The sequence below is a fragment of the Ylistrum balloti genome, unplaced genomic scaffold (genome assembly GCF_031769215.1).
Source record: "Ylistrum balloti isolate Yb309-2 unplaced genomic scaffold, AGI_CSIRO_Ybal_v1 Utg370856, whole genome shotgun sequence".
In the NCBI taxonomy this organism is placed as follows: domain Eukaryota; kingdom Metazoa; phylum Mollusca; class Bivalvia; order Pectinida; family Pectinidae; genus Ylistrum; species Ylistrum balloti.
This window is the reverse complement of record NW_026782491.1, coordinates 148,178-292,356: the sequence shown is the minus strand read 5'-3', so window position 1 is coordinate 292,356 and position 144,179 is coordinate 148,178. Positions and strand designations below refer to the sequence as shown.

Below are 144,179 nucleotides of genomic sequence, written 5' to 3'. Positions count from 1 at the left end.
CAGATTTTTCAAATCTCTAAGCACAGTGTGCATGTTAATAGTAATTTCTAGGACAAAGGGAAATTTAGATGAGTATCTTAAAATAACTCCTTTTCTTCTTCCATATTCTTGATTTAATAGTGAATAATTTAGCAGTCTTTTGATGATTGTGCATTCTTTAGTGGAAAAATTATACATACCGGTAGGATAACGTGTATATATATACATATATATACCCTCTTCGCAGTTAAAATGATTTCATAAGTGCACTCCTTAAAAGTTCCTTTTCGATAAATAGATTTCTTTACCAATATGTGATAAAAAGGCTCTATAGGAGGGCGGGGAGAGGGGGGGGGGGAACCTGTATAGCCTGTATTAAAAAAGGGGTTGGGGAAGGGATTAAGAACTTAATTGAATATTGTTTAAATTATATTGAAATAGGAAGATATAGTTGTGCTCAATTTACATAAAAATTATCTCTTTGTCAGCTGCACATATTTTTCTGATAAAAACTACAAAATGTACATATGTATGTATTTCTAGGTAACTCTGTAAATAATGTATATCTATATGGTGATTCATCATGTTTTGTGTTGTATATATACATAATGTATATCTCAGCAGCCAAGTCATGTTAATAGCATTTTCTAAAGGGTTAAGAAGGCATGGATAATGGATGTGTACTGCTGTATACTTATACAAACAAATAATAAATGAATGTAAAGGTGACATCGACATTAAAGCCTATGTATAGTGCCTGACTTTCAGACCAATAGTGGTAACAAGCACATGATCCATGATGATTAAGGAAAATGTTTAGTCAAATGGTCAGCCCAGTGCCAGTAAAATCTAAAACTTAAATTGGTATATTTTGATATGAATATTTGCTGTATAACTATTCAAGCATATTTTGTTACTTAAAGTTACACAATATAATTCAACACAGTTTCAACATTACTATCTCAACATGTAATTCGTGTAGAGTAAATGGAGCAGGTTGTTGTGACTTGTATTAAGTGCTGTTAAATATGTACGATTTGTCACTCAGTTGAAAGAGTATGTTCTTTTTCTCCTAGTTTGTAATATCATGTTACTACACTAGAGACCACAGTTTGAATTCTGCCTTAGCACTCAGCAAGAAAAAGATATCTCCTGTCTTTCACATGAGTTCCAAAGCCAAATGACAAATTAAACAAATTTTGAAATTAGACACTTGAAATGAAATTTGAGAAAATGAAGAAAATAAAACAAGAATGAAGTAAGTATATACTAGCTAAGTATATTGTGACATATAAATAATTTAGAACAATTTTCAGAATAAGGGCAGGACTGTATTGTACATTTGTGTAATAGTTGAAATGAAAATTTTGTAATTTAACTTTTCATTATTTGATAACATTTAACAATTTTTTCATGACAATTATGATACAGTTCTTGAAAGATAGCTACAGTTGAATGTAAATTTAAATTTGTATATGGCATGCTTGCAATCGACTATAAAATTTTGTGATAACTTAAATTCATTTACTGTCAGAATTAATAGACAATCCATAGAAATTATATCTTATTTTATTGTACTTTCATTGTTCTTGCAAGATTCATGGTACACATGAATGTAAAATGTACTTACTGATATTTACTCTGTCAACACTGTATTTAATTAATGTATTCAGTGTTAACTCCTTGAATTTGAAGTTATATCTCTACAATGATCCACACTCATCATGATATGTCTGTCGATAAATTGTATACATTCCTTTTGGTATTTGTAGGGAAAATCCAGATTTCTATTGCCCAATCATGGGACATATAGTGTTACACTTGTTGTTATATATTTTGTTATGTGAACAATGATAATCTGGTAATGTTCAAATTTAGAAAGTAGTATCTTATTGGTAGCTGATGGAGGCATTCACATGGCTCTCTGACACATCTAGACTGGTATCACTAACACTAAACTATTGATTATAATTTAAAAACATGATTAATCCATCAGAAAAAGGAGGTAGATGTCTCAGAAGGGTAATTTTTTCAGTTCAATGAGACAATTCAGATATAAAATGATCTGTAGCAGAAGACCCAATTCACATTCTACATACTCATTTTTTCTGCTGGTATTTTTCATTGATTCCAGCTTAGATTCTTCAAACTCAAGTTTATTTTCTTTCATTAAGAAAAAGAAACTAAGCCATGCATTGATGATACAGAGTAATATTTTCCAGTTTACAAAAATTCAATTTGTAAAATTGCAGGAACATTTTGGAGATGCCAAACTTACATGTTAGTATCAATCTCTCCATGATTTTTTTAAAAATCAATCAGTGTTCCTGAAAGTAGGGAATTTGGTTAAAATCCAAATAATTTCACAAAAAAAAACTGCTTTGTGATGTTACAATTAATGTGTTTTTGTAAAAAAAAAAAGGGGGGTCTTTTGGGTAGTTGATATGCCTAGATTGTTTTCATTCTAGACAGGAAATAATTTTTTTTGATAAGTGAATAAAATGAAAAATTAAACATAATTGACATGTAAACAAAATTGCAATTTTCACTCAGAATCAATAAAATAGCGTTAGAACATTTAATAAATATTAATACAGAAGCCCTTTGAAAAAAGATGTATGGACAGGTTGTTTTGGAAGAGTAAACATCCTCTGATAAAAGTCCAAGTCAATTAGAAAGATGTCACATGTTCAAAATATGACACAGTATAACTACAATAAAACAAACAGAAGTACAAATTAACATAAACATAATTTCTATATTGCATGTAATCAGGTGATATTATGAAAGCAAGCTGTAAATTTTTCCACATTCGTCTTCAACCTGGCTCTATTGAAACATTTTCTTTCTTTAAGTTCCAGCAACTGTCAACCTATGTATCATGGAAACTGATTTCGGACGAAGCTCCAGAATATAAAATCCATTGCTTCATATAAAGACAAAAAACATAGCAATGTTACATTTATGTACTGTTTATGAATGGAAAAAAAATACTTGACGGAAATTGAAATAAATCCATTTTCTCATCCAAATGTCTAAAATACAGTTTTCTGCACTAAACCACTGGTACTATTCAGTATTCAGCTATCACAAAAAGGAACTGTAGGTTTTTTAGGTTGTGAGTGTGTGAGTCAGTCTGTCAATTAGTGCTCCAGTATGTCGAAGGCATAACTTGTACATTCTACATGTACACATTTAAAATTTGTTACCTGAATACTGCATCTAAAGGTTGTTTTCCAATGGTTCAAGTTTTTTCTTTTATCACTAAAAGCATGAGATGTATCATTATTTTTGGAAGGAATTCAGGCGATCAATTATTATTTTTTTGCTCTCCAAAAGTTTTCGAGGGAGCATATAGTTGTAGACTTGTCTCTACCGATTTCATTATCAAGTTACAATGTATCTATTTTCACAAATTTATTACTTCCGCCTAAATAACAATATAATGAACCCATAGAAAATAACCTTTATATACTGTGTAATGTCGCATGTGTTGGAACTCTGATTAAAATATATTTTTGTTAACTTTTTTAGTTGACCATTGAAGGAGCCAGATGTCCAATCTACCTGCTGATGCACTGAATAGTATGGCTACATCCAGTATCAACGCCGAAAAGACAGCTGATGATGCCAAAGATGAGACTGAACCTGTCTCGGATGCTTCAGCCTCTGAAAACATTGAAACTGACCAAGGTTGCAGTGCTATTACAGAAAGTAAAGAAACAAAGTCCGAAGATAAGGAAAAAGAGACAGAAAACAACCATGAAAACCAGGAGGGAAAAACTGAATCAGATCAGAAAAAAGATGAAAACCTGAAACAAAGCAGTGAACTTACATTGACACCTGAGAAGACCACAGAAGATGAAAATGTAAATGAAGAACTCAAAGAACCTGGTCCCTGTTCATCTGATGTGACAAAAACTGAAAAGGACTCAAATGATCAAAACTCTAAGCAAAGCATGTCAGCAGTTATTAACAAAGGAACAAGTAATGAACAGATAGATACATCAAAACCACAAAAAGACGATGTTGCATCACCAACACAACATGATGTGACATCTGTACAAAAAGAGAACACATTAGAGGCATTATCATTGGAAACAGAGGAAGGAACATTGCAAACAAAATTGGAAGTGACACCACAAAGTGAACAGGAAGTGACATCACAAATGGAAACATCTAAAATTTCATCGCAGAAAGAGGGTACAGAAGGAGAAATCACTGAAAATTTGACAGATGTGGAAGAGAAAACATCATCACCGCAGCAACTAGAAAACATTGTAACTCAGGAAGGAACTTGTAAAGACAAGAAAAGAAGCAGTCCAATAGAGGAAGTCAATCAAGTAATAGAATCTGAATCTGAAACATTGTGTACAGAAGACAAAAACAAACCAACTAAAGAGGAAGTGAAAAATGACAAAACATCAGTTATGGAGACTGATGAAGAAACCGAAAAAACTTTGAAAAAACAATCAGTAAACGATGAAGATGATAATGCTTGTGAAACACAAGCTTCTGAGGAAGATAATATTCTAAAAGATGATGTAAAAACTCCAAAGCAAAGTAGAATGCAAAGAGCTACTTCACCTAAAACACTGTCTGATACTACAGGTCAAGAACAAACAATGCCAGATGTACAAATAGAACCATTGTCTTTAGTCACAAAGCCGACAAATGACATAAGTAACCTTTCAACACCAGATGAAAAAACAGTGCCAGCACCGAGTCCTGAGGACGAATGTGAAAGTGGCGACAGACTGTTGATTGAGGAAAGCAAAGATGATCCTGAGCTGAATATATCTGATACTTCTATATTGGAAGATTCAGTCAGCACTGATTGTTCTAATTTGTCCACTCCAGATCGATACAGTCGAGGCACTGGACTCTATAGGTCGTACAAGTGTAAGGGATGTAAGTACAACACTCCCATCAAAACTAACCTACGTAGACATGCTTCTATTAACATTGAATACAAACCTTACCTGTGTAATTTATGTGGTGGCAAATTCACAGATAAATCTACGCTCAATTTTCATAACAAGAAAAGACATAGTGGATTTGAAAACTTTGAGTTTACTCCAGAAGATGAAAAGGACAAGGCTTTAGATAAGTATCTGGATATGTGTATTGGTCTTGAAGGCAAGGTAAAGTCTTCAGAAGCAGCATTACGGAACCCTTCTAAGTACAAAGACTGTACTCTTGTCACATTTGACATGTTCAAACATTTCAAAAGTACATCTTCAAAGAAATTCATAGAGAAGAAGGAACTGGATTCTTCCATAAAAGGTACAAATGAGTCTTCTGAGTCAGAGAGGCAGACAGGGAAACGGAAAAAAGTTATAAGAATTCCCGAAACAAAAGAACAGGTGTATGTAACTTATCCTGATGGCTCCACTGTTCGAGCTGCAGATGATACTTTTGGGAATAGTCCTGCTGAGCCAAGAAGACGAGGACCAGGCAGAAAGAAAAAGAGTGAGCTGGAATCCTTTCCTGTTGGTTCTAATACTGAAATTGCACCACAGATAAGTACCAGTAGTATTAATGTAAATCCACCATTGATAAGTCAAAGAAGCCCTACTCCTTTGGTAGCTCTCCCTCATCCAGGGCCTGTAATGTCTGCTCAAACAGCCACTCAGACGAGTAGTATAAACCTTATTCAGACTTTTGGGGGAATAGCTATCCCAGTACCAATGCAAATGCCAATGCAGATTCCCATACAAGTACCTGCTCAAATACGAACACAGATACCAACGCAGATGTCTGTACATCAGCACACCATGGAGCAACCAAAAATTGAATCTTCAATCACACATAGCAAACCTCCTGTCACAGAAGCAAACCCAACAAGACAACTTGTTGAAAATGAAGACAAGAAAAAGAAAGGAAGAACAAAAACCATCAGAGAAATTTTGAATTTAGACAATGGTGTGCGCCGGCAAAAACTTTCACATGGTCAAATTGCAGAGGCAAAAGCAAACAAAGCAGGCAGCATGAATTTTTCGTTTGGTTTTAAAGCTGGTAGGGGACGAGGTAGGAGGCGAGGAACTTCAAAGAGCTTTGATGTGGAAACTGACCAGTCTTCAACAGATAATTCTGTTCCTGAAAGTGAATTAAGTGGATCTGAAGGTGACCCATCCTGGCCAGTTCCAGTACAGAAAAGAAGAGGCCGTGCAATTGCAAGGGGTCGTGGAATTGCTCCCTTAAAGCGGAAATACATGAGAATGAAGCTTGTAGGAACATCATCTGAGCAATATGTCACAAAATCAAGGAGAGGATCTGAAATTTCTGATGATACACCAAAAGAAGATAAATTGTTGGGAATCAAAAAGAAAAAAATTGAATCAGATTTGAAAGAAGAAGAAAATGTAAGTTCTGAAAGGGATGGTTCCTCAGAGAGGAAAAAGGTGGGAAGAAAGAGAAAGATTGATTGTGTTACAGACCCAGCAACAGGGGGCTTGGAGAAACAGAGAAAAGTGGCCAGTGAAACTGGTATTCTGACAGAGGAGACTATCAACAATAGTCTGCTAGCTCTGAAGAGGCGACAGGACAACATTACAGCCTCAGGCACTCGTGTGAAAAGGAAATATGTGAAACGAACAAAAAGTCTTACAATGCCACCAAAGAAAAACAAAAGCCGTTCCATGTCCAATAATTCCTCTTTGCTACTTTCTACCAGTAGTACAAGTAGTACAATGGATGAGCAAAGGGATCTTAATGAAACTGGACTATCTTCCACTCAGAGTCCTGAGAAACGCAAACGTGGAAGACCAGCTTCCGTAAAAAAGAACAGTATAGATTTAGTAAAAGGACCTTACAAGAAAAATCTCAATTTATTATCAAAAGGGACTGTTTCTGAACAAAGAACGGCTATACATTCTGGTTGTGATAAAAGTCCAGTGGAAGAAGGTTCTCTAGATGGGAAGAAGAAGAGAATGAATGCCAGTCCAGGGAGAGCAAACTGCCTATGTGCCACAGAGGATGATAATGGAGAAAATGTTGAAAATTCTAGTAACTCGGTGAAGAAACCTACCCTTTTAAAGTCTGCCAGAATGACAAACTATGTTAAGAAGTATAGTCAGAAATATTCAAAGTTAGCCAAGGCTAAATCTCAGGGCAAGGTAATGGGGAATGCCAAAGATCCACAACTGATTAAGTGTCCACTGTGTGAATACAAGTCCAAGTCCATCAATGGGGTAAGACTTCATGCCTTCTGGGTACACAAAATGTGTAAGTACACATGCACTGAGTGTCCATACTTCACCCTGAACAGATTTGAAGGTCTTGCACATTACAAAGAGGATCACCCAGGAAAAACAGTGAGTTTAGTGCGCAGTTTCTGTCTGTTAAAAGACCTAGAAGAAGACACTACACCAGGAATAGAGGGAAAAGTTATGACCTTGTCACTCCAAGGACAAACATCACCCTCTAAGCAGCGTGCTCCGGGTAAGGCTGACATCTATGATTACAGTGTGTCTTCAGAATCTTCACCTTCCAAGTCACCTGGAGCACCAGACATTACAAGTACAGTGACGACACCTGTCGCTGAAGACAGGGCTAAAGTGTTGAAAGGCCGTTGCCCTAAGTGTTCATATGTTTCAACAGTGCGTGGTGTAGGTCAGCATCTGATGTTAGCACATGACACTGTGAACTGGGTTTGTAAAGAATGCAAGTACAAATCACACTCAAAAACTCTCACTGTCCAGCATTTCCGACGTAATCACAAAGGAATGCAACCAAAAGTTTACAGAACAGCAGTCTTGGTGAAACCAGACCCAGACCTCAACTTAGAACTCTCCTCACCTAAGGGTTCTTCTACGCCAAAGTCTTCTAAAGGTAGCACTGAAACAGATTCTGTTCTTTCTGATCTGTCTCCAACTATGCCAAAATTGAAGAAGTTTCCTAAGACATGGAAAATGAAACTGGGATCTATCAAAGATCGAGAAAATCTCCAACAGCTTATTGCCAAACGTAAGGGGAAGACAGGAAAAGTCAAGGTGTCCGAGACAGTACTTCCAGGTAAGTGACTAGGTGTGGTAATTTTCCTCACTAGCTGACTGTGAGTGTAGGCTATGTTATGACATTGTACAGGAGAATATTTACTTGCATTTCAATTTTTCTATTTGGATGAAAACAGTTTAATGCAAGAGTGAAAAAAACCTGGATGAATGTCAAATTTAGCTGCTGTTTACATATACCATCTATCTCCATAATGGTTGAAAAATGTTGAGTAAATTTGTAAATATTGATGAATGTGATCAATCTAAAAGTACAATCACAATATATCATTGTGTAAGAATTCAGTTTCATATGATTTTATTTGGAGTATGGCCTTTTTGGAGCCTGATTGTGAGGATAAACATGTTATTTTCTGTCACCCTTTTCATTTTTCCATAGAAATGTTTGGAAATTTTGTGAAACCGTCAAAAAAGTTTACTTGCATTTCATTCCATAACCTTTTATTTTGATATCGGTTGTGAGTATGGGTGTTTAAAAGATAGAAATTATTCAGTGCAACAGTTTTAAAATTATGTGTATTTTTAGTTTATTCATTTACTTAATTTTTCATTTAAATTGAAAGCATGTTTTCAGCATAGAAAATAATTTTTGGAGGGATGTATTAATTTTCAATGTAATTTTTGCTACCAAATGAATATTTTGTTATGCACTTTTAACATTTTAAAGAAAGCCCCCTCTTGTGCGATGGTCAACCCTCCTTTTTTACTTTAAAGAGGCAAAGTATTTCCAATTCTCGCATGAAAAATTAATTATTTTCAAAAAATTGTAACAGACAGTTCAAATGTTTATGTACAGATTTGCATAAACAAACAAGGTAATGAAATATAAACTGTAACATATAAAGTTTTCTTATTCTAACTTGTCTGATCCAGCTGTGATATATAAAATACAGAAAGTTTTTTGGGGATTTGAATTTTTTGTGACCTATATCTTAAACTCAGGATTCATTGGTGACATATTTTAGAGCAAGTTCTTTTTCTGTTTCACTGAAATGTGGTTTTTCACATGTGTCTTCATCTTGAGTATGCTGTGCACATTAGTTAGAACTGAGTATTCACATTAATTAGACTTTGTATCTCAGTTGTCATATTTTGATATTTTGACAATATTTCATAAGACGTGTTTCCTACTCTGCCTCTCAAGGAAGCATATGTATATATCACATATAAATTCTGCTTTAACTAAAAAAAGTTTTAAGAGTGGGGGAAGGTTTTGAATGGAATATTGATTTGTTTCATCACCTGAAGTTTAAATCTAAGTAAAAATAAGCCTAAAGATAACAATAATCAATTTTATTTATGAAATGAGTATTTTTCTCTCTCTCAGGTGAAGAATCATCCACATCATATACATTACATCCAAGAAAAATGGAGGCACTGAAAGTAGGCTTCAGCTGTGTATACTGCTTCTATGCTGCACCGCTACGTCACCAGCTACACCTCCATTGTTATGATAAACACACCAATCACCCAGCGTGTCTTATGAAATTTACCAAGGACACAGTATTTGATTTTTTAGGGGATTCAGCTCATGTGAAAATTACTGACAAAGGAAAACATTTAAAATCTGACCCGGATGTTTGTAAGAAGGAAACAGTTTCAGACAAAGAATGTGTCCAGAGAATAATCAAGTGGAATAATGACCAAGCAACAGAGTCTAAGGGTGGAGTCGGTGTGAAAGGGGAGGTAACTGAAAGGGGAGATAACTCTTTTGACACTAAGAATAAAAACCAAGAACTGCCAATCAAAGAGAAGGGTATGAAGGAGTGTGGGGTAGTTAAGGATATAAAGTCATTAAAACCTCATAAAGTTACTCTGTCTCACTCATCAACTTCCTCAGAGGGTCTGGAAGAAGATGCTACAAAGACTACTGTATGTCCTCCTGCTGTTAGGCAGATGGCACCAAACAAATTAGGGATAGGTAAACCATTTTCCAATCCACTGACTCCTCTTGTGACTAGTCTTGGGGCAGGACAGGTCAGGCTGCATGACACATTCCATTCCAGTCTTGACGACCTTGACACTATTCTGTCCAACTTTGGTGTCCGAACCTTGAACATGGATATGCTTACAAGGAAACAGTTCACTGAGTTCATTCACAGATTTGGCAATAGTCTTCAGCAAATGTAAATACATTGACAGACATATGTAATATGTTACATGTATTTGAAATCCTTCAACTGTTGCCAAACTCTTGAATTTGAAATATATGTTCATCTTTAATAGTTATTGAAATACATTGGCATAGTGATTGATATACAAATTTTGCAAAACAAATTACAATTAGAATCTCATCTAAGGGAACAAGTTTGATTATTGATTATTTGAATTTCAGTTACAGACCATGTTATGGTTGTAGACTAACGTTGATAATAAGGATGTCTCAAAATGTAAGTTCTTACATATTTTTTTTTCTTTTTCTGAGAACTGGTTATATGTACATACCATAATTATGTCATACAAAAATCGAAAAAGAAAAAAATCATTGTCTTCTTTCGTGATCACATCATTGTGTACTATCATGTTGGACACAATGATTATTATTATTTGTTGTATGTTATATAGTTGACATGTTTCAAATGGTTTAACCATAGTATTGTATACCTCAAAGTTATTCATCAGATCCCATATCTCACTGTTTAATATCACATTCTGGTTAATATCATGTTTTCCTGTAACACCATTTATTTGTATGGACATACATTTATTATACACCATATAAAGTGCCATGAGCTCCCAATAATATCACCTGTAAATATTACATATACAGCCAAAACCATTAAGAATTGGGAATCTTCCTTGTAATTCTTGTGCAAATTCATTTTTATGCCTTGGTTCAATGATAAAGTAGTAAACCAGTTAGCTTTTCTATAGGTGCTGCTTCCCATTTCTATAGGTGCTGCTTCCCTAAACTTCCTTTCTTATGTTTTCTCACATACAAGAAGGATTAAGTCAAAGTTATTCACCCAAAAAAATCTTGAGCTATCTATTAAATATTGTAATCACTTTATATTACCATTTCCTTCTCAGGCAAGTACAAATAACACCAGGAAAAAGTACCTACATGTACTTTGTCTGTCACTGAAAGATACCATAAAAAGTAAAAAATCATTTAAACAAACCATCAAATAGTCAAAAAGTATGATAAGTAAATGAAAGCAAAAGTTTGTGTAGAGGAAAAAACAATTTTAATTATTTTTCTGAAGGTCATTATAACATAAAATATGAGATAATAATTCACTACCTCAGGCCATGGTTTAGCTCGTTTCTGAGGATCACTGAATGCCAGCTTACTTCTTGAAATGGCATTTTGTCATCTAACCATGACCTCTAAAGATGTAGTTAGGATCAGGCTTGATAAGTTGCTTTTGAAAATTATTTGGTATGTTTGCTCTGAGAAACTAGGTTCTCTACAAGACATGTTTTTTTTTTCTTTATTCATTTCTGTTTTTGTCAGTATTCAGTTGGTGTCATGTAAATTTTCAAAACGGCCCATTGAAAATTTCTTTTTAGGATCAGCTAAAAATGGTGCCTCTTCATACTTAACAATAAGGAAAAGAATAGTAATTGTTTAACCTGTGTGAACCATATACTTTAAAGGTTGTTAGGTATTATCAAGGATTTCTATTTTTAGCTGTGGGTATGAGATTCAAACATGCAAAAAGTTGTATTAAGTTTAATTAACAAGCTGGAAGAAAATGCTGTCTCCATGACTTTCTGTGAAAAATTCATGCTTTTTGCTTCAAACATTTTGTAAAATTTTGGAACTTTGAACAATTGAAAAAATTAACTTGACAGTATATGAACTGTATATAGCAGTGTTGTGATGTGATATAGTCAATGTGTCTCCCTGTAAGTTCTCGTGTGTTATATAACTGCATGTACAAGTAGTTCAATCATAATTTAGTTATTTTGTGTATATTTTTTTTCATGTCAGTATTTATTGAAAACCATTTCTGATTCAAATTGTGTGATTTTTTCATTTTGTGTATTTTTTGGTTTTTTTTCTTGATGGGGTTATCTTTAAACTTACTTTAATTTCAAGTGCTTGATTTTGCTTAAACCATACAAATGTATATATCCTTCTCTGCTATTGCTTGATTTGGATAAATCAGTTATTTATTACACTACCACTGTTTTATTCAGTGGCTACACCAATGCTATATTTCGTTTGCTACAGATAATATCTGATCTTTTGCAAAATGTTAGTAAATAAGTTCACTCACATACAGATCATATTATGTCAATACAGAAAAAGCAGATATTGTTACTTCAGGAGTGACGTAAAAACTATTTTTTCTGCTCTGTTTGCAACAGAAAAATGATTTTATGTGATAAAACAAATCATAAGTACAGTTTCCATTGCTTTCAAGATTTATGTAAAAACTTGTCAAATATCAAATAATTTTAAGTCTACCTCTGGTAAATCTTTAAAAGAACGGTTCGTAGACTTGGTTTACAAAGCTCAGAGATCTGTTGTTAAAAGGTCAAACTACTGTACATCACTTAGATTTTCCTAATACTTTATTTCACAATTCTGCCTCTTCAGACATTTTCATGAATATATGATTTCGCGAATGAAGATCTAGAAATCACTTTAAATTCGTGAATGATGGGTTATTAGATACATGGACTTCGATATCAGTAACCAAATCTGCATGGATGTCTTTTAAGAATTATTTCTGTACAAATAACCGTGAAGGATTTGAATTCATAAATGACTATTCTTGCGTATTTATGCGAAAATAAATCGCACATGAAATTTAAGTGATATGCATTATCAGATTTGAAAAAAGGAGCTTTTTTTATTTATTTGCAAAAAGAAAAAGAAAAAAAGGATAGAAAGAAGAAAGAAAGAATTGCAGGATGATGGTATGGCGATTTGCCTGACAGCCACTAGGACAAAGGATGTGGATATGGCACACATATTGAATGGAAATTCATGGAGATCCAATATATTTATATGTGTAATTAAGAGGCTAAACTATAGAATTGGAAGTTAAGTGGTATACACTCACTTATGTTCTGTATAAAAAACTTTTTATTTTTAACATGTGAAACATGATCAAATGAAGAAGTTAATGGAGATGTATATCACTGTAGATCAAACATTACACAGATATGATATTCCACAGTAATCTCGTGCCATAAACAAAACCCTTACTCACATAGATAAGTGAAATAATGTTTCAAATGGATTTTTTCTTTTAACCTCTCTGTTTAATCCATTATTTTTCTTTGCATATTTTTTGTTTTTGTTTTTTTTTTTTTGTGTGTATGTGATATAATTTGTACATTTATATTGAGACATTTAATGATATTACTGTAACTAATGAATGTTGATTTCAAAATTCAAATATTTCATTTATAGTAATACTTAAAGTCTTTATAAGTTGAAAAGCCTCAGATGTTTGATAGACTTCATGTTCAAGCTTTCTAATATATTTTCCGTCCTAATGATCTTGAAGAGGAAGGGAGATAACTCTTTGGTGCTATACAACCTAGCAATTTCTTGTTGTTAAGCACATACCATTCACCATTACTTCCAATCTCTGAAAAGGAATAGATTTTCTTACTCTCAATGCCTATGGCTCAGAATAAATGGCCAAATTCTGTAACTTTGGATAGGATAAATAAGAATTTTAGGAAATATACATAAACAAGTACACTTAATGAGAAATTATTTTTTAATTTCTTTTCACTTCAAAAGGCTTTTTCTTCCTGATTACAATGACCAATTCAAATTGTTCATGGGATAATGATATGTTATCTGAACTAAGACTTAGATTTGACTGCTGAAAATTTAAAGAATTTGAGACAAATTAACAGCATGGGACATAATATTTTTGTGCGCAGTTTGACTTCATTAATCCATTTTATTTCTTTTTGTGTACGTTTTTGTTCCTTATTGTTAATGTTATTATCATTTTGCTTCTTAGAAGTAGTGCTGTATTTAATACAAAGTGTAAGTATACAGTGACATATGTGTAAATAGATACGTATATGTCATCTTTGCTTTTGTAGCAAAGGTGGTCAGTCAAATCAACATAAGAAACAGATGTTGCCATATATAATTACCCTCATACAGCTTTGTACTCATTATGAATATAATGAGAACACACAATTAATGTAAAGGTTGTTATTTTAATGGCGTTCTGTTATTTCATGCAGTTTTTTAAGGATGGCATTCAACATAAAAAAATAATATATTTCCTTTGGTGTTTTACACCATTTGCAATTTCGTTGGCATTTTCTTTCTTGGATAAATTATGCCAGTGAAATCCAGTACTAATAAAATCCATGTCAATTTTTATCAGTTTATCATTTCAGGGATATTTAAATTCATGGATTTAAGAGTAATGGCAAATTGAACAAAAACAAAATCTACATGAAATTTGATTACTTTACCTTCGAGAAATTTTGTGACTGTATCGTCTATGACTCAAATGAGTGGTTAAATTGCAAAAATTTTAAACAGCCAATAAAAAAAGCAGATACATCATAAGACTGATGTTGTTAAATACGGTATAAAACCAATATATGTAAATTGTATTTCGGTTTGTTTCCATGGTCTTCTCTTGCTGCTGTTTGGTCCATAAATTGAACAGTTGATCATTTAACAAGCAGCTTTATTACAGGGCAGTCCACGGGACCACTGCCAATGAATCGAAAAGAAAGAAAACAAAATATACATCATCATAAAAACTTGCCATTGATGAGGAAAATATGAGAGTCGGGGATACATATGTTAGGGTGAGAAGGATCCCTCACTGATCAGTGAAGTATTAGAGAGTTAATGTGTGTGTTAGTGACATCATCAGTATGTATGTGGGAGACATATATCCTTAATTATTGGTGTCCATATTAAAATGTATTCACTAAAATTATTGTTTTTGTTATGTGTTTAGCCCACTATGATAAAACAATGGGTTGATCTAGGCTCCTGTTCCTTAAACTACACAATGTCCTGAACAGAGTACAGAATGGAAACTATGTCCTGTACAGAAAGGGAACTGCGTCCCGTACAGAATGGAAACTAGGTCCTGTACAGAATGGTCCTGTACAGAATGGAAACTACCTCCTGTACAGAATGGAAACTACACCCTGTACAGAATGGGAACTATGTCCTGTACAGAATTATCCTGTACAGAATGGGAACTACGTCCTGTACAGAATTGGGAACTATGTCCTGTACAGAATGGGAACTACGTCCTGTACAGAATGGGAACTACACCCTGTACAGAATGGTCCTGTACAGAATGGAAACTACATCCTGTACAGAATGGGAACTACGTCCTGTACAAAATGATCCTGTAGAGAATGGGAACTATGTCCTGTACAGAATGGGAACTACGTCCTGTACAGAATGGGAACTATGTCCTGTACAGAATTATCCTGTACAGAATGGGAACTACGCCCTGTACAGAATGGAAACTATGTCCTGTACAGAATGGGAACTACGTCTCGTACAGAATTATCCTGTACAGAATGGGAACTACGTCCTGTACAGAATGATCCTGTACAGAATGGGAACTATGTCCTGTACAGATTGGGAACTATGTCCTGTACAGAATTATCCTGTACAGAATGGGAACTACACCTTGTACAGAATGGGAGCAATGTCCTGTACAGAATGGGAACTACGTCCTGTACAGAATGGGAACTAAGTCCTGTATGTCCTGTACAGAATGGGAACTATGTCCTGTACAGATTGGGAACTATGTCCTGTACAGAATTATCCTGTACAGAATGGGAACTACGTCCTGTACAGAATTGGGAACTATGTCCTGTACAGAATGGGATCTACGTCCTGTACAGAATGGGAACTACGTCCTGTACAGAATGATCCTGTACAGAATGGGAACTATGTCCTGTACAGATTGGGAACTATGTCCTGTACAGAATTATCCTGTACAGAATGGGAACTACGTCCTGTACAGAATTGGGAACTATGTCCTGTACAGAATGGGAACTACACCCTGTACAGAATGGTCCTGTACAGAATGGAAACTACATCCTGTACAGAATGGGAACTACGTCCCGTACAGAATGGAAACTAGGTCCTGTACAGAATGGAAACTACGTCCTGTAGAGAATGGAAACTACGTCCTGTACACAATGGGAACTACAACCTGTACAGCATGGGAACTATGTCCTGTACAGAATGGAAACTAGGTCCAGTACAGAATGGAAACTACGTCCTGTACAGAATGGGAACTATGTCCTGTACAGAATGGGAACTATGTCCGCTAAAGAATGGGAACTATGTCCTGTACAGAATGGAAACTATGTCCTGTACAGAATGGGAACTACGTCCTGTACAGAATGGAAACTACTTCCTGTACAGAATGGGAACTACGCCCTGTACAGAATGGAAACTATGTCCTGTACAGAATGGGAACTACGTCCCGTACAGAATTATCCTGTACAGAATGGGAACTACGTCCTGTACAGAATGATCCTGTACAGAATGGGAACTATGTCCTGTACAAATTGGGAACTATGTCCTGTACAGAATTATCCTGTACAGAATGGGAACTACGTCCTGTACAGAATTGGGAACTATGTCCTGTACAGAATGGGAACTACGTCCTGTACAGAATGGGAACTACACCCTGTACAGAATGGTCCTGTACAGAATGGAAACTACATCCTGTACAGAATGGGAACTACGTCCCGTACAGAATGGAAACTAGGTCCTGTACAGAATGGAAACTATGTCCTGTAGAGAATTAATGGGAACTACACCCTGTACAGCATGGGAACTATGTCCTGTACAGAATGGAAACTAGGTCCAGTACAGAATGGAAACTACGTCCTGTACAGAATGGGAACTATGTCCTGTACAAAATGGGAACTACGTCCTGTACAGAATGGGAACTATGTCCTGTACAGAATGGGAACTATGTCCGCTAAAGAATGGGAACTATGTCCTGTACAGAATGGAAACTATGTCCTGTACAGAATGGAAACTACGTCCTGTACAGAATGGAAACTACACTCTGTACGGCATGGGAACTATGTCCTGTACAGAATGGAAACTAAGTTCCGTACAGAATGGAAACTACGTCCAGTACAGAATGGAAACTACGTCCTGTACAGAATGGGAACTACGTCCTGTACAGCATGGGAACTATGTCCTGTACAGAATGGGAACAATGTCCTGTACAGAATGGGAACTATGTCCTGTACAGAATGGGAACTATGTCCTGTACAGAATGGAAACTACGTCCTGTACAGAATGGGAACTACGTCCTGTACAGAATGGGAACAATGTCCTGTACAGAATGGGAACTAAGTCCCGTACAGAATGGAAACTATGTCCTGTACAGAATGGAAACTAAGTCCCGTACAGAATGGGAGCTATATACTGTACGGAATGGGAACTATGTACTGTACTATATGGTAGCTATGTACTGTTCGGAATGGGAACCATATCCTGTACGGAAGGGGAGTTATGTACTCTATGGAATGGGAGCTATGTCCTGTTCGGAATGGGAGCTATGTACTGTATGGAATGGGAGCTATGTACTCTATGGAATGGGAGCTATGTCCTGTTCGGAATGGGAACCATATCCTGTACGGAAAGGGAGTTATGTACTCTATGGAATGGGAGCTATGTCCTGTCCGGAATGGGAGTTATGTACTATACGGAAACGGAGTTCTGTACTGTGCGGAATTGGAACTATATGCTGTACGGAATGGGAGCTATGTTCTGTACGGAATGGGAGCTATGTTCTGTACGGAATGGAGCTATGTTCTGTACGGAATGGGAGTTATGTACTGTAAGGAATGGGAGCTATGTACTATACGGAATGGGAGCTATGTACTGTACGGAATGGGAGCTATGTTCTGAACGGAACGGGAGCTATGTTCTGTACGGAATGGGAGCTATGTACTATACGGAATGGGAACTATGCACCGTAAGGAATGGGAACTATGTTCTGTGCGGAATGGGAACTATGTACTGTACGGAATAGGAGCTATGTTCTGTACGGAATGGGAATTATGTACTGTACGGAATGGGAGCTATGTTCTGTACGGAATGGGAACTATGTACTGTACGGAATGGGAGCTATGTTCTGTACGGAATGGGAACTATGTACTGTACGGAATGGGAGCTATGTTCTGTACGGAATGGGAACTATGTACTGTACGGAATGGGAACTATGTACTGTACGGAGTGGGAACTATGCACCGTAAGGAATGGGAACTATGTTCTGTGCGGAATGGGAACTATGTACTGTACGGAATAGGAGCTATGTTCTGTACGGAATGGGAGCTATGTACTATACGGAATGGGAACTATGCACCGTAAGGAATGGGAACTATGTTCTGTGCGGAATGGGAACTATGTACTGTACGGAATAGGAGCTATGTTCTGTACGGAATGGGAATTATGTACTGTACGGAATGGGAGCTATGTTCTGTACGGAATGGGAACTATGTACTGTACGGAATGGGAGCTATGTTCTGTACGGAATGGGAACTATGTACTGTACGGAATGGGAGCTATGTTCTGTACGGAATGGGAACTATGTACTGTACGGAATGGGAGCTATGTTCTGTACGGAATGGGAACTATGTACTGTACGGAATGGGAGCTATGTTCTGTACGGAATGGGAACTATGTCCTGTTCGAAATGGGAACTATGTCCTGTTCGAAATTGGAGCTATGTCCTGTTCGAAATTGGAGCTATGTCCTGTACGGAATGGGAGCTATGTAGAAAATGGGTTTTGACTTTTGAGGCCTTCTTTCGAACTCTAAAGAACTTCAGAAAAGATAATCTTGAAATTCCAAGAACATGTTGTGCATGCCACATTTTGATATTCAACTGCATTTTCGCATTACGGATTTTAACTTGTGACGTTTTCATCTCGTTTCTCAGAAACAGCAATGATGAAAAGACCAATTTATCTTGTTCCAGATCTCATGATTGTAACACCAAGGTCCGTCAATGACCTTGTGAAAAATAGTTTGTCTCAAAATCACAAGATAAATGCTCTAAAATCCAAAAGTCACTTCAAAGAGTATTAAACAATGGAAAAGAACTAAGAATCGAGATGAGTGGCTACACTAACAATTTTCAAATGGTACAGGTTTTCCTAAAGTTAAGCAATTCTTGTTCTGTTGATTGCTAGTATACTCGATCGACAATATCCAATTCTTTTTTTTTTTTTTTTTTTTTTGAGCTTAACGTCCTTGTTCCGGTTATAACCGAGCCTAGGATACTAAGGGGGAGGGGGCTGGTAGGGCCGAGGCATTAAGGTGTGCAATTTCGCTTTTTAGTAATCATCAAACAGGTCTAATGTGGGGAGGACAGATCTGACTATTTCTATACCCTAACGTCTATGAAAAAAAACAAAACAAAACAAAAAACAGGGAAATTTTGGACAGTCACAGAAACGCCTATTCCTACTCTAGTCTAACTCTATATTTCCCTATTATAAACCTATACTCAGTGGCGGCTAGCAATTAGCCTTCTCTTTTTCGAAAACCAGCAGAGGTTCTGTATACTGATTTTTAACCCCCAAGAAGTTTGTGTAGTTAATGGCTGATGTCAAAGAGTTAAAGGGGTTTTAACCATCATACTTGACACGTGAAAGGTACCAAAATCTTAAAGATCGCCCCGATACTACCAAATGACGTGTAAATACAGAGGCCAAGAACAGTGTATCATTCTAGAAAACCGGTTACGATTTTTATAATATGAATGTAAAACATAAAATTGTTTGACATGAAATAATTTTAAAGTTTAACGGTCGTGATATGGCATTTATGATACTATAAATTACATACCTGTGTTTTTATAACGAACATAAAGACTATATACTGTACTTATATTTATATTGCCTACACATGCTGCTGTCTTATGCCAACTACACCTTGAATTATACAGAAGTATGGTTCTTTTGACGATGAGCCGACGCCATTTCTATGCCAATGACGTTGTAATGGCCATGCACCGAGTCATCTGCAACATCTGAGATGTGATTTGCTCTGGGTGTATTTTAAATCACTCTTTCATCTTGATGATTTCTATAATGCCATTTCCGTATAGATATATAGAAAATTATTTATAATTTTAAAAGCTACGGTATTTAAGTTCATTTCGCGACAGAATTCTACTTATTGCTTTATCTATGAGTTTTGCACTGGAATCAAACTAGTGCTATATAGGTAGGCGGCAGTAAACTTGTGATATAGATAGCTAAAACTTTGTGTAAGACGTTATTTAGGCTACCGAGGGGTATGGACGTCGTTGTGTGTGCATCATTACAGTGTTCGGCTATGACATGAACTTTGCTGAGGCTCCGAACAGTGTGCACGCCAAGCGTAACATATAATAAATACGGTTTGTGAAGGACTAGTAGATGTCATTTAGTCAGTGACTTCGTTGTGAACGTGGATCTGGCGACAGGCTTGAATAAGCTTGTGTATAATAGGTCGATTTGACACTAACTTAAAGTCCTGAAGTTGATTTGACAAATGTTTATATACAAAGCGTGATATTGCTGGAAGGGAGATCACGGCTACTTGTAGTGGTAAGTATGATATTGCACACAGCGTGCATGAAACCATTCACAGGTAAGTAATCCTCCTACTAATGTACTGTAGGATGAACAAACAGCTGTAAGATGACATCCGTGAGCAATAATGAGTTATTTTTGGAGCAAATGCAACTTATCATAGAACAAATATATTTAGAACATGAAGCGTTTTTACTCTCAGTGGTGAAGTGTTTCCTCCTTCTAATATTTTTTATCAAACCTTAAGTGATTCCTTAGATAAAACCATTCGTAGAATTCCATAGTTGGAATGACGAGTGAAAATTCCTTAAGTGTGAATTCCATCATTACTGGTCGGAAACCTTTGGTAAACAGTCAACAACAGTGGATGGGATTGTTCACGCCTCGCGCGCAAAATCCTTGTCACCATAGGCGCTGGATACTTTTTGTTTTTCTTGTACATTGACTGCATGCTTTATAGCAGACAACTTGCAGTGAAATAAATTATGTCAGGAGCCTGTGTTTGTGCCCATACAATTAAAAGTGAGTATATTTACTGTAAAACATGGTAAGCCCAGTATCTATGTAAACATGTAGATCATATGTTTTAGATACAATTCTGTTATTCTATGGTAGAGATATTTATGAGTGTTAAGTATTTGTCAACCGTGTTGATTTCGGTGCGCGAATCAGGTTTACACTTGAATACATTCACATAATAGACAATGCAATCAGTTACATTGTGTTAGGTTCTCCATTCTTTTCATTGGTGTACTTTGAAAGATGAAACTGACAAAATTTTACAAAGTGGTTTTTGTGAAAATTTTCTATACAATCAGATGTGAAGATCTTTTAAAACTTGAAATATGGGGTCTACCTGTCTCTTGCCTTGCATAGAATTCTAATATTTTCTCAGTTTGTACTTTAGTGAAGGGTCCGGGGTAATAAAGTGAACAACTTGGGCGCCCGGCAGTGTCCAATGTCTACACGTATCCTGTTCCAGTGTAAATAATCTATACCATAATCGTTAACACTATATTTACGATGACATTGTTATTGATTTACTCTTGTCACCACAGCTGTTGCACGAGTTCATTTGGGTTACCTCCCTTGTAACAGAGATAACGGAGCAAGCCACTTGACGAAACTGGTATGTCACCATAACTTTCTATCACTTTATATCTGTATTTTTTGTCTTTTCTTCCTTATTTTTGTTGAAATGAAGGTTGCACATAGTATGTTCAAGCTTTAGGGAAAACCGTGGATAAAGAATATTAACGAGATGCTTCACAACTTCAATAAATCATTTCAAGTGACTTCCTGACGATATACATGCTCAAACTGTTCTGTTGTGTATATATACATATCATATTACTTAACTGTAGGACTTCAGCATTGTCTTCTGATGTCACGGTTTAGTTTGTAAAGTTTGTACAAAAACTACATTTGTAGTTGGCCTTATAACCAGGAAACCGAAAAATGTGCGGCATGGAGTTGTGTCCCCTTTTGGTCCAGCCGTAGGCAATGAATGACTTATGTCCCTTTACACAATGTTTTATCCGACCTTGATTTTAACCTGGGAGAAATAAATAAAGATATTCCAATGGAAAGTTTTATTTGATTTAGAGGGAAACGCTTAATATTTTTCTTTTTGGTTGATCTCTCGAGTTAATAATTCCTACATTTTTTGGCGGGGATGTTGATACATCTGGTATCGTTTAATCTGCTAATTGTACAGGTCTCTCTATCATATTTGCGAAAAATATCTTTGCAAACACCAGTTGCTATTAATGAAGCAGACGTAATTTGGGCTATCCCTATCATCGTGACATTTCAGTAGGTTCAGAGGTTTTGTTATTACCGTGATAACTATAGCAAACTCTCTCCATTCGTTCTGCATGAAAATTTGTCATTTGTGTGTTTGTTTTTTATTCTCCTTGCGATCAGTATCTTCCATGATTATTAAATCATGACGATGCCGTTAGATCACTTTATTTCAGTCCCAAATTGGTCTTCTATCGGCCAATGTATTAAATATAGCGTTGATTTTTCTACCAAGATCACTATAAAAACCATCATTATCAATATCACTTTAAACCCCCTCACTTTCAAAACCCCTCACTATAAGGATCACTTTCAAAATCCCCTCACTATTAGGATCACTTTCAAAAATCCCTCACTATTAGGATCACTATCAAAATCCCCTCACTATTAGGATCACTGTCAAAATCCCCTCACTATTAGGATCACTAACAAAATCCCCTCACTGTTACGATCACTTTCAAAATCCTTCCACTATTAGGATCACTATCAAAATCCCCTCACTATTAGGATCACTATCAAAATCCCCTCATTATTACGATCACTATCAAAATTTCCTCACTATTAGGATCACTTTCAAAATCCTTTCACTATTACGATCACTTTCAAAATCCTTTCACTATTAGGATCACTATCAAAATCCACTCACTATTACAAGGGGTCCAACCTAAACCGTAGGTCACGGCCTAACTATCCCCGGTCACAACCAAAATGGCGGCGACCATCCGCTTCTCGACACAGCGGTGAGTAAAATAAGTGTTTTGTCTGCTTACAGAGAACGTTCCTTATCACGTCAATATTGCGTTTCGGATCTAGAGGAATTTATCTTTATATTCGTGCAACGAATTCACAATATAACCCAGTCCTGTAAAAATAAACGTGAAAAAACCTCAGTGTTTTGACAGTCAAAACTGGTATCGAGGTCGGTTTTCCTACTTATTTGACTAATATATTACATATCAAACATTTGTATGGTGTAACGATAACAGAATATGCAATATAAATCCTGAATTGTATAACATAATTGCAAATTATGGCTTATGAATAACACACTGTTTCAATTTCGGACTTATTAGGCACACCTTCGTTGGTCCAATAGAGGTTAGGGTGTCATTTTCGTCGTTCCCATTTTTACAGGCAAATTATATCTTCCCAATTGTCACTCTTGTGAGTGCTGGAACTATGTTTTCTAAAGGACAAGTTTAGTCTTTTTCGAAAACGACGTGACCGAATGGGCGAGCCATTTAAAACAGTCGGACTTCGAGATGATTGTAGTCCTTTTGGTGATATTAGGCTGCAGGGAGATGAACTGATTGGTGGGATTAAACCGGGAGAACGGATTATTGGTCTAAATTTCTTCGATGTTGATCTACTTGGTGTAAACACGATTTTCCTTTTCCTTGCCCTATAAAGGGACAGTGACAGTTTACGTTTTTTTTCTTTTCATTTCTGAAATTAACCAAAGATAACATGCGTGAGAAGATCATTTATGGACATTGTGGTAGACTATACATTGTCCTAAACTTGGCGTGACCGACGAAGGTTTTCCTAAACTAACAAAAATCGAACCAGTGGGTGTTTCATATACCAGTACCCGTATTTCTTTTACACAATTCAGGATTTATATTGCATATTCTGTTATCGTTACACCATACAAATGTTTGATATGTAATATATTAGTCAAATAAGTAGGAAAACCGACCTCGATACCAGTTTTGACTGTCAAAACACTGAGGTTTTTTCACGTTTATTTTTACAGGACTGGGTTATATTGTGAATTCGTTGCACGAATATAAAGATAAATTCCTCTAGATCCGAAACGCAATATTGACGTGATAAGGAACGTTCTCTGTAAGCAGACAAAACACTTATTTTACTCACCGCTGTGTCGAGAAGCGGATGGTCGCCGCCATTTTGGTTGTGACCGGGGATAGTTAGGCCGTGACCTACGGTTTAGGTTGGACCCCTTGTATTAGGATCACTATCAAAATCCCCTCACTATTAGGATCACTATCAAAACCCCCTCACTATTACGATCACTATCAAAATCTCCTCACTATTAGGATCACTATCAAAATCCCCTCACTATTACGATCACTATCAAAATCCCCTCACTATTACGATCACTATCAAAATCCCCTCACTATTAGGATTACTATCAAAATCCCCTCACTATTACGATCACTATCAAAATCTCCTCACTATTAGGATCACTATCAAAATCCCCTCACTATTGGGATCACTAACAAAATCCCTTCACTATTACGATCACTATCAAAACCCCCTCACTATTGTGATCACTATCAAAACCCCCTCACTATTAGGATCACTATTAAAACCCCCTCAATATTAGGATCACTACCAAACCCCCTTACTATCAAGTTCACCTGATGATGGACACCATTTCACTATCAGAATCATTCCACAATGAGATCATCTGGATATTAAGACCGCCTCATTATCAATTAGCTAAAACAATTTCAGCGCTGAATCTTAATTAGACAGATTATAGTGAGTCACAAGTCATATGATATGCCATCCAGTGCATCAGCCAGGTGTCGGAGAAGTAAATAGCACAATTATGCTATGAAATTGGCTACTACATTTACTATATAAAATTGTAGTTGAAAGGAAATTTTGTCTGTGTTGTTTTGAACATCACTGTACCAACTTAAGTTCAGTATTATTATCAGTGGATCACTGTACTCTGAACCAGACTTCAAATGTAATTATCGTATTACCTTATAAGGAAGTCACTATGGACAACCCTAGCTTGGTAAGCGTGGAATGGCTCAAGGAGAAACTGGACAGTGACGATCTGGATAAAGTGGTCATCCTCGATGTATCCTGGTCAAGCACTAAAGACATGAAGGAGCAGTATAACATGTGAGTGTTTATTTGTTTCATTAAAGTTCTGTTTTATCTTATGATCGTTGAATACTCCTTCGTCACTCACCAGACCACGTACACGATCGGCTCAACCTTTAAACCCACTGCATAAACTATTTAGTCAATAGTTAGGTATAACGCATATGTTAACGTGGGACGAGCGACGGTTGGTGATCCAGGAAAAGAAAGCTGGAAGAACCGATCACAGTATAACAATGATGTTTATTTACAATGAAACAAATAAACTATATATTTAAAGATGTCACACTCGCTAACTCACACACTCATAAACCAAATAATGATAAGTGTCCCTGTAGCTTCTAGCTCACGAAACAGAACAGTGTTCCTGTCAAACCCAATAGAGTTCCATACTCTGAATCACCGTGACTCAATCCAGAGTCACCGTCCTCAAGCAGTTCCACGCTTGTACCACCATAATAGGCAACGCACTTATGTCAATGACATGACAGCTGATTAAGTGCTGAATTCAAGTCGCCGACCCTGGCAGTGTAACTTCTAAGTATGCTCCCTCGCTGACCTTGACCCTGAATGAAAGTCGTTACTTCTGGTCGGTCCTGACGCTTGGGTCGCAATGTAATGGTCCTGACTCAATCAATGTTCCAACCCGTCATGTGAAGCTATAATGATTAACACAAATAGTTATAATTTCCACTCACACTTCCATACTATACTAACAAAACACATGGTACAAAAATTCTTATTATTTACCATAATTATTCAACTTTAGAATGAACCATAATTAGAAAATACTGAAATACGTTCATATTAGCGTCGAAATAATGTGCGGCTCTAAATTACAAACAAAATAATACAAAATTACGAAATACACCAACTGACACCTCAAGGCTTCCATACTTTTTCCACTCGTTCGCGTACGCGCTACGCTCGGCACTAATAAATTGATCAGGGCTTCCATAGATTTTAAAATCGACCCGAAACATGACATAGACTATGCAGTTTCATGTACAACACTCCAATAGGTTTATATCATGTGCATATTTAGGAAAACAAACATAATATATTCAATTATAGTACGAAAACAACAAAAATGAAAGTTATCAACATACAAACAATAAACAATGGTCACGGCTGACTGGAGCGCACAGATACTTAGATTGTTTGCCGATATATGGACTGGTACAAAACAACAATACCAACTAATATAGAAAAGAAAAAGAGATAAAGATTACTTACCAAAGTGAGTCCCCTGTGCCTGTCTCACATGACGCTAAATGCCGATAAATCCATATCGGGTGCACGGTAACAATAACACAATACCTGTCATGAGAATCTCACCCCGTGCACACCTACCCGTGACGCAATTCCGCCTAGCGGTACCCTACCATTAAGGTGACTTACCCCAAGTGTATACAAAATATACATGCTTACGTGACAGCATATAATCAGTTGTTTACTATAAAACAGTTAATTGTCATGTAACATTTTTTTACTGTACCTTCATGTACAGCTGTACTCATTCAGTCCATAAAAATCGATTGTCAATCATTCAGTCATTCAGTCAGTCAAGTCAGTCAGTAAGTCAGTCAGTCAGTCAGTCAGTCAATCAGTCAGTCAGTCAGTCAGTTAGTCAAGTCAGTCAGTCAGTCAGTCAAGTCAGTCAGTCAAGTCAGTCAGTCAGTCAGTCAGTCAGTCAGTCAGTCAAGTCAGTCAGTTAGTCAAGTCAGTCAGTAAGTCAGTCAGTCAGTCAGTTAGTCAAGTCAGTCAGTCAGTCAAGTCAGTCAGTAAGTCAGTCAGTCAGTCAATAAATCAGTCAGTCAGTCAGTCAGTTAGTCAAGTCAGTCAGTCAGTCAGTCAGTCAATCAATCAATCAATCAATCAAGCAATCGTTGGTTCATTCGTTTTCTACAACAGAGAGCACGTGCCTAATGCGTCGTACCTCAGCGTAATGGAAGGCATTCACAATGACATGTTTCCCCGTAACGTCCCTGACATCGAAGCATTTCAGGACAGTGTCAGGAAAGCAGGAGTCAACGCCGACAGTCACGTGATCGTGTATAGTGACTCGGACGCATGTGGGTTCTTCCTGTCAGGGCGCGCATGGTGGACTTTCAAGGTAAAATTGACTTTCTTTGACGGTGAAATATTATTGATACCCTCTGGATATGGAGTTTCTATTGGTACCGCGGTGGACAATCCAAGTATTATAATATATAACGATAGAGTAAAACTTCTAAACTCAACGATTGACATTTTTTTATCATAAGCTTCTTTAAAAGGTCAACTGGGCTTTGATATTTATATGCTAATAAATTCTTAGATAAGTGAGATTTAAATGTAATTAGTATGAGCAAAATGGAAAGATGGCTACACTTTCAAAGATGTTAAGCAACTTCGATTGACCAATGAAAAGTTTAAATTTTGGATTAGGTAAAAATGATTTAACGTATATTTTCCAGAGTTCGATTACTTCACAAATTAGCCACGAATCGTTATATCAATATACTCCTGTTGTTTCAGTTGTTTGGACATAAAACAGTGTCCATTCTTGACGGCGGTTGGCAGCGATGGAAGTCTAAAGAACCCGAAGGTTATCCCGTGACCAGTGAAGTACCAAGTCCAAAGGTATATAAAAAGTTCATATTAAATAGATGATGTCACCAAGTGTATACATCTAGATCAAAGATGTGGGTTCTAGTTACGCCTTCTTAGTTTGTATAATGTCAGCTGATGACAGACACGCTTATAACACCGGCTTTGTAGATATATCCGCTGATGAATATAACAAATGTTATGCCAGCATTAATTATCTTTTTCTGTTCCATGTATGAAGATCGACATGAAATTGATTAGGCTTCCTAATTCGCTTAGTAATTAGTACCAGTCCCCTCTTGGAGATTAATCTTTAACCATTCATGCCAAATGTAACTTGCTATAAATAAGACAATGCCCAGGATACAGACATGCATTTGACGTTCCTTCAAACTCTAGTTATTATCAAGTTCATTGAATATAAATACCTTGGTAATGAAAACGAGATACTTTTAATATTTTGAGGTGTTGAGTTTTCGAAATTTTCGTTTACTTCAAACAACAAGAAACAAGGACCGTTCGCATTCATTGCAGTTATCCGATGTAACTAATAAAGATAGACGTTATCGCGTGTACCAGACAGATAAAATGTGTGGTCGGGTGACTGTAACAACATAGGTTGAATATAGAAAACAATGTCCGGGTTGTGATGAAAGTTTATCATCCTTTTATTGAGACTACAAATTCCAGCATACACAGTTCTTGTAAGTTCAAAACCAGAGTCCCGAGCGCCCTTTCACAAGCCAGAGTCCCGAGCGCCCTTTCACAAGCCAGAGTTCCGAGCGCCCTTTCACAAGCCAGATGTCAACATTGTCGATGTCGTGACCGCAAACTGTCCGTGCTTAGACAGCCGCTTCTATTTATCTGCTGTGACCACTGGCAGTCAGCCAGCACTTCCTGGTCAGCATCTCTCAAACAGCAAAACAAATTCATTACGGGTGTCATTAGCTTTGAAAGTAAACAATTTTAGTTAGATCATTGCATGTTCTGGCCATTGGTCAAGAGGCTAGTATCAGTCACTTTGTTTGCAGTGTCCAAAGTCAACAGAGTCAATAAATCTTGTACAGTGCGTGAGATGGTAATAAGATTAAAAGGCTTTCTGACTGTAGTATAATATTATGTACACTAAAGTGGTAAGTAGTGTGACAAAATGACGATAAGTTTGGGATACACATCCCTGGCCACACGATTTGTAAACATTGGTCGATTAACTTAACGATACAAAGTTACACAATTCGACTATCGGCATAACACTTACCTAAACATATATATCTATATAATTTAAATATACGCTCTTTTATAATTCAAAACAATTTGTTGAACACTGTTTTGTTACATGGCGCGGTGGTCAAGCATTCGCCTTTCTCCTATGCGTCCGGGGTTCGATTCCCAGAACGGAAGTGAAAAGGTATAAAGGTACCTATCTGTCCACGTAGGGTGTCCCTGGGAACTCCGGTTTCCTTCCACAGTAAGACCCTTCGCGCGCTTCCGTACGGGGCAACAAGAGTAATTAATATAAGTTCGAATGCATTATTTCGCAATTCTTATAAAATAAATAAAGTTTAAAGATTAACAGATAGAATCTAAAACGCCAATTTCCACATAATTAACTTGCAAATATGTAATGAAACGGGTGCAAGGCATTCTAAGAAAGCTCTTGAATCACAACAGAAAGTAGCAATTTTGTTCTGATAAATTTGAAAATAGATTGGTAATGTTAAGATGGCAACATTCTCAATTCTTTAAGAGTTCGTGTCCAAGTTATCATTCCACATAAAGCAATCTCCCGGTAACTCAACCCACGAAGGTTATAGTCAGGATGCTATTGGGAAAACATTAATAGGATCTTTTCTACAGCTAAATTCACAGATGAGACTATGAGCTTGAACGATTGTTTCAAATCACTTATGTATCTGGTGAATTGTGTGCGGAAGATAAATGTTTAAGGTACTTGAGATTGGATATCAATTCGGCGTCAAGCATTTATAAACAATAGTGGTACACTAAAAGAGAAAGTAGGAATATTGGTACAATTATTAAATATATATGGCTGTGTTAATAACAATTATTTCGCTGTCTAGTATCACAATAACACAATGATAAATAACAAATTAGTGTTGTGGCATCTGTCAGATGATAATGAGTGGAAGGCGGGCCACACAATAATCCAACACTATATACTGTCATCGTGTCAGACACATCAAAATATGCTGACCCACATGTGTGGCACATGTATATAATGATATCATGTGCTTTTACCTGACTGTCTTTTATACAATCTTTGAGATAGCAGGTAGTAGACACTGCTGATGGACATTTAGTCCCTGAGGTTTGCCGTAACCTTCACGTTGCTCTCTTACTCCCTCTGATAATGGTACGGTTCAGAATACACATATTTACTTGACGGACAATAAGAATCAGTTATTTGCCAAGTGCATCTCCCCATTGAGATTTTGACTTTTCGATCTGTCACTTTGGATTTTCAATCAGTCACCTCCTGGTTTTACAATTTAGGCCCTTATCATCACTGTAGAGTCCTAGAAGGACGAAACATCTAAATGACACAGTTTAATTCATTGATAAGATCTGCTTTTTATCCTTATGTGTTCAGTGGTGTTTTTCATGTATGTTTTTTTTTTTTTTTTTTTATAATCTCAGAAGGCTGAAGAAGAGAACAGAACAACTGCCTATATAGGAATAAGGAACATCCGTGCTCAAACTAATGGTTTCTCTATTCAATACATTTCTAACACAACCTTATTTTAAAATGTTCGTACAAAAACAGGTTACAGGTTTTAATCTAAAGTCCATCCACAATAATGTACGTTCCCTGTACCTCTCTTGAGCATATTGAAATATACAAAACATTTGTAAAGCAACACGCGAAAATATAACAATTAAAGTTCAATGTTCAATTTAAAGTAGAGGTGAGCGATGTTTCTCCTGTCTCCCGATGACTTCGCGGAACTAAACCGGGCATTTATCAATGAAATTCAAAATTTAAACAGCACTATTAGTCTAGATTGGCACTCTCCAAAAAAAATAGCGGTAAACGTGTTTTGATATTTTCAGGAAGGGAACTTTACCTGTTCGAAAGATGACAGTATAAGACTGACGTATGAAGTCATGGTAGATAATTTCACGAGACCGGATAGGCAGGTGTGTGACAGCCGGGCGACATTGAAATACACCAGTCCAGGTATGTGTTCCTGATCACGTCAGCAGAAGAAACCGTGGGGCTATATGTCTGATTACTGGTCATGTGTAGGTCTATATTTCCCTAACCTACACTCGCACTTTTCCTGTGTCCTGGGGCTTACTTCCTTTTAAACCTCGGTGCATACAGTCTGAGATCGACAGAATCCTCTGGTGACCTGAATCCATTTTTTTTTTTTTTTTTTTGCATATGAAATCCAGAAAATAACTCTTATTTAAATGTTTTTCTTTAAGTCTTCAGTGGAGAATGTTTGCCGGATATGGAGAGATCTAGAGATAAATTAATGTGTCTGCCTTTTTTATCTAGCTCTGTAACATATTTTCATTTGTGTTTACTCGTGTTTTTGTGTGAAAATGAGGGACGCCTTCAGTACACATTATTTATTGGGTTAAGATTGAATTGTACAGATGATAGTTTTTTTTTATTTCGATGGCACAGTCATCTTTTCAGCATATCTTCCTTACATCTCGTTAAAGAACATGCATTTCTCCCTCAGTATGACTTGTATAAATCATACGCTATATTTTCCAGATCTCTATCTAGGCCTGTTTTAATATGAATATTCATTATCAGTTAATTTATCTAAAAATGATTCTCTAGTCTATGAACGTTCTTGTATACCATGTGTTAAACAACCTTACTTACACAGTAAAGGGAGACGTGTAACAACATTCATTATCTATTCGAACAAACATCGCTTTTGTCAATATCCTTGGACAATTAATTGTGTTTTGCATTAAATTCTTTCCCGTGTATGTGAAGGGGCAATCTTTATTTCATTTTCAAACTTTTCTCCCATAAAATACCAGGCATTCAAAAATATATTTTGTAATTGTTTTCAGATGGCAAAGGACATATAAAAGGTGCTAAAAATCTACCGATGTCTCAATTAGTCAACAGTTCCACAGGAACTTTAAAAGATCTGGACGATCTTAAAAAAGGTAGATACGTTTTTTTTAATTTCAGTTTGAATGTTATGAATTGATAGATTGAAATTTATAACAATTTGAAATGTGGAATGAATTTCATCGCATCGGCGTGTAAGAACAAATTCATATTTCTTATAATTAAAGTTCCCATAACATATGACAATGTATTAATTGTAGAATTTACCACTGCTGGAATCGATCTATCTAAACCCATGGTCTGTTACTGCAACAGTGGCATGTCATCGTGTACTTTGGCCTTCACAGCAGCTTTGTGTGGCAACGACAATGTTTCTGTATACCATGTAAGTATCTACATATGTGATAATTACTCGGGTATTTCGGCCTGCAAATGTAGCAATAGCAATGACCTCCGTAAATCTCAAACGATGTAATAATTTGTTGCTATTCACTTACACGAGATTTACACGTATAATTTCGTCCTTATGGCGAAGCAATGACTTATCTCTATATATGGCCTAAGTCTTCGCCACGGCGAGGGTATCTCGTGACCTTTGGTCTTTGTCATGTTTCATCGTAACCATCAGAGGTTCTTTTTTGTCCTGTAAATGTTAACAATAGGTTGATATATACTTAACCGTGTTTCATATGATGTTCTTCGTGTCTTAATTACCATTGAACTACGAAAATTGCATATCATCATGTGGTTAGGTCATTCGCGATGTTTCAGTTTAACTATCAGTTACTTCGTCATCTCCGCTTAAGTATCACCCAAGACTAAATATTATTGATATTTTGGCCTTCTGGATAGCAAATTATCTTGATTCATCGTCACGTAAGTGTTTGCCAAGGTGACATGTTTTCATGTGAATGGACCCCATGGTGATTCTTTTAATGCTAATGGTTATGCCTTTGCTGCTACAAGTACGATTTTGGCACTTGTAATGACCTACGTAAATGGATCTGTTAGTCAATACACTCAGTCATCACTACCGCGTATCGTCCATCTGGCTTGCAACTTGCTGTCAGCTTTCACCAAGCCATCGACGTTCATGACGGCTAGAATATGCGAATCGACCGGATTACTGCACACACATTTGACTATATGGATGGGAAAATTTTCGCATTATACTGCCTGTGTAGCCGAAGAATTAGTAACCAGGGGAGATTTCTCTCATTCACGTCACAATGAAATGCAACCAATATGACACAGACATGTGCAATGAATAGATTGTACAGATGTGGTCAATGATTACGGGGCAAAAATTTTGGGCGTTGCCACGACAAGTATTATACAGTTATACTAAACATCTATAATTTGTCGGAACCGTACTGTTTTCCCTTTTCATTGCTATCTGCTAACATACATGCAGCAGACGACACAGGGAAAATGTGAGCCGAATCATTGACTTGTACCAGGGATACCACATGTTTTATCTGTCAGGTGATCCAAGCACATTAGTTTCCTTGGCAACGAAGAGTAAGGGGTGAATATATCAGTCGTTACAAAATTTGTATACACTTGGTCTGGTCCATGGATACGGAAAGTAACAAGCAGGATAACATCATACGTTCCTTGGTTAACGCAGAATAAGGTTGTGAACTTATCAGTCGCCAAAAAATCCGTGTACACTTCACCGAGCTACCTTCAGACAGCGTTACTTATCTATACACCATGCATCGTTCGTAAAAAATGTATAATAAAACATTAAGAACTAGATTCAAACGTGGTCATATCAACTATATTGATCTTTTTTCTATCGTATTTAGTGTCATCAATATTGAAGTGATATGTATGGTTTATTCCACTCGTCTCCTAGAACTTAGGTACCTTATATTTTAATTTATCATATCTGTTGTAATTCATTGAATCTTCAGTACAACTATTATATGCATACAAATTATACAAATTGTCAAGAAAAAACATGTTTCATCTTGAATGTTGAGATATTTCGTAAAGAGAAAGCATTTTTATTATGATCACCCGATTTCTTCAATGAAGCAGAAGTAGGAACCATAAGTACATGTGCTGCTAAGCATGCTCTCAAGAACTACCTCACATACCTTAAATTAAGTAACTAAATTTGAGAAAAACCTTAAATTTAAATTTCAAATTTGAGAACAAGTCGTTACACGATTCTTATGTGTGACGAATTATATTAGGGTTGGCAACATTGGACAGGGGGAACTTTAATAAAAGTTTAGAGTAACCAGAGCGGCGGTATCGATAGACAGCATCATATCTCACTAATGTACTATTATAAAACGATCTGACGAGTCATTCTCTGGACTCCATAACGCCAACATCTGGACAGTTTGGTAAAGATCTTCATTTTCCAGCATTGGAACAAATAGCTTATTTCATTCTCTGGACTACGTAACGCCCAAATCCCGACAGTTAACTGACTCAGGTAAACAAGTATTGTAAAGATAATCATTTTCCTGCATTGGAACAGATAGTTTGTGATATTTATAAATTGATGATTCATTCTTCTGTGCAGCACAAGTTTTAATTAAAATGCTATGTTTATTTATAGGGAGGATTCACAGAGTGGAGCAAAAAATCACCTGACGATCTGATCGAGAAGTAGACTCAACAAGCCTTCAAAATTGTCACCAAGCAATGAACATGCAATGTTTAAAGCAACTAGTCTATATAGTTAAATATGTGAACTCTAGCGGGTTCAAACCGCAATATCATACTAACCAGTGTACAAAGAAAACTAAATATTAAATAGATTGTGAGAAATTTAAAGAAAATTTTAAAAAAAATTATAATAATTAGGCAATCTATTATTGCTTTATGTATAATGATGACGTCATAATATACTCTATGATTTACGTCGGCTTTTCAATATCTTCTGATGACGTGACGATTTAACATTAATATTTAAAGAAACACGTTTTTCAAGCAGTACGAATGTTGATTTGGTTAAGCATAGATGATTTCCTGTGTAAAACATTGCATATGGTTGTAAGTGTTGCCAGCTGTATGTTCAACCATTCATTTTTGTGTGAATGTATTCTGTAACGTGAACTCCTTTTGTTAACGTGTTAAGATTTACACTTATGAAGTTATTGTTCGATAAACTTTTGTGTTAATTATGTGTAAACCTGTTTTCTTTTTGACGTCAGAATTACGAAAGTAAGGACAGCAACTAACCACATAGGCCTTCCATTAAATTTACTTTCTAATTGACGTTGGTTAAAGACTGCTTTAAGAACAGTACTTGTATATGCAATTACTATGCCTGAATTAAACTTGACTGTCAAGCAGCTAAGGAAGTACACGTTATCTGGGCTACTCCACAGTTTTACTGGATATGTGTCCATTCCTTAACGGCTAAACATTATTCTGAACAAAATATACTGAAATCTATGATAGAAATTGTATCAATATTGTTACTAATGTACACTTAATAAGAATAATATATAGTTTTATCAAACAATTAAGAGACAAAATGTTGACAATGATATCGTATATACACTGTATAACTGGGAAAATGGTGTGGTGTTGTTATCGTTGAGTTATTGATTACAGATTATATTGCTGATATCTCAAGTGTGTTTTATTTTTAATGTTTAGTATTTATAAAATCAACGATTCACTGAAAACCATTTAATAAACAAGTTAGAATTGTGATAAATACACGAAAACACATATCGTTCCATACATTGGTGTTATAAAATGAGTGCGTGCTGGTGTTGATAACCTATTCTTAGATTATTGGCTGATTATTGCTAAGTTAATGAATTATTGTTTGCAATGAGTGATTGTCGTTTATTGTTTTGGTTTATAGGTTGATTGGTTGTCGATAATTGACTGATTGTCGCTTGGTTGCTGGATTATTGGTTGCAGTGAGTGGTTGTCGTTAATTGGCTAAATTGTTGTTTTTGTTCGTTGGTTGTTTATTGGTTGCTTGGTAACTTGATTATTTGCTGACTGATGATTTATAGGTTGGTTGTTGCTTGGTAGATGAATATTGGTTGATTGTTGCTTGGTTACTGAATAACTGGTTGGTTGTTGCTTGGTAACTGGGTTATTGGTAGATTGTTCCTTGGTAGATTGAGTTTTGGTTGTTGTTGCTTGGTAACTGGATTATTTGCTGATCGTGGCTTGGTTACTGGATTATTGGTTGATTGTTGCTTGGATACTGGATTATAGGTTGATTGTTGCTTGGTTACTGGATTATTGATTGATTGTTGCTTGGCTACTGGATTATTGGTTGATTGTTCCTTGGCTACTGGGTTATTGGTTGATTGTTGCTTGGTTACTCGATTATTGGTTGATTGTTGCTTGGTTACTCGATTATTGGTTGATTGTTGCTTGGTTACTCGATTATTGGTTGATTGTTGCTTGGTTACTCGATTATTGGTTGGTTGTTGCTCGGAAAATGTATCATTGGATGCTTGTTATTTGGTAGATGGATTAACCACTGATAGTAACTTCGTTGCTGGATTATTGGTCATTGATTGAAATCAGATACTCTTTGGAAGTACATATATATATAAATTGATTGCAGTGATGTTAGGGGCCTTGGGTGTGGAATTACATTAGGACAACCATAAAATTTCAGAGAATATTATGTTGAATATTATTTTACCATTCAGGAAGGATTTTTACAAACCTTACTCACCCGACTCCTGAATATTTTTTGGCTAATATCACCTGCATGTGTTTCAACAAACTGTCTTAGGCGACTATTGTCTAATACTTTGACCAAACCGAACCACCAAACAAAGCTGTTTATGCCGACACCGTACCTAACCAAACCATTGCGATGGATTTTACATAACGTCAAAGTAGACAGGTTCTACTGTCTGTGCCTATATGGTTCAACATTTAGGTCCTTAGCATCACTAACGAGTCCTACAACACAGCTTAAATCTACTGTATCTGATACAACTACAAAATTAGCTTTTTTGTAATCTATTTTGCCTCCGCGTTGAAATCTTGGTCAGGCCTCTGTCTGAGATAGCACTACCATCGATATAACACGTGTCATCCTTCTGACGTTTCTGCTGTACGGCAGATGTGAATCCTTGCCAAGATTATTAACCACTTCTGCCCTAGGGAGAATGCCGCGAATCAACTCGGCGTTCGCTGCTGACTGTCGAGGCGTGAGATAGCTGCGAGTAGCTGGGGCTGTGGTAGTATGATGCAGATCGGATCAGTATAAAACAAGCCAGGCCATCACTGTTAGCGTACTTATCCCTTCCTGTCTTGGTTTGGGGATTACAAGTTTTGATCACAAACGGTGCCCGTTCATCACGGAATTATACAAACCGTGATGTTTCACTGTTTATGCGATTATGCAACGTTTCAATGGATTTATTTGACGTGTACTATCTATACTAAATTGCAGTATTCACACATTTAAAATATGGCCCTTGATTTTGTTTTATACAAGTCATTAATGTATTTATATACTTTAATGTCGATATAGATTTTCCCCTTTTTGATGAACAGTGGTGATTATGCATGTAACGACTTGGGCTCCTACTTGTATGAGCATTGATATCCATGCTATTTGGTTAGTACGCGTATTACGTATTAAACATTTAATCCTATATACATGAAGGTATCTGTATTCCATTACATAGATATTCCTGAAACAACGAAACAGCTTCTAAATGGCGGCTTCAGAACACCTGATAAATGGTCTCAATCGGAAGGCGAGAAATGAAACGTCAAAATAACAATAATTTTAGGTAGTGCATGCTACTGAAAGAATTTCAGCGTAATGTTTGTATTGTTATATTTTGAAAGCATAACTATTAAATTATTGATAGACGTAATATTTTGCATGGTCATATATTACATATTTATGTACTGTATGTCTCCCATGTATCTAGTACAGTACGTCTTCCGTGTACATCCTTCCCAGGTTCCTCTTTTTCTATCATATTTACTTTCGCACTAACACTGTTTTTGCATTGCCTTGTTGTATTGACTACAAATAAGCCTTTATAATTCTCTTGACATTTGATACATATACCTCCGATCCATCTAATGTAATAATAATTTAAATAACTACCAAGTGATTTTACCACATGATGGTTACACATAAATCTCATCTTGCTATGATAAATATATTTTTGCACCATGGAGAAGGAGACGTCCCTCGAAAGACAAGTAGACGGGAAATCCAGATATTGCTGGTGACGTGAGATACAACTGTTCTTATTGTTGATCTCTGCGTTTACCTTACACAGGAAATTGGAGAAAACTACCGAGCCAAACCACCAAGACAAGAAAGAGACCTGCTATACAAGTAAGGAGTCTCTTGTAACAGGCGATGAGATACAGTCGGCGTGACTACAGTCGAAAGTGTCGTGCCTGGTGCCTCCATCTCTTAACACTGGGTCTCTCAGATATTATAGTTATGCACCAACGGGAAGTTCAGAAGCGGTCTTGTCTAATTTATGTAAACTAAAATGGGAAGCCTTAAGAAACTGTCCTTTGTACAAGAAAGGAACGGAATGCCTAATACCGATCTTAATGAAAATGGTCAACGTTAACAGGTAGCTTAGAGAAGGTCGTCGCTTAAAACAAGACGCTTGCGACATTATCACACATTCACATGTATGATTAAAAACCTGTGTGGAACGTATTATATGAAATAGGAATGAAAAATGCCCTTTTCTAAAAGTATTTAGATACACAGAAATACCCATGTATAGTAGCTTGATGGCCATGAGATACCGTCTCGTTCGTCAACTTTTCTGTCCTGGCAAAACCATCATATCATCACAAGTATAAACAAGGACATATTCATCAAGATCCCCTGCCCATTCATTTGTAAAATATATACATTTAAAGTGAGCAACATGAAAAATTAAGATATTGAAGCCATTTCATAGTTTACGTTCGGTTTAAAGTTCCGTTGATAGTGATAAATAGAATAGGAATTTAGTAGCATAATACTGTGAATGTTTTATCCGACGGTAATGATAGAATATTTGTCACTTAATTTGAGTGCTGCTGGATTAATCAATATTTCACCTATCGCTCAAGTATGACAAAAAGTGAGATAGTTTATTCAAATTTATAAACTACAATACAGCATCTGATAGTCAGATATATAAAATTGCAAGAAAGCTATTACCAGTAATACAAACTATAACCGGTGAGTGTGCAACATGAGTGAGGAGATTATGATATAAATTTTCCATGCAAGTCTCATCAAAATTCATTTCTTCCTTCAAAAGTTAACATGCGTAAATCATTCACTATGGGTGTTGAAATACTTTGGCCAATCAGGTCAAAGCAGCCTCATAAAATATGCACAAAAAATTGCCAATAATCAACCTTGAACAAGGGGTTAAGGTAACAAGTCTACCAAGCAAGTCTCATAATATTTAATTTGTTCCTTCAAAATATAACGTGCGGAAAGCATTCAGTAAGAGTGCCTAAATATATCAGCCAATTAAGTCACTGCAGTCTCATAAAATATGCATAGAATTTGCCGATAATCGAATCTGAACAAGGAATTAAGGTATTAAGTCTACATACCAAGTTTCTAAAAAATCTTATCATTCCTTCATCATAAATTGTGCAGTTTTCCCATCGATTGATTAAAGAAATCAGTAAATTAGTTCACAACAGCCTCAATTAATATCTGCGGAATTCGTCGTTTATCGAACTTTGGCAAGGGATTAAGGTAACATGTGTACCAGGAAAGTTTCATCGAAATCTGACCAATCCTTTCAAAACGTATCGTGCAGAAAGCAGCATTCGAGAACGATTAAAGAAATCAGCCAATCAGGTCACATCAGCCTCATTAAATATACGCTGAATTTGCCGTTAACCGAACAAATGGCAATTTATTCAACAAGTGTACAAAACAAGTTTCAATCCTTCAAAAGATATGCGGAAAGCAGCATCCGGACGTACGAGAGGACGGACGGAACACATTTGAATATCCACCGCCAACTTTGTTGGGTGGGAGATAAAAAAACGCTGAAGTATTGCTTTAATAAACTATAATTAATCGATGATAAAGGTAACATGTGCCTTCTACAGAAACAACCTAATCACAGCTCTTGGAATTTTTCAGTCTTTTCACGTCATGTATCCGATTACATCTATGTCATAACGATGAGTGGTGCAAGTTCCGACGATATGTTAAGTATCCCAATTAGGATACTTCAGCACGGTCAAATATCAAAATAATTAAGAGGCCTTATTTCCTTATCGTTACTGAACGGGGGTTCATGACCATGTAAGCCAAATAGGTCATTTGTTATATACCTACCAAGACGTCATTAAGACACTGACTGTATTGTAAAGTTGGTAATATTCATATGATTTAATATCTCTATATTAACGGTCAATACATACAGCGCAAAAGCAAATACCCACTGAACAAATCTGCCTAGAATGTTAATGTTGGTATACTAGTATACATGGACTCCAAATCATATGCAGAGTTTAATACCTGTGAACTAGTCAAAACCGGGACAACCATGAGATATTATCCCCGCCAAATTAAATAACCTTACAGTATTACATTCATATGATTTGAATAAGAAATACACGAAATTAATTCGGTTCGACGCGTAATTTAACTTTTTTACTTTCTGATGCCTGGCATCTGCGTTATTGCTGTGTCTGTATTGCTGGTGTCTTCTTGTCATGACCTAGAGTTAATAATCCAAATAATCCAATAATGATAATGATTCTGACGTAGTATTCTTCCTCTTGTAATTTAAATACATAACATCAATACATGCAAACTTATTTGTAAAGAAAAACGCCAAAATACACATGTATTTAACATTAACATTTTAATAACATTTTTTCAAAAGAAAATACTGCAATTTTGATTCAATAACAAAATAATTGTGTCAATGATTTTAAACGGTTTCAAAAGGTCATGCTCACACATGCACTCAAATTAAAGACAATATAATAACAAATTGCATGCATACTTTTACCATATACGCGTGGGAATCGGTCAGAAGAAAATAATCAATGTGATCTAAAAAAAATGTTAAATTGAAAAAGCATGCCTCTACCTCATGTCTTCTACGAACGTGTAATCAACACATTTGCATTCACATATGGAAGTACATTAAAAGGTAAATTCCCTTTGAAAGTTTTGTGTTACCTGTGCACCTTTTTCAAAGTATTCATCAATTCAAAATTTCATTTAATCTGTTTAATTATCTTATTTCCCCCTTCCCAACGCTTCATCCGTGAATTCGAATTTGTCGCCAGAATTCGCTATTTAACCATCATTAGAATTATTAGTGGATTATTACACACAAATTATGACTTGAGTACATGGAATAGTCCTTTCATCAGAAGGGGCGAAATGATGCGCCTTGTACGTAGTGACAGGGCGATAAAAGCTTGAATTTGAAGTTATTTTTAATCTAGTTTTAGAGTGGTACAATTTTGCAAGAAAGGAAAAAAAATATCATATATAAGAAATACTTTCAGCAATTTTCTTAGTAATGACAAAGAAGGCAAATACACATAAAGTCTGAGACATTCAATTATAACGTACTTAATACGATCAAAAGAGAATCTTCTGAAAAAAAAACTTATTTCATTGGATGAAACTAGCACCATTAATTTAATTGATATAACGATCGGTTTTGGTATAATGCAAAATGAAAATGACTCAAAATGCCCGAACAGTTCTTGCTGTCAGAACGAATGAAAAAGTAATGGAGGAAATAAAGAAACATTTTGACGATTTGTTATCGAGATTCTAAAAATGAAACATTTGGTAAACAAAATCTATGGCAAAAACATAAAATGCTTTGAACATTTCTAAGGTTACTATCACAGAGGAACATCGTAGTTTTGCCAAAAACGTAAATGATATAAAGCACCATTTCGGGTTTCGAATGCAAATATAGAAAATAAATGCACATTGATTTGGACTGTACATATTACTCACGACTTTTTTAAATCATTTCTCTTAACACATTGGTCAAAAGAGTGCGACATATATGTGACACTACTATTTGGACATAAGGAATCAAATGCTAATGTGATGTACTGTGACAGATACACACGCTTCCATCTATCTTATTTTTATCACACTAAGCAAGAATGAAGTATACCGATTTCCCATAAGGAACATTCATGAGCGTGCTAATGAAAGCCTGTGCTAATACCCGCCATAGACCATTGGTATACTACGTATGGAATAATATTACAATTGTTACAAATGTACACCGTTGTGATGGTGTAGGCATTGATCGTGATAAACATAAAAATAATTTCATTTAAAGACACATCAATCCACATGAAGAAATATACATCTCCAATACATTTGCTACGAATATTTTACTCGCACATCTAACATAACTAACATGAACAAGCACTGTAGATATCAAGATTCATATATGGTTTCAAATGCGAAGATCCAAGGACATATGATATATGTATATAGGTTATCAACAACCACCAGCAGTAGAATTATGACGGTTTTACATGCAGTTTCATACATATTTATAAACAATCACTTTTAAATCATCAAATGTATAATTCATAGCATCCAACCATCTTTAGAATTTACATGTGGAGTAAAACACGATGATCAGTTTTTGTCTGTAGGAACACAATGCGGCACGACTATAACTTCTTTGATTAAAATGATAACAGGTTTAAGCAGACGGTTTCCTTCCGAAACTAACGTTATAAACATCGCTCCATGTCAATGTTCATTTGGAGACAGCTGCGAGTGGTCAAAGAGAATTTTTCGAAACTCTAGCATAGGAACTAGTCCCGAGGAAAACACCAATCATATTGCAATTTTATAGGGATCTGAGTGAAGTCAGTCTCTCATTACCTTTAAGTGGGTAAGACAACGTGGTAATCATTTCTTCTTCTGAATGGCGCTTAAAAGTTTGCTACGTTTGAACATGTACACATTATAACTACAGTGTGGAGCATGGATCTACTGAAAGTTCTTTGGACTCATGACCTTGTAAATCATGAACAAGTCATTCGCTCACTTCCTCATATTTGGAGACTGAACAGTCTTTCCAAAATAATGCCCTTATATTTACACTATTGAACACATAATATAATATTGAACATTGAGTGTTCATTGATTCCCTTTGTTTCAAACTTCATCAATCACATGGAATCCTTGTGATTCCCAAACTGGTTCACAGTTGGAACTCCGTGAAGTATCAAGGTCATTTGGCTCCCCCGCTTCATTAACTAATGTATCCACTCCATCAGCTTTGTCGATCTGTTGTTCATTCAAGTCGTCTTCCTCCATTATTGACTCATATTGTACAGTAGCTTCCTCCTCTGCGTCGATCGACGACTCGTGAATGGTGTTTTCATTCACCGATAATTCTGGCAAGGATTTACCACCTACAGACTCTTGACTCACACTTTCAAATTCCATTTCCACTAAACTCTCGTCGGCAGTATCAATGTCTTCCGAGTCATCATCCTGTGATAATGGGGCATCACTTACATCGCTAAAATCATTTGTAGAATTCTTTTGAGTAAATTCCGTTTTTTCCTGGTAAATATTTTCATTGCTTTCAGGTATAATCCGGTAGTTTATTTCCTGATCAGCTTCGTCAATACCACTTGAACTGTCTTTGTTACTGCCTGCAGAGGTCACCATAGTACTTATATCCATTTCCTCACCAGTTGTTTCTGCCAGATTTTTAACATTTTCATCCAGTTTTTCGGACTTTACGACAAAGTCCTCATACTGTTCTCCACTATCCCCACAGTTGTAATCTCCAGTTTCTGTCTTCACTTCATACTCGTTTTCCAAAGTAATACCGAGATTACTTGCAACAGCAGAAAACCGATCGTCTGAAAGGTTATCAAAGTCAACAACAGATATATTAGCGTCAAGCAAGAGTTTTTCATAGTCTGATGCCTGTAGTGACAATATGTCAACAAGCTTTATCGTCGGATCAAGACGTACGAGTGTGACAGAGTCTAATTGCAGGGTGTCGTCAATTAAACAGCTACTACCAGATTCTCTTGATACTTCAAGGGGTTTATCAGGATGAGCATACGCTACGTGAGTTTTCACCTTCCCTTGTGTATATTGTGAGAAGTCACAATAAGGGCAGCTAAAAGGTCTTGTGGCAAGATGTTTTTCCATATGTGAATTAAAGTCCTTGTCTCCAGATGCAAGGTATGAACAATACCCGCACTTTAAACGAGACTCCAGTTGCGTTCCGGCTGTCAACCATTTGAAGCCTCCGTGGACAGCCAGATGTTGACGGTAGTGGTACAGGCTCTGACTGGAGTAGCTGCATAGGTGACAAGAATACTGGATAATCCCCGTCTCCTCCTTAATGCTACCTGTAAAACAAGCAAAAAGATTTTAAAAAGTATACAGAATTATCGTCGTCGCCAAAATAGTGTCGCCTTTTTTGTGTCTTAGTGACAAATGTCATTTTCTTTCAGGTTTTGATTTAAATATTTCATATATATTACAGTCAAAACATTAATGTTTTCTCAACTTTACAACTTTTCTCAAGATTTTGTACAAAGGATCCACAAGTGAAAAGCACCTTTCAATACAAATTTTGAATTCTGATAAGGCAGAGCCAATAATGAATCAAACTGTGTCTTACTTCTGTTTCGTACTTTTAGGGCTCGGTAGTTATATTAAGGGCCTAAATCTTAAAACTTACGACTAAGGAAAATACAAATTGATCGCAAAAACTGCCAAAATCCAGATTGAGAAGTGCACTACTCCTACAATTCTTAAATAAATTTTCGAAATTATTTCATATGAAAATGTAGTATATGTTTATATTAAAAACCCTACCTATATTCGAATAAATATTACATTAATGGCAGAAATAAAGACATCTATGTAAGCCAACAACTAAGTAAACTGTTTTTTTAACATTTTGAAATTATCAGTATATGTGAACTATTAAGCGCCAGTTTGAAATACAAGATGACAAGACAGTCATGTGCAATCCTGTCAACCGCTGATGAAAGAAAAATAAAAACGCTGAATAAAATTGATATTATTGTTTTTTTCTACACGAATGAAACTCAAAGACGTGTCAGTGAAAAAAGGACGGTGTCATTAGTGACAACATACACAACTGATAAAAAACTGCTTTCGTGTAACCAGGTTGAAACGGCTAGAGTGGCACGGAATTACTCGATTTGAAATGATGTACCGATACCGGATGTTGAAACACAAAGGATAAAGGCGCAAAACCACTTTTTTGGAATGCACACAATATTCAGTCGTGCCGGATACCATACTTTTTTTCGAAAGACCGTATAAAATGTTGTTTCATACAGATTTTCCTAAAACAATCGGAAATACGTTAGTATCGACTGACCAATTAATGTGTATTTACTGTACATGCTGAATATTTCGTCGTCGAACCTCTTTTCCGACCTACGCAACCAATCCTACGTTCAACCATTTCCAATCCAAAGTTACATAATCTGGATTGTATAAACCATCAACGTTTTTTTTTAAGATAAAGTTACAGCCTGAATAACCTAAGAAAAAACCTACCACATACCTGTAGTGCTTTCTGCATATGACTCGTCCTCAATATCGCCGTCACTCGAATTATCAATCTTCATACGTTTTTCTGGTGGTTCTGACGAATCTGCTGAAGTCACTGTGGATGCGACTATCGCATTACTGGACTCTCCGTTGTTTTGTCTCTCGTCAATCACGTACACAGGTTTGCCTGGATGATGTTTTCTGATGTGTGTCGTCACTCTACTCCTGTAATAACATACATAAGTAGGAGCAATTACCCATGTCTGATACAACAGTTAGTATATGTAATCTTCTCAGTGAAAGTAATCATCAGCGGAATTGAAACTACTGATGACATAGACAGTATTAGTGAAATTGTATACCCCTCATGGACTTAAATAAGTTCACTTGTTCAAAACGTTTAAGCTATAAAACCTCTGAATATACATATGAATACTGTTTTCTCTAACCTTTATCGCAATTACATCACATCTAATATGGAAATGTATATTGTCTTCAATGATAATTTACCTTGGATAGCCATGGGTGGAGCAGTAAGGGCATCTATAGATAGATTCCATGTGATGATATACATGTGAAATCATCGTATTCTGCATGAAAGTATTGTAAGGACAAAGCAGACAAGAGAATCCGGGCTTCCCAGCTTTGGTGTTGAAGAAAGGTTTGTACATCTTGCTCGGTATGTAATCCTGTGTAAGGTCATTTCTCATGTTCGCTAAAGTTGGGAAATTCTTTTTTATTACTGACGTCGGGCTTGGCTTTATAGGTGATAAACTTTCTTTTGCCAATCTGGCCGCATGAGACTTTTGGTACGAGAGTTTTACAGGTGAATTTGAATCCAGTAACATCTCAATCTCCTGTTCCTGGGCAGCATTTCTCTTAAATAAAATCTTCATTGGTTTTCCGATATGCTGTTTCTCAATATGACGCCTAACTCCGTCGTTTTTCTTAGTTTGGTATCCACAGTAGCCACATTTGTAGGGCTTGTACTCAAAATGACAGTACAGATGTTGTCGAACAGACGACCGCTTGCCTATATAGTCACATTTAGCACATGTGTATCTTTCTGATGGTCTCTTCTCTTCATCTGGTATGCCTTTCTTCGTTCTTAAGTAAAACTTCAATGGCATGTCTGGATGGCTATCCCATGTATGTTGCTGTATTTTCGATACAAATAAGGTTCTGAAGATGGTGCAGTGTTTGCAAACCATGAGCATTCCTGTATGCTCTGATTCCATATGACTTTGAAATATTCTTGCATTGGAAGCTTTCAAATTACAAACTGAACAAAACACCACTTGAGACTTTTCGCCACTCTGTCTAGGAAGCTCTTCATTCTCTTTAGACTCTTTAGAAACAGTAGGAGCAATGCTGGCAACACTAGTCGTGTTATTACTACCTTCATCAAGCATTGAAATACTCTCCTCTGGCTTTTTGACAAAGCCTCCCACTTTGATTGGAATATGGTACTTTCGGATCTTGGCTGTGTTTGGGCAAATTGTAATTTGAACATTTTTATTAAGATGTTTTTCAGTAAGGTGAAATTCAACTGCTTTTCTGTCAGTATTTTTCAATTTACATCCAGAACATCCATAAAGAGTTTTCGTACAAGTTCCCTTTTTCAGGTGTCTATACGCATTAGAAACAGAATTACTTTTGTTTCCACATTCCAGACATTTCCAGAAGTATCTAATTTCCACGCGTGCCTTCATATTCGAAGAATTTTCAGAATTTTCATCCTCTTCAGAAACATTCTCTTCTCCATCAACAGAAGGGCTGGGTGTTTTTACCAGTTGTGTTGCCTGTGCAGCGAAAGTTTTCCGGTTATATTTCAGGTCATTTGAAATCGGCGAGTACCATTGGGAGGGATCTAGTCTTTTAACAATGACTAGCTTCCCACCATGTCTTCTACGCATATGTCTTTTCGTGTTGCATTCGTTGTTTGAACGATAATCGCAATAAGAACAACCAAATGGGCGAGCATTACTGTGTTTCTTAACATGCCGCATTAGAGCACGCTTAATTGGATTACTGAATCCACATTCCTTGCACATGTAACGGTTTCCTATTCGCTTTATCAAAATCGACAGGTTGGTGCTACTTGATGTTGGTAACGTCAGCTGTGAATACCGACTTTGGTCGGTAGATGTTGGACTGATTGGGCGTGGAGCAGCTTGCTGGTTATCTGTGCCTTCTGATTTTACACTATCCTCACATGCACTTTCAACACTTTCTTTAGAGTCCTGTTTCTTAAATGTAGGAATAGTATACTTCCTCATTTTGGCTTCCCTTTTCAAAGTAACAATCCTTGAAGATCCACAACCTGGATGTTTTGTTTCAATGTGAATCTTTACATTGCCTGGCTCCAGATCTTTAAATTTACATGTGGAGCAACCTAACATCGGTTGAGAACATGTCTTTGAAAAATGTTTTTGTATAGACCATATGCTTTTGAATTTTGTATCGCAGACAAGACATTTAAAGACGTGTCTATACTCGGGAGTACTGGTAGCGTCCGTTTCCGCTTCTCTCTCAGCTGATGGTTGACTTTCTTGACTTTCAGGTGTTACAGAAGACTGTTTTGGCTGAGGCAGCAACTTTGGTACTTTCGGTACTGACTGGCTCCCTGAACTTTTATCCGGTTTGAGGGTTAAGTTATTATCAAAATCCTCAGGAGGGTCTTCCGCGGTTGGCTGACCTTGTTTCCCAGGATGATGCGTTCGGATATGTTTTAAACAATCGTGCCTCCAGTGTGAGCGGTAAGGACAAAAAGGACATCCAAACCTTCGGAACCCTGAATGAATTGTTAAGTGATTAAACACCGTAGCCCGTGATGTACTAGTATAACTACATATTTTGCACTTATAAATATCCCCCATTCTCTGTATGTTTGGATTGTCTTCTACTGGTGGTTTGTACACGGGTGACTTCTGCAATGGTTTATTAATATTACCAGTCTTTGGTTTGCTTGTTGTTGACTTTTTGGCTGTCGAAGCTGATTTCTTTCTTACAATATCATATGATGGCGATGTTTTGATAGTTAAAGGAGGTACCTTTGCCTTAAATGGTGAACGGAACTGGTTTTCAGAGGACTGCAAGTCATCTCCACTATCGACGTCTTTTCCGTCAGTTTGGGAGTTCACACTATCGCTATCTTGCATTTTTATGAAGTACTCTTCCTCCTTAATGCTGTGAATTGCCTTGTTAATTTTACTTTCTAGATCCGTAACATCCATCTGCACATGTTGTATAGGTTTCCTATGAATCTTTTGTATGTGCACAACCATCGATGGGGATTCCAGGGTACCATGACTACAGTATGCGCATTTGTAAAACGAAACATCCATGTGTTGAAGTATATGCTTGTGCAGGACATATCGACCAGAAAATGTGTCTTGACAAAGTTTACAAGTGAATTCAGAATTGGACTCCTCTTGAATGAAGCACGGTCTCAACTTCAAATGAAGTAGATCACCCCCAAGGAAATATAATGGTGTTTTCGCTACAGGTCTCTGCACATCATCTTGAATAAGGCTGCCATCCTCTGCTAATATAGGCTTTTTGTCCTCCATTTGAAGACTAGATGTGTGTCCATTATCTGTGTCTGGTGATGGTGAGCTTGAATATGCTTCATGAAAATATGATGTGGTGGTTTTCTTGCCAATAGCAACCTTCAGCAATTCTCTTTGGTCCCTGGGTGGCGACTTTCGGAATGCCTCATATGTGGGACACAAATTAGGATGGGTCCTCAAGTGTTTAAGTAATTCTATTCTCCTTGTAGTATTAAAAGAGCACTCTGTACATTCTACTGGCGATCTGAAGACGTTTCCACTTGGAACAACAAAAGTTTTTAGGGTTCCCTGGCTAGAATGTTGAGAGTTCTTGTGACGAAGTAACTCGGCAGAATCACCACAACTGTATGAACAAATATCACAATGATGGGAATAAATGGACATGTCAGAAACGTCGATATCTTCAGGATCGTCTATTTCGTCCGGAGAGTCTGGCCATTCCTTTCCATGTGGTGGAAAGTATTCGCCTACAGCGGATATGACGTCTAATCTACGTTTCACGCGGATAATTTTGCCGGGATGCTTATCTTCACAATGCCTGCTTACAAAAGCTTTGTATGACGATGAATATGCACAATAATGGCATTTGAATACCATGACCTCTAAATCCTCATCAAGTACGTGCGATGACATATGCGCTTTAAGTGCAGGTAGACGTGAACAATATTTCCCACAAAGCTTACAGCAAAATCTCTTTCTCGAACCGGGATTTACTGAAGCCAAGTCTTCCTCATTAACTGGGTCACTATATGTATTTCTAGCAGCTGGTGATTTCTTTGTTGGCGGTTTCGGCACGGAATTTGAAGTAGATTGTAAATGATATGATGGCCCCTCACTGATTGCTCCTGATATCACATTGTCTTCATCGTCATTGTGTCCAAGCTCGTGTTGTCTGAATACTTCTTGATCCCGAGTTCCAAATAAACATTTATCGCAGAAGAAAGCTGAGACTGACACTTTCAAAACTTTAGTAATGAAGTTAACTCCCTTGGATATCTCACAGTTGTGTGATTTGTTCATGTGTGTACTCAGAAATTCTGTGACATTTGTTTTGAAACAGCATAAGGTGCAGAAGTAAACCTTCACCTTATGCTGTCCCTCGTGTAAGTTCATGTGACATGAGAGCTTGCTAAGTTTGTCCATGGCAGCAGGACAGCAGGGACAAGAGAAACGCCGTTTACGTTCATCTTTGCCCCTTTTATGTAGATACAAATGCTTTCGTAATAGTCCTCTTCCAGACGCGAGATAGGAGCACTCCGAACAACGAATTATCTCAGCACTTAATGATTTCAACTTTGATTTGTTCAGTGCCATTACTTTCACAGCATCCCGCATGTCACCTTCAGCAGCAATTTTCGTGAGAGAACCTTTGGCTTTGGACAATTCCGTCTGTTGAGCAATGTGATCGGGTTGTTCATCATCTGCCTCTGTTTCATCACACGAGTTATTTTGTTCTGGAGAATCAACATATGCATCTTCATCATCATTTGCAGTGTCCATGTACACAGATGGCCATGGTTGAACCTCTGCTGGTTTATCCGGAATCCCTGGAACAGGCACTGCAAATTCGTTATTGTCTCTCTCTTGACAAACAAGTTGACTTGCAACAGTAATTTGTCGAGGTTTCCCTGGGTGTGCTTCAATGATATGTGCAATTATAGTCTTCCTGTTACTGTCTTTTGCTGTACAATGAGGACAAGTGACGAATTTCAGTATGTTTGCTTGTATGTGAGCGATGAGGTCTTCAGCAGAAGGAAACAGCATTTTACATGATCGGCATTTATACTGCTTTGTATTTGGGTGAAACTTTTTCCAGTGATCCCGAAACAAATCCACTACATTGGTCCCATACAGGCAAGCTGGATAACTGCAAGTGTACAGAATAAATGAAGATGCTTTGGAGTGAGTAAGCATATGCCGCAAATGACAATCTTCCGTTAGACTTCGATGTCCGCAATGTGCACATTTATATTCTTCAGCATCAGAGTGCCAACACATTAAATGTTCCCTGTATTCACCAGATGTAATACAAGCAAAGCGGCAATTACTAAAGCCACATACATAGAAACTTCCATTACAAGAAAATTTCGGCGCACCTCCTTGGGCTTTTTCCTTGATAACGTCTTCAGCCACAGTAGTTTCTTTACTCACTTTTGATGACAATGTAACGTCTTCAGCACTTTGTTCTTCTGTTGGTCTACCCGATCTTGGCGTAACCGATGGTGGTTTTCTGCGATTTTCATTCGAATTTTCATGAGAAATATCTTCACTTCTCTGGTTAGAAGCTAGGTCGTCTTTTTTGTTAGCACCGCTATTATATGTTTCATTAATAACAGTATTCATAGATCCTTGTATTTTTTCAAAAATGTTTCCAGAGTCTTTCTTTTTCGAGGTCGGCGGTGAATTTCCCTCTTCTATGACTTCCTCTGATGAAACAGATGGTTCTGAGTCCTTCTCTAGACCATCGTCTGATTGTGTTTTCAATGAATCGCTAAGACTGTATGTTGATGCTATTTTTATTTGCATACCACTGTCTTCCTCATTAGTAGTAGTGTTTTCATGCGTAACAGTCTCTTTTGTATGCCCGTCTGTGCTATTTGTTATTTGTTGACCCTCACCAGAGTCTTCCTCATCAGAAACGACTTCAATCACATTTACTTTTTCCTTCTCACTATCATCACTGGCAGCCAATCCCTTTAGGATTTGAAGGACCAGTGCACACTTTCCGAAATCATCAACAGTGTTGTCAGAGGAACATTCTTTACAGATTGGCTGCAGAGTGTGAAAATGTTTCCAGATATGTCGACTAAAACCATCTTCTTTTTCCACACTGATTTTACAAAAGTTGCACACAAAAGATGATCCAATCTTGCGAAAAGAAATCCGACAGCTTGTTTGTGAACTCCCTTGCGTCAAGTCAATTACAGTATTACCTATTTTTTCATCAATATTCGTCTGTTGTTTAGGGGTTTCGCTATGTGATCCGTTGGCTTTTCCCGAATCATTGTACTGGATGGATATACATTGGTTCGTCGAAGAAGAATTCAATGTGGAGGAGTGCAACTGGGGGGAAACTGTTCCAGAAACGATGGGTTGTTGTGGAGAAGGCAAAATCCGTTTTGGTTGCACTGTTGTCTGTGCTTGAATTAGATTGGAGTGGAGATTTTGATTTTCAATCACAATACTTTGAGGACGAACCACCTGAGAGGTTGATGCACTTTTTGCAGGTGGCATTACCAAAAACTGTTTTGTGGTAGCTACCGGGCGAACCACGTTAGTGTTGTTCATGACAATCATTTGCTGTTGGGGTCTACTGAAGGATGGGTCGTAGGTACCTAATATAGAAACCATTCCGGACGGTTTCGTTGGTTGGACAACGGGAGCAGGAGGCTTCGTACTCACAGTCACTGGGACAAGGATGAATGAAGAAACATTAATGCCTCCTGCAGAACTTGTAGTAGATGATATTGGTAGGGAAGAATTGGTGGTACATGTCTTGGACGTCTTTGGACCACATGGAAGTGTAACTACTTTAGAAGCAGAAACCATTTCGGAATTTATTTTCTCTGTTAATGGCTTGGTGGGCATTGCCTTAGAACCACATGGAATTTTAACTACTTTAACAGCAGGCACCTTCTCTGAAACAATTTTCTCTGTCTTCTGTAATGGTTCCAGTACGAGGGGGTCTCGCTTTAAAGAGCTGGTTTTCATGAAGTCTTTTTTCTGGATTATGGATGGTCGATCAATTTTCTTTGGAACAGCAGTATTGTGAATATGTACTGGATGGCTGTGTGTTTGATCTTTTGCTGAAGTGGACACAGACATGTTCCAGATCTTCTTGTCCAACATTCTACCAAGAAATGAGAACTTAGATTCTTTGTGCAGCATTGCAATTATATGACTAATCTTTTTGGATCCTCTTAACCCACATTTTACATCTTCATCACAATGTTTGGTGCTAACATGATTTTCAATTGAAGCTTTACTCTCAAATGTTGCAACACATTTTAAACAGATATAAGGCTGAGCAAGTAAATGGAATGCTACATGTTCCTCAAAGTTCCGTACACTCTTTGTTGTATAAAGACATGCTTCACATCCATAGCGGTCTGCCTTGTATTTGAAATTAATTTCTCCTTTCACCACTTTACGTTTGTTGCATATGACCGTGTGAGAATTAAACATAGATTCCTGGTCGGTTGTAAAGGAGCAGTTGGCACATCGCATCATTCCCATCTTTGACCACATATCATTCGCATCTGCTGTAGGCAATCTTACAGTATCTTTTACCACACTTTCAGCTTTGCCGCTTGTCGATTTTTCCAAATTATCAACGTTATTTGTTGGTATTTTTGAGTCAACATCTTTATCGATATTTCCACCAGAAACTACAATATCATCCTTTTCCTTTGCTATTGTTTCTACTATGCCAATTGTTTCTTTTTTATTTTCCTGTTCTTTTCCTTTTTCCAAACTAGAGACATTTTGAACTGAAGCGGTTTGAGTAGTGCTTGTTTCCTTTGCCTTGTCCAATCCATTTTGCACTGGAAGATTCACAGTTTTGATTATTGTACCTTCTGGATCTGCTAACTGTTCAGATGTTTCTGGATTGCTAGAACTTGACATCTGCTTCTCCAATTCACGCAAGCTATTTTCAATTCTATCGAAATAATCCAAGCCAATGTCTTTACTAGCTACTTCAAGGATTGGTTCAGATTTTGATGTCCGACTTTCCCCCATCCCAGGAACATTTTCATCTGTATCCATTTTTTCCATCAATGCTCTGCCTTCAGTATTATCATTATTTGTATTGCCACTTTCAGCTGACTGTTTTTCATCTTCATCTTGCCTACCTTCCTCCTCTGCCTTCTCTGCATTGCCATCATCACCTGCCAACAGATGTTCTTCTTCAAGGTCAATGATAAGGTCAGATTCTCCTTCATCAGCCTCTGATATGCTTCTAGGTTCAGATATCATTATGCTTTCATTTGGTTTAGTTATAACAGAAACATCTGGATTTCCTATCTGACTGATTTCCTGCTGTGTTGCTGCAGGAACCAATGGAACCTCAAACACCCCAATTTCTGTTTGCTGTGAAGAGGAGTCATTGCCTCCTACAGTACTTTTCAAAGCTCCATCTGTTACAACTGGTGCAGGTGATCCATCAATTTCGTCCTGCTTTAAATCCACATTTGTAACTTGACTCGCAGACTGACTAGCTATCGCAGGAAAGCCAGATGTATCCATTTCACAACCTCTGCAAATAAAACAAAATTTACTTGATGTGATTTTTTGTTCAAAAATAGACACTGTAATCAGCTTCATTCTAAAATCTTAAGAAATCTCTTACAAAAAATCCAAAATGTTTATATTTGTTGTAATCCTGTTTTAGTAATCCCTTGTATATTTATTAATGACTGGAATAATTCCATCGTCTGTATTGTGCTTTTTGACATATTGTTTACACATTTTCAACACAATATTTCAGAAGAATTACCATGCTTACAAGCTCATGCAAAAGGCACTTGGCCAGGGTTTCACATGTTTAATGAACACTTTAGTCAATCTTTCTCCTGTCTCAGTGTTTCCAAGAAAACTATTTTCAAATGTGATGGTACTCTTTTACACAGCATGATTGACAAGAATACTAATGGTAAAATCAAGATGAAATGCAATCATTCAACTGGTTTGTGTTCAGGTTGGTTCAGGTCTTTTTAGAGTGTTAATGATATAGGGTCATTTCCTAATGTTTGAAAAATTGTGAAAATTATGTGAAAATAGTGGAAAACAGACAAAATCATCATTTAAATTAAAACCAATAAAACAAGAAAAAACAAGATTTTTTTTTTAGATATACCATCAACAAAACAAAGACCAGGTGTACTAGAAGGGAATGCAAATATTTACGTTGCATCAATGATAACTCCATGTAAATCAAGGTTCCTTCACATGATGTCTCATTTTCAAAATGTGAACAAAGTTATTTAAAAAAAGTCCCATATAAGCTTACGTTTCATTGTCCCGACTTTCATTAAAAAAAATATCTAAGCTGAGGGTGCCAAATATTGATTGCTTTTTCTTTGTCCTTTGAAAGTAGGATCTTTTACCTTTTTTTCTCTTATTTCATTGTCTTTCTCTTTATAGAAATAAACAAGATTATCTGTTAAACTGACAAAGCAAACATGGTTGCTGGTCTGTCATTTTTTCTTCTTCTGGTCAGCTCCAAAATAAAAAAGCAAACTTAGGGAATAGCAACCTACATGTGAAATTTGAAAAAGGTCCACCCAATACTTCAAGAAATTGCTATAACATACTTTCATCATCAAAGTCCAACACAGGCATCGGTCAGCTATTTTGTGGGGTTTTTCTCAGTCCCAAAATCAAAAGGACACTTTTGAAACCAAGAAGAACCTTCACATGAAATTTGAGAAAGGTCCAATTTTGCACCTTCTCCAGATAATGATGACAAGTCAGATTCCAAGATGGCCATCTGTAACCCATTGTTTCCATGATCAGACCAAAAAGGCAAACCTAGGGATCAAGGAGAATCTATATCTGAAAGTTGAGAAAGATCCATCAAGCACTTCTAAAAAAAATAGCGATGTTAAGTACTGTTCACAGTTTGCAAAACAACCTATAACCTTACAGTTTATATGAATCTTGTTGGCTTAGATGGAAGTATTAGGGGAGTCTTACTGTGAGAGGAAACTGGAGTAATGGGGGAAAATGCACATCGCCATTTAGATGACCAAAAAAATTTCCATAATCTGATCAGGGAAATGAACCCTGATCCCCTTGACGAAAGACAAATGTATTACCACTGTATCACCTAACCACCAACCTTACTACTTAATCAACTAGATAGGATGAAAAGTTAATGAGATTCATGAAGGTCAAGGAGTTCTCAGCTTGTCCATTTAAAAAAATCCACTAAAATTTGATGTTTCTCATCCCCAAAATGTTTTGCGTCAAAACATTGATAACTTAATATGTTCCAATTTGAGTTATACAGCCTATGACAAAACTATATAAAAGATTGGGTTGATAGAGTATCTACTCTTGGGAACTGATCTAAAATTAACTTCTTAATACATATGTACATAACAAAGTCCATACATAAACATGTTTCTGATCCCCAAAATGTTTTGTGTCAAAACATTGATAACTTAATATGTTCCAATTTGAGTTATACAGCCTATGACAAAACTATATAAAAGATTGGGTTGATAGAGTATCTACTCTTGGGAACTGATCTAAAATTAACTTCTTAATACATATGTACATAACAAAGTCCATACATAAACATGAAGTTTACAAGCAAACAAAAAAGAAAAAAAATAAGATAAAGCAAGCAAGACATCATCCCAAGCATCCCACTTTTTAAAAGAAAGACACCCCATCATACAACCATGTTAATATTACAATAACAGGCATTAAGTCCATTTCACCATGGTTACTGATATGTTCATGTAGATCATCTTTTACTGTTGATGTTTGTAAGTATGGTTTGGAATCATTCACAAATAAATGATAACCAAACTAATAATGTTATACAACTTATCATGGGATATATATAAATATGAAGGTAAAATTGGAATTTTTGTTTGCTGACTGATGCTATTTTTAGACAAAAAAGGAGAAAAAGGAAAAATATTGAAAATGAAAACTCCAGTAACAAAATGCACCAAGAGAGCACTAGCTTGTACAATGTTTCAGCTAGTTCTCAAACAATTGTGTTGCAATGCTCAGGAAACCATAAAATTGGTAATGGTGCCAATTAGTTTTTTTTATCTATTTCCATTGAAACTGGCAAAGAATGAAGTGAAAAAAGCTTCATGTCATTATCTTGAATGGGTTTGAAATTTTACTCTGGAAACAGCAAAATTTGTAGTATAACCTGTGTCCATGGTAACCATGGTAAGGAGAGCTCTCCAAAGATGAAGGCACTACCAGAATGTTAGCTTGACAGTCATACAAAGTTTCAGGTAGTTAACTCAAATTGTTTTGGAGTCGTGCTTCATACAAGGGTTTTTAATTATTAATTTGGCTTATCTATTTCAATGGTAACAGATACATATTGAAGTGGTGAACTTCTCCATAGCAAAAGGCACTGCTAGACTACTAAGCTTGACAACTTTACAAAAGTACTGAGCAGCTATTATAAACAATTACAGAGCTCTAGTCTTGAAAAAATTGTAATTTGGCCTATCTGTTTCCATGATAACAGATACAATTATTTCAATAGAGAAAAAAGGCACTACTGCAGCATTAGGATGATAATGGTACAAAGTATTGAGTAGTAATCTCAACAGTTTCAGAGTTTTCGTATAGAAAATCTGAAATTTGTAAATTTTAAATTGAGAACTATGTCATAACAAAAGGCACTACTAAAGCACTTGCTTGATAACTGAACAAAGTACTGAGTAGTTAGTTATCTTATAAGTTTCAGAGTTCTGATATAGAAAATTTGGTAAATTTTCAGCCATGGAAAAGGATTTTAATGGTGAATTTTTTGTCATACTACTAGAGTACTTGCTTGATAACTAACTGTACAGAAGTTTTCTGGGAAGTTATCTTGAACAATTTTAGAGTTCTGGTCCATAGATTGTCTATGTACAGACGAATGAATTAACAGACATCCCAATTCTATATTCCCCACAAATGTTTATGGGAGAGATAACATGAGGCCTGTGCATCCATCACCTTAAATTAAATGCTATTCACAAATACTTTTTTTACATCTTTGACATTCATCCCAAGAACCTGCCAGCCAAATATTATGATTCAGGGCTTTCTATTTATTATTAGAAGATGTTTGAATGGTATAACAAATTTTATCCCTTTGAACATGAATAAGGGTCAAGGTCACTTCTTTCTGCAAACATTGTAAGACTTTGTCTTAGGAACCTTTCAGCCATGTATCATGATTCTAGGCCATTTTGTTTCATCAGAAAGTTTTAATAAATTTCGCCCCTTGTTACCTTTGTTAAGGGTCAATGTCCTTTCTTTTCACGAACTTTGTTGGCTTTTTGCACAGGAACCTATACCTGCCAAATATCAAGATTTCAAGCCTTTCGGTTAACCAGAAGAAGGTAATTGAAATTTTTAACAATTTGATCCATGTGACCTTGACTATGGACCGAAGTCAATAATTTTTACAAGCCTTGTCACACTTCATCCCAGGAATCTTTTTTTTAATACAAATATATTAATCTCAATATTTTCTGTTCAGTCAATTTGGAAATTTCAGGTCCTTAACTGATTAAAGAAACGAAACCGACATTATCTGTTTGGTGCACTGATATATCTTTCCTGTTATGTATTAATGCTGCATTTTCTGAAAGAACAATACTACACAAAAAAATATGAAGTGGAATAATAACAACAAAACTGGTGTAAAAGTAACACCAAAGTCTCACTTTCATAACCCTCTGTTGTTGTATAAAAGACAAAAAAATAAACAGCAGAATTTACCCGTTTTATATGTAAAAGCAGTTAATCTTGATATTTTTTAAGAACTTAAAAATTTGCAAAATCATACAGATTTGCATGTTTTTCACTTGAAAAAAACAACAAAATTTGTATTAATAATATGTAGTGTCTGTGAAAATGAACCTTATGTGTTTCCTTATAAATATTAATGTGTGGAGAACAAAAGGTAACACCTTAGACATGTTCGCTTTCCCTCTTATTTGTCACGGAGACAAAGACTTTTCACTTGGGACCCTTGATCCTTAACCTTGACTACTAATCATCACAATCTAATCAGATGTAGACTGATGTTCAGACTATATAAACCAGTGCTCCAGATAGCCTGCGTGAATGCGTTTTCACGCACAATATTTCTAATTTCACGCTAGGAAAAAAATAAGATTTGCGTCATTAACCCGTTCCGGAGACTATATAAACTATAATCTAAGTCAAACAGACACTTATCAAGTAAACATGCAAGCGCTTTCTTGATCGTGATTATAAACCAGTCGCATAGCAAATATGGCGCTGTCAAAAATGTTTACAAATTCAGTGTTACCCTAATATGGAAAAACCCATACACTTGAAGAAGGCAGGGGTGAAAAAACCCCTCAATTTATAAAGGTAGGAGTGAAAACCCCACATGTCAAAAAGTTATCTGGAGCACTGATAAACTATATTTGACAGGAAATCATACACTGTTTTGTATACAAGATTCTTGCTATAGATGAACAGCCGACTCCCAGACAATGTAAAAAGAAATCACCTCTGTCACGAACTAGTAGCAATCTGATATCTGTCCATTGGAAAAAAAACCTTGTATTCTATTCCAATGTATTGTTATCACATCAATATGTATAAAGATGATGTTTTATGTTATGTTCAATGTTATTTTGACTACATGAGATCCAAAAATTGAATATGAAATTTTTGATAGTGATTAAAAATAAAGAACTATCATGTGGTTATAGTATTTTTTAAATGAGTAGTTCATGATAAGGTCAACATGAGGTTGATGTGATGAAATCAGGTTAGTTGTCTACACTAATAAACTACATTTAAGATTTGTCATATAAACTTCTCATCCTGCATTGAAATATATAAATCGTTAAAAAGCAAAATGGAAACCTGTGTTAAATCTAATGACATAAATTTTACTTACAATCCAAGCTCTTTTCAGCCTAAATCTTCACATTCGTCACAGCGTCAACTGACTTCAGAATGATGTAGACAGGCTGCATCTGCAAAATACAAACTTCACGTTACACTAAATGAAGAGTACATTATAAAAAATCAGTCTCTGGACCATGACAAACTAAGACAAACAAAACTGGGTAAACTGGAATGTGAACATCAGCCAAATGGAAAAACTTTAACCAATTTATAGGTAATAGTGTGGTGGAAATGGGCCATTAAGTAATTTTATACAATACCTTCCCTCTTAATAATGGATCACACCCAACATATACATTGCCTTCAGAGATTTTATATTAGTGTTGTTATGGAAACTGTCAGTTGGTCACCCACTTAATTCAAACAAATATTCCTGGTCATTTTCCCCAAAGTTACATATCAATACTAAAGAAGATCCCAACTCTTTATTTCAATTTTCATTTCATTTTTTTGCATTTCTGAATGAGTAATTAAAACAAACCACATTCACATGTTACTAATGTGTGACGCAGACACAATCTGTCACCAATATGTGATACAGACACACCCTGTCACCCATGTGTGATACAGACACAATCTGTAACCCATGTGGGATGTAGACACACCCTGTCACACATGTGTGATACAGACACACCCTGTCACACATGTGTGATACAGACACACCCTGTCACCCATGTGTGATGTAGACACAACCTGTCATCTATCTCTGACATTGTTGGAACTTTTGAAACATTTTCGCCATTGCAAATATAGAATTTGCTGACAAAATCAAATTTCAAACTGCATGCATTCATTTCATCTGTATGTATATGAAAAAAGCATTCATCTCTAAATAAGCATTGGCTTATATACAGGTGTGTTCATCTGAAACATTGGGATTTTTTCGTCTTATTTAATTTTAATTTTTTTTTCACCATTTTTCAGGTTTTCTGGAGAGCATCATCCCACCTGCCAAAATTTAGGCAGTTGTGCTAATCCAATTTCCTATTTTCATTCATTAGAGATGATTACTTTACTCCTAATAACAAATATATAAAGGACAATAACTACGATCCCACAGCCTCTTGTGACCATCTGAGTTTGTCCATCATGCCTGCTGGTGTTAGGAAGCGGTTGAGATTTCAAAATTATTGATTAGCTATATTTGTTTTGGCCAACAGATCAATTCTGATCAATAATAATTTTTTTTACTACTATTTAATCATCCTACATGCTAAAAGTTTTTTTAGGAAGGCTTGTCAAGATTTTGTGAGGCAAATGTAAACTGAACCTGTGTCACATCAAAGATGTTTTTGATGTAGTTTTCAACTATTTTGAGACAAAATGCAAAACATATTGTCATTTTTCTTCGTTTAAGTACATGTAAAGTGAAATTTGTTGTCTAACCCTAAGTGGATAATAAGTATGAAATATTTTGTCTTATCCTAAATGTTACACCTGCCACAATTTAAAGAAGTGAAGGTAATCAATCACTTACTACTACAGGACTGCTAGGACACTGGTGTTTTAAATCCCTTGTTTCTCAAAAACCATGCTATTACCTATACTGGCTACAACTGATTTTTCCACATGAGAAATTTAAGGTCACATTTGAATTTTAACTAAAAACCACAAATAATTCTTGTTTGATATACAAATGTCATGACTGTTTCACCTGAAAATAGGGGTTATGATGGCTCAGTCTGTAGAGCATCACACCTATGCAGTCCCAGGTAAGAAGCTGAGGTCCCTATGTAAAGCCAAATAATTCTTGTTTGATATACAAATGTCATGACTGTTTACCTGAAAATAGGGGTTATGATGGCTCAGTCTGTAGAGCATCACACCTATGCAGTCCCAGGTAAGAAGCTGAGGTCCCTATGTAAAGCCAAATAATTCTTGGAAAAAGTAGAAAGTTAAAGATAAATTAATTAAGATTTTTTCAATGATAATGTCCCATGCAAAATCTGAAAGAAACCAAAACTAAAATATATATAAATTTTTCAAATAGAACCAAAATTCAGCTCATAACAGTTCCTAAAATCCTGTATAGTGCCATTGTTGGCTTAGGTTTCTATCTACCTGATGCTATAGTCTTTGGACAGTTGAGAGTATAGTTTTCCTCGAGACAAGGAAGTGAAAAATAATCTTGCCCTTTTACAGACACCAGAGACTGGTCGTGATGACCTTTTACTTTGTCATATGTCCAGAGAGTCGATTGTCTCAAAGGATACCCAGGCTTTATTGCTTTCAATAGGGCAGACTGACTTTAAAAGACAGACTGGTGTCTGCTGCTGAGAGAGGCACTCAACATCGGATCAGGATCAATCTCGTAATAGTAAAATCCTTCTAGCACTTAGACCAGAAATCAATATCTGCTGTTTCCTTCTTCTTCCTACATTTTAAATGACTACAGCACACAGCCAACAGATCTACTTAGTTTCCATTTTCTGTCTACCATATAACTTCTATTCAGTAAATATCAAAAACAGTACATCATTTGCATTTAAGAAATTCAAGAGTCAAAAAGACTTGGGTAAACCATATCTTTTATAATTGATTCTTGATAGTGATATTGACAAGAACAACAGTGGGTATTACAATGGAACTATGATGTAGGGACTTAAATAACATTTAAAGAGTAGCACTCTGTCATACTCCAAAATGCATTGCTGTTAAATTACCCTTGGAACTAGTCACTTCCTCGAGAGGAAGAAAGTCACCATGGTATCATATCAGCTTCCATCTGATAACATACTGAAAGAAATCATTTCTCTTCAGCTGATTTGGAATGGAAAAAATAATTGATTATATTATTTTTTGAGATTATTTTTCCACTCATCATCCACACACCACTTAGTAAACTATTCTTATGAAATGCAGGATCTCGGTTTTCTTCCTCGGATGTCAGCAAATAGCCATTAAAGCAGGGGCAAAGCTGTGGTGCACACCTTCCTAACTTCTAACTTGGGCAACAGATCAAACATTAATGAGTTGATGCATATGCTATCTGTTATAATTTTGATAAGACATATACGATTCTAGTGAAAATGCAGCTAGCATTTCCTTAAAACATGCTATTTAAGGTACTTCCTGTACAGCTAACTGTCTGTGTGTATCTTTAACCAAATCAGAAAACACTACAGACCATCTGTACAATACTTTGTCTTTCATGCATGTTCTAATCTCACACTGATTGGAAAAGTACCAAGTGAAACTTTAAAACAAGCTCAGAGGCCAAAAACTCCAATTCTCCATCAAAGTCAGGAGATCAGCCTACACTGAAACAATAGCATCTGTTGGTAGATCTACAGCACATTGAGCACAACAATAAGTATGAAATTCATGAGCTTATTTTCAGACAAGAGCTTATAACTGGATGAATATGGTGTGTCTTATTTAATCCTTGTGACTTCATTAATGGTCGATATGCAAAATTTATTTTAATGTTTTTGTTTCATTTATACAACATTTCAAATTGAACAAGAAAATGTAAGTAGAATCATCTTTGTGCTTGTTTGTACCTCTAGAAAACAAATAAGCTAACAAAAATCCTAGAGACCCATGATTTCTACTAACTTATATTGTTCAGAAGGGCTTATTCAATCTTTTTATATTTAATTCAGTACAATATGTCAGTTAATGTCAGAATATTCTAGCTCCACACTCTTGCTACTGTGACCCTGACATTGCCAGGAATAGTATTAGAACCAGTAGATTGCAAACCTTTAGCTCATTGTGACCTTAACCTATGAGAATCATTTTATCTCCGACTTCTAGCTACTAACACCTTGACTTCGCCAGGATAGATCTCTTAACTTGCAGCTAACACAGGTTATTATGCAACCTTGACATTTGAACATAGACATGAGAAAGCTTTATGGGTATGTTAAGCTATACATCAGGCAGATTCATGCCATCATATAGAAATCTCTTGTAACCTTTGCCCTGTGTTTAAATGCCTGACCAATCGCAATATTTTTTGCTAATCTATTCAAGTAATGTACAATAAGTACATTCATTCCTTTTTACCATATTTTTCAAATAAGTGAAAGAACCGATGTTATAATTATTTGTTCTTAAGAATGAGAGTGAAGATTGTTAACTTCAACAAATCAGTTTTTAAGACCGATATGGTTTAAATAATATATGAATAGAAAAGAATGCCATTTGAGTGATTCAATAGGTTTGATAATATATGGAGATGGAATTAGCAGTTCCAGTTTCATAATTGATAATACACATAAATTCCTGATCAATTATCAGTTATAATCAGTTCATGTATTAACTGCAAATGGTTTAAATCTAAATAGTGTTTGTTTTGCATTGACTTGCCGACCCAAAAATTTACCCGTGACTGAATGATTTTATGAAATAATTGAATCCAATGATTTTTTTTGTGAAAGTCATTTCCAGAATATCCGGTCTTCACTCTGAGATCATCTTGCATATTAGTGTTTTATATTCTAACATAATATAAACACTTGCTGCTCTATTTCCCTACCACTAAAACAGATGAAAGGCTTGGTTCCTGGTTTTTGGGTTGGGCAAAAAAGTAATGCAAGTCTCACAACATTTCCCCTTCCCAACAAAATTTGATATTTTTCCTACCTTCTGACCCAAGTTCTACGGTCAATACCAAACTAAGAATGTACTTATTAAATCAATAATTAAGAGAAGATCTGAATCTGTTACTATACTAGTATTCATTGAATACAAAAAGTCTTCAAATGTTGCTAGTTGTAAATTACCTTCAAATGAACAACTTTCCATAAGCAATTACACTTGGCCTCTGTATTTCTTAATTCCTAAACACAAGAGGTTCCCTTTTTACAGTTTTGGCATTGACTAATTAGTTTTATTTTCTTTATCAATTAATTTCTGACTTTTTGCCAAGTTTCCATCCCCTTAAGGTGTTTTCTGTTTCAATCTATCTTTACACAGACTTGAAGTTCAGTACATTCCATAATTTATCTCATGGCAGTTAAAATATTATCACATCACAAAGCTGTTATCAATTTAACTACACCCATTAGATAAACTGCATTGGATGTGTACATCTATGATATCTAGCTGAGTTGTGATTGGCTGAAAGTTTCCGTCACTCTTTGTTTCAACTGTGACGTCATACTTTCACAACATCTGTTGCCTTGTGACATGATCAAAGAGAATCATTGCGAGAATATTGGCAATCTAGATTAAAGCAAAAATAGCAATTCATTGTAGTTGTAACCACTTCATATATGGTGCTGGTCTATATCTATTCTATACTGTAAGAAATATGACAGCAAAATTCTGAAAAGAACCAACCAATGATAATATCAATATCCATATGGCATAACAATTATTTAAAAAAAAAAAAAAAAAAAAAAAACGGTAAAGAGTAAAAAATTTCCAAAATATTAAATAAAACATAATATGCATGTGGAAAAATGAAAGTCCATGGTTCCACAGCTATCACCAGTGTCAATAACTAAGTCAGCAATAGGTCATCTCTTAAGAACCAGCTATGTCACTTTTTAAGTTTCAGCCTTGTCACTGACTTCTAAACATAGTGCAATGGATAAGAAATGAGCATTAAAGCATATCATCCAAGGAATGAACCTATGGATATGTCACCCTAACACTAAGAGTAAATCCACAGGCATGTCAACCCCAGAGAGAACCTATAGGAATGTTTTCCCTAAACAGAGCTATCAGAATATCTTATCTAGACAGAACCTACAGGAAAATCTTCCCTAGAAAGAACTATAGGAATAACTTCCCTAGAGAACCCACAAGTATGTCTTCCACTGAGTGAACATACTTGCAAGTCATCCTCACAGTGAAAACAAAGGCATGTCCCCCAGAGTGAACACACTGGTATATCATCCCCAGAGAGAATGCACAGGTATGCCATCCCATTAGTGAACACACCGGTATGTCATCCCATTAGTGAACACACCGGTATGCCATCTCCTGAGTGAACACAAACAAATCATCCCCAAAGTGAACACACAGGTATGTCATCCCCAAAGTAAACACACAGGTATGTCATCCTCAAGAGTGAACACACTGGTATATCATCCCCAGAGAGAATGCACAGGTATGCCATCCCATTAGTGAACACACAGGTATGCCATCCCATTAGTGAACACACAGGTATGTCATCCCATTAGTGAACACACAGGTATGTCATCCCCAAAGTGAACACACAGGTATGTCATCCCCAAAGTGAACACACAGGTATGTCATCCCATTAGTGAACACACCGGTATGCCATCTCCTGAGTGAACATAAACAAATCATCCCCAAAGTGAACACACAGGTACGTCATCTCCTGAGTGAACACAAAGGTATGTCATCCCCATAGTAAACATGCAGGTATGTCATGCTCATAGAGAACATGCAGGCATGTCATCCCATTAGTGAACACACCGGTATGCCATCTCCTGAGTGAACACAAACAAATCATCTCCAAAGTGAACACACATGCAAGTCATCTCAAGATTGAACACACAGGCATGTCATCTCAAGATTGAACACACAGGCATATCATCCCCAAAGTGAACACACAGATATGTCATGCCCATAGTGAACACACAGGTAAGTCATCCCTAAGGTAACATGATTCAAACCTACTATATTTATACTGCATACTTATACACATTACAATCCAAAGCAGTATCCTTAACTAATCTGATTGAGTCTGGTCAACCTGATATTGGCTGTATCACAATCTGCTAAAGTCCTGACAAATATTTTGAATCAATTGATGCACTTTACATTTGATCAGTTTCAAATTCAATTTTTTACATCTTGTAGACTGAACTTGACCCATTAAGTGCCCGGTGTGCTCTTAAAATAAATGTGGACTTTATAGATTCATGACAGACAGAATACACTTTTTTATTATAGGCGACAGAAAAAATGTTGATGTAAAATTGTATTTATTTACATGTGATCAATAGCTAGGAGACCAAATTTGCAAAATTTCAATTTTTTTCCTGAATGTGTATAATGGTGAGTGCAAAACCTGACCAGAATGCTGTGTTAAGAGCCTATAAATGAGGGAGGGGCATTCATAGGAACATGGGTGTGTGTCTGATGCATTGAGTATAGTAATAAAAAAAATTACCTGATATTACTTGACAAGCAATTAGCACATGGCATAGGTGAAATCTATATAAGTACTCTTGTTTTACTAAGCACCTCGGTGCAAATGAATGAAAATTCATAATTAATTTACCTTCTATATAATCTCAATTAGTATGTTGAACACCCATCCTGTTCCCCAACCTCCATAACAATATCAATTATATACATATATACACTGTAAATTTAAACAGAAAAAAGGAAAAAGTTCTACAGTATGATAGACTGTTAAAAAATGACTTTTTCCCTAGGGCAAGTTTTACGCAGTGATAAGTTCCATTAAATAATAATCAGTTTTCATTTAGCTTGTCATTTTAAATTTCATATTTGTAATATCCGCTAATTCCAGAAATGATTAATTAAATTTTCCCATCAGCCCATTACTATTCTAATCACAACATAAATTTATTCCATATCTATGTCAACAATGATTCCCACACTTACTTATTTTAATCCTAAATAATAAAATGATTATTTGCTTACAAGTCACTATATCCATATATATATATTAATTATACAAATTAAAAAGGTCAACAGCCTCTTTCTGGAGTTATGCTTGCAATCATATTTCGATTGGATAATAAGCTGGCCAATCAAAACCCAGACTCACTTGTCCTGGTAAGCTGAAAGAGTATGTCTTGATATGTTCATGGTTGTATTTTAAAATTGCCTTTGAATATAAACAAGCCTCAACTGACTGTATATTCAACTAACTTCTTCACAATCAGCCATGCAATAAACATGTCAGTCTTCAAAGGGAAAATACAGTACCGCACGTCAGTATGCGATATTATACATGTCAGTGCCCAGCTAGCTCTTCAACCAGAGTGCACACCATGTAGTGCTGCTATAAAGAGTATTGATGTGCTGTCTGATTATCCCATGCGGCAAGCCAACGGAGCCCCGACACTACAAGCAGACGATGACTATACTGAGTCAGCGTGTATACATGTAGCTACCACAACAGCATAATGGCGATAGCGGCCCCGCCAGTCGGTTATCCATGAACAGTTTTACCAGTTTCACGAGGGATAAACACATTATCAGTCGCAAAAATACGTGTAAAATGTAAACCACGATACTGGTATATAACTTCCTTACCTTAGACTGCAAAGATAACGTCTTGGAAACGGCAAACTGGGATGACATTCACGAGATCAATCACAAGTACACATCGACCATGTGCTCACAGCGAACAAAGAAGCAACTCCAGGGCTTTCGCGGTTTATATATCCACGCAATAACCACGTGACTGAATGTTTCCCAACTGCGCGTTCTTTCTGCGCAATTTCCATTTCAGACAACCGTTTATATAACGTGCACTTTATATTTTGTTGAAAATTAGAACGGATTTATCAACTAGTTTTACAATGAAGACCTGTCTACTTGGAATAACAACTCGGTGTGCGACATGTACACAAGTGATAGAGATGACTGAAATGACGCAGCATTTCTCGTTAGTGTCCCGCTTAGGTCATCTCTTCAGCTTGTGTACTAAACTTCACAGAACCTTGCAAATGCATTACGCGATATAAAGTTCAGGCAGATAACCGCACCAACAGTTTTCCGGTGACTGAAATTTGTCGTCTGTATATTCGTTTAGGAAACATCACGCAACTGGTAAGTGATTATATTCCAAATTTTAGTCAAAGGCTCTTGATCGATGTGAAATCCGAATAAAGTAAAAGAAAAAAAATCTGTGCTATTTTGATTTTTCCTTTTTTTTGTCCAGACTTTCGTTGTTTACCTTTGGACATACACTTTGGTGAGAGTTGAGGTATTAATATTTTTTTTATTTGAAGTAGACGAAATCCTAATCTGTAATTCCTAACCGGATAAAGATCAAGGAAACGCCTTGCAAAATAGTCTTTTGGAAGGGAGGTAATCCGTTATGTCACAAAATAATGAATAAGTAATAAGGGATTCACAATTATCCGATATATCATTATACAACGAAATCGACACGATTTTTCAGAAAAACAGGGAATTCAAAGATCATTTGACAAGAAAAAACATCCGGATCATAAACACACAAACAATATATATATATGTAGTGCATTGCTTTGGAACCACTGTATTTTTGAATTTTTACGTTACTAATTATGTGGTTTTATATACAGCAATTTGTTAAAGTAAATGTTGATATTGATTTAAAACAAACCAGTACATTGCATCACATGAACGGACGAGCATCACATGACGGCGCGCGATGATGTGCTTTGTTTATATATACACACACACGCAAATACACTTGTAGGTAATAATATTAATGGTTGTTCTCGACGGGAGAGGGGCTACGTCATCACTTGGCATGTACAAGGGAGGTGGAGACGGTGAATGACACATTATGTCTACCTATTGCTAACGTGACGGAACGAAGCTTTTATTTTATAAATCATTACGGTATGTAGACATCAGCATCGACAGGTGTGTAGATTGGCAAAGTATGAAGACTACCAGGGGTTCAACATTACTGGACGTATCACTGAATGGAACATGTGGACGGCTATATATTTAACATAGAACCATCTCGATTTCATTTGGATAGTTTCCTTGTGTGATATGAAAATGGATGTGTGCACAGCTCGTAAGTTATGTCCGGCAGCTTTGTTGTTATCAATTAAGAAAGGACAGTACTCCTTTTGATTGATAAAGATTGATGTGACGGGTGTGGTTGATGGATGCTAGAAGACGCATGCCCTTCCGGAACAAAATGGTTGTATTCTTTTGTATTTGCATAAGGGTAAATATATCATTTGTTTAGGATTTTCCATGATTTCATCAAAGCTTGAATCAGAATTTGAATTAAGATTTTGTTAATATGACGACATTTTTGTTGTTTGTTACATACGTTGTATTGGCTGAAGCTTGCACTGTTTGACAATATCTATTGTGTAATATCTACCGGCCCTTGTGAAGTAATTAGACTTTCGATATTTCTGAATTCTCTCTATTGCTGAGTTTTGTGATGGTTTTAATGTGTAATGGATGTTTATTGGAACCACGTGTACATATCCTGATAGGACTGACGTTGTAACCGAGGGCACGAACTTTCCAATGAATATATAATGAAGGATGTCACAGATGGTTGAAGGGAATGTCCATCCCTCTGAAATAAAAGGGTTTCAGATAAGATGCTTTTGTTGTGTGTTATTATACAATCGTACTTTTGTCTTGATTTCTCAACGGCTAGTTTTGTATCTCTTCACATCGGTGCTGGAATTCTTGTTGTAGCCGACTGAGTTCTGTGTGTACAATTAAAAACAGTTTTTTTCTTTGATTTTTTTTGTGCGCCACAGTGCAATGTTATATATGGTGTATCTGATCTGACCATTCTCGTTTCACATGGTTCAGTGTTCATATCAACGTTAGCCTAATTGATCAGCTATCGATTTTTTCATGATCAATGGCAGCTGTATGTATCACCCATAGGAGGCATCAAACAACACATCACCTTTTGAAATGAAAAAGATTTGAGAGGTCATCTCAAGAGACTCTGGTTTTGATTTGATTTTTCCTCAGCAGCCCCACATAGATTGTACGGGGAAGATAAAACATCACATTATATATTACATACATAGCATATCCCAGGAATGAAGGGTAGTATGGTTTCGTGCTAGAGCAAAAATGCCTGACCAAAGACATGAGTTGACACTTAAAGGCCATTTTTTATCTTGTTTCTTTGACAGACCTTATAGATGTTAATCTGCGGAAATGGTAAATGGCAGGAGGAAAAGTCTCTATTGTTTTTATGGATTATTCCTTCGGCGAAGAAAGACAAGATAATGGACATAATGCTGGTTCAAACAAATCAGGGAACATCGAGTGTATGTCATTACTTGGATTTCAAATAAAATTACTCGGATAGTGTTATCCATGCAGATATATTCCACACAAAGGGGTATGGTTGCGAGATTAATTTCAAATCAGCATGAGGGAATATCCTAATTATCTTATTCGCTAATACATACAGGCATTCAGAAGAATGGACAACATACGCAACCTTCTTATCCCATGCTGAGTCATAAGATGTAGCCATGACGATGAAGAAACCTTCCTATACAGGAACTGTCTTCTAAAAACGGAATCCTTCTGGATGACTAGATTGACGGAGGTTACAGCCTAGTAATGAACCAAAAGCAACTTCGTTTGGGGCGGAGCGGATGGTTTTTTTTTTTTTTTTTTTGTTTTTTTTTTGTCAGTCCGGATTTGAATTTGAAAACGTGACATTACCTGAATTGGTCCTCGGTTATTGCCAATGAGGTAAAAGACGTTTATCTTAGTCCTTACTGAACGCTTGGTCCTATTGATTGTTTTGGTACTTTTTCAAAGGTATCCGTGAATTTCGCCCTAGTTAATCAATTCTTGGTTTGATCGATATGTCCTTATGATCTTTTGCTTTTATTAACAGCAATTTAAGATCAGCATGCATGTCTCGTCTATCATCAAACTGTAGCTGTGTTATTATCTTGTAATTTTACTTATTTAGTAGATTAATTTTATTCAAATCATTGTAAGCTGCTTCCTGGTCTACATGCAATGTTAATAAGGAAGCAATAATAGACACGCCCATCCCGATGGACAAAAAGTGATGTATTTCAAATGGAATGTTTTCCTCTTTGTTGACTAAACATTTCGGAGGTTACTGTAAAATCATCTGTATTCTACGGGCTCTATTTCCGTGGTTCCTTTTCTTCGTGGGTATTGGATTTCTTGGATAGATATAGCAGCTCTATAATTGTAGCTTCACTAATTATGACACTGTACATGTACATATAAATTTGTGGATTAAGAGTACCTACGAAGTCAACGTAAATAAATGCCTCACGAAAATTTATAATTTTACGGTAAAACCCGACAAACACGCTCTCACAGAACCGTTACATATATCCGGAATATACCCATATTCACTTGCAATATAAAATTCCATGTGCAATTTAGTCGATTTTTGTCAGAAATCCTGAATGGATGTTTAGATATTCGAAGAAAAAGAGTAAATCTTCACCTAGTTGGGAAAAAAGACATCTGCCTTTTCTAACAATTTTTAGATTTACGCCATCTCCCTTTTATCAAGTAGTGTCGCCATTTTGACTGTGTTTTGCAATACGGACTAAAACTTTCATATAAATCAAGCGGCCAAGCGTTCTACAAATAAGCTACTGATGATGGAAGCCAGAGTTGCTGGATTAACGACATTTCTCAGCTGTAATACACTCTTGTGTCTATTGTCAATCGATGGGAGTTGTTTTAATATTTCCCTTTTTCTCCCCGAGAAGAATCAATGATTGTGAGTGCCTCTTCTGTTATTATTGACGGCTGATAAAAAGATACGTAAATTCTCAAAATTAATATGTATGACTGCATACATATTTTCACTGGCTTCAAGTCATTTTCAAGGCACAGTTAATTGTATAAGGTTTTCCCATTTGAGCTGTGCCTTCAAACAAAGGCTACCACCTTGAGGAAATAGCTCCAGATGCACAACCAGCAAAATCAATACGACCATGTCACCCGCATTGAAAATCTCGCCTCCGAGAGGCAAGAGAATATTTCCCATTCCGAGCAGTGTGATATATAGAACTGAGTAGACGTTCACTTAGTATTTCTGCGTTGTCGGGAGATTTAGCCTTGACATAAATATTTTCCATGGAGAGGTGTAACTGTAGACATCTGTCAAGATGTGTTGCACTTTAAGAGGTATTGGAAAGGCGCGGGCACCAGTCATTGAGTTTCGATTGAAGCTATTTCAATTACCGCTATAAGATAACATGTTGTGATGACAACAACAATATAGTCGATAAGAACAACATTACATCAAAGAGGTGTTGTTTTGGCAAGAAACCAAGTAACCTGTCTTGTCAGACTCTTCAAAGGAGGTCAAACGGCTTATTAGTTCCCTGAATTAAAAAAGGTCTCTTTCACATCTTAGCCGATTTCAATATACGTTTGTATAGCGTAACATTATAAGGCAACTACCGATTTATGAACAGCAGACTAGTATTCATCTGCACGCCTTCCGGTTGTAGTAAAAGATCAAATGAACTACTTCCGGTTTTCCTGCTTTCATAATATCAGCCTGTGGTGCTTTACTCTGCACACAACTAAACACGTCTGTGTAACTATTTCATCAGAAACGATCACAGTTGAGTAGGTCTGTAGCTCTGAAACAGCAATAACAAAAGGAGTCATTACCAGGTACACCAGTGATAAAAACACGTGGCGGCAGGTACGTGAGATCTGTAGGGGATATCATGCACACCTCTATTTCATGGAGTTTTCTGCTTGATACTGGTGATACCTTTATACATCAAATATTCGTCTCGTTAAAGACGAGAATTGGTAGTGTGCATTGCCATAGTAACCATGAACTATTTCATCGATACGTGGTAATATATATTGTTGCATTAATATAAATCCAGCTGCTACACATTAAAATAGGAAACCATGGGATATATACAGCATTATGAAACGATGTGACATAATAAAAACTATGTTGTGGTGTACAAAACACAAGCAGACGAAACAGCGATTTGGCTTGCTTAGTGTTTCCTTCATAGTTTGATGTATACGTACAAATACCATGACTCAACATATCGTGTGATATCTTGAACCGAGTTTACATCAAACCAAAAAGAAGGAGAAGACATGCGATTTGAAAATGGACAAAACAAATACTATTAACATTGCATTTCCTTCTAACAGAACGTTATACAAAAATCGGAATTTCACGCCGAAATACAATATTGTGTTAACCCAAATGACATCAATCCAGAAGAGAAAAACTACGAATCCTTTATTAAGATGATTAGAAAGTTTATGGTATTTTTTCATGTTGAGCGTTCTATCTGTAAGCTATGAATATGGTTCACGCGAAGGTCTGTAAAGATATCTATGTATACAGAAATTGTGCTATAAGAATTTGCCCAGGAGAACATGATGTTATCTCCTCAATGACAATTAACAAAAGGGTTCCCTTGCTACGTGCTGTGTTATACAGTACTTTCAGCGGACGATTTTAATCTGGTCGGTATGCTGGGACCAACACCATCTCGATATGCCTGGCTAGGCCTTTAAAGACTTAACCCAGACAGAGCCACGTGATCGCCAGCCAGCCAGCATTGTTTGTACAGTTTGGTGGCCTGATCGGCTGCCCTGTGTCGTCTGCTATACGGCCTGGCAAAGACAGAGTAATATCGCTGTATTTCCTCTCTTTCTGGCAACCAGTCCTGTTATGTCTGTACTGCCCGAACGCGCTATATTGATCTCGGATAAACGACACACCACAGTCGAGTAGCTGTAACCCATTCGCATGCTTTTGTAGTTGAATTTTCTTGAACCTTTCTGAATAACGTAAAATGACAATAGGCTCTGTGCATGGCTGTTCGCTTGTGCCTGATATTACAAATGGCGTCATAGATATGTGACTCTCCATGCTTTGCTGCAAATGTTAATAAGGCGCGTGTGGTTGAAGGGTTCTAAAAGTATTTGTGTGGCAAGACTACGGTGGTTAGGCGCAAGTCCATCTTGTGATCGTACTGTTTTCATATATTACGGCAAATACACGATGTCAATAAGTTCTACAATTTTGCCTGGTGTCAAGTCTTCTTTCAAAATATTATGGACTAAAAGAAAGTATTGATTTCAGTTAGAACAAGCAATCCTTATACAATTTTACACCTATACGATTCCTAACAATTTGGAGAGGAAAATTCTCTTTCACTCATTTGATTGTGTGTCCTAACTTGTTTGCCAGATGCTCTGGATTAGATCAATACTGAAAGCAATGGAGTAATACAGATCCCTTATGAAGAGAACTGGGGACTAGTAACAAAAAGACTAACTCCCATATTTTTATAAAAATTCGAAAGAAATATCACAGCGATATTTTTTCTCAAAAGAAAATAGGTCGGCAAGACAGAATACTTCCTTACTAATATTTTCAGGGCTGGCGACATTTTGTTTTCTGGTCAGCATCAGACAAGTGAGGCAGAGAAATACGCCTCATATTCATGACGTCATAGCTCAATGATGTCTAATATTTTACAAGTGTCCTCAAGTTCATTTCTGCGATTTAAACGACCAAAACAATAGAACAGGTCCGATTGACTATTAATTGCTGCATAACAGAACAGTTTTACCATGACGGATGACCAGTCTGTTTATTATGCATTTCGTGGGGCCGGTTTACCTCTCGGTTTTATTGAAGGTCTTATGCAGACGTGCAAGTGTATGTTAAGTAGTTAACCAAAGATAAGAAAGGAGATAATCGTAGATTGAAGCTCCGGCCAATCAGTGACTCACCACTACCATTATACGTAAAACACAGATCGATTAGAAACGGAAAAACATACAGAATTCATGTGATGGTAGCTTCAGTATGTTAATTATACCCGCAATGACTAAGACACACGAGGTATCCAGTAAGTAATCAGCTGTAAAGAAAAGGACGGGACACCATTTTTGTTTTCTTTTTCAAACCCCGAGCAAGAGTGAACCGTCGTGTTAATGATGCATTCAAATTGACTGAAAAAAAGCAACCAAGGAACAAGAGGGCAAAAGGCCAAAAACATAATATGGAAAAAAGTTGTCTCTCATATTTGAAACAGATATGACACATAAAATGCAGCATTTTTGTGATATAAATATATATACATATATTGCAAATATATTGACAAATACTAACTGCTGAAGCCGTTTTACATATTTTTTAAATTTCTGATTGCATAATAAAACTGTTTAATTTCAATCAAGCCATGCAAAAGTTTTATTTTAAATTGTTATTTTTTCGTTTTATCCAACATTTTCAAAGGAAATTACGAATCGGACAACAGTGTACTGTTGTAGTTACTTTATTTCATACTAGAAAAGACCATCTCTCAAAAATGACCAATTTTACAGTATTGTTATCAGAACATCTCTCAAAAGCAAATATCTTTACAGCATTGTAATCAGTGTGAAAAGGGCATTTAAAAAACAACAATCTTCACAGTTTTTGTCGTCAGATCACATCTTTAAAACAATTATCTTCACAGCATTTTTATCAGGTTGAAAAAATCTTTATAAAAAAAAACATCTTTACAGTACTATTATCAGTGTGATAAAAGCATTTAAAAACAATTTTTTACAGTTCTGTTGTCAGGTTACCTCTTCACAGTATTGTTTTTGGCTGAACAAATCGAGAGAGAAAAACATGTATTGTTATCAGGATGAAAGAGCATCTCAAAAACAACAATCTTTACAGTATTGTTGTCGTGGTAAAAAGAACTTATCAAAAACAACAATCTTTACAGTTCTGTTATCAGGTCACCTCACAAAAACAGCCATTTCTCACAACATTGTTATTAGGCTAGAAAAACGAGAGAAAAAATCTTTACCTTATTGCTATCAGGGTGAAAGGGCATCTCAAAAACAACCATATTTACAGTATTGTTATCAGGGTATAAGGTATTACTTAAAGGAAATGAAAATGATGTCAGAGTGATGTCACTTCGCTCTCTGGACTATTTGATCATATTTCTTCCTGTACACATACGGATGGTTGGATAGGTCATATGAATATATGCACTTGACGTTATTTCGAAAATGATAAAAAATCGGAAATTTATCAAGTTATGGGATTAGTATACTTCCTTATCAAGACATTAACATTTCACTCTGAGATTTTCCTTTCCGTCTTAATGGGTTTATTATTTAGGCTCTTAGCATCACTTACGAGACCCAGAAGGATGAAACAGCTGTATGATGCAACTAAATTCGTTGTCTGTTCTACTGTGTTTGATATAAGTTGGTATTAAATGTTTCTATTCACTTGTGTTCAATCTTATCGTCAAAAATACATCGCAGAATTAATATGAATCGCTTTCAGGAAAGGCTGAAAAACTGACCAGACCGTGAATGTTGATAGTCTGGATAATCTGGAAACCTTTATAATTTGCTTGAAGTGTTTGCCAATACAGAACGACTGAATTCTATGAAACAATAGGCTTGATCTGACTCCCATGTCCCTTTAGTTTATAAGAATTGTACCTGTTGTCCTTATTGCACGATGAGAAGAACCTATATTAGTCTGTTCCTTTCCCTTGATTATAAACGGCTGTTGTTTTTCTTGTTTTCTTCCTTGACAATGCACTACGCTTGACTCCCAAGTGAGCAAACACCGTTTGGAGGAAGGCTTCGGGTTCTGTCCCCCAGTGTGGTGTTCTAATGGGTGCCTTCAGTTTGGAAACACTGTCAAGTCGGCATCAGTTCAAAACTATCACAAGGGGGCTTCCATGATCCTATCGCAACTTCCCACAAAAAATACACGCAACATACTCAAATAACATATGTAGCCATCTTGTATACATCGGGAAGCCGTCCTGGGATGACGCTAAGCAATATAAAACCAAGCTAAAGACTACATTCGCTTCAACATTGTACAAAGGACACACAAATGAAATCACCTTTCAACACAAATTGGATACGGCAAGCCAAATAATGAATTCTAATGCATCATTCAGCTGTTTCGTCATTTTAAGACTCGTCTGAGATGTTTGAGGTCTTAATTTTGAAATAAGGGAGACAACTGAGAAAAACCGAAATTGATCAAATCTAGATGGGGTGGTGTACTAACCCTATAATTCAATAAATATTGTAATTTCAATTTCTATAAATCTGATAATTCTGATAAGGACCATCAAGTGTATGTATATATATTCTGAACCGTGCCACTGTAAAATCGATTTAATGTATACAGTTTACATCAAACCTTAGGGGCTAAAAGTCCACCAGCTTTGTCCATATACCACCTCGAAGGTTGTACCAAAGAGACACAAGTGAATAACACTCTTTACAAATTTGAGTGAAACCCGTTATTTTTAATATTGTCCTTTCAAACTCGACAGAATATTACAATGTAATAATGCTGCCGCCTAGCACAGCACCATAATGATTTGTGAACACCTTTTTTCTTTATTAATGAGACCAATTATATTTGGTTCTTCTTCGTGCTCATCATCGGCTTCAGCAGCCCGGCACTCTGGAGTGAGAAATAACTTATCCCACACAATGTGGTTTTTATTTTAAAAGATCATGTGACCAGAAAATCCAATATGAAACGTTATAATATTGATTTTATACATAAATGCTGTGGCATTTTCAATCTTCTCTCTAACACCCATTATTCTGGTCGGCTAAGCAGGACTTTCAATGATGCATGCCACGTAGATATATATCTACATGAAACATTGTCAATATAGTCCAGCAGGCAGAGTAGGTCCAACACTAACAACCTGAAGTAACAGTGCACATCAAGCATACGCATCACATGTAATATATGTATCGAGTATGTGCAGGATCATAAAAGCTAAAGCCCGCTGAAAACAGTTGTTGCACAGCCATAGCGGTTACCTAGCAACGATGTTAAGGAATAGATACAACGGTGGTATTCTAGCAAGTTCCAAACTGGAGCAAAATGCCAAGAAAACTTATGAATACTGAGTAATACAGAGCAAAGATAATCCGAACGCCTTATCAAGACTTCTTCCCACCTCGCTAATCTATGTAATGGCGGTGTTTACCTATCAAGATACACATATTAGTCGTCTAATTTAGTACACCGCCTTAGTTTTTAACTCAATGATTAAAAGCACGTTTACAGTTAAGTACATCCCACCTGTATTTTTTTTTAATTTTTCAGAACTAGTGTGTCATATTTATTTGGTTTAAAGCGTTTTGTTGATGCTTTGGTTTCTGCAAGGTCCGTTATGATTTACGTGTTTTAATGACCAGCTGAACAGAGGGTCATTCATAATCGAATGTCATTTACCTTCGTTATAGTGCTAGTAAACAGCACAGTAGAAATCGTGGGAATCCTATTACAAAGACACTATAATGAATTTTGATGGTGTTACCATTTGTTCTGTATCTATCTATTACCTTGTATACAGAAAACAATGTATTGTGAGAAAAAAATACCGACATGTCGACAAAATCTTAATTCGCATTTAAGAGCGTTGGAACGAGGGCAACAGGATTTACATGAAGAAACATCATCAAAAGTCTGCCTGCTTACCTACCTACCTGTCCCTGCGCACGCTCTGTACAAAAAAATGCATTGTAAGATGTAGATGCGGAAATTACCAATGGTGGTGTTATGTCGCGGCGACAACACAACATGTTCATCAGACCTACTACATACATGTCAACAGATGGTAAAACATTGAACTACGTGAATAGGAAACACATGTCCGTTTTAATCAATTACGGCCCTTCATAAGGCATGAATCTGTAAAACTACTACAGTTAAAAAGGTACACGATGCTCTCAACATCCGTTCAATGGTATGCAAAGTGCCAATGTTATTTCTATGAAGTTTTTAATTTTCCTCCAAATTTTTCATCAACATTCAATATTTACTCTATTCACAATAATTCTTTGTAATAGACATACTTCACCTTGGTACGTTTTTCCCCGAAATGCATAGTATAGGGAATCGAACCCCAGACGGCCACGTGAAAGGCGAGTGCGTTACCACTGCGCAATCTGCCCACCCTTCATAGGTTATAAGGATGGTATGCACGACACAAGACACAAAAGAAAGCAATGCCTTTCCGTGTCAATTAAGATTAAGACAGAGTATTGTTAATAAATTAAACTGGGTATTCCTCAGTAACCACGTGTTTCTTTAGGGTTGTGTGGAGCATTTCCTGGAAAACATACTATCAAATAGGATGACGGAAAATCCAGAAATCATGTAATTCCCGAGACGTCTTGGAAACCACGACATGCAGTAGGTATATATAGATACTTAATACCTCTTGAACAAAGAGTCGCCATCAAGCAGGATCGAATAGGGTCAGATCATAGCTTCCTGAATACCATGTCACCTCGGTTTGAGTTACCTAGAGGAAACCACATGATGTAATAGGTATGTACCTCCTGGAAACCACGTGATTCAGTAGCGCTGTACAAATACCACTATAGTTTCAAGAACACTTAAATCGTTTTCGTTTTTTTCTTTTTTTTTAACGCGCGAAATTTATTCATTGACGCAATTTCAAATAATCACATTCTGAAGCACTAAACAAGGTTTCTAAATCAATAATTCAATTTCTGCTACTACCAATTCTAATACAGCATAAAATAAGAAATATAAAAACATGTTTTTTTTTCAAGGAAATTTTATAATCCTGTCAGGATATCAAAACACCGTTCACGTAGTTAGATTCCATAACAGATTGTTTTATTTCACGACCGAGTATCAGCCATTTTAAACTGTACAGCCCACCGCAGGGTTGTCTGCGTTGCTGAACAATCTTCCTTCAGTAATCATAGGCAGTACTGGAGCAGATCGCGGTTGCCTAGCAACGCCAGTCGGAAAGCTACATGATAGCTCACAAAGCGCCATACGCCATCCCCTAGTCAGAGGATATGCAGAACGGCTTTTCTTTAATGGAACGAATTTCATCATGCTCGTAACATTTACTTATGAACGCACATGCCACTTATTATCATACACGTCTTAATGCCTTTGAATATATCATCTATTGAAAAACCTTACAAGTAAATTATCAGTATGAACTCATATTGGCAAGCCTCTAGAAGAGCAATAATGGAGCTTTAGAACTGTGTTTCTACCGTGAGCTATATTTAACCATGGAACCCTCTTTCACAGGAATATCTTCTAAACAGTTTCAGTTCGACTGTTTGGAGGTTTAGGGGTTTCATCGGATGCCCATTAAATAAGCACAACCATCATTATTTTGTTGTTGTTTGTTTTTTTTTTAAATCTACTTGTGTTCCGAACAAAGCGTTTGCATTAAGTAGACTCAGTCCCAATCAAGAGTCATATGATGTGTTAATTGGTCTTTCAGATTCGAAATATAACCATAATACAAATTGTGACGTCAAAGATAAGTTGATTCCCAAAAAAGGATATTTTTATGATTAAAGCTTTGCTGTTTTTTTTTTTTTTTAAACTTGGAATTTTTAATGTACCTAGATGTATTATTTGAATAAAGGTATTAATCGGCTTACTTGTTTCAAACTAATTCCCTACAATATGACGCCCCAGTAGCGTTTCCACTGTTTCCCTTTATTGGAATGGTTTATTGGCACGGGGACTGGAAGCAGAGATTTTGTTCCTAAACGGAAGCATGTCATGTGCTATCCACCGTCTTATAAACACTAAATCGCTTTTAGCTGAAGTTTGGCAACATGTCAGATTATAAACGTGATGAGATGATTGAAAAAGTTTCCTAAGTTCCTAAGATACAGAGTTCAACATGCAAAAGTGAAATCTAATGCGCATAGGAATTTGGATCTTGTCTCGACTTGAGTAACACAAACTTGTTTTAACAAGAGACTTCCCTCTCTAACCATCAATCACACTCGTTAACGTTACAGATCACCGTTCTATGCCTTGAAGCGCGTTATCTGCTAAAGTAGCATTGAAGTATCTTAATCATTAACTTAAGACAGTGCATAATAAATCTTTTTAAAATCGTCTCTCGACGAGTTTTAAGTTTAATAAGATCACGTGAACATCATTACGCCTTGGCGATGGAGACAAGAGAAGTTACCCGGATGTTGGTGATTTGCATAGTGTATGATATAAACGGATACCGCGTGTGCGACCATTGCGAAGAATAATCGCCTATTAATATCCTAATTTTATTTATTTATTGTTGAAATCTTTTCCAACAATAAAGCATATTAGAGAAAATTTTGTTATTAATTATTAAAATGGATTGGATGATTTTATTCGGCTTTTACGTGTCGACTATAGTGTCATAAGGTAGAGACATTAAAGTAAACGGGTGGTGATCCAAGACACTCAGGACGCGGAAAATGAGATTGCACGGATAACGATTTCCTCAGACTATATTGTAGTTGAAGAGTTGTACACAGACAAAGTCAAAATCTGTCGAGATCGTAACATTCACAGCGCGAGGCGTACTACAGTTGCATAGCAACGCTGATAGGAGTCGGGACAGGAGGTCGCGGTAATGTGTTTTGAGCCAGTCAGGGCAAATTTGTCGTCTGCTACCTGAGTCACTACGTCTTGGTTAGAGGTGGCCACTCCTTATGTCCAGCAAGTGTTTGTAATGGTCAGTGTTGTTGGATACACATGTGTATTAGATATATAGTACGTCTTAACACGGTCATACAAGTCCATCTAGTACCAGCCTTTTACCGACGTTCTCTATATTTGTTAAGAAGCAAAATTGAGTACCTGAAGCATATCTTAATGAAGTCACGGAATTAAGTCTTTTTAGGTAAATGTAATGTTACGTTGACTTTTTAAATTAGACGTAATCTAATCAGTTGTTAATTTCAAAAATTCATTAAACATAAAGTGACAACAGGTACATAAACTGACTACAGGTACATAAACAGATTACAGGTACATAAACTGAGTACAGGTACATAAACTGAGTACAGGTACATAAACTGACTACAGGTACATAAACAGATTACAGGTACATAAACTGACCAGGTACATTAATAGACTACAGGTTCATTAACAGATTACAGGTACATAAACAGATTACAGGTACATAAACAGACTACAGTTACATAAACTGAGTACAGGTACATAAACTGACTACAGGTACATAAACTGAATACAGGTACATAAACAGACTAAAGGTACATAAACAGACTACAGGTACATAAACAGACTACAGGTACGTAAACAGACTACAGGTACATAAACTGACCAGGTACATAAACAGACTACAGGTACATAAACAAACTACAGGTACGTAAACAGACTACAGGTACGTAAACAGACTACAGGTACATAAACTGACCAGGTACATAAACAGACTACAGGTACATAAACAAACTACAGATACATAAACTGACTACAGGTACATAAACTGACTACAGATACATAAACAGACTTTAGGTACATAAACAGACTACAGGTACATAATCTGACTACAGATACATAAACTGACTACAGATACATAAACAGACTATAGGTACATAAACAGACTACAGGTACATAAACTGACTACAGGCACATAAACAGACTACAGGTACATAAACTGACCAGGTACATAAACAGACTACAGGTACATAAACAGACTACAGGTACATGACAACTTGAAGGTAAATACACACTTATATTCAGATAATTGCAATTTTATTACTTTCTACAACATGTCAAGTTTAGACTGTCAATCAAATCCTGTCCCGTGTATTTACTCTAAGAATATGTGCTGTAAGGACACAATATTCTTAAAATCAGACGCTTAATTTGAACGTGCTATTGACAACTTCTTTCTGCATTATTGAATACGTAACGCGCATCGAGGCAATGCCGCAATATATGGCTTAGTCTTGGCGAAAGGTCAAACGTAAGATTTGCATTGTAAACACTACACTATGATTGCTATTACCCTGGCTGCCGTAGGCATACAGAAGTATTTACTCTATCGACAGCAATGCATTTTTAATGACTCCGCGACAATAAGATCGACAAAAAAGTATTCAGTTGAATGTGTTAAAGAAAAGTGGCAAGAACACTTTTGAGATCAACAGCAATCACTATGAAACACGAGGAAGAAATAATTACCACATGCATAGCGGTAGAAATACACATCTTTAGACCTCTTAAATTCATGGACACTAAAGACATGTCTTTTTTCGGTCGGATGTCCATTATCGAGACTAGTCATATGTTCCCCGTCGCCAATGCCAGAGACCATGATTGTTTTTGTTCATTCTTTTATACAGATATTAGACGTGACACGAAATATCAACAACATTGAAAACACAGACATGTTAATAACGTTTAGGTTTTGCTTAATAAACGAAACACGTCAATGCAAATAAGCAATGTTGTGTTATCAAATCAGAAAAAGATACACAACAACGAAACGACAAAATAAACTAACAATCAGCGAACATGTTGACCTCCATATGACAATGGAAATAGGATATTTCCCAAATCTCTTCAACATTCTTCATCTTTTGGCGCTCTCTGTGTTGTAAGTTTATATCTCAATTGTCGATAGCATTCGTGGAAATTGTGATACTCAACAAACTCTTGAATATCGACAACGCTCTATATTAGGGAATATGGGTTTAACTGTAAAGAAATGGAATATTCACGACAGGGAACTGGAAATCATCACGCACATCATACAGATTGATGGAAAGTTGTCCCTGTTGGTTTCTTTGCAGAAAAAGATTGCTCGCAAAATCACATGAATTATGTATTATACAAATTAATAACAAAATCCTTGACTGTTCAATACAAAAAAAATAAATAAAACTCAATAAAATTTGTTTAAAAATCATTTAAACTGACATTGGCAGCCCAATTATACAGAGATTTTTTTTTATTATATCACAAACGTATATAGTTTACTGATATCATAAAATGACAACATGGCCGATTCTTCATAATTTATGTTACAATGAGTTAAACAATACAATATGATCTACACAGGACAAGACAACATATGAATCAATATTTCTCTGAACTAGAAAGACAAGAACTTATAATAAATAATCCGTGAAAATTGTTTTGTCTGTTATGGCTGGTGTTACCTCGCAAGTCTCTCCGATACTGATACCAACAATAAACTCCAATTGTCTGGTACCATCTTGTATTAAACTTGAAAGTAAGAGTAGACATGTGCCTAGCTCAAAAGGCATACAATGGAAATGACTAGTTACATGCAGGATGTTAATTAATTTAAAAATCATTAGATGAAAACGGGATTGAAATAAGTTGAGCCTACCGTAATCTATAATAGTAATCAAATGACCATATCTGATCTAAACACTGGTCACCAGGTAAGGTGTCCAGACAGCTCCAAAATCTATATCACCCTTTTCAGGCTAACAAGACTATAACTATAACTGGAAGATAACGGAGACACCAATTATATTGCCGCTTAACTTCTGAGTCATCATTTCACATTAAACAGCTGCCGAAATGAATTTCCGTACTAGATGATTTTGTGTATAAGAATTAAACGGTCAATGTTTAGGACAACACTAGATATAAGCTACGATAAAGACTCGGCTTAAAGACAGCTGAGGACACCCTAAACGTTAACCTCGTACACAAGGTAATCGGGCGGGCCTGAGGCAAAGGACGGGTGACGGTTTTTAGGTCACCTGGTGACATATTCTAATACCCTACATCCGGCGTCGTGCGTCGTTTGTCCGTAAACAAATGAAATTTTGTAGAAACCTTCCCTGACCTTTATATTCAATATTGCTTATCGCAGGTGACCGTCAAGGCCGCTAGGTCTCTTGTTCTAACTCCTGTAGTAGCTATACTCCATTTGCCTTTTATTGGCGACCGCGGCTACACTTGTTTGAAGGTAAATCATTAAAATAAATGAAGAAATTTTAAGACCACAGGAACACTTTTCTTCTAGTGTGACCGACTTGTCGAGCTATCGCTTGTCAAACTGATTCGGTCCCGCTTGTCAAAACTGACAGCACTATAATAGCATAGGTGTACATTTATGAGATTAATAATAATGTTGTCTAAGTTTCAAAGCCCTTGTTCTGTCATTCTAAAACTGGGAACGTTTGATTTACTCTGGCCTCTATTTTACCAGTTTAATCACCAACATATCCCTATACCAGTATTCGAACATCACAAAAACAAATGTTTTCATGCTTTCCTTCTTTTTAATACTCAACATTGCACAAATCTATTTTATCTGTATGCAGTGCACCTTAATTACAGTATGTTCTTGTATCATTTTAATGTTTACACTCCCAATATGCATGTCAGGTGCAGTGTAAATGGTCTAATGTATTTCCGCATCCGGTTTAAAACGAGAAACGTTACAACACTGATTTCAAAATTGAAATTTGAAAGCTTGGTGACAGTGTATAACATATCTGAAGCAGGCATTGTGCTAATGTGTCTGTCATATAGTTTCTTCAATGAAATGGCAGAAGACACAATCACTGGTTTAACGGCTAACTTAATTTTCTTTAACATCGATCATAACAAAAATGTCTCACATGGTTAGAAAGGGTCCAGTACTTCTCAAGTCATGTGATGTATGATATGTAAGGCTTGCACAACAAATGGTATATGAGACATTTCGTACAGTGTTTAACATAGGTTGACTACATTGGGAACTTAGTCACACGCCCTGGACATGTGCGTGTCGTCTGCTTGTTCACTACGAAAGAGAACAACAATTCTACATCGCTCATACAAACACGCTGCTACTTGATACTTTCTTCCTGTAGGCTGGCAGTATTCTAATAGTGTTCCTTTCACGATTGGATGTCTACGCCAGCGACTTTACATTGACATAGGAAGGAAAGCGCGGTATAAAAAGCTTTGTACATGCCCAGCTAAGTCCCGATATGGCGTGCCAAATTTTATCTACTCCGCTGGCTTCTGATAACGGAAGTCTGAACTGCAGAAGATACTTGTCTTTCTGTCGCTATTGATTAAGCTAAAATACACATCGTATTGCAAACTCTATGGCAGTTTTTCTGTTCATCTACAATTTTTTCGGAAAATAGATTTAATAGATAAAGAACTCGTGGTTTAAAAATTACGAGTGATTGTCCTGACAATAATACACGCCGTGAATATATTTCATCGCTTCACATCACCAAGGCGTACAAATCAATCCCTGCGATGTCGGTTACTTTCTACACGGACTTAAAATCTATTCCAAGTCCGCACTTTCTATCATGATCGAAACGTGTGTTGAAAATGGGCCCGCTGGCTTCGTGCATACTTTGTTTTACTCGTGGTGAGGTCAGGCGGTGTGGAGATATGTCGTCTGCTAGACGTCTTGTCCAGGCGGGCGCTGTATATATCAGAAGAAACCCTTTATCAATCAAATAACGTAGGCTAGTTGATGGCCGTGAAGGTGAATACAACTGTTAGTTGTCAAATAGTGTGAAATTCATACAATGCAAATAACAGTTTACAAATAATAAAAAAACACTCTCTTGAAATATGGAGGCAGAACTGAAACAACACATCCATATGTCGTTCTTTATATATTTTGAATTTAACATAGGAATGCAACATGATCTATAGAATCATTTAAATGTAGCTCAGACATTATTTTACGGTAAATTCTTGAACAAGCAGAATGTTTGGAATAGATTTCATGAGTTCGTCGCCCCGTTATGAGTCATTGTCATGTTGAGGTGACGACTCTTTGTAGCAACGAGATACTACCCAACAGAAAAGATGTGGGAGGCCCGTCGCATGACGTTCTGAGCAAACGGGATGGCTTGCCCAAGAACACAACCAAGATAACACAGACCTGTCCATTTCCCAGATTTCTGGGAAACACAAATCGCGTCGAACCACGCACCTTGGATCTTTAGCCGATGAACATTGCGGAGGTCAATACTCAACTGAGTGAGCCATCGTGTATAGAGATTTTATGCTTACTATCCATGTGTTTTGGATATTTCAGTAGAACTATGTTACTATGCGACAATATGAAAATATCTATCTTTAATGAAATATCAGCCATACAACTAAATGCTGGCATTCATTCGATCCGGACGTCGGCCATATTGTTCGAGAGCCTTCTAGGTATCTTGATTCGCTTTGCAGCTTGTACACTACACGGTGTATTAACAACTCCACTCGGGAGTAAGAACGAGGTCACGAACTGAGGGATCTGTCGTCTGCTCTGTGTATAGTCAATCTACGTACAACAATATTCCCGTCTGTATTTACTTGGCGAAACATCGTTTCCAGTTGCGAATTATGTCTTATTGGGTTAAAAGGAACACTTTCTGTAAGACACTACAGTATCTGCGTAATAGTACAGTCAGTTTTCTTCAGGTGTGTGAGTTTCGTCTGTGATACTTGTATGGTAAACACCTCCGTGCGAAATGCTTGCTTGCGGTAGATGCTGCTCATAGAGATATAACTTTATGAATCACTGCACAAATTTCTCGTTTTCTTAGCGTTTGGTATTTAATTACGTTCGCCACAACTCGGTAAACTGTATTAGTGAATATCGATGCAAGCTGTGGTTTATTTGACGCAGCTCTGTTCTTCCGGATTGTATGAAAAATTCCGTAAATGAAATGCCTGCTCAATCGGATCTTCGGATCTCCCTCCATTAAACTAGCACTTTCATGTAGTTGCTGTGAGGTCTATTGTTATTGACGGCATTCCAATTTTGTGCCAGGAAGTAACTGGCTCGATTCCTGGCTTTGCTGGGAAAGTCTAACATCATAAAATAAGTGTAGATAATATTTTAATGGCTTATGGCTTGTCCATTCATTGATGTCAAATACGAAATAAACGTAACATTAAAATAAAAACAATGCTAAGTAATTGGAAATGGCTCCGATGACGTCATCGCTTAGCTCATCAATTAAGAGGCCACTGGGACTGTATAGCTGACCTGTTTGGTTTGGGCAAAATTACTTTATCCAAACTGAAGGGGATAATTTAAAGCTTTACCATTATTTAATCAATTAAAGCAACCTCTCTTGGGCCAGAGTTTACAAAATTGAATTCTCCATCCAATGATTCTTCAGACCAAATTTGATTACAGTCAAAACAAGGATTTTGAAAATTTCAATCTTTCCCCCTATCTAGCCCCCATCTTCAGGATCCATGGGTCTAGAATCTCAATTGATACAAAGTTGGCTCCCTTCTCTCTAACGGTTTTAAAGAGCTTATACTATTGCCTCCATCGTAACATTAGAAGATTTTTTTCCTTTATTTCCTCTATTCTGTCCTAAGGGGATTAGACTCTCAAAAATTGTACAAAATGAATACTTTCCACAAAAGGATTGGAAAGAAGCAGCCAAAATTGGTTGCCCTACCCCTAGTCCGAATTATTCTGACATTCTGTCGATATTTTTTATATTCCTCTTAATAACCATGACTACCCTTCCCCTTTGGATGTTTCTGACCAAATACATCATAACAGAATAAGAGTCTTAAAGGTTTATTTCTTATTGGACTCCTCCCCTATGTTCCTGGTGAACTCTGACCCATTGTCTATACAAAATTAAGCCTCCTCCACCAAGATTCAGACCAAATTTTGATAAAATCCTGTCATTTTGACACCATTACGCACGTCTCTAGGTCATCCAAAACCATTACTTATATAGAGAATACGTGGTCAGTGTCTTGAAATATAATTGTATTTTGGCGAAGGTGAGGAGAGACAATAGACACTGACCATGTATTCTATATATCCTGCAATATTGATTGAAAATCAGACAGTCAAAACTTCAGTAGTTTTGTTGTTCAAACATTACGCTGAAGTTTGCCTGATGGCGTACGCCAGAATAATTAATCCGCGGAGAAACGTACCACCAGAATTGGAAATCAACTTGAGACACGACAGACTCCTCTACATCAGTCACTTACTTCGACCTTTCCCTACAATGAAACGAGTAGGGAAAGCTTTCCACCAAGCTGTACGATAGGCGTGATTTCAATTTTAATGTGAATTTTCCATTTCACGATAACAATATCACTGCATTCCCAACCTTTGGTGTTTACATGTCACAGTTGTTGTATAATCACTTACTTGGATTGAGTATGATTTACACCGTAAATGAAACCGAATACGCTCATTCTTCTGAATCATATGGTCTGATTCTCCTTGCGGTTGTGGGTGTGTTAATGTTTCATTGAATCTGCATTTGGATTGTGATTCTTTGAATATATATTAGCGGTTTTTTTCATTGTTTTTATTTGAAAACGGGCCGCTATATATTTTTAAATATCACCGTGTCTAATAGTAACGACAGGGCTTCACTGTTGACGTCCAAGCACTTTTAGCCCTTTTGACGACGAGCGAAAGGCGAGATTTTATTTTCAAAATAAAGTGAAACAGTAGTTGCGTGTACTAAAATAAATCATGTAGCTCCTACATCGAACTGCAAATCTGTTCTGATTTAAATCTATTTCGCAAACAATAACTGTAAGTCAACATCCAAAGCATAGGCTTCAAAGCTACACGATAACATCTCTGCTGTACGCAGTACATTATAATGGACAGGAAGTGACATCACAACGACATTTCTATCAAAGATTCACAGTGATAATGCTTTAAAACATTCAAAACAACAAAATGTTTATCACAACTTAGTCGGTCACACAGCATTTGGAAATCTTATAAAAATGCTATCCCAGATCATGCAGAAAGGACAAGTTTTATCAGCAGTCATGTTAGTTCATCTTTCACATACTGTTACCCGCTAGATTTTTGCGGAATTATACGGGACCCTTCTTACTCTCAGACAGACTGCGAGAGGTAAATGAACCAATTCTTTATTTTCTATCCTCTTTAAATTCGTTGCGTCCCGAATCATTAACTTGGCCGACATGACATCTCTAAATGTACTGATTTTACCGTACTTTGTCTTCGGGTGAATTTTCATCCCCATAAAATAAAGGTGTTTTTTAAACAAAAAGACACTGTATTCATCTTAACGTTCAGTTGAAGGGAAATAAATAGATATACCTACAATCTATCTAGATGGTATTACCAAATGCACCACAGTTGAGTAAGTACACAATGTTGGGAAAAGAACAGCACAACTGAAAGATGTGACTGATTTGTTCTGTTGGAAGTACTTCAGAACACTTCCAGTAAGAGTCATGTATATTAAGAGGTCAGTGGTTTGTTATAGCACAGGGGGCTGACCCACTGAAAATATATGCAAGTATGGTGGTCAGTTCAGTTTCTAAACTGGAAAGCATTTGAATGAGAGATTTTTTAGTGAGTACTTCAGTTAACCTGTACAATTCATCTGCAGCTGGTCCAGTACTTCAGTTAACCTGTACAGTTCTGCAGCTGTCACAGTACTTAGTTAACATGTTCAGATCTGCAGCTGTTACAGTACTTCAGTTAACTTGTGCAAGCTCCGCAGCTGTCACAGTAGTTCTTCAGTTAACCTGTACAGTTCTGCAGCTGTCAGAGTACTTTGTTAGCCTGTACAATAATTCTGCAGTTGTCACAGTACTTCAGTTAACCTGTACAGTTCTGCAGCTGTCACAGTACTTTGTTAGCCTGTACAGCTCTGCAGCTGTCACAGTACTTCAGTTAATTTGTACAGCTCTGCAGCTGGCACAACAATTGATACCAGGTGAAATGTTCTGGGGAGTTTTGAAATTTTTTTTTTACTAATACCGATTGATGACTTTGCCTTGATATTCAATAATAACTGATAATTTATCAATTGACAAGTCTGTTAACTAGTCCAGAGCTGACTAGTACTGTAATGACATGCATGTATGAACTCCATGTATATTGAAGAAATCACTGCCAAAGTGTCAAGCATTCACATGAGTTCGGATTTCATATTTGTGTATTAATCTATCTTGTGATATCAATGCTTAGCTCAGTTTTGTCTTTTCAGATCTAACAATGAGACAAAATTACTGGAGTGTCAAATTTCTGAGCTTTGATATCATACCACATCTATTGAAAAAACATTAAAGATAGCAAACATAAGAAAGCTGTATAGAGTATTGAGAATGTCAAAATAATTTGTTAATTGAGTGATAGAATCATACTAACTGATAACTCCTTCAAATTAGTTGTAATTCGGTTTCTTCAGATGTGTTATATCAAAGTCATATATTCCTGTGGTAGTGCTGATCATGTGAACAAAAGTAGAATCTAGGTAATGTCAAATTTCTATAAAGTTATACAGTAGCTGATTCAATTTAAGAAAAGGGAAGACAACCTAATGATTATAACAGGAATTAGCAAACTAGGTACAAGACTGATGGTTTTAATGAAAACACTGATACTGCTATGTTGTGTTGTAAGAACTATAACATTGAAAATTTTGATTTTGAAGTTGAAATACTTCAAATACTTGTAATATCTAGTTTGTTACCTTATGACTAAATGGTGAAGTATTCTTCACAATAAAATAAAACTCCACTGATTGTACTAGATCAAGGTGTCAAACCACATAATAGAAATGAAGATACTGATAAAAGGATCTAAATTCTCCTGTAAAGGCTTCCGGATACTTTAGAGACTTTCCTCATCATGTCACTTGGAGAAGCAGTATGGTTTGAATAAAACCATTGACCGAACAGTATTCTACACAAGATTTAAACTGGAAAGCGTACTAGAGGTGAGTGTTTTCTTCAAACCTCCAACTGATAGTGAACGGTGTCTAATGAAAGTTGATTGACAGCTTATGACAAGTAATGTATCCAACATCTGACAGATTTTTACCGCATATCCACAAGTCTCTGCCTTCTACAAGATAAAACTTCACTAATAGCTCAACTACTCTACAGCTTACATAAAAGACATTGCTGGTTCATAAGACATTTTCTGCAAACTTGGAATCATATTCTTTTTACATGCACTACACCAATGCTGTTACTCCTACTCATTGTTCCTTCGGTAAAATGACCTTAAAATCAACTATTGAATTGACATGGACTTGAAGCTTGATTCAGATTTCTAATTTCGTGAAAAAAAGGGAACAAGGTTGTGTTCAGGCAGTACACCTTTATCTCAAAGATTATGTGGAAAATAAATATGATTTCCCCGTTTCGGAAAAGAAATTGACAAAAAATATGAATTCAACAGATTCTGAACTGTTAAACAGTCCATGCTTCCCAAGAAACACAAATTGGATGAAAACCAGACATTGTCAAATCCTCATTTTTAAATTCAGAATAAAGATACAAATGAAATTTCATTTGATAAACATTTTATTAATTTCTTTGTTGTGTTTTTCGTTCATCTAAGCACACACTCATACACGCAGTTTATTTGTATTAACAATGTTCAGTATTACCAAGCATTACTCTCTCATACCACAGGCTAACTTCATATACTCTCTCACCCTTAAAACACTAATATAAAAAAAAACTTGGATGTTATTCCTGCTCTTCTGTTGATGTATACAACAACATCAGGAATCTTACAAACGATGATTGACTAATATATCATTTCTGATATCCCAGTAAGCAAAATTTCAAACATTCCTTTTTGTCTTTCAGATCCAGATTGCATCAGTTCACATATTTCAAGCACCTGCACTGTCACTCTGCCTCCTGGACAATCAGATCTCTGGCTACTTGGAAAGCCGCTATTAAAGAACTCAGTTGAATTTTTTCGCTGGTTCCAGATGCTAGTCTGTACCTGGAATGTAAAGTATATCAATTAAAATAAAGATAATTAATTCAGATGTGCATCGTTTTGTAGACTAATACAAGACATTAAGACATTGTAATTAGTAATCTGAATAGTGAAAAAATTCCAACAACTGAAAAACAAGTTATTTCAGCTTAAATCTTAATTATCACTCTTGTTGGCCTCCAGGTATTACTGAGGAGTGAAACCAGAATTGAATCCCAGACAACTAAGTGAAAGGCAGAGTGCATAACCACTGCACTATCCAACTTTAACTATTGTAACAGAAATGAGTGTTATAACCCAACTCTAAAGTATCTATACATAAGATGGTGATGGTTCTACTTAAAAATATTGGTGGCAACACATTTCGGTCATAGCATTAAATTCATTTTGAAAATTACAGCTTCATAAAATATCAGCTCAATCTCCATCTGACAGCTTTTTAACTCCCACTGTCAGCTTTAATTTCACTTACTCAATGTCAGCCATTTTTTCCAAGAGGTTAATTTTCACATGCACAGGTAAATCAACTGGAATAAAAGACAACAAGAATTAAACAGTTACTTGAAAATTGCTCTCTAATTTAGAAAATGAGTTTGATTTAAAATGTAATAAATGAAAATTATCATGTTCACATTCGTTTACATACACGCACAACTATATGTATATAAAATGTACATACTGCAAACTCAAATACTACATGGTAAGGGTTTTGAGGAACATTATACTACTTATGATTCCAACACAATAAGACAAAACTTACTTCTGTGTACATACAGATGGACCTCTCTCAGGATGTCTTGTAATGCCAGGCCTTTAGCACTTTTCAAATCCATAATATCTCAGCAATTTAAGGAAAAAACACAAGTTTTAATCTCTTATATTATTTACAGGTTTAGATATTCTATATAGCATTGTGTTACAGGTTTCTTCCCAAATATTGACACGGAAAGCAAGTCGGAACTCCAAACTGAAGTAGGCACATGAAGACTTCCTGATAAAATTAAGTGATTACAATATACAAGTCATAGTTGTCCTAAGACAAAATGCCTTAAAACATTTCGTTGTTGGGGCTTGCTTTAAAAGGTCAAAAAAAAATAATAAATCAAAAAGAACTCGTTGAAAATTCATGCTTAATGAATTAATATGGATTAGCAAAATAATTTTCCTCCACGTGTACAGCTTTGGTAGAGTTATATAAAGGTTTATGTAATAGTGTCCACAGTGTCCCAGATAGTGAGCTCAGCTAGTAGAGCTTCTGGGTCTTTCAACGTCAGTGAGGATACAAGGTGTGTTTGCCAAAAAGTCTGTATTATTTACATACAAATCATGTTTATCTGAAACTGTCATAAATACTGGTGTTAAGCTGTACAGAGATTTTGATACACAACAAAAAAGTCTCCAACCAGCTTTAAGTGCTTAATTTGCAGCGTATGAATGGTTTTTTTGCTCTAGTTATATTCTGATTGTGTCATTCTGACTCTGTATAAGGGATCGTGTTTACTGGTTAAGTAATTAATGTGACAGAAAGGGACATCAACTAGGTATAAAATACAGGAAAACATTTCTTCAGTGAGATAGCAATGGTAGACTTAATCTTCTTTTGACCATAACTTTTGCTGACAATGCACGAAACCTAAACAAGACTGGAAAATGTCTTCGCTTGTGTCTTCCAGGGGTGAAGAGACAGCAAGTGATTGTCACTCCTGGAGTATCGAGGATATTGTCAAATATGACCTTTGACCCTTTAATCTGGAATGGTAACCACCTTATTGTAATAAGGTTTAGAACTTACGCAGAGGGATAGATATGAACCACATTACTCTGTTGAAAGGTTCTCAAGATATAAACAATGATTTGGAACGGATTCCGAATGTGACGTGACAGGATGGACTTTGTGTTAGAGCATAAAATTTATGAAAAGAAAAGTGGATAGTTCAACATCCTGAGGTTTCCAACCCCAGTGTTTAAAAGGATACTGTTATAGGCGATTGTAAATCCTTCATTTAGAACCCAGTTGACTATGTTTTCTATGTCTCTTCTAAGAGGATGACCAACACAGGTATAAACATTGTCTTCTGAAACAGAGTCGTAGGCCATGTGTGTACACTGAAACATAAAGAAGGTTCACATCTGGTAAGTCCTTCCTAAAGGAACAAACTGAAATGTTGCATCCCAATGTTCATGTAAATTTCAAAAATAATAACTAAAGGACTGAAATGATCATATTCATTGCTTCCATTCGGACTCTTGAAATAATTATTAACTCTTACAGATTAGATTTAAATAATTACCATCAAAAGACATGTCTGTGTGACAATTGATTTAGCTCTCCATAATTGATGCAAAAAGTGATTTGACTTTAATAATCAAGGGTCTTAATGAAAGTCTTGCATACCTGTTTAACATCGGCAACAAAATCTATTATAACCAAATGACTTGTTACCTATAGAGTTTTCATTTACACACTATATTATATCTGTATCATACATGAAAGAAACAACTCTGCAAAGCACCTGTTGTACCAACTGTGCCACTTGGACAGTATCTACATCATTAGCAGAACTAGGGATTGACTGCATGGCCAAAGCATACGTCAAGACTACAAGAGTTCTTCCCCTTCCTTGATAAAGCTACCATTTTTAGCAGTTACCTCCCCTTTACCTTCAGAACAGTGTGCACTATGTCTATTATTGTTTATGAAGAAAAAACATTAAAGATATAAAAAATAACAATTTAAGATTAATTACTATTATGACACACTTTGTCAAGGCAAAATATAAGGTAAGGACATTCATCTTTATCATGTGCTAAAGTTACACCACTGGTTTAACTGTTCAAACTGATAAACTAAAGTGCCCTAGCATAATGTGCATCATTTTACACCTTATACTGACTTGTAATATTGACCCAGCAAAACTTGTTTATTTTCATGTCTGTTTTTCCCCATCTTTGCTGAACATGTTTATCATATTAAATACATAGTCATACAATGAAAAAGAGAAAGAAACTTTCTAAAGAATGGCTCTCATGTCAAAAGGGAGGCAACTCATTGAACTAAGAATATGTGCAGAATATTGAACCATTTTCTTGCCCATATAGCCTATGATGAGGGTCAAAGGCCATCATTATTTCTCAATAAATAGACAAGGTATTGATGGAATAAGTCAATAGAATGAACTTACAAATAAAACTCAATACTAGGTTAATGGGTACTTATTGAAAATACTGTCCTCTTTGAAATTACTAGTAGAATGTTGTAAGCTCTCTTCATTTCAAAACAAGCTAGTGTAATTAAAGTTATCTCACCATTTTCTGTGATTTCAAATACCTGGAGAATGTTGAGAGCTCATCACAGGTTAATGTCACTAAAGCCTTCATACCCTTGCCTTTTATGTTAGTTACCTGGAGAATACCGAGAACTCAACACAGGTTAGTGTCACTAAAGTCTTAATACCCGCACCTTTGATGTTAGTTACATGGAGAATGCAGACAGCTCAGCACAGGTTAGTGTCACTAAAGCGTTCATACCCTTGCCTTTGATGTTAACTACCTGGAGAATGTTGAGAGCTCAGCACAGGTTAGTGTCACTAAAGCGTTCATACCCTTGCCTTTGATGTTAACTACCTGGAGAATGTTGAGAGCTCAGCACAGGTTAGTGTCACTAAAGCGTTCATACCCTTGTCTTTGATGTTAATTACCTGGAGAATGTTGAGAGCTCAGCACAGGTTAGTGTCACTAAAGCGTTCATACCCTTGTCTTTGATGCTAATTACCTGGAGAATGTTAAGAGCTCAGCACAGGTTAGTGTCACTAAAGCGTTCATACCCTTGTCTTTGATGTTAATTACCTGGAGAATGTTAAGAGCTCAACACAGGTTAGTGTCACTAAAGCGTTCATACCCTTGTCTTTGATGTTAATTACCTGGAGAATGTTAAGAGCTCAGCACAGGTTAGTGTCACTAAAGCGTTCATACCCTTGTCTTTGATGTTAATTACCTGGAGAATGCCGAAATCTCACCACAGGTTAGTGTCACTAAAGTGTTCATACCCTCACCTTTGATGTTAATTACCTGGAGAATGCCGAAATCTCACCACAGGTTAGTGTCACTAAAGTGTTCATACCCTCACCTTTGATGTTAATTACCTGGAGAATGCCGAAATCTCACCACAGGTTAGTGTCACTAAAGTGTTCATACCCTCGCCTTTGATGTTAATTACCTGGAGAATGTTGAGAGCTCTCCTCATGTCACCACAGGCCAGTGTTACTACAGCCTTCATTCCGTCACCAGTGATGTTTACACTGTAAGCAGGCATGGTACCAAAATCATTTAGACAGTACATACAATTGACATCAATTAAGGCATTTGTCAGCCTAAGTTTCATTTTAAAGAGATTTCACACAAACTTTTCTTTATGAATAAAATTTGACCCAATAAAATGTCTTTGACCGATAAGAAAAAATACCCTTACCCTTCCTCTACAATGACATGCTCCAACCTGGGTACCATCTGCTCTGTACCAAGGGGTCCAAATCTGAACCGTGTACACCTGGACTGTAGGGCTGGGATGATCTTTGACAGATAGTTACAGATTATACAGAAACGAGTATTCTCTGTGAACTTCTCTATCACTGAAAACGGTGAATGTAAAAAAATGTACAACAGAGCTCAATGGATTTTGATCAAAAGGAAGGTCTCCATGAGTAAAGAACTTTAATGCATGGTGGGTACTAGAAAATTACAGAGCTACAATATGGTGCTGTTACAATTAAATTACTAAAGAACCTGTTCTGACTCAAGTTACAATTGGTTTTTCTAGATTTATCCTCAAACTGAATGTCCAACTTTTGGCATTTTTTTCTCTCTCTTTCTTTGCAATGGAGTGTACATTTTAAAATAGCTTAAAAAAGAAAAAAGGTAAAAGATATTTAAGTAAATTATCATGGATGTATAGAATAGCTACCATTTATTATCTTTGTTATTATATTACTTCAACTGTGTTCAGTGGACAAACAAAATGTTAAAACATAATATTATTATTATTCCAGACAAACTGAAATTTTATATCCAGTCTGAAAATTAAAAAAAAGATGCATTTTTTCTGTTATAAGAAGAATTTCTTAATATAAAAAAAATGTGATGTTAAGAATATATTCCTGCTCTAGAAATCACAACATTTGTGTAATCCATGAGAAGAAAATATCCTTTTTCATGAGGTAGTCCCTCGAAAATATTTTATACAAACTTTGAATTTCATACTCATCTTACCTCTTCTCAGAGCATTTTGAGCATCATTTGTCATGGCATCTGCTTCATCTAGTATCACTATCTTAAAACCAGACCTATAGAAATAACAAAAATAAACATCCAGTTGTCGATTCTCCACAACATAACATCTATTCAAAATCATCACAACACTATGATACACTATGTCTATAGGTCAAGTAGCTGTGTCTTTATGGGAGAGCAAGATATTTGCCAATTCATGAACAGGCATGCTTAAGTGATTCACTTCTAAAGATGTAGTATGAAATTATTAGTGGATGACAATTGATTAAAAGCTTCTGAAAAGGAAGGAGGTTAACTCAAAAGAGTCCTGGATTATCATGCTTCAGATCCAGGTTTGATGCCTGTCTAAGTGCTTTCCAACAAGTGTATTTTATGTTGTATTACACATTTTCATTTGATAATTCCTTCAGAATTTTTAATTAATATTCCATTACTATCAAGCATATGTTCGCCCCTAGACGAGCAGAGATTACCTGAATATCGTCCTCGTACTGGCAAAACTCAGGATTTGTCCTCTCACAATACCAATTCCACGATCGTCAGATGCATTCAACTATATCAACAAACAATATTGCCATAACTAATTCCTACATAACTAAAACTTATTTTTAAAAACATATTTGTATTAAGATTTTAAAACAAGTATTGCATCCTTCAGAATTCCAAATTAAGGAAAGATTTTATTAAGACTCTTAAATTAAAAGGTGAACAATTTCAATAACAGATTTACATATTTAAATTCAAAGATGATACATATAATTTCTTCACTGATATTTATCACACAATATACTCAAAATAAATTTCAAGGTAAGCAAAATAAATTTTAATTGTACAAGAATAATATTGAGACATAATAACCACAAATGGTCAGACAACAGTCATCTTGAATGATAAAATAACCTATCCCCACCATCACTCAAGTTTTGTTTTAATTCAACGGTCACGATGCCATATTTTTTCTTCTTCTTTTTTTTCTTCAAATTTCCAAACCCATCAATAAAGATCCAATGACACAGGAGTGAATAATAACTGAAGATCCCAACTTCATTTAAAAGTCAATTCCTCTGTATGACATTTTATACAGTCATACTTTTAGCCTGCACTAATTAAGCATACAGTAAAAACACATCACCTCTATCTCAAAGGTTTTCTTCACAGATATTGAGATAGTCTTAGTTGTTTGTAATGTTACTCAATAACTATATGTAGGCTTATTCCTTGAAAAAAAAAGTGTATTTGTCTGTGTCATACGAAAACTATACAATTAAAAAATTCCTTCTTTCTCGTAAATTAATGAGCCAAGAAACCAATAATGAAATATGAAGGTTAAAATGAACATCCACACAACATAGACCATCCTCAGTGTTTCTCTGATTTACTAGAAACATTTTAAAAATATTTAACAAGCAGCACTCACCTCTAACACCATAGAATTGAATTCCTTTGGCGAGTAGATCTGTTTTGCCACAGCCAGTATGGTACTGGTTTTACCCGTTCCAGGAGGTCCATAGAACAATAGATGGGGAAGGCGGTCCTCTTTAACAAACCTGTCAACTACAATTTACAGTGTCACATTAGTATATAAGGGACCTAGCCATCTTGATGGTAACCTAAAGGAAGCAATATTGACTACAAGAGACCTTGCGGTCTTGACAGTCACCTAAGGTATATATAAACAATATTGAATATAAAGGTTTTCAGGTAAGTAGCTTTCAAGTGTCCCAAAAAATAAAATGCAAAATTGATAATAGTAAGACTTAAATATGTTTTCAGCCCGAATTCTTAACAAGTTACTTTATTATCAATGAAAAATAAGCAATTTTATTCTCAAAAATCAAATTTTCCTATAAAAACTACAGTAAACTTCATTCCCTCCCATGGGGGAAAGGCGGGACTCCAGGGTCATGAAATTCACAAAAGTGGTAAAGCACCTGACGACCCTTCCATCCATGAAGAGGATTTGATTCTACATCTCTGGGTGTTGAGAAGAATATTTTTTTGAAATTTGATCAGTTCGACCCCTTTTGGCCTTGCCCATCAGCTCCTGGACGTCAGCCAGGATCAATATGTTCACACCATTAAATCATCCTTTGCAGATAATGTTTTGAGTTTGAAGTATTTCCAGTCAGATCATACAATTTGGTAAAGCACCTGAAGACCCTTCCACCCATAAAAAGCATCTTATTCTAGATGTTGAGAAGATTTTTGAAATCCGAATCCTTTTGACCCTGCTTCTCTGGTCCTTGGGGGTTAGGGACTATATAATTCAATATTTTGATTAATTTTTATTGAAGGAAGCTTTCTTCAATATTTTGTTGAAATTGGTTCATGGGTTTTTGAGAAGAAGTTGAAAATGTTAAAAGTTGATGGATGCACAAAGCCCCTTAAAAGGCAATAGCAACAGGTCACTACAAGACTTTGTCTCCAGTGACCAAAAAACAGTTATCACAAATACAGAACAGATTAAAGATTGTAAGGAGGAAAGCAGCCAGACCATCTGTATCAGGCTGAAGCATCACTAAATGTGTGAGAGGAGCCCTTACACAGGCCTTGTCTTCTGGTGACACAATCGCACTTATTGCTTTGATTAGGCTCTGCAACACCAAGGATGGCTCTTACAGTAATGAAACAATATATTGTTCAGAAATGATTCTAGATTTTGTTTGATGCACACTGATGGGAGGCAGCGAGTATGGCAACATCAAAAGGAAGGCTTCATAAACTGCTGCTTCGACCAGTGTGACTAATTTGTTAGGGGTAAGTTTGATGGTCTTAGACTGTGTAGCAAGATGAAATTGAACCAGATTAATCACTGTCAATCGTAATTTAAATGCAATTTGGTATCAGGATGAAATTTCAGCACCCATCAACTTTCCTTTTTTACAGCAGCAATGAGCTGGGTCCACTTTTCAGCATAATGCAACATCCAACACCAGTTACGAGACTTGGATGTTCTTACGACAGAACAAAGACAAAGTTTTGGATTGGCCTGCAAAATCTCCCAATAGAGCACATTTGGTTGTTCTTGGGAGATCAGTAGAGCACCAGCAAAATCCACCCTTAAACTCACAGGAACTGGTGCAGGCATTGAATGAGGTGTGGAATGCAATTCTGACAAACACCATTCGACAATCAGGCTCTATACACCAGTGTTGCAATGCTGTGGTCTTAGTCAATGGTGTATACACACTGTTCTTCAGGTCGTAGGGCCAATTAATTGTTGATTATTGTCTTGTATTCAGTCATGTCTGTTTATGTGTGTCACAGGGTACAGGGAGTGATCACTGTTTAACCTGTGTGTCTATTTATAGTGTCCATGTGAGTCCGGTTGTGGTGTAATGTACATGTTGTGTCTATATTTATCTGAAACCTTTTTGTCCAGTCTTGTCCAGGTGGGTAAGAGTGTGTGCTGCATGCAGGTGAGTTTGTACATGAAAGGAGGCGTGTTTGTGTGAGTATAAAGTGGAGGTATCAACAATAGTTTGAGGACCTACGGGACTCTACTTCGACATATATACGTTGCAACTTTATCCAGACTACGTGTCACCATGATAGTCAGAGGTAAATATGACTGTAGCTTTATAATTCCAGAACGCAGATTAATTATAAATCCAAGTAAACGCGTAGACGTTTAACTAATTTACAGACAACTGTTCAACGTATGATGTTGTTAAAATATACTTGTATCTGTACTTACAGGGGTTTCATTCTCGGTAAAATGTGTATATATCTACATGGCGACGCTCCTGAGAGAACAATAAATATAGATGGGGAAGAAGTTAACGGTTTTGTTCTTCTTTTAATAAAAAAACCCACCACATTCATATGTTGTGTACCTCACACAAAATCATGATGGATTTTGGTCTGCATCTATACATCTGGATCCATAAGCAGGCATCCTAGTACATTTTTGACACTCATTTACCACAAAGTTAGCGCCAATATAAATCTTGGCCTTATTTGTTTTAAGTATATAAGTATTGGAGAACAGTGTTAAGGGAGATAACTTTTCTTTTTTTCTGCTTACTTGTGTTGATGATATCTGCATGTGAAATGAGGTCATCCAGTTGTTTAGGACGATATTTCTCCACCCTGAAGAGAAAAGATAAATGTTATCAAATATCCACGAACATTTAAATTGTCTTCAATCTTCAGTGATTTTCATATTTTCCCAGTAATAATTGGTAATGATTTTATTTATACACATGTATAATACATTTTTTTTCTATTAAAGACAAAGGTAAATGTATTACTTTTTCAATAAGAATCAAAAGAGGAAAAAAACCTTTACTATCATATTCATTCTATGATAAGTTTAAAGGAAATTCTCTTAAAATGAAGTAAGAAAGGCATTTAATTGATTACTGCCTTGTAGACTATTCTGAGAGAATACATCTCCTTATCATCATGGAACAATTTTTTTACATGTTGTATCGGAATTTTTGTGATGCATAGACTGTTGCAAAAGAAAAAAACAAGGTGACCCCAGCATCCTGATAGGTGAAAATACAAAACATACTGTGATGTCATAAGAAAGGTTACCATATTTTATTATTCTTATTTCACTGTCATTCAATGATGATATTTTCATAGCAAAATATGAAGTTTTATATGTATAGCAGCTGGATCATCAAAAAATCACAAAACTTTGCAAAAAATATCATTAAAAAACACATAAAAGGTGTGAATATATTATTATAAAAAGATGTAGAGATATGATACAGGGCTCTCACTTAGATTCAAATATCGAGAATTAGTGCTTCTCAGCTCTGGCATTCAAAAGTTGTGAGTTGAATGAAACCAATTTGACCCAAGAACTTGAGTTAACGCATGCTTTGTTATGACATTCACAGATGTATAATAGAAGGGAGAGAAGTCTACCTAAATCACTTTGTAAAGTTACAGCACAGATCTTTTTTTCAAAATGAACAGCAGAAAGCTTATTTTTTAATAAAAAAAATGCTGTGCAAAATTATTTCTTTTATATTTTGATATTTTGAAAACAACACAAGTTTAAGTTAATTATCACTGAGATATCACTCTATAATGTATACCATCTTCAACCAGCAATGACATAAAATGCTGAATAGTTATCACTTAAAAACATTTAATTAACAATTCCTTTTAATCAATTTGTAAAAATTCTTAAAAAAAGAAATGATCCTCATTTGTCAATACTAAAATAAAAAAAAAAAAGGCTTCGGTCAGGCAGTTAGGTTGGTTGGTTGGTTCAATGCCTTCATCGCAGAGTGAATAAACACAAAAGCCAACACCTGAAAGACCTCCATTTGGCCTTAACTTTGTATTATAAAAATTATATCAAAAGTATCCCAGACAACATTTCTTTCAAAGCAAAACAATCAAGTTCAGTATGCTACATTATATGTACATAGTTTAGTTTGCCATCTTGACAAACTTTTTAACAGTGGAATGTGAAAATGTGGTTGGATGTGCATGCAGATGCAGCACAATTAAGCTTATATATATATTAATCATGCTGAGGTAGACTAGAGGGGATAAAAATGGTAAATGGAACAACATGATAGTTTCTCTAAAAATATATCTATGTGTTATACTATCTGTTTGATAAAAAATTCTGGAAAGCTGAGTATAGATATAATTTTGACATATTAAAACCTTGATGTTATGTATTGCTCTATACTGATATAGGTATATGTTAATCAACAGATCATACTGAATCTGTTAATATTGATCATGATCTGCAATCAACTATCACTGAAAGATCATGACTATAACGATATGCTAAGAAATAGCTAACTTTAAATTAATAGGTCTCTGCATAAATCAATTGCGCACGTCATTATACTCAACCAGAATTCGAATCTGTCGACAGGTCTGATCGATAAGTGTTAAGGGAAGGTGATCAGAAATAATGGAATCTAAAATTTAGCAATATTAGTTATACCTCAGTAAAGAAGAGAGTTCTAGACATTCAACATAATTATTTTATACCCCGTATCCCCCTCCCACACATGCACACCTCTGCCCCATATATGTATCCGCTGTTATAACGGATCGGGCGGAGAACACATTATAAACATGTATCCTGTTATTGTAATTGGCCATGTTATCTGTTTCCAAAACAATTGACATCATCTTAGTTGAATATAACTCACCATGGAAGATTGGAATTGGTTTTCGTCTCTGTTGTCATTTTGCAATGCTTTCCCGGCAAATTTTGTGTTATCTCGTCTTTGGTCACATGATCAAGCGAGATTGCAATTATCCAATATGGCGGAAGTCATTTGCAGGAGCCTGTCAAATTACAATTGATTATTGTAAAGACGAACTCCATACATCTTCATGTCAGCCGGTAGTAAAACTTGAAGCAGAGGTAGAAGTATGTCCAAAAACAATATACATAGGTAACTTTGGCCAATATGTCGGAGTCCTCAGACACAGAAAATGATGCTGTAGAAAAAGCCATCGCTATGTGTAGAACTGCACAGGGAATGATCGACTTCACAGCTAAACACCTGGATGGATTAAGGACTCAATGCGACCCATCGGAAGAACTTACACAGAAGGAGATCAGAAACACCGAGGTAAATGTCTTAGAGGTTTCCATTTGCGCCATGGTTTGGGTCAACCCTCCCATTCTGATAGACAGGTGTGCTGTCACTATGTCTCTGTATGGGACGAGACATTGGTCATGATTATCCCCATGTAATTGTATGACATGTAATTATTGTATTCATCTTGGTGAGACTTTATATAAACCCTTTTAATTTATCAGATGTCTCGGACAATTTTTCAGTATCCATTATGAACATATTGTAAAAGCAATTTCAAATGAAACAACTGTTCTGTGTTTCAGGACCATTCTATACCTATACAACATCACAACAATTCTTTTAACATTCTACCTGGTAACCTTGCGATGTATCTTTTTCTTAACTTTGAAGTTATGATATTGTCTGTTGTTAAACGGTTTTAATATATCTCACAACTGACAAAGTAACTCCTAAAAAAGTTCTATGTTGATTGTCCCAGCAATATATCTATTTCAATACAAGTCAGAGATCATGTGATGCCATATCTGTAAATTAAAATGCTCATTTTGCAAAATGATTGGACATACCAATTGTTAACAATTGTTTTCTCATGTTCATATTACAAGATCATTACTTATCAATGCAATATAACAGCAAGCAAACTGAGTCAGAGCTTTGAAATTATAATTGCTCCAAGATCAAGCTTGTATTTGGATCTATCACTTTTTCGGAGTTCAGGTCTGATTCATTGATTACTTTAAAATTTATCCCCACCTTAGAACTTGTCACTTAAAAGTTCAGGCTCTTTTGGATTTCAACCATCTGTGGTATCTATCTACATCACATTAGATTCCTTTAACCAATGGTATGGTCTATAATTACCTCCAATAAATTAATGATTTGATATCTCCCAGCTAGCTTGTGTTTACAAGAAGATAAGTCGTTACGTGTTAATTATGTATAAAATGTAATAATAAAATGACAAATAATTCAAAGTGGCATAGATGACATAGTGTGTATAGTGATTCCCTCTTCAGAAGAAGTTAATCAAGACTGTGTGTATTGATGCATATATTGACAATATAGTGATACTGACCACTTGTTATGTGAATTGCTATAGACTTGTAGGAACTAAATAATTTTTAGAGAATCTGATTTTATTTTTATTTGGGATACATATATGTAACATAATTAACATGTTATACAAATTTAAAAAAATACAGGTGTATTTGTTTTATAATGTCTGATATTTCTTTTTTATATGTATACCCCATGAAATATCAGACATTTTATAATTAATTTCCATCCATTTATATACATGAAGGTATCTGACATAAATAGATACTTCAATTCCAAATTTTCAACACTTTTTTTTTATATAAAACTTGGTTGTTTTGATTACCATTGCAAGAAGTTGTATTTTTTGTTTAACAACAGTTTCATAAGAGGTTGTTAGTTATTTCCCTATTACAGCACATTGACTGATGTTTTAGAAATTGGTAAACAGCTACCACAATATAAAATGAAATTATGCTTTCCAGTGTGTCGTTTTAAATGAAATATTAATGTCATTATGCATTTCAATTTTTAGTACAAGAAATTAGATTTTATGTCAGTTTGTTCATATGGAACTTTTTATTTGTTGTATGGTACATGCACTTAATAGTGTTTCCTTTGTAAATTCTTCAGGTCAATGATCATTAGTAGTTATCATATCCTGTGCAGGATAGAAAATTGGTAAGGTGACAAAACGATAGTGTTTTATCATATATATATAAAAAAAAAGAAATAAAGCTAGTGGCTAGATTCCTTCTGTAGTCAATATCTGTTAAATGTTTTTTTTTATTATTACATGCAATTTCTGATTTTCCTTTAAGGAAGTACCAGGTAAACAAAATTTATTTTTAAATTGTCTCTGATAAAGATATCATTGGATATTATTTTTATCATTAAACTGTGCTTTTTTCCTTGATTGCAGAGCAAACTGATCAAACTGTTCAGTAAACAATTGGTAGCCAAGGCACAGTTAGCTACAGACGATGTTCACGACAAATTATCAGAGTACCCAAAGACAGAACAATGGCTTACTGTTGTTGGTTTGGAGAAAGATGTCATCAAGGTTGGTACAACAGACTACATGTACAACAACGAAATAGGTCATAAACTAGGTATATGTGAGTCAAAACATATTCAGTTCAATGAAAAAAAAAGACGATTGATTCCAACTTTGACTTAAAGAATCCCTGCAGTGAAGTTCTGGAGTCAACATTTTAAAATTCTATACTTCATTGCAAGTGATATTTTGAGGAGGTATGCCTCTAAATAATAATGTTAGAATTAGTTTGCATTGCAATTCTAATTTTCCCTATTAATTTTTGCAGTTATCACAATAAAAAAAGTACTGGTATGGTATAAACTTGCAAAACAGATTAGAAAAAATGTATCATATCTGTAAGATTTATTCTTCGATATTTTTAATTGAAAGTATACATCTGATAATGCATAAATACAAACACATGGTGGAAACTTGTTTTATTTGCACACCATTTTTATTGAATATTCAGTATGACATAGTTATCTTTGGGAAGGAATACATGCTTAAAGCTTACCAGTGTGTCAATTCCTTTGCAGTGGAATATATTAAGTACTCTTAATTAGTGGTTGGCTGTAATAACTGATTTGTTGATTGATGACATTATGTGCATACTCATTCATTGTTTTTTCAGTTACAAGTGAACACAAAGTCCATTAGGGGCATGATGTTTAGCATTAGTGTATATATGAGTATATACAGTATATATAAAACATCGCCTGCAGCCATACTTAGGATTACAAGCATACAATGTTACTGGTTAAAGATATGATAATAAAATAATAATAACTTGTGTGATGGACAAGGGTTATCAATATTACCTAACTTTCTTGTCATTATTGATGTGACCTGCTCATCAAGTTAATACACATCAGATAAATGATCATGGTGAACTGTTTGCAAATCTTTTGTTCTAATATACATCTATTAGTTGTATAATGATCGCATCATAATATCAGTTTGTTTCAGGACGGTAAAAAAAAGAAAAAAAATTGTTTGATATTTCAAATGTTTTTTTAATTATAACGATCAGAGAAATATAAATGAGCAATATTAACTGATTATTTGAAGTCAGATTGTTTTCAGCTGCACATTGTCAAATATTGTATCTTTATGATATTTACAAAAAAAAAAAAAATTTAAATGAAGTCAGATCTGTTTTCATCTTGGAAATTCTTTTTAAACTTTAAATGTTAATATACATTGATATTTCAGTTTTTGGAATTGATTAATATTTACTATTTTTATGTTAAATGAACTTCAAAAAGTCTGAATTCATTAAAATAGAATCTTAAATTGTATCTCCAAATATGTATATAATACAGGGTAAGGAGTCAATCGCAACAAACTCAAGTGTTGCTGTTTAGTAGCTGGTTAGACTTAATTGTCAACTAGTTTCGCCTCCAGTCGAGGCTTCATCAGGACAATTTTAAAAATATTTTCAGCCCCTGAAGAACTTCTTATCTGCTTATCTGCCCATACAACAATACACTTTGATATTATGTCATAATTATGTTGAACCCTGAAAAAAGTACTTCAGGGGCTGAAAATATTTGTAAAATTGAATTCTGATTGAATTGGTCCATACATATTCAATGAATTGTCAGTCCCCTGCTGATTCTGATTCTTTCCATATATAATCAGTGATTTACTTGTCAGACCCCTGCTGATTGTTATAAGGTCTATATGTATTCAGTGATTTATTTGTCTGACCCCTGCTGATTGTTATAAGGTCTATATGTATTCAGTGATTTATTTGTCAGACCCTTGCTGATTGTTATAAGGTCTATATGTATTCAGTGATTTATTTGTCAGACCCTTGCTGATTGTTATAAGGTCTATATGTATTCAGCGATGTATTTGTCAGACGCCTGCTGATTGTTATAAGGTCTATAATAATGTATTCAGTGATTTATTTGTCAGACCCCTGCTGATTGTTATAAGGTCTATAATAATGTATTCAGTGATTTATTTGTCAGACCCCTGCTGATTGTTATAAGGTCTATATGTATTCAGTGATGTATTTGTCAGACTCCTGCTGATTGTTATAAGGTCTATAATAATGTATTGAGTGATTTATTTGTCAGACCCCTGCTGATTGTTATAAGGTCTATATGTATGCAGTGATTTATTTGTCAGACCCCTGCTGATTGTTATAAGGTCTATATGTATTGAGTGATGTATTTGTCAGACCCCTGCTGATTGTTATAAGGTCTATAATAATGTATTCAGTGATGTATTTGTCAGACCCCTTGCTGATTGTTATAAGGTCTATATGTATTCAGTGATGTATTTGTCAGACCCCTGCTGATTGTTATAAGGTCTATATGTATGCAGTGATTTATTTGTCAGACCCCTGCTGATTGTTATAAGGTCTATATGTATTGAGTGATGTATTTGTCAGACCCCTGCTGATTGTTATAAGGTCTATAATAATGTATTCAGTGATTTATTTGTCAGACCCCTGCTGATTGTTATAAGGTCTATAATAATGTATTCAGTGATTTATTTGTCAGACCCCTGCTGATTGTTATAAGGTCTATAATAATGTATTCAGTGATTTATTTGTCAGACCCCTGCTGATTGTTATAAGGTCTATAATAATGTATTCAGTGATTTATTTGTCAGACCCCTGCTGATTGTTATAAGGTCTATAATAATGTATTCAGTGATTTATTTGTCAGACGCCTGCTGATTGTTATAAGGTCTATATGTATTCAGTGATTTATTTGTCAGACCCCTGCTGATTGTTATAAGGTCTATAATAATGTATTCAGTGATGTATTTGTCAGACCCCTTGCTGATTGTTATAAGGTCTATATGTATTCAATGATGTATTTGTCAGACGCCTGCTGATTGTTATAAGGTCTATATGTATTCAGTGATTTATTTGTCAGACCCCTGCTGATTGTTATAAGGTCTATATGTATTCAGTGATTTATTTGTCAGACCCCTGCTGATTGTTATAAGGTCTATAATAATGTATTCAGTGATTTATTTGTCAGACCCCTGCTGATTGTTATAAGGTCTATAATAATGTATTCAGTGATTTATTTGTCAGACCCTTGCTGATTGTTATAAGGTCTATATGTATCCAGTGATTTATTTGTCAGACCCCTGCTGATTGTTATAAGGTCTATATGTATTCAGTGATTTATTTGTCAGACTCCTGCTGATTGTTATAAGGTCTATATGTATTCAGTGATTTATTTGTCAGACCCCTGCTGATTGTTATAAGGTCTATAATAATGTATTCAGTGATTTATTTGTTAGACCCCTGCTGATTGTTATAAGGTCTATAATAATGTATTCAGTGATTTATTTGTCAGACCCCTGCTGATTGTTATAAGGCCTATAATAATGTATTCAGTGATTTATTTGTCAGACCCCTGCTGATTGTTATAAGGTCTATAATAATGTATTCAGTGATGTATTTGTCAGACCCCTGCTGATTGTTATAAGGTCTATATGTATTCAGTGATTTATTTGTCAGACCCCTGCTGATTGTTATAAGGTCTGTATGTATTCAGTAATTTATTTGTCAGACCCCTGCTAATTACAATTTCCATACTGGCGCAAACTGTGTAATATTCTACTTTCGATATTGATAGAATTATGCTGTCATCAAATAAAATATAAATATAGGAAAGAGAAAAAAATAGAAATAATCAATTATGATTTCAAATTTTTTGTACAGCATCTTAAATATAAAACAGGCCTTGCTTTCACTGGGAATTCTTATGTGGGAATACTGTCATAAGGGAATCTGGGACCTGAAGCTTATATTACTCATTGGTGGCCAGAAAGGACATGTTTGGGTGGTTTCTGATTGGTTTAATTAGAGGGCTATTTCAGGAGTTGTATATATGTATACAATACAGGCATATTTGTGGATCTGGTTTCTGGAATAATTGGCATACCTTGGTGGGCACCTGTGTGTACAACACTGTAAAGTGTATACACATACCTACCCCTCGTTATCTCACCTGAATCTACAGGTGATATTTACCAAATAATCCGTAGGTTAAACTTTCTGCACCTGTAACATGGGATATGATTAAATCTACTGTGGGAGTTAAAACGATTTAATAAATGAGACTAATGCATAACATAGCTGACATTCCTGGAATCACTGTGATTGCCAGGTGAGAGTTATTGGTATACATAGCTACCAGTGGACAATGCGTTATGTATAAGCATCCGCCACTCAACAGACAATATACTTTTATTGGCCTCTAGACATAAATAAATGGGTTAGAGTTCTTATAACATGATATGGATACACATTCCTTTCCCCTGTAGTTTACAAATTGCAAGTGAACACTAGAATTGAATTCATCAAGGATTCAGTTTATTGTACAAAAGTCCTTTATAATTTCTTAATTTTTTTCCGTAGAGGGGGGATGGTTCCCTGTACTTGGTGTTTTATGACTATTGATTTGATGTCATTCTGTACAGTATTTACTTTCATCTGTCACACACAAAACTTTAAATTTTGTCTTAATCTTACTCATTATGTTGTGATAATAATAAGTGATTGTTGAAGTAAAACTTATTAATGGATTTCTCATATCAAGTGTGGCCAACACTTCTTATTTGATGTGTAGGATTCTGATTAAGGATTTACTGTCATAAGTCTTATACAAATTTTCTTAAAACTATTGCAAGCAAACTAAGCAATGAAATTTAGAAAATTAGTACATGTTTAATCTTGGAGAAAAATGTTGATACAGTTTTTTGTCTAAGCTGTGACATTTTCTTCCTGTTACATGTACTTTTGTTTCTTTCTCCCAGAAAAAAAAATAAAAACATTTCAGAGGTCAAAGGTTATATCTTTTCTGTTTTTATTTGAGTCTCTGGTTTTTTCTCCCAATTGTTTCACCTTGATTTATGCAGTTTACAGACTTTGCTTCTAAACTACATGTAATTAAAAAATACATTTTATACATTGTTTAGAATGTGAACAACATCATAACCTGAAATCTTTCTGCCTTTATTATCCAGTGTGTACAATTTTAATTACAAAGGAGTGTTTGTTTTTGTCCTGTACTTTCTTTCCTATTGCAAGTTTTGGAAGTATGACATTTATCTATTGAGCCATTCTAAAGGAAAACCATGGTCTCCACTGATTTCCGATTTACAAGTTGGTAAAAGATTTTTTGCTCAAATGTATATGTGTGAACTTTTGTGTCATTGTTAGGGTGTACTTCAAAGGGAGATAACTCTAACATCACTGCTGGACATGCGGGAAGATGAGGTGAGGAACCTGCTGCTGAGGTTTGATTCCAAAGAGGAAGATCACAGAAAGTTCAACTGTGCGCTCCGCAATCTTAAGAAATGGACAGGTTAGTCACTTTTATCTTGTATAATGGCATTTTGTTTGGAATATTTTATTGTCCATTTTATTAAACAAAGTATTATCTGTCATAACTTTATAGGTACTGGTTTGTTGTGTTACTTATACTTTCATTGCAAGGCATTTTAGGCAGAAAATTGAGATACTTATGATTAAAGTTGTGTTTGGTATAATTTAGTAAATCATGCAGTGATCACAGATATGAATGACAATATAGTAATCCTGCTACTTGTCTTTTGTAAATGTTTTCAGAAATATTATTTCAATTACAATTTCTGATAGCAAGATTTACTTGATAGTCATAAGGTTTATGTTTATAAATTGTACTTACATGTATTGCTGTTTGACAACTGACTTTGTATTCCAGAACACCTGTTGGTTGGAGATACAGGAGGGGACAGTGATAAAGACCTTAGCTGGACCAACTATACACAGGCTTCTAGTAGTCCATACAGTGGCAGTTCCCCAGGGTACCACTCGGGGCGGCCCTCCATTTCTTCCCTCCCCCCAGAAAATATCCAGCCTATTCCCATCCCCACTTCCCCACAGAGCACCCCTCCGTCACCAATCCCTGCCACCCACACAGACAGAACTAGGTGAGTAATCCCCAGCCTCATAACCAGGTCTACATGTTCTCTGGATAGAAAGTTGCACAAGCCAGAAATGTATTGATATGTTAATGCAGGGGAGATAATTCAGATGTAGAGATATAGATGGTTGTATTAAGTATAGGAATATATTAAATTACCTGGTTAATGGATAGCACATTACCTCTTATTTAGTCATTTAGAAATTAAGAACGAATGTTTGATTTTTTTCCAATGTTGAAGATTTAATACAATAGAATAGAAAAGAAGGTGAGGAGAACGTAAAGATTGTTCTCCTTGTATTTTAATTTGGCTTTGTTCACCACGAAGTGACTTAGAGTCATCTGTTCTCATTCTGGCTGCTTTTCTGTTAGACAGTTACATCCTATTCTGTTTGTTTGTAGTCTGTATTAACAAATGGTATAACTAGAGCAGTTGGGAGGAAGATTACAGCTATTAGAGTTACACTGCTAATAGAAAGGATTTACTGCATAAACAATTTTTTTTCTGTACTTATTTTCATTGATTTCATAGGTACTTTAAACCACAAATTTATATGTCGATGGAATGATACAAAGATAAAATTTGATAATGATTATAGTAATAATGAATATTGTAATCAAGTTTATCCATGAAATCAAGTGTTAATGAAAATGTATATTTTTGGAAAACCACAAAACTTGAGCTTCATGAGAATATATATATTGACAGTATTATAATACTTTTCAGTTTGTGAACAGAAGGTTAACCTCTAATTGTGCTATGCTGTCATCAGACAAAAATAGAATGAGTTTCATTGTTTCTGGACTTGCTAGCATTTCTTAATCAGGGTAATTGTAACACCAGCATTTAATCTAGTGAATTTGAAGAGGAGATAATCAACAGCTATGTAGGTCCTCCCTACTAAGTATAAAGAATAAAATATGTTGCAGTAATAGCATATGGAGACAATTATGTTTTCTATTAGATTTTCTAACATTTTGTGGAAAAAAAATTGAATTTTAACATCAGTATGTTTTTTTTCTTACTTGCCTTTAACTTCCTTTGGGGCAGTAGTTAAAATTGTTTCATATTTTTCTCCAGATATACACCTCCACCCACGCCTCCACTGACAGGCAGAACAGGAGGAAACTCCAGGATGACGGGTACCCCACCAACCAATCGTCGACACATCCTCATTCCTGACTACCCTCTCACTAAGAGTCGTTCTCACGAGTCTCAGCTAGCCAACAGGGTCACAGATATTGATGGACCTAAGTAAGGGTTTACACAGTCATTTACAATGTTTGTATGTAAACTAGCTGTGTTTCTGTTACACTTGGTGGTTGATTGGCACAATAGTAACACATTCGCCTTTTGTGTTAGCAGTCTGGGTTTGATTCTTCAGTTGGATGGAGAAAGATACATTTTCAAAACTGTTCAGTTTTCCTTCCACTGTAAAACATTTTACATACTTTCAACTAGGCCAAGAACTTGATACTAGGCAATATAACTTGGTTGGTATAATTTTTTGCACTATAACTCAAATTCATAGTTCTTCAAAGAAACAGTTTAATCATACCATCACCTTATGTCTTAAAGATTTTTTAAGAAAATCAGTTTTCAATATATCAGTACTACTGATGTGTTCACTACACTGTAAATGGTAGTTTTCTCAAATAAATTGAAAAGCAAATAGAAGAAAAAAGGCAATGTTTTCCTAAAACATGTTTTGTGAACATTTTAAATTGACGTACTCACAACTCAGGTCATCTTGACCATATTTTTCTGTATTGATTATATGGGTGTATAAGATTTGCAAAGAAATGTATAAATGTTTTATGATCTGTTATTGTCAGTATTGTGGACAGGACCATGAACTTCATTAACCAAAATGTTTAAACTTTTCAAAACTCTGTTATATATACCTTATGTAGAGATGTTTTAAATTTTTTTTAAAATTTTAATTCACAGGTACAGTAAGAAGAAACCTACCAATCTAATTATTGGCAATGATATGCTGAAGATACGTCGGCCTTCCAACGAAGGCTCAGAAACAGGTGGGGGCAGTCGCGGTCCCTCAGGTCACACCTCCCCCATTCCTAACTCTCCTATACATCCATCACGTCTCAAGGCTATTGACTATTCCAAAAGTAAGTCTGGGTCAACTTTCGGTGTTGTGTTTGTGGTATATAGTAGAGTTATTTCCCCTGCATGCCCATTCCTCACGTTTCCACTCCTTCTGCTGTGGACAGTCTGCATGTCATACATTGGAATATTTACAAATTTTTTCTTCGAACATATTTTATGGGGTAATCTGATTTTTTTTAAAAAAATTAGATTTATTTAATAATTATATTCAAAAAGGAATTATGGAATCCATGTTTTTGAAACATTATTGTTAAGAATATAAGCACATTATTATCTCAATGGAAAATGGTATTGCTAATGAAATTAGGAATTTTTGGCTGTAGTTACCATATTGATACATATATTTGTAGGATAATATTCAAATTTGAAAGCGTATATGAATTCTGATTGAGTGTGATTTTCCAATGGATGACATGGATGGTATGTTGTAGTAGTGGTGTTCTAGATCACTGGTTTTCTAAATACACCAACACATCCAATTTTCAATCTTGTTTTGTTCTCCTTAGTTTTTTTTGTTCTTTCTCTTAGTTAAGTTTTTTTAACATAACATAGGTGGAATTTTTAAAATTTTTGCCCCTGGAATGTTATCAAAATACATTTATACCCTAGCATGAGCATTAAAAAAAGTATCTTTGCTGGTGATCTAGGTTTTCATTATTTCTTGAATGAAAAAAGTTGTGCAAAAAGTACTACCCGAAAAGCTAAATATATGTGTTTACAATGCTTTTAATGTTTTTATTTGTGAAAAGAAAGGAAAAGTATCAAAACTTGTGTGACCTCATTTCAGTTCTTTCACAATAGTCCTGTGAAGTTTTTTTCTGATAGAGCTTATATAAGAACTTGAAACAAAAGTACAAATATGATCTCATATAAAACAATATAATATTTAGTTGTTAGTTAAATCTCTACCAATGATCCTAAAATATTTGATTTATATAAATTCCAAATTTCTGTGCAGGAGTTTAATAAAATCCGAAAGTTACTTTGATGAAATGTCTAAAGTTAGAAAATAAAACCAGTTACTTCAATTGAAAAATTTATTCACAAAATTAAACTGAAACAAAAAGAGACATGATGTTTTAAGGGGAAAAAATATGAGTCAACAAAACAAATTTAACAGCATAGAGAATTTGTTTAGGATATAGGATCTCAATAAGAGGTTAGAATCTATTAAAGTGATAAAGGTAAGTGCATGCTATTCATTGCAAATTGCACAGCTTTAAATTTCTATACACAGAATTTTTTTCTTTGGATATTTTCTTGAACACATAAGAGAAATGATCAGTTTTTTTGTGTTCGATTGAGTTTCTTAATCCGTTTATGCAATGCACAGGCAAATATACATAAGACACATGCTTTACCACTGAATAGCACTTGCATTTGATATTGGTCTATCTTAGTGTGAGTATTCTTCCTATACCATGTTTGTGTCAATAAAATGACAAAATAAGGTGATATTATGCATAAGGCAGAAATTTATCTTGTGTGAATAATGACCTTTAAAATTTGAATTTTTCAAAATATTTGTTAAAATCATTAACACCTCCATTGGTGTTTGATCACATTTTTGTCACATTTCATACTGTTTGAAATTGATGTGTCTTTACCAGAATGGGAAACTTTGAAAAAATTTGTGTTTAAGATAAGATATACTAAAACCGATTACCATTAGGAAAAACTTTTTAAAAAGGATAATTTACAACATATGTTGTAATACCGTTAAAAATTATTATTGAAATTTTTTAAATTTTGGAAATATAAAGCTTAGTCACATGTGATAAAAGTAACATAAAGAATGCTTGGTCAGATATCAGTTGTATTTTGATGAAGATTAAGAGAGACAAAGGTCGTAAGCCTTTGGTACGCCACTTTTGTCTTGCAGCTTATAGATCAAGACACTGACCATGTAGTCTATTTATCCAACAGCACTTAATGAAAATTTTGATTATCAAAGCTTAAATGGTTTGTTAGAGAGATTCAATCTATTTACCTGACATTGACGTTACACTATATTGTGCCTGATGATGATATAATTAAATAATAGTTAATGTAGAGAAACTAAAATTAGATATTCTAAATTGCAAACTTAAACTAAAAACAGATCTGTAAAAAAAAATAGAATTTTTGGATATTTCAATATTTGCAATTGGAAACTGAAAAAAAATCTATTTGTCAACTGATTAAAATATAACATTATCTATGAAATTTACTCTTTTTATCAATCTGTTGCTTTAGCTGAAAACAAAAAATCCTAGTGAAGAAGGAATTATATGCAAATTCATACCTTTACCAGAAGGAGTGGTTAACATCTTTGGCCTGTGGTCCCACTTTTTAGTCAAACAAACCAACAAAGTTGACTTACTTTGGAATAGTCAATGGTGTATATATCTTCCTACTCTTTTGTTATGGGATTGTAGTTTTGTTTATTTCTTATTGTTCAGTGTTTTGTTCTCTTGATACGTGGTGTTGATGAATCTGTGTTTTAAGTTTATGAACTTAATGTTTTTTGTTTCTTTATGTTGGTAAGTATATATGTGAATAGATTTTTTATACCAAAATCTCAATCAGATATTTGTGGTAAAAACAAGTTTTGGTGATGGCACTAAAATCAAAGTGAAAGTAGGTATAAGCTGGTATTATTCCTTATACATATACATTGGATGATAGCAATGTTTGGACTGACTACAAAACTTATTCAGCTTCGCTTTGTTTCAAACCAGGTCATAAATGTATTTAAAATCTATGGGCCACACACACAAGACACCCATGAAACAATGCCTCAGTTTCCAAGCTCAACACTTTTTACACCAGAAATTTGGTGTTTCACAGTCATTGCCAGTAGATTTTAGATGGCATTCAAAAGGAAAAAAAGACCTTTCTGTAAAAAGATTAAAGTGAAAAGGGAGAGTACTCATACCCTAACTAAAAGATACTGCAGCCAAGGCATTGTAACAGCTATAAAATCCAACAAAAAGATCCAAACTATCCTAGTATAAGGATAAAACAACTATAAAGAAGATCTCAGAATGCCTATACAAAATGAAATTCAAGGCATCATTGATGTGGAGGGAAATGGAGGAAGGCTGGAAATTTTTTAACTCAAAATAGAAATAAGTCTCCTGACATTAAAATGATTGAAAGATTATGTCACATAGTCAGTCATATGAGTTACCAGGAAGAGATAAGAGGACCAATAGCTTCTGGCATATCTGTGACTAGGTTTAAAGCAAACAAAACTGGAATCAACTTTTGCCAGCCAACACTTACATCTTAACTGTTTGATGTACATAATATTGCCATCATGACTTATTTTCACTTAAACTTTATTGCCATCTCCTACATTGCCTAACTCAAGGTAATTATAATACAGCCAAAATCTTCTGTCCTTTTTATCATTTTGATGAAAATATATTCACATATTATGTATTTGTTGTGTAAAAAGATGCACTAAGTGAATATATTAATGAAGGAAAGCGTTGGATGATGTGTGAATAAAAGAACTAAGTGGTGTATGGAGAGAGAGGTGTGTTGTATGTGGTGGAGGGGATTAGATTGTTGTATGTGGTGGAGGGGATTAGATAGTGTATGAGAGAGAGAGGACCATTGTATGGAGAGAGGTGTGTTGTATGTGGTGGAGGGGATTGGATAGTGTATGAGAGAGAGAGAGAGGACCATTGTATGGAGAGAGGTGTGTTGTATGTGGTGGAGGGGATTGGATAGTGTATGAGAGAGAGAGAGAGGACCATTGTATGGAGAGAGGTGTGTTGTATGTGGTGGAGGGGATTGGATAGTGTGTGAGAGAGAGAGAGGACCATTGTATGGAGAGAGGTGTGTTGTATGTGGTGGAGGGGATTAGATAGTGTATGAGAGAGAGGACCATTGTATGGAGAGAGGTGTGTTGTATGTGGTGGAGGGGATTAGATTGTTGTATGCGGTGGAGGGGATTTGATAGTGTATGAGAGAGAGAGGACCATTGTATGGAGAGAGGTGTGTTGTATGTGATGGAGGGGATTGGATAGTCTGAGAGAGAGAGGACTATTGGGAAGAGATGTGTTGTATAGAAGGGAAAGGTTGGGTGTATTATGGAGAGAGTGGTTTAATGATGAGGATAGAATGGTGTGTTGTATGAGGAGGATGTACCTCTGTTTTGTGAGGAAAGGAGGGATAGCTGTTGTATGTGGAAAAATAGGTTGTGTGTTGTATGTAAAGGAAGGAGTTGTGTATTCTATGGAAAAGATTGAGTGGTGTATTATTTGGGGAGGGAGGAGTTGTTTTTGTATGGGGAGGAAGGGATTGTGTGAAGTATTGGGAATAAAGAGTTACATGTTTTACTGAGGCAGGAGGAGTAAAATATATATAAAATATAAAACAAGGTGTTGCAAGTTGATACTGTTGGGATGGAGGAGTTATGTTATGTACAAGGAGAGAGAAGTTATATGTTGTATTGGGAGTGAGGGGTTGTGTTGTATGAGGTGGGGTGAGTTGTGTGTTATATGGAAAGGGAGGAGGATGTTGAATGGGGAAGTAGAAGTTAGGTTTGTTTTTAGGAGAAAGATTGTGTATTATAAGAAGGGACGAGTTGTGTGTTGCGTGAGGAGGGACGAGTTGTGTGTTGTATTAGGAGGGACTAGTTGTGTGTTGTTTGAGGAGGGAGGAGTTGTGTGTTGTATGAGGAGGGACAAGTTGTGTTGTGTAAGGAGGGACGAGTTGTGTGTTGTATGAGGAGGGACAAGTTGTGTGTTGTATTAGGAGGGACTAGTTGTGTGTTGTATGAGGAGGGAGGAGTTGTGTGTTGTATGAGGAGGGACAAGTTGTGTGTTGTATTAGGAGGGACTAGTTGTGTGTTGTAGTTGTGTGTTGTATGTGTGTTGTATGAAAGGTGTGTTGTAGGAGGATTGTGTGTTGTATGGGGAAGTTGTGTGTTGTATGAAGTTGTGTGTTGTATGAGGAGAAAGTTGTGTGTTGTATTTGTGTGTATGTGTATGAAGAAGGCACAAGTTGTGTGTTGTAGGAGGGACAAGTTGTGTGTTGTATTAGGAGGGACTAGTTGTGTGTTGTATGAGGAGGGACGAGTTGTGTGTTGTATGAGGAGGGACAAGTTGTGTGTTGTATGAGGAGGGACAAGTTGTGTGTTGTATGAGGAGGGACAAGTTGTGTGTTGTATGTGTGTTGTAGGAGGGACAAGTTGTGTGTTGTATGAGTGTGTTGTAGAGAACAAGTTGTGTGTTGTATGAGGAGGGACAAGTTGTGTGTTGTATGAGGAGGGACAAGTTGTGTGTTGTATGAGGAGGGATAAGTTGTGTGTTGTATTAGGAGGGATAAGTTGTGTGTTGTATGAGGAGGGACAAGTTGTGTGTTGTATGAGGAGAGAAGAGTTGTGTGTTGTATGAGGAGGGATAAGTTGTGTGTTGTTGTGTGTTGTATGAGGAGAGAGAGAAGAGTTGTGTGTTGTGTGTGTGTTGTATGAGGAGAGAAGGGTTGTGTGTTGTATGAGGAGGGACGAGTTGTGTGTTGTATGAGGAGGGACAAGTTGTGTGTTGTATTAGGAGGGACTAGTTGTGTGTTGTATGAGGAGGGACAAGTTGTGTGTTGTATGAGGAGGGACAAGTTGTGTGTTGTATGAGGAGAGAAGAGTTGTGTGTTGTATGAGGAGGGACAAGTTGTGTGTTGTATGAGGAGAGAAGAGTTGTGTGTTGTATGAGGAGGGACAAGTTGTGTGTTGTATGAGGAGGGACAAGTTGTGTGTTGTACAAGTTGTGTGTGTTGTGTGTTGTATGAGGAGAGAAAGTTGTGTGTTGTATGAGGAGGGACGAGTTGTGTGTTGTATGAGGAGGGACTAGTTGTGTGTTGTATGAGGAGGGACAAGTTGTGTGTTGTATGAGGAGGGACAAGTTGTGTGTTGTATGAGGAGAGAAGAGTTGTGTGTTGTATGAGGAGGGACAAGTTGTGTGTTGTATGAGGAGGGACAAGTTGTGTGTTGTATGAGGAGGGACAAGTTGTGTGTTGTATGAGGAGGGACAAGTTGTGTGTTGTATGAGGAGAGAAGAGTTGTGTGTTGTATGAGGAGAGAAGAGTTGTGTGTTGTATGAGGAGGGATAAGTTGTGTGTTGTATGAGGAGGGACGAGTTGTGTGTTGTATGAGGAGGGACAAGTTGTGTGTTGTATGAGGAGGGACAAGTTGTGTGTTGTATGAGGAGGGACAAGTTGTGTGTTGTATGAGGAGGGACGAGTTGTGTGTTGTATGAGGAGGGACAAGTTGTGTGTTGTATGAGGAGGGACGAGTTGTGTGTTGTATGAGGAGGGACAAGTTGTGTGTTGTATTAGGAGGGACAAGTTGTGTGTTGTACATAGAAGGAAGAGTGTGTTGTATGGGGAGGAAGAAATTTTAGTTGGATGGAGAGAAAGGAGTTTTGTGGTATTGGGAAAAAATAAATGTTGTGGGGAGGTTTTTTGATGGGGATGGAGGGATTGTGTGTTGTATTTGAAGAGAGCCATTTTGTGTTGTATGGGTAGGGAAAAGTTATGTTTCATTGGGAAAGGAGGAAGATTATATTGTATGAAAAAGAAGGGAATTAGGAGTTGTGTGTTGTATTTAGATAGGGGTGTTGAGGGTTGTGCAGAGAGGGAAGAGTTATGTTTGGAGAAGAAGGAGCTATGTTTTGTATAGTCAGGGAGGGGTTTTGTTGTGTGTGTGTGTGTGTGTGGTGTGTGAAGTTGTGTGTTGTATTTAGATAGGGGTGTTGAGGATTGTACAGGGAGGGAAGAGTTATGTGATGTTTGGAGAAGAAGGAGCTATGTTTTGTATAGGCAGGGAGGGGTTTTGTTGTGTGTGTGTGTGTGTGTGTGTGTGGTGAAGTTGTGTGTTATATTTAGATAGGTGTGTTGAGGATTGTACCGGGAGGGAAGAGTTATGTGATGTTTGGAGAAGAAGGAGCTATGTTTTGTATAGGCAGGGAGGGGTTTTGTTGTGTGTGTGTGTGTGTGTGTGTGTGGTGTGTGAAGTTGTGTGTTGTATTTAGATAGGGGTGTTGAGGATTGTACAGGGAGGGAAGAGTTATGTGATGTTTGGAGAAGAAGGAGCTATGTTTTGTATAGGCAGGGAGGGGTTTTGTTGTGTGTTGAGGAGGGTGGGGGGGAAGTTGTGTGTTGTATTTAGATAGGGGTGTTGAGGATTGTACAGGGAGGGAAGAGTTATGTTTGGAGAAGAAGGAGCTATGTTTTGTATAGGCAGGGAGAGGTTGTGTTGTGTGTTGAGGAGGAGGGGGGGAAGTTGTGTGTTGAGGAGGGGGGGGAAGTTGTGTGTTGAGGAGGGGGGGGGGGAAGTTGTGTGTTGAGGAGGGGGGGGGGGGGAAGTTGTGTGTTGAGGAGGGGGGGGAAGTTGTGTGTTGGATTGGGAGGGAAGAGTCTTGTTTTATGGGAAGGATGTACTAGGTGTTGTCAAGTCTGTCTGTCAGTGTTTATATTTATTGTACAGTCCCAACAGTTTTAACAAATATTTGTTAGGAATGGGGATGGTGTGTTTTCATTTGTAAAATATATGTACTAAACAGCATGAACCATCAGAGATACTGTAAATATATTCATCTCTGCCAACATATACATATTTTTGTTTAAGTAATGATTGAATATCAGTCTTGTCTTAACAGAAATCATTTCATCAAATCTGATGTAGATCAGGTAGATTTACTGAGTGTTTTTTTACAATTTGAAAGTTAACATATTATTATAAAAGATGATGTCATGATGGATAATTTTTTTTCAAACAGCCAAATATTGCATTGTGATATAGCGTCCTTGTGTAAACCAATGATATCACATCTTGATATCTTTCCGTTCACTCGAGACACCCTATGGGCTGTATTTCTTTATTTCTATAGTGACACTAATGTAGCATACTGGAATTGGTCACATGGTAAAATTACCTTTGGACACATAATAACGTAAGCTTGCAGTGACCTTGATTATTGGTATGCATTGTTCATGCAGTATTTCTAAATAATTGTTTGCCTAGGGCTACATTTTAGCACCATGGATGCACCTAGGCATGTCAGTGTGCCATGTGTTAACCTTGGTCTTGACCTTTGACCTTGACCATAATGATAGTGTACTAATGGCATATTTCTACTGCTTATTGCACCCGAGGTGCACAATGCTATGATGGTGTGTGAAGAAGTAACATTTAGTCGCAGTGACCTTGACTTTGACCTTTGACTTTGATTGTAGAAACAGCTTGTCAAAGCCAAATTTCTTATCATTGTCAACCAAATGCTACCATTCTTGTATAAACCAGGATGAGTGAATGAAAAGACAATAAATGAGAAACAATGTTTAATTGACTTGAAATTCAAAATTTTAAATTTATCTAAATGAAACATCGATAATATGTATATTGTGTGGTGACTTAGTGAACTCATTTTAGCTATTTGGAAAAGGCAGTCTCTTTGACCTGACAAAAGTAAGTATGGTATTGAGTGATGTTGAAGAATTGACCAATTTTATTTACAGATACCTTAGCTGTACCCAAGTCACCAAAACAGCACCAGCTCCATGGCAACCACAGGTAGGTATAAAAGTTGAAGTCAGGTATCACCTGGATTTCTCCTACTGGCTGACCTGATGAGGTTTCCTCCCTGTCATAACAGGAACATTATGGCTGCCGATATGTCCATGGAGGGCATGCCAGTGTTTTTAGTATACCTGTCAGAATAATTCTTGGAGGTAGAGTGTCCCACTAGATTAGACACAACAGGCTTTCTATAATTTTGTATTGAACTCATTCCACTAGTTTAATTGTAGTTTAATTAGAAAATTTTACCTTTCTTATTATTATAGAAATGAGTGGTTACTTGGTACAAGGCAGCATATCATTGCTATGTTTGTGTTTCTAGACATGTAGTCCTGAAAATCCTTGATTAGATATATAATGTTTTTACTGTATATTTGGTCAAAACATAGGTCATACAATGGAAAAAAATGTCCACAACAAACATTCAGTGATGGACACTAACGTCCAGAAGTGCCTCTCACCACTGCATCTATCAAAGGTAGCAATAGATGCCTGAATGCTGAAAAAATGGCACTTCGATGTCTGAATTAGGGATTGAAAGGCACATGATACCTGAATTTGGAATAAAAAAAAATAATATGTCAGGTTTGGTGATGATAAAAAGACAACTAGATGTCTGAATTTTGGATCAATGTTGGTTTCTCCAAAAGATTGTGTTTCTAATGCATTGTTGCTTTTCAACATTAGGTTCTGTAACACCTTTAAGATAACAACATGCGACCACTGTCACAAACAGATGTTTCTTGGATACAAATGCAAAGAGTGCAAGTAAGATTGTAACATCTGTGTTGTCTCCCTTGGTAACCCTTGCCAGGGCTTGCCTTGAGGCACAGATCATCCTGTAATTATAGTTGGTTGTAACAGTGTTGTAAATTCTGTCCCATCATGCACTTGTACAATTTGATTTGCACCTTTTGTAAGCTTTTTTTATGGTCTCTGATTTTGTAACATTATTTTGTTTAGTTTCACTTGATTTTAACTATTCAGTCATTTTTTTGTCCTGTGTGTGAAACTTCCACGACATGGTGTACAATAGGAAATGTCACTGGTACATACAAATGTATCTCAAATTGCTATCACAAAGGAAAAACTGAATGACTGCTTCTATCACATTTTACAAGGGGGCTGGCGTCAAAGTATCATTTTAAAAAACTTGTTTCTAAGAAGTCTGAGATGTAAACATCTAACTGGTGTTTTTCGTTGTAAAATCTCCTGTTTTTAGAGGCTGTGCATCTGTATGATGATTGGTGTTTATAGCCGTCACCCAGATAAGCTGTTAGCTAGTTCGGCTATTTTATACCTTAGACAGAATCACTACAAAAAGACCTTACGTCGCACATATACCTCCAAGGAAAGGAAGAAAAATATGTTTTGAAATCAGTTCATGAAGGAGTTGATGCTATTATTGATAAATACTTTTATATAAGATAAATAAATAAATAAGAAATGGCACAAATGTTATGTCATGTTGTAAATGACAACTTGGAACTATTTCATGCAGATATTACTATGCTTCTTTTCCGTTAAGAAGACACATAGTCCATACATTCTAAGTTTTGTATACACTAGATATTTTACAAAAAGGACTCAATTCCATGACAAGTTGAAAAGATTTTGAAATGTTTTCAATAATTCTAAGGAAATTATCAATGTTGCCCAGATTATTATACATATTTGAAAGGGTAACTGATTTCCGACATAATTCTAACATGCGAAAGATTGTATTTTAGTTTCATTTTCAACAGGCCTATAACCATGGGCTTCCTATCAATATCTTAGTCTGTGCTACCACTATTTCTTTGAGATCGAGTTTCTTACTTGATTTATCAAAAAGACATTTGAAATACTTTTCACTTTTGAAAATTAAATGATAACAATAAAGTAATTGAAAAGTTAATGAAACCTGTAATACAAAACAACACTAACTATTGTAGAGTTAGCGTTTATGAAACTTTTTACGGGAAACTTAAACTCCATTTATAAGCATGGACCAGAAAATGACCAAGAGTGTGAAGGATATATTGCTTAAAGAAATAAAATGTGACATGAAACTACTGACATGCAAACAGTGTAGTCAGTAGATTACATCATCAAATCATATTAAAATCATATAATTTCATTGCAAACCTGCATAACACAAAGCCCCTGACACTATTCAAGTAGTGGTTTAAGCTTATATATAGTTTCTTCAAACTTGTGTTAATGTTTTGCTTTTCCCCCCAGTTTTGTTGATATCTGGCTAACACATAACTAAGTAGGCTTCCCAAAAAAAAAAAAAAAATTCTAAAAGTAAATTTTAATTATCAATATATATGTATATATATATATATATATATATATATGTTCATATTTTTTCCCCACAAGGAAGCTATGAGGGTATCGATGGTAGCCAGAATGTCAAAATGTATTGTACTGTTTTAAGGCTTTACAATGAGTGCTACACAAATATGATGAAAAGTTGTAAGTGGTGATGATGTAAAAGCTCCGAAAAATTCCTCCGCCCTTGATAGATTTGATTGGACTGAATATGAACGCTTTGAACAAATTGATTACTGATAACTAGTATTAAAAGTAAAATGTTTAGAATTTATTTTGATGATGAAATTTAAATTAGGTTGAATTAATTTTCAAAAATGGAAAAAAAAGTAGTGGAAATGAAGATAAAAGGAAAACGGAATGACCAAATAAAAACTAAACTGTCATATTTGTGTTACACGACACGTAAAGCTGGAGGAGAGGTTATCGTTGTTGTGGTGTTTCCTTGATGTTGTCACCTCCCACTTTCTTCTCTTTGTAGATTTGAAAAAAAATCCATTACCATATTTGGAAGTAACTGTGACGTATGTTCTAAAGTCATCTACTTATATGGAAAAGTTTGCAAGGATTGCAAGTAAGTATGTGCAAGGTGTTTTCTCCCCTTTGCAACCTCTCCTGTCGATGTTTTTGATGTTGTAAAAATGTGGTACCTGTAGTATTTGTGTAAAATATTCTTTCATATAGTTGGAAGTACACTTGTTTCAGAAAAACTTACTTTATGTTGTGATACATACATTTAATTGATTATGTACATTGAACTCAGATGTTTGCTTGATATGTTATGTAAAATCAACAGGGTGAATATAACTTTATTCTAACTTTAGAATATTCATTTCTATTTACCTTGTCAAGTTTAAACATCTAAATTGATACATTATACATACTATTCAATCTATTAAAGCTTTTAAAGTAATTATTGTGATGCCAAATATGAATAAAGAACAGCTGGAAAGGTTAATTTTAGATATGTGAATTTATATTTATCAACAGAAATCAAATTTGATAATGCCTAAACATGCAAAAACCATTTGTACTATTAAAATATTTATATTTTTTGTAGAAAAATCTGATTTATTATCTGAGAAGCATTTAATTAAAACCCAAACAAACTATAATCTAATAAATATTTGTCTGCTGAATTTTTAATGATTATGATTCTAATATGAATTTCTTCAAGAAGCCATTTATCTTTCATGTATTATTTATTTTACATGCATTATGTCTTATTTTTTTAAAAGTATTCCATTGTAAAATGTGTATTTGAGCTATGCCAATGATATGCTCCATGTATTTAAATAAAGATTGTAATATGGATCTGAAATTTGATCACATCTCCCTTACAATTATGATTTATTTCAGGAAATATTTGTTCGTTACCTTTATCATCATAAATGTTTTAGTAGATGGGAGGAAAATGCACCTAAGGTATAATGGTACCAATTCTCACAAAATAATATCTGTGATATAATGGAGGGTAGATAACTGTAGCATGTATTTTCTGTGTATAAAAGCAATTTAGAAAAAGTTAATCTCTTATACATGAATAAGAAGAGCAGTCTTTATTATTTTGGAAGAGGAGGTAAATCTGTATTTCACATGATCAGGGAGAGTAACCCGGGTAGTGTGTTATATGTCAGGAACTTTTGAAGAGGAAGTAATTCTGTATTACTCATGATCAAGGAGAGTAACCCAGTTAGTGTGTAATATGTAAGGAACTTAGGAAGGGGAGGTAAATCTGTATTTCACATGATCAAGGAGAGTAACCCGGGTAGTATGTAATATGTAAGGAACTTAGGGAGGGGAGGTAAATCTGTATTTCACACCATGAAGAAGAGTAACCTGGGAAGTGTGTAATATGTAAGGAACTTAGGGAGGGGAGGTAAATCTGTATTTCACATGATCAAGGAGAGTAACACGAATAGTGTGTAATATGTAAGGAACTTAGGGAGGGGAGGTAAATCTGTATTTCACACCATGAAGAAGAGTAACCTGGGAAGTGTGTAATATGTAAGGAACTTAGGGAGGGGAGGTAAATCTGTATTTCACATGATCATGGAGAGTAACCTGTGTAGTGTGTAATATATAAGGAACTTAGGGAGGGGAGGTAAATCTGAATTTCACATGATGAAGAAGAGTAACCTGGGAAGTGTGTACTATGTAAAGAACTTAGGGAGGGGAGGTAAATCTGTATTGACCTTAATAAAGAAGAGTAGTCTGTACTATGTAAAGAACTTAGGGAGGGGAGGTAAATCTGTATTGACCTTAATAAAGAAGAGTAGTCTGTACTATGTAAAGAACTTAGGGAGGGGAGGTAAATCTGTATTGACCTTAATAAAGAAGAGTAGTCTGTACTATGTAAAGAACTTAGGGAGGGGAGGTAAATCTGTATTGACCTTAATAAAGAAGAGTAGTCTGTACTATGTAAAGAACTTAGGGAGGGGAGGTAAATCTGTATTGACCTTAATAAAGAAGAGTAGTCTGTACTATGTAAAGAACTTAGGGAGGGGAGGTAAATCTGTATTGACCTTAATAAAGAAGAGTAGTCTGTACTATGTAAAGAACTTAGGGAAGGGAGGTAAATCTGTATTGACCTTAATAAAGAAGAGTAGTCTGTACTATGTAAAGAACTTAGGGAGGGGAGGTAAATCTGTATTAAACATGATTAAGAAGATTAGTCTGTACTATGTAAAGAACTTAGGGAGGGGAGGTAAATCTGTATTACACATGATTAAGAAGATAGCTCTGTAGTTTGTATTGCGTGTTAATAATAGGAACTATGGAACAGGAAGTAATGTTGTATCATATATTTTCTGATATTTTGATGAGGAAGGGTAGATAACTCTGTGTTATATTCAATAGAGGTCCTTATTTATTTAAATGCCTTTGGTAGGGATGAAAGTTAGAATTGCTAACTTACTAGTCTTACTTTCAACCAATCAGGTAAGAAGAAAACATTACTGTACTATAGTAGTAAATGGAAGCAAAAGTTTAAAAGACTTTCAATATTGGTTCTAGAACTTTAGTAGAAAGGATACAGGAAATTTTAAGGTTAAGGTTGATGTGCTCACTTAATCCATTTGTTGTCAGATTTAAATGTCATCGAGATTGTGCTGGGAAAGTGAATGTGAATTGTGCCAGTGACTATCCAGACAGTTTCTGGGAAGGTAAATGTCATCTTTATGATTCCTACTTCTCTACAACAAACTCTACAGGGCACAGTCCCTGTTGTTCCAGACACCTCCTTCAGAAAGCCTCTTGCTACCTGTTTTGATAATTAAAAAAAATAACTGCAAATGTACAGTATTTTGAAAAGAGGTCTAATTACATTAGCTCTTTCTAAGGAGATGGTCAATCAAGCAGTTCGTATAATATTTTGAGGCTAGTCAGTGTAAAATGTTAATAGTTAATGAAACCAATTAGAAGATTTTAGGCTGATGATTCTAGATTCCAAAATCTTAATAACAGTTGTAATATTACTGAGAGAAAAAAAAAAGGTTTTACATGTTGATTTTATACCTTCCTTACATCAGTTTCAAAATATTGAAAAATCTGATATTTTGTTTAAAATCTTACTGTTTGAAGTTCTGATTTGAAACATCTGTTAGGCTACATTTCATTAACAAGGGAAGGAGGAACCAATACATTGTATGTAAATTTTTCACGAACTTTTTGCCCACTTTATTTTACCGAAAAATGATTAGAATAGATATCAATTGTAAGGACTGACAAATGGTGAAATTATTTCTTTACTTATATAAGATTTGATTGCAATTCTGAAGAAAAGTCACTTTATCTAAATTTGGAATTTGTTTTGTGTCAGAATTGTCTGCCATATCTTCAATAAAAGTTTTATTAAATATGACTGTACTTCAGGATCACCTGTCCAGACACGGAGAGATACAGACCCCTATTTAGATTCCTACCATGTGGATGGCACAAGTCTGAAGCCCAATCGCTCTGTTCCTGTGCTCAACTCTGACTCTAGCTCTTCCTGTAACTCCAGCACAACATCCTCCCCTGCCCCATACATCAACTCTCCTGCAGGGCATATCGCCTCCCCCTCCCCAGGGCCTTCACCTCATAGAAAGCCTCAACAGTTCCACTACCCAGGTAAGCTTGGTAACTTTTTTGTCTAGGCTGAGTGTATTTCACTCATGAATACAACATGTCTATTAAAGTATGGATAGACAAAATAAAGATGACAGTTGGACCAATTCCAAAATTTTAAAATTTCAAAATTAAGCTTAATTGTCTCTCGTAATCTTGTTGAGAATCAAACGACTGACCTAGGATTACTAGGCTGAGCGTGATGAAAGTTTCAGTCTATTGTTTATGTGATAAATATATTACAAACAATTCATATGCTAATGTTTATTATCAGATACCAAACCATTAAAGGTGGACAAGGCTACAGAAACCAATAGCAGTGAACCTGTAAAGATTAGTGTAACCACGTAAGTACTTACACTCCATACAAATCATCTATCGTCTCAAAATAATTTGAGAAAACAAAAGCTGTTGTTGTATATTCTTGAACCAGTCCTTTTAACTGCCAGTAAGTATCAGATCTTAATTCCTCTTAAAACCAGGGAAAGTGTAATAAATAATGTGTGAAGTCTCTTGGCAAAGAAGACTTAATTTTTTTGTATTATTCAGAAACAAACGGAAGGGGTCAAAACAAGACTTTTACACTAAGTAGGAGATGTGCTTATTGCCATATAATGAATTAGCATTCCTTAGTGTTTTTTACTGTCAAAAGCTGCAGTCAGTAATAATGGGCTTATTGCCTGTCTTATTGCCTAATCAATACAGGATGTGAAGGTTCTCAACTTTTTTATATGTTCTACATGTGAAAGTATTTGTTTAATATCTACTATATATTGAAACCTTGAGTTGATATGTTTTACACATTAAAACCTTGGTTTAATATGTCCAACACACTGACACCTTGGGTTGTAAGAGTTCCTTGCAGGCTTACAATCTTTTTGTTAATGGTTTTCCGATTCAGATTGTGTATAATGTTCACCTGATTCATTCTGGCCTATATATATAATTGTTGAACATTTTGTTATATATGGCTGATTGTTGAACAGTTGTGTTATATATGGCTAATTGTTGAACAGTTGTGTTACATATGGCTAATTGTTGAACACTTGTGTTATATATGGCTAATTGTTGAACAGTTGTGTTATATATGGCTGATTGTTGAACAGTTGTGTTATATATGGCTGATTGTTGAACAGTTGTTTTCTGATATAATGTTTCTGATACATATTTTCTTTTATTTTTCAGAGATACAAATACATCAGATGATAGTAACAAAACTTTAGTAGATGTAAGTTATCTTATCTATGTATTAAATCACAAAACTGTAAAGGATACCTAATGTGGGGGTGTACTTTCATTATATATAACCTCTCACTAAACTACAAACGATACCTAATGTGGCAGTGTACTTTCATTATATATAATCCCTCACTAAGCTGCAGTAAGTATTTAAGATATGTCTATATATTTCAGAACGTCATTCCTAGACAATGATTATCTTACATTGCAGAGAACAAATTACACAACCAAATTTATCTAATATTCTTATGCTCTTGTCTTGTAAAATTTAACATCAAGTTACACACTGGATCATACTCTGGTTTTCATAGGAGTGGGGCTATTTATGTCCATAGATATACTTTAGCATCAGAAAATGATTTATTTGTTCCCAGAAGTGGATTAATTTTTCCTTTGCTAAATTTGTGAAAACAAACACTGCTTATCTGTCCTCTACTGTACTTTTTGATAGAGTAACACATCGGACAAAACTCTGCTGGACAGGGTGGACTCCATGGACAGCCAAGATGACCCATTCGGTCACAGCTGGAATAGACAGAATAGTGTAAGTATGATTATGTCACAGCTGGAGTAGAGAGAATATTGCAGGTATGTTTAGGTCACAGCTGTAATAGAGAGAATGTTGTAGGTATGTTTAGGTCACAGCTGGAATAGCGAGAATATTGTAGGTTCATTTAGGTCACAGCTGGAGTAGAGAGAATATTGTAGGTATGTTTAGGTCACAGCTGGAATAGGGAGAATATTGTAGGTATGTTTAGGTCACAGCTGGAATAGAGAGAATATTGTAGGTATGTTTAGGCTACAGCTGAAATAGAGAGAATATAGTAGGTATATTTAGGTCACAGCTGGAATAGGGAGAATGTTGTGTGGGTATGTTTAAGTCACAGCCAGAATAGAGAGAATATAGTAGGTGTATTTAGGTCACAGCTGGAATAGGGAGAATGTTGTGTGGGTATGTTTAAGTCACAGCCAGAATAGAGAGAATATAGTAGGTGTATTTAGGTCACAGCTGGAATAGGGAGAATGTTGTGTGGGTATGTTTAAGTCACAGCCAGAATAGAGAGAATATAGTAGGTGTATTTAGGTCACAGCTGGAATAGGGAGAATGTTGTGTGGGTATGTTTAAGTCACAGCCAGAATAGAGAGAATATAGTAGGTATATTTAGGTCACAGCTGGAATAGAAAAAAATGTTGAATGTTAATTTAGTAATAATTAATAATTCAAAAGATTTAAATTTTTGGTTGAACCTTGTATTTTGTTTTTTTCCCTTTCAGTTATCAGTTACATTAAAAGACTGGATAATTCCATTTGAAGAGGTGAAGTTAGGTGATCTGATAGGGACTGGGTCCTTTGGTGCTGTATATAGGTAAGTATTAGGTCTACATTTTCCCATTATGTGGCTCCTTGGTAATTTGAGTACTTATACCAGTGTTACCCATGTTCTTTCTATCTTAGATCTAGTCATTACCTTCATTTTTTCTGAAATTTTGACCAAAAATTACTTCCATTTCCAAAGTTAATGTGAAAGTCACTGATATTGATGGAAATTTGTCATAGACTAATTCTAATTTTCACAGAAGTTTAATGTTTATTTATGTCAGATGGACATGCTTCAGATTATAGAAATTGATATCTTCTGTCTTGTTATCTTGTTGATTAAAGAATTGGGAAAAAAACTTCTCTGAAATTGATTTATAGATGTGTTGTTTGTTTTAAAGGACTAATGTTGTATTTCAGAGAAAAATGCATATGTACATTGAACCTGCAATAATCTGTGTTCTTTTGTGTCTCTAAGTTATAAAAAAGATGTTCATTAATTTGAGAAGCTTCAGTGTGTGTTAATTAACCAGACATAGAAACTAATGTTTGAGTTGACACTCCAAGAGCTTCAAGTGTTTATAAAGCCATCATTTACATTATTTGAATAACTTGGATTTGGGATTACAGTTAAAGGCTACTGATTTAATGATCAACAATTGTTATCATTTTCTATTGACAGAAGCAGAAAACATTGGTATTAGAATGTTGTACTTATGTTTTAAAACAGAATATGATGATAAAGGTTTGACATAAATTCTCATACTATTTTCAAACACACAGAAAATTGGTGTACAGATATGATAAAACATGTCTGTACTATATTTGATATACATGTTGTATTTAAGAGTGTTTATTTTACAATACTTAGAATGGTGGTGCCAAACTTCATATCTCAGTTTCTAGAAATAGAATATGTGATTGAAGAATAAAAGCATTAGAAGTTTAGATTTATGTAGGAGGTCAAGTTTTCAGAAAACAATGTATTTTTTAGCACAATATCAAATAGACATTCATCTATCATTCAGGAAACCGAAAGCTTCCTGAAGAAAAAAAAGAAAATGGAGATAATACAGTATTTGAATGTCTTGCTCTTCCTTAAGAAATACATTAACATTCAATATTCATTATGTGTTTATTTTCACTAAATTCAACATTTATCAAGCAGTATGAACATCTAAATAATAATTGATACATAAATGGTTGATCATCAATTGGACATTTTATTTTATGTTACCAAGGGACATATCCCTGAGTGACCAGTTATATACTCAAACTGATGCCAAAACTTGTTATTTGGACAATATCAAAGGGAAATAGAGGTGTGCAGATTATCGAGCGGCCTCTGTCATGGGTACATAGTTTGTGTATATATTACAAGTATATTGTTTGTGTTCCAGGGGCCTGTGGCATGGAGATGTGGCCATTAAGATGTTGAATATAGACTCTGATATGGACACACAGGCACAAATGTCAGAATTCAAACAAGAGGTATGTCTTGACTTACCTAGCAATAAACCCTGTGGGCAAAACACATAACATCTTACTCAAAGTTGGAAGGTGGGGCTTACAAACACAAAAGATATAGATGGGTTTATTGACAAGGGAATGCTTTGCTACTTTTTTCAAAAAATTGATGTTCTATTTAGAAATTTTACAGACATGAAATTTAAAGTCTTTGTACCGTAAGTATTCTTTACAGATTGAATATTATAGATATATTATTGTTATACAATGTATGGAATGTTTATTGTCAATATTTCATCAGTCAATGTGATGTCACAGGATTTTGCTGATAGATTTAAACTTGTTCATGATTTCTTACTTATTTAACTATGTCTGGCAGACAGATATACAAGATAACAATTTGCCTGTATCGGAGAATAATGATATTTATGTTGATGCCTCTGGTAAAATGCTAAGAATGTGGTCGTCTGTTATTGTTACAGGTGGCTATGCTGATCAACAAGAGACATGATAACCTTATTTTATTTGCTGGAGCGTGTATGAAGCCTCCAGCTATCATTACTAGGTAGGAATGTACAATCTATCAATGTTAGAAAAGCCAAGAAATATTACCAATATCCGGAAAATCATAGTTACAATTACTTAAATCAAAATCCAAAATGTATGTTTTAGAGATATTTGAACTCTTTTGTGAAGATGGATGCTGATACCATATATCCTTAAAGTAATGCTAAATTGATTTACATATATATCACATGATACAACATTGATAAAAAATATTATAATTTTTTATCAAACAGAAAATCTAATACAAATTATTTTAACTTTCAGTTACTGTAGTGGTCAAACTCTGTTCAATTATGTGCGGAAGGAGAAGTTCCAGATGAACAGGACAATTATTATTGCATCCCAGATATTACAAGGGATGGGATTCTTACATGCAAGAGGGATCTTCCATAAGGACTTGAAATCAAAGAATATATTCTTGGAAAACGGCAAAGTTGTGATATCAGATTTTGGATTGTTCAACATTTCTCGGCTTTGTCATGGTAACAGGTTAGTGTCGTCCTGGTAACAGTGGCCAGGAGTAACAGGACCTCAAAGGATGCATACCATGACTCTGCCTGATTATAGCATTGCAGTGTCATGGTCTATATTGTCATTTGTCATACTGAAGTGATTTTTATTTCTGTTCACATCTGTCATGATTAATTCTGTAACTCAAGTTTCACAATTTTAGTAAAAAGTAGGTTCAGTTTGATATTTGATCCCCTCTGAAGTTCTACACTTCCTGAAGTGTGATGTGACCCTGTCACAACAATTTCATCCTTTTGTGAGATACTAACACTGAATTAAGAAGAAAAAAACGTGATATTTAGGTTATCTTAAGGTCTTTCATTCAGACTGGTTAGATATCAGAGATAAACTGTAGATTCCTTTCAAAATAAGGGATGAAAACCTATCCAATTAAGAAAAACTGTCACTAAAAAAATACAAAAATTTGACCATTTCATCCTAAAATCATACCACTTCAAACTATAGTGAACGTGTCTATAGTGTGAAGTTATACTGATCCAAAGACATTTAGCTGAATTTTTCTTGTAAATAGGTCTGTGCGAGAACTTTCTGAACAGCCTTCATACTGTCAGGAATTAGCTACCCACAGGTTTGTGAGATGTATATTGGAACCCACTATTGGGAATCTGTAGCAATCCTGTGGCCTTTTAGTGTCTGTATATGCCTGACTGTTTGTATATCTGTCAATTGGCTTGGAGCTTGATGTAAACTCTAGTCTCTATATCAGAACTATTTATTTTGTATATAAATGATCTGTTGTACCAATCTGTACAAAGAATCAAGAGTCAACAGCTAAAAGTAATTCCTGTTTAAATAAAAGAGATGTCTGACTAAAGACTGGAACATGTTGTAAGAGTTGCGAAGTGGAAGTCATGGGTGCAGGGGATTAGTTTTACTTTCAAATTCCATCCCCAAAAAATTTTACTGGTAACTCTTTTAAGGTTCCAATTCTTTATCAACTTTAGGAATCCAGCTTTTAAAAGGACAATATTTAACCACTGCAGGAAAAGTAAAACAGTACCATTCTATATATACTAAGATAAGCCTGTGGGACCAACACATTACATAAATTACAACCTGACAATGGTATAGTATTTGCTTGCTTTTCTACCAGAACCATATAATGTACACATGAGATTATTTGTAATACTTTGTTGAATATCAATTTCGATTAATTTTCAATATTAATTGAGAATTTCTTCTTGGATATTGCAAAGTCTTGTCTAAAATGTCTTCAGTCTCATTTAAGTTGATTCATTCACTTGGTCTGTATACTATTTGCCTGCAGTGAATCTGTTTACCTGTAGTTGATTTCAGAAAATGCATGGATATGTAGATTGTTGATGTAAGGAGAATGCAGATCAGGATCTAAGTGAAAATTGGCATGCATTTTCTATATTTACATTTAGTCAGGTTGCAAAGTCATTCCAGGAGTTTCATCACTGTCTTCCAGAAAAATGTCCAGAATGCTTATATTTTATCAGACATCAACAACTAGCTTTCAATAATGAGTCAAAATAGTAGCAACATCCTGACCTGTCCTTCGTTATAAAAATATCAAGATGATTCCAAATATTTATAATGTACCTTTATACTCCAGAATCCTCATTGGCTTGCTTACCAAAATCCTGTTTATGTATACTTGTATATAATCTGTTGGGATAGGTTAGATGATCAGTGATAAGTCAATGAATACTATATGGTTTAGACGAACACATGTATAGTGTAAATATATTACATCACACCTTTTTGATATAGCTAAGAAAGATGGAGAGAAAAGGTTTGGAAAATTGGAAAAAGAGAATCCAATTTTGGCAGAAAATGGAATAAGGTTAGCCATATATGGTAAAGGGGATCTGAGTTGGCAATATATGGGAAAGAGCATACAACATAAAGATAAACTGACAATATAAGTGGTAAGAATAGGCAGTTGTGTTACCATAATACAAACTTCATGTATATTAATGAAGATTAAATTATTGCAGTGTGGCTACCATCTTCCTTGATACTGTAAATATCAGTGCAACTACAACCTAAGTGATGTAATTTAACTTGTATCAGCAAAATATCAATGCAAGTTTATCTGAAATTGTCAATCTCCAGAGAAATGTTTCAGTGTTAACCAACTACCTGCTGATATTGGCCTTTTTGAGCTTTTTTCAACTGTGGTCTGTCTGTAGCCAGTGAGCTCATAGCGCATTACTTTAACAGCTGTTCAGGGATGTCTATTTCTCCAGAACTTATTAAAGGGTCATTTTGCTTAGGATAAAAAAATGATATAGTCTTACTGTTTATTATGGAGATAAAGGAAAACAATTCACTGTAAGTGTACATGTATTTACTCAATTAGCTGTTTTAAAATCTTGATGCATAAAGAAAATGAGAAAAGCTTGACTTTTGAATTTGAATCTGTTTTCTGCTTCCCCAGGAAAGGAGAGTGGCTGAATATCTCCCCAGGCTGGCTGGTGTATCTTTGTCCGGAAATCATTAAGCGTCTCTATGCAGGAGGCAATAACAAGGACCTTCCTTTCTCAGAAAAATCAGATGTTTATGCATTTGGGTAAGTTCAAAATATATCCAGTATCAGGATATTCAATCCCACACTCCTGGTACTCTTGAAACATCTTAAAATTTCCTTGTTTTGTACTTGTAATGTATTTTGTAACAATCTTGTTCTGTACCGCTGACTACTCTGGGGCACCTTGAGTTATCTGGTTTATATATGTATTATCCTGTATTCAACACTTAAAAAATCTCTGAAAATCAAGATTGTAATATCATCATATATTATTTTTGAACATCGATATTGCATTGTTACATCAGATTTGTATTGCCTTCCTAACAAAGGAATTAAAAGGATATATTAAACCTGGGATGTCATTTTCTTCAGCTTGTATAGGTATTGTAATTTTGAAAATGTAGTAATTAACTGTTATCATCTTTTAGTGTGTGGACATATAATGATATATCGACATAGTCACTACTATGTACAGTTCCAAACTTGGTTCTTAAAGAATATGGCAACTGGTAATTCTGAAAATTAGTACTGGGGGGAAAAAATGTTTATTAGGTCACATGAGTTGAAGTCTCCAGTGACCTAATGTGATAGTCTTTTGTCTTCTGTTGTCAGTCCTTTACAATCTACAATTTAACTTCTTCTCAATAACCAAAAGGCCAAGGGTCATGGAATTGGGCCAGTAGCATGATAGGATGAAGGACTACCAAGTTTGTTCAAATGAATGACCTTTAATTTTTTTTCAAGGTAACATGTCTCTAATGTGTGAAAATCTTTAAATGACTTCTTCGCAATAACACAATGACCTGAGTCATGAATTTGGGTCAATAGAATGCTTGGAGGAAGGACTACCAAGTTTGCTCAAATGACCTTGACCTATTTTCTAAGTCATAGAGGTCACATGTGTTAAAATCTTTTAACGACTTCTCAATAACTCAATGACCCAGGGTCATGATATTGGGCCAATAGCAGGGCCAGGACTACTGTAGAATACATGTATATAATAGTGTTTATGAATCAACGCTTAAGATTCAACTTTGAAAGTCCTAATTGGCATTCCCACATTTGTATAGATTTTGAATAAAGACTATTTTTGAAATAAAGAGTAATTGCAACAAGGTCCTGATGAAGCTGGGCGAAAACGGTCGACAAATAGATAAGAATTACATATCCTGAGCTTGTTGTGATTGCTCTTTACTTCTTAATTGGTCCCTTTACTCCAATCACCCTTTATACTGGTAGGTATCCAAGCAAGGGATATAAGGAACTGAATGAACTTTTCTTAAAAAGCACAGCATTGGCTCTAGCTTTGTATCTGAGACTACTTTTGGATGCATGTATGTTCAAATGATCATAAATGCTCCATATGTTCTTCACATACTGGGTAATAATTATGAGATCAGTTTGTCTGAATAATCTTGTTTATCTTTGCAGAACGGTATGGTATGAGTTGATATGTGGGGAATGGCCATTTAAACACTATGCCCCTGAGTCAATCATCTGGCAGGTTGGACATGGGCTAAAACCTGCCCTTGTCTGTATTGGGGCCTCCAAAGATGTGAAGGTAACACAGTTGTTTTTGTTTAGAAAGGGAAATTAAGAAATCATTCCAACCAAGATGTGATTCCAACCAAAATTCTTTGAAATATGTGAAGATTATGTAGTGAAGATGTTAAAATTATTAATACATTATTTGATGGCTAAATCCTATGAGTATTTTCATATAAATACATTGATGAAATCAAAATTTTTTAAAATACAAGGTAATTAAGTGAAACAATTTTACTTCTTCATCTGACTGCACTAAAAAATAATATGAAAACAAACCATAATAATATTATATATCCTAGAGGGATCGTGATGTGCACCTTTATTTGATCTTCATTTCAAACAATGACCCCAGTTGTCCTGGACATTTGGATGTATCATATCCAAACATAAAGCAGTGACCCCTGAGGGCTGTTGGTGCCCAACATGGTTCGGTCTATGTTTGTTCTTTAAAAGTTGGATATTTATCTTTCTTTTTCTTCTTTCCTGTGTTTTTGCTCCAAATATGTGAATTTTGAAAATTTCTCTTAAAAATAGTGTTAATAATCTTTTAACTGCCAAATCCAAGATGGTCGTCTGTCAGCCATTTTGTGTTCCGATCAGTCCCAAAAATCAAAAGGCACAACTAAGATCCAAGGGGAGACTACATACAAAACACCAGTAAAGTTGAATGTTCACCCATTTTTCTGCAGGATGTTTTGATGACTTGCTGGGCATATGACAGACAAGAGCGACCTGACTTCAGTCGCCTATTAAAGTTGATGGAGCGTCTCCCTAAGAAACGCCTCGACCGCAGCCCCTCACATCCAATACACCTGTCACGCAGTGCAGATCCAGTGTTCTCAACATGAAGTGTGCTCTACATGTCTTTCTCTCAGTCATATGTTATACAAAATCATCCATAAGTGGACCGAACAGGTCACAGACGACAGTGACAGAATACATCTCATCCAGAGATGGAACACCACAGACAAAAGTTGTCTCCCCTGTTTGACCTGTGATGGTCTAGTGGTGACCCACAGGTCACACAATCTTAATATCATTACCTGGAGCCTGGTGTAGGATCCGTCATTATCATGTGATAGGGGTCATGTGACCCCACGTCTGTGACCTCCCGCAGGGCATTCCCGTGATGGGTGGCACTTGATTCCTCATGACCTGCTGTAGGTCTCTGTGTCAACACATCAACATTAGTACATCATGTTAACGGTTCTTTCATAGATGTTGTGTCAGTATTGTGTTAACACATAGTGTGACCTCACATGTATTTTCATAGTGACAACACAGCTCAGTTTTGATCAGTGTTAACATTGTGTTCTGTAGATGTTACAAGATGTGTTAACACAATAAATTGTGTCTAATTCTTGTGTCATCAATTGATGACATGTATTTTAATTATGTAGACATTGATATAATGATGCATGTTTGATAGCACATTGTTTACATATGTCAACATTTTTGTTAACAAATCCAAACTTTGTTTCATCAATAAATTTAAAAATTTCATGTTAATACTATGTTTTCATGTGTCTCTTTTTGAAACTGTTATTTTTAAATGACAACACATGTTTTCATAATGTCAACATGATATTTTTGTTAATAGTGTTCACATATGACAACATCATGTGTAATAACATAGTGTCAACATTTTGTGACCTGTTTGAACATTTGTTTTTCCTGGAGTGTCAGTCAAATTTAGCACATGTCAACTTGATTGTGTTTATAGATATATATGTGTGTTAACATTTTGTTTCAAGACGTCAACAGTGTTAATTGTCAACATTCAGATAAATATTTGCAGTGTTAACACTTAACATCCTAATTGATGGTATGGTATAAATACATTGTTGGGATGGTGTGGGTGTCCACACAACTTTTACAATGTGTTAACATGCTCTAATGTCGCACTCATGTTCTTACTTTGTGTTAATGCAATATGTAACATTACATGTGTTCAGTTGTTAAGGTGTAAAAAGTTGACAGCATGTGTGTATGTCTGGGCATGCAGGTGTGTATATGGGCATACATGTGTGTGTTCATGGTTACATATGTGTATATGGGCTTATATGTGCGTGTGGGTTTATGTGTGTAAGGGTATATTTGCATATCGTTATATATGTGTGTATATGGGTACATATGCTTGTATATGGGTATATCTGTGTGTACATGGGTGCATATATATATGGGTATATGTGTATATATTAGCACATATGTTTGTATATGGGTATATGTAAGTGTGTATGTGTATCTGTATATCTTTGGATACATGTGATTGAGTTGATTTGGTACATTAAAGGGTATCCATGTGTGTGTTTGTGTGTGTGTATGTGTGTGTATGTGTGTGTGTATGTGTTGTATGTGTGTGTGTTTGTGTGTTTGTGTGTTAATAAGGAAATTTGCTTGTGAGGTGACATTATTTATATTCGATGTGAGTAATCTGTTTCAGTGAAACGACCTGCTGTTATACAGGGTCACAACAAGTTAGTATACAAATCTGTAGAAATGTACAGATTTTGCATATAATTGGGACACTTTGTGAACAGACCAAGTGAACTTAAGATATTGATTTTAGAGCTTTTTATGACATGAAGACTGTCAAAAACTTTATATCAAATTTCGACCTTGTGTAAATGTTTGACTAGTTATGACTTTGTGTAAATGTGTAACTAGTTATGACTTTGTATAAATGTGTGACCAGGTATATATGTATGACTTTGTATAAATGTGTGACTTGTTATATATGTATGACTTAATATAATTGTTTGACTAGTTATAAATGTATGACTTTGTAAAGATGTATAACTTAGTGTAATATGAATACCTGTGTAATATGAATACCTGTGTAATATGAATACCTGTGTAATATGAATACCTGTGTAATATGAATACCTGTGTAATATGAATAAATGTAACTGTTAAAAGTGATACAAATGTGCATAAATGTGTTATGCAATTAGATGTATGTGTCAAAGTGACTATGTATACTTTAATATAATGTGTTCATGTGTTTTACAACTGTTCATCCTTTACTGTGTGTTATGAGATTTCAAATAATTGCAAATTATAGAACTGTGTTAAGACCTTGTATGCAATGTTATAATTGTGAAGTCAATATTACTGGTTAGAATTACATTGTGCTTTTCTTGTGGCATTGAGTGAAAGATTTTAACTAAACATCTTATCATAAATGGTGTTATTTAAGGTACTTTTACATAACATTTTCAGTATATTTTCAATATATTGATGTTTTACCATACATTTTCAGTACATTGCTTTACATCTCATATATATTAACAATATAGAAAAAAAACCATGTTTTCCCAGTACCCAGTATACTACTATACATTTAAAAATTTTCAACATACAATTACACTACCAGGTATATTGCACATACATAATGTTTATCTTGGAAGATAGTTGTACTAACAGTATTAAACTCTGTTAAAAAATAACTCAAAAACTGATATCAACACCACAAAACTTGTCTATTGTTCTTATATCACACACTAAACATGTCTAGTGCTTGTTTGTCTTATACACAACACATCAAATATTTATATATCACAGTCACAACACAACACATCTAGTATTTATATATCACAGACACAACATAACATGTCTAGTATTTATCTAGCACAAACACAATACAACATGTCTAGTATTTAAGTCTTACAAACACAATATGTCTAGTATGTATGTATCACAGACACAACATGTCTAGTATTTATATATCATAGGCACAACAAAACATGTCTAGTATTTATATATAATAGGCACAACAAAACATGTCTATCTAGTATTTATATATAATTGGCACAACAAAACATGTCTAGTATTTATATATCATAGGCACAACAAAACATGTCTAGTATTTATATATCATAGGCACAACAAAACATGTGTCTATTTATATATCATAGGCACAACAAAACATGTCTAGTATTTATATATCATGAGGCACAACAAAACATGCCTAGTATTTATATATCATAGGCACAACAAAACATGTCTGGTATTTATATATCATAGGCACAACAAAACATGTCTAGTATTTATATATCATAGGCACAACAAAACATGTCTAGTATTTATATATCATAGGCACAACAAAACATGTCTAGTATTTATATATCATAGACACAACAAAACATGTCTAGTATTTATATATCATAGGCACAACAAAACATGTCTAGTATTTATATATCATAGGCACAACAAAACATGTCTAGTATTTATATATCATAGGCACAACAAAACATGTCTAGTATTTATATATCATAGGCACAACAAAACATGTCTAGTATTTATATATCATAGGCACAACAAAACATGTCTAGTATTTATATATCATAGGCACAACAAAACATGCCTAGTATTTATATATCATAGGCACAACAAAACATGTCTAGTATTTATATATCATAGGCACAACAAAACATGTCTAGTATTTATATATCATAGGCACAACAAAACATGTCTGGTATTTATATATCATAGGCACAACAAAACATGTCTGGTATTTATATATCATAGGCACAACAAAACATATCTAGTATCTATATAACAGAGTCCAAGATTACAAACTCATCGGAGCTATACCTATTAATCAGTCTGTGAATGCAAGGCCGTATGTAATGCTATTTAATGTACGATATTCTGTTCCATTACAGAAAAGCTAATGCATTTTACCGTTTGTTTTTACCTTAGATTTTAAACATCATTCCATGAATGTTTTTACTATAATAGCCATTCTTTATCTATATGATCCTGTGATGTGTATGAGAGTGTGTGTATCACTACTGCCTCAGTCTGCATGTGTGTGTGGGGTATACCAAATAGCTGTTTAAACTCTTGTTTTCCAAGACTGATAGGAAGTGTTTGTTACAACCTGTAGAACCTCATTCATCCCCAACATCCGTATCAGATTCTAAGCTGGCCAAACAACCTGAACGACATCAGTCAAAAAGGTAAAAAGGGTAATATGAAATACAATTTTTGTTGTTTCAGCACTGAACATGGTATATCTTTATCTTTACCATAATAGATATAACATTTCTGTAAAATGTAAAGCCATATTTCATTTATTAATCTATTAAAAATGTCTTTGATAGTTCCAATATTTTGACTTTTTCAATAAAAAAAATTGTTGTAGAAGATCTTTATAGACTAAACATAACGCATTTACAGTTTTCAATATTTTATTATATTTTTTGTTGACCTGAAGCTACTAAGAGTTATTGAATGTAAAAG

At 35.5% G+C, this 144,179-nt stretch overlaps 5 protein-coding genes across 7 annotated transcripts; 3 read left to right on the top strand and 2 right to left on the bottom strand.

Moving 5' to 3' along the window:
* The first annotated feature begins 3,533 nt into the window (after positions 1-3,533).
* Positions 3,534-14,878, top strand: LOC132559098 (uncharacterized). Its single transcript, XM_060223710.1, has 2 exons — positions 3,534-7,995; positions 9,328-14,878. The coding sequence occupies exons 1-2, from the start codon at positions 3,534-3,536 to the stop codon at positions 10,122-10,124; spliced, it is 5,259 nt and encodes a 1,752-aa protein (XP_060079693.1). The 3' UTR covers positions 10,125-14,878.
* A 5,456-nt stretch (positions 14,879-20,334) lies between these two features.
* On the top strand, positions 20,335-35,451 carry LOC132559105 (thiosulfate sulfurtransferase-like). The gene is made up of 9 exons (XM_060223714.1): positions 20,335-20,540; positions 21,584-21,654; positions 25,075-25,211; positions 27,108-27,309; positions 27,714-27,818; positions 30,858-30,984; positions 31,845-31,943; positions 32,109-32,233; positions 34,427-35,451. Exons 3-9 carry the CDS (start codon positions 25,084-25,086, stop codon positions 34,478-34,480), a joined length of 840 nt encoding a protein of 279 aa, XP_060079697.1. The 5' UTR covers positions 20,335-20,540; positions 21,584-21,654; positions 25,075-25,083; the 3' UTR covers positions 34,481-35,451.
* A 5,261-nt stretch (positions 35,452-40,712) lies between these two features.
* On the bottom strand, positions 40,713-54,198 carry LOC132559097 (uncharacterized). The gene is made up of 3 exons (XM_060223709.1): positions 45,890-54,198; positions 45,393-45,604; positions 40,713-44,196 (listed from the first exon to the last, which is right to left on the bottom strand). The coding sequence occupies exons 1-3, from the start codon at positions 54,196-54,198 to the stop codon at positions 42,977-42,979; spliced, it is 9,741 nt and encodes a 3,246-aa protein (XP_060079692.1). The 3' UTR covers positions 40,713-42,976.
* A 38,164-nt stretch (positions 54,199-92,362) lies between these two features.
* Positions 92,363-112,434, bottom strand: LOC132559108 (replication factor C subunit 5-like). 2 transcript variants are annotated; one of them, XM_060223720.1, is made up of 11 exons: positions 112,391-112,434; positions 102,124-102,188; positions 99,514-99,650; positions 98,570-98,649; positions 98,076-98,149; positions 97,279-97,438; positions 97,027-97,108; positions 94,787-94,916; positions 93,571-93,648; positions 93,283-93,337; positions 92,363-92,813 (listed from the first exon to the last, which is right to left on the bottom strand). In XM_060223720.1, coding segments are annotated over exons 1-11 (963 nt in total). In that variant the 5' UTR covers positions 112,393-112,434; the 3' UTR covers positions 92,363-92,713. The 2 variants fall into 2 exon arrangements, with proteins under 2 accessions (XP_060079703.1, XP_060079702.1); XM_060223719.1 differs by lacking the exon at positions 112,391-112,434 and adding an exon at positions 104,234-104,271.
* Positions 104,375-140,399, top strand: LOC132559107 (kinase suppressor of Ras 1-like). 2 transcript variants are annotated; one of them, XM_060223717.1, is made up of 20 exons: positions 104,375-104,662; positions 106,590-106,730; positions 111,904-112,048; positions 112,427-112,655; positions 113,730-113,903; positions 114,600-114,685; positions 123,282-123,336; positions 126,140-126,232; positions 128,746-128,822; positions 129,532-129,768; positions 130,040-130,112; positions 130,951-130,993; positions 131,456-131,548; positions 132,280-132,371; positions 133,723-133,813; positions 134,272-134,354; positions 134,621-134,845; positions 137,295-137,426; positions 138,816-138,945; positions 139,622-140,399. In XM_060223717.1, exons 1-20 carry the CDS (start codon positions 104,498-104,500, stop codon positions 139,778-139,780), a joined length of 2,523 nt encoding a protein of 840 aa, XP_060079700.1. In that variant the 5' UTR covers positions 104,375-104,497; the 3' UTR covers positions 139,781-140,399. The 2 variants fall into 2 exon arrangements, with proteins under 2 accessions (XP_060079700.1, XP_060079699.1); XM_060223716.1 differs by having other exon boundaries at positions 114,600-114,778.
* The last annotated feature ends 3,780 nt before the right edge of the window (positions 140,400-144,179 follow it).

What these genes read in the sequence shown, in the direction of transcription:
- LOC132559098 (XM_060223710.1), top strand. Translation starts at nt 3,534, where the DNA reads ATGTCCAATCTACCTGCTGATGCACTGAATAGTATGGCTACATCCAGT. An exon ending in GTCCGAGACAGTACTTCCAG is followed by an intron (nt 7,996 to 9,327) that starts GTAAGTGACTAG and finishes TCTCAGGTGAAG; the next exon opens with AATCATCCACATCATATACA.
- LOC132559105 (XM_060223714.1), top strand. Translation starts at nt 25,084, where the DNA reads ATGGACAACCCTAGCTTGGTAAGCGTGGAATGGCTCAAGGAGAAACTG. An exon ending in GTGAAGTACCAAGTCCAAAG is followed by an intron (nt 27,819 to 30,857) that starts GTATATAAAAAG and finishes TGATATTTTCAG; the next exon opens with GAAGGGAACTTTACCTGTTC. An exon ending in TCTGGACGATCTTAAAAAAG is followed by an intron (nt 31,944 to 32,108) that starts GTAGATACGTTT and finishes TATTAATTGTAG; the next exon opens with AATTTACCACTGCTGGAATC.
- LOC132559097 (XM_060223709.1), bottom strand. Translation starts at nt 54,198, where the DNA reads ATGGATACATCTGGCTTTCCTGCGATAGCTAGTCAGTCTGCGAGTCAA. An exon ending in TCCACCCATGGCTATCCAAG is followed by an intron (nt 45,605 to 45,889) that starts GTAAATTATCAT and finishes ATGTTATTACAG; the next exon opens with GAGTAGAGTGACGACACACA. An exon ending in ATATGCAGAAAGCACTACAG is followed by an intron (nt 44,197 to 45,392) that starts GTATGTGGTAGG and finishes CTTGTTTTACAG; the next exon opens with GTAGCATTAAGGAGGAGACG.
- LOC132559108 (XM_060223719.1), bottom strand. Translation starts at nt 104,271, where the DNA reads ATGACAACAGAGACGAAAACCAATTCCAATCTTCCATG. An exon ending in ACCAATTCCAATCTTCCATG is followed by an intron (nt 102,189 to 104,233) that starts GTGAGTTATATT and finishes TTTTCTCTTCAG; the next exon opens with GGTGGAGAAATATCGTCCTA. An exon ending in CCATCTGTATGTACACAGAA is followed by an intron (nt 93,338 to 93,570) that starts GTAAGTTTTGTC and finishes CTTTTATTCCAG; the next exon opens with TTGATTTACCTGTGCATGTG.
- LOC132559107 (XM_060223716.1), top strand. Translation starts at nt 104,498, where the DNA reads ATGTCGGAGTCCTCAGACACAGAAAATGATGCTGTAGAAAAAGCCATC. An exon ending in TCCAGACAGTTTCTGGGAAG is followed by an intron (nt 128,823 to 129,531) that starts GTAAATGTCATC and finishes ACTGTACTTCAG; the next exon opens with GATCACCTGTCCAGACACGG. An exon ending in GTAAAGATTAGTGTAACCAC is followed by an intron (nt 130,113 to 130,950) that starts GTAAGTACTTAC and finishes TTTATTTTTCAG; the next exon opens with AGATACAAATACATCAGATG.